Genomic DNA, 144,179 nt, shown 5'->3' on the forward strand with positions numbered 1-144,179 from the left:
TGCCTAGCAATGTGCCAGCAGGGAGGCTGCTGTCTTGGGCAGAGGATGTGGACCCTATCTTGTCACCTGCTTCCGGCGAAGGCTGAAAACATGTTAAGGTTTTCAGAGGGCTCATCTTCCCAATAACCAGCTCATCTCCATTGTTAAGCTATTCTTTTATCTATAACTATTATTATTATTATTATTATTATTATTATTATTATTATTTTAGAGAGGGCGAGAGAGTGGGGGTGCAGACCACAGAGGGAAAGGGAGAGAGAGAACCTTAAGCTGGCTCCACATCCACATGGAGCCCAACTTGGGGCTCGATCTCACAACCCTGAGATCACTACTTGAGCCTAAATCAAGAGTTGGACGCTTAACCGACTAAGCTACCCAGGTGCCCTAAAACTAACTTTAAAGAGAGACAGAGTGTCTGCTATGCCAACCTTAGAATATTTGTTTTTCTAATAAAAATCCACTTCTTTTGCAGACCCAACACTTGAGCCCAGTGGAATCTTCTAAACTTGCTTGTGTCTTAAGCTTGCTAGTAGAAGTTATCAGAGTATTCCAAATGATTATATATATTAAGTCTTATTTCAAAATAAAGAGTTGAGTTTCTACTAGATCCACATTAATTTTTAGCACTAGAAAATGTCCATCCTTCTTCTCAAGCCTCATTGCTTCATGCTGTTATTCACAAGGATCTTGATCATTGTGGCAGGGTCTGTGGGGCTCTACGCTGAAAGGAACAAGCTTCAGCAGTGTGGGCGGGGAGGGGGGAGATCCGGGGAAGGTTAAAAACCGGGTCTCTTTCTTGACATTTGGTGACTTCTAATTGCTGTGACTTAGTCTGTATCGTCAAAAACTTAAGAGTTGAATTTGGGGGTTTGAATTCAGTTCACCCTCAAGCAAAAGGTACTTAATTAGCCTTTTGTATGAAAAAGGAAGCACAGAAGAAACCAAAGGAAAACCATGAAGGTGTGCATTTCAGTTTAAGTTGGACAGTGCTCTGAGAACGAATAAGGAGCTATTTTCAAAAGGGGGGGAAACAAGGAGAAAACTAGGGAAGGTGGCCAGGATCCTGTATCCAAAGTTCCCATCTGAAGATATCCACAATAAATCAGAGACCACGGTGAGGGGAGGGGGTGGGGTGGGGGGTAGAGAGAAACACACACACAGGAGCAAAGAGAAAGCAGCAAGGTCTTCCAGAGCATTACCAACGCCATGTGTTTATACTTGTGGCTAAAGCTATAGGACATCTTGCTCAATGATTTCTAAAATTGAAACGATAATACCGCTTTTATAGAAGTGAGGTTTGAGTAAGAAGTCAAGGGTTTTAAGCAAGAGATCAAAGATTTAAGACAGTGTTTCAGCAAGTGGTCACTACTGTTCAAGGTTGTAGTATCTGTCTTCCAGACACTACTTGGATTACTGGACAAAAGAATAAAAAGACTTGGAGAAAGTATTCAATCCTGGTGATGAGAACCTGTATCATGAGAATGGTTAAGACAATGACTCAGTTAAGAGATCAAGTGGAGGCCCCTTTTACCAGCTGGGAACAGGAAAGGAGCCTTCTGTCAGCTGTGGTGTCCCACGGGGTAAGTGTTCAAGGCCAGGCTGTGGCCTGGGAAGGACTGGATGTTAAGGATTATCCGGAGCACGAAGAAGGGAGCTGGATAGAAGCAGACTTAGATTGCTTTGGTCTTAGCTCTTTAGTCCCCTTCCCTCTTTTCCTCCCTCTGTTTGTCTCTGTCTCTCTCCTTCCTTCCTCTCTGGCTCTTTTCATTATTTCTTCCTTTGTACTATTAACTTTTGTCTACCTTTTTCTTCGGTAGTGGGGGGGTGGGGGGAGGTTCCTAGTGACATTTGACACCCGAAATGATACGTATGCTGCCATCTCACGTCTGAGCACCACCTGGGCCCCTGGGGGTGTCCACAGGGCATTAGCATATTGGTGACCCAAGTCATCGAAGGTATGCCAGTATGTGGAAGGAGGACCTCTTCATTTAAATAGCTGGGTGGACATGGGTTTCTCCTTCCTGTTGAAAGTCTACTATCTTCCTCCATTAAGCAAAATATAAAATTGGGTTCAGTGGATTTCTAACTATGCAGTTTATGTCTCCAAGGCCCTGCCTGTGGATGCCTGACTTCTGCATTCGTGTCTATGTAGGCAAAACAGAGGCATGACATCAGGTTTGAAGCATAATGACTTGGTTAAATTAGGTTAAAGGCCTCTATTTTCATCACTCTGTTTGTTTGTTTTTTGGTCTGTTTCTAAGTAGACCTATTCAAATAGCATCTCTTTCCCCCCTTCCCATAGTTAGGTCCTGCTTTGATACCACTAGCTTTAGAGATTTCTCATTGTCAAGCGAGCCTCAGAGAATAAGAGGACTTTTGAATTTGTCTTCCATAAGAATGCAAATTCAAAATACGCCTGCAAAAAGATTAAACGGAAGTTAGGGATGCTAAATATCCCATATTACAGGAACAAACCAGAGTTAAAAGAAAAAAAAAGGCAAACCATAGTTCAAATTTCCTGCCTGCAGGGCACGCTACTCCTTACATCCTCTTAAATTCCACAGGTAATATAATTTATATTAAATGGGACAGGTCCCAGCAGAAATTTGTACTGGCGCCAGGCAAAACAATTACTTTGATGTGCTCTTTTGAAAGCATTGTGGCTCCCAGGTACGGGGGTGACATGCAGACAAATGGTAGAAGAGATTTAGATGTGCTATCTGCTATTAAAATTATTAAATTGCTAACCTATAATCATTGACTAAAATGCACAAACAAAGCTAATCTATTTCTTTGGCTTTTTTAAAAAAATTAATCAACAGTGTGGAAGTCAGAAAAATTAAAGTCTGACAGTCTAATAGTTTGCTAAGCTGCAGTTTCCTAGAAAAGAAAGCAAACCCATCCTCCGCCAGCAGATGCGTTCAGAATGAAACCTTTTAAAGTAGATGGCAGGATATATATTGTAAAAGCAATTACAGTGGAATTCAGGTGGGGCCAAAGTACATCAAGATTACAGCTCTGCAACAAAAAGCCTTTTGCTGTTTTTTTGACCACGTTTCGTGAAGTCCTCAACCAACCCTGGAGTTGAGTTCCAAAAGTCTGTTTGTAAGTTGACTGTTTGGAAAGCAGAATGAACTTTCTTATTGGAATTATGACGGTCAGAAATAGGATCGTTTATTAAATATCCGTTAGATGCCGGGTAAGCCGGTGAAGATAAAGGCCCCTTCAAGGCAGGGACAAACACATGTCACATAATTCCAAGTGCCGCTGAAGATAAAGGCCCCTTCAAGGCAGGGACAAACACATGTCACATAATTCCAAGTGCCTTTGGGTTAGAAGACAGAGGCTGGGCTTGAGCGAAGAGAACACAGAACTATAGAGAGCGGAAAGAATACAGAGAAAGATGAAGGAAAGAAAGGAAGAAATTATGTGGAGAGGGGAAACTACAGAGATGAGTGGACAAGGTGTTACTGAGATGAGGCAAAGCACAGAGAAGATGTTGGAATGGGTGAGTAGGGAACTGCACAGAGTAGGAGACCCACTGAAGAGAAGAACCGCAATGTGCCTGTGAGGTACCCTGATTTGAGGGGAACAGCTCATGGCTCGTGCCAATAGCTCCCTGAGGGCAAAGAGAAAGCCCACGGAACAGATGTTTCAGTCAGACATGGGTAATCCCATGGGTAATCCCAAGTCTCAGGCAAATTCTTGGTGCACTTGATTGTCTCATTTGGCTTTTTTTTCCTCCACAAGGAGGGAATTTCATTTCCTCTAATGCTTACTCCTACTCTGTAGGTACCATTTTGGTCTGAATGTGTCTCCCCCAAAGTCACAGGTGTAATCTCAGCTCCCAGAGTGATGGTATGAGGAGACAGGACCTCTGGGGTTGATTGGGTCATGAATGGGATTGGTGCCTTTCTAGAAGAGGCTCCTGGGAGCTTGCTTTCCCTTTCCACCATGGAAAGACCCAACAAGATGTCTGCAACCTAGAAGAGGGACCTCACGAGACTGTGTCACCTCCCCGATCTTGGACCTCCTGGCCTCTAAAACTGTGAGAAACAACTTTCTGTTATTTAGAAGCTTCCCGGTCTGTAGTACAGTTTTATACCAGCACAAAGTGACAAAGGCAGGTATGGTATTAGTTTTTTTTTTTTTAATTTAAAAAAATATTTTATTTGCTTATTTGACAGACAAAGATCACAAGTAGGCAGAGAAGCAGGCAGAGAGAGAGGAGGGGAAATAGGCTCCCTGCTGAGCAGAGAGCCCAATGCGGGGCTCGATCCCAGGACCCTGAGACCATGACCTGAGACGAAGGCAGAGGCTTAACCCACTGAGCCACCCAGGCGCCCTGGTATTAGTTTTATTTAAAGGAGTAAAAACTGAGTAATTTAGTGGAAAGAGACAGTCAAGTTCCATTTGTACAGACTGGAAAGCGGCGGCCAAAGCTGACATGGGCTGCTAACATGGAACTTAGGTCACAGGAGTAGCTGATACCACCCAGGAGCGGTAGAAGGACTGGAAATTATGCTGGAAACCCAATTACATCATTACTATCCAGTGCAGCTGCTTAATCCCATGTCTACCACATCCCAGAACCACTCAGTCACAACAGGATTGTTACCTAGAAACATCCTTACTGGAAAAATTAAGCACTGGTCCAATAATTTCCCGTTAATAACCAATTTCCCTAAATGTTGGCTTGTGTGCCTCCTAAGTGGCCACTCCAACTTTCTGCTCCCTATCCCCGAATTACTGTCATTTACAAAGCGCTTCCCCAAGGAACAGACCTTCCAGATGCTTCCAAAGAGGGGCATGGACTCCTTTTGAAATTTCTCCATCATTCACCCCCTCACACTCATTTAATCGTGAATTATCTCCTAACTTCAGACAAATGCCGTGAGGCCTAGGACTCCCGGTATGGGACTCCACCAAAGTCCTTGTCCCTTTTTATTGAAGCTAACCATTCACGTGTTTGGTTTCCACTCATCCTCTGCTACAACGTCTGCCGCATTCGCCTTGGAACCAGATGCTAACCTTACTTTGGTCCAGGCACACGGTAGATGATCAGTAATTGTAAATGAAACCCAGTTTAACAAGGCACTGATTCCTAACGTTTGTAGCAAATATGACACTCCCTTTGATGCGGAGCCGATGGAATGACTATTAAGACCCCAAGAGTCAGTATCTAAACTAGTCATACCTTACAAGCATGGTTTTCTGCCCTCAAAGAACTTACAATCAAAGAATAAGAAAACAAAACTCTAAATTCTTGCACTGATACAACTTCATATTCATCACGATTTGTTATTTTTAACCTCTTCTGTCTTGATCTCCGATGTCCTTTTCTTCCCCCACCACCCCTAACGATGTCCCTGAACAGCGTTCTGTGAGCTGAACCGACTCACGGTCCAAATTCTAAGTGTTGGTGGTGGGCAAGACGATAGCGAGTTGCCTTCCTGTTCGAGTCTGGGTGCAAAAAACCACATGCCACTGAGAGTTCTGCTTAGCTTTTCCCTTCCAAAGCCACAGAGCCCGCTAATAAACACAAAAATGTATGCAAATGCTTATTAACGAATCTTGCTGGACTACTGCAAACCGAGTCTGTAGGAATCACCCTTCGAGGGCTCCTGTGAAATGGCAACAAATCCACAGGCCTGTAAGACACTATCACCAGAGACACTGACCACCCCCTCCCCAACCCCCTACCCCGTCCCCAGTGACCCCTCACAGTCCCCCTCGCCTCTCTGACAAGACATCCAGAGGAACTCCCCTCTGGCCATTGTTACATGCGACCTCATGGCAACTTCCCGACATGAGTTTAGCTGCAGGCTGATGTCTAAAAGTTCAGGCACTATAAAAACTGGTTTATTGGATGCAAAAGAGAATTAGGACTTCAAAGACTCTTACTCTGTCAAATTAAATTAACATATGGAACAGCAACTAAGCTATGATTGGTATTCATTGCATCAGCTCTTCGGTAGGGCTCTGGCTGGCTTTTAATGCAGCTCGTTCACTGTTTTAAGTGAGCTATTGCTGATGTATTCTGGTTACTTAGAAGAATACTTAATGATGTGGGAAATGCTCACAGTATATTGTGAAGTGTAAAGAGCCAAATACAAATTATATGTAAAGTATAATCCAGATTTTTTAAATAAGATAGGCTTTATATTATACTTAGTTAAAAAAAAAATTCTTCACTCTATATAAGAATTATACCAAAATACTAAGCAGACTTCCTCTGGATAGTAGGACTAAGGGAACAGTTTTGTTTTATTTCTTGTACTTCTATGAATTATTCAAAATTTTTAAAGAAGAGTGTATTACTTTAATAATCTGAAAAAAGAATATATGTTATTAAAGAAAATGGATTTTTAAGGGAAAATATGCCTTATGTAAGAAGAAAGGTATTGCAACAAATAGTATGCAAAATAGAGACAAGAATTTACAGGCACACTCTCGTGTGCTAGTTTCAGAATAAGTGTGGTCAAGTGCTTATGTGCCTGTGTGATACGGGCATATGTCCACGCATGGGACAGGTTTTGACATGAAGTATCTTATTTAACTTTTTGTTTATTCTTCTATCTATTCCTCAACCTGGAAAGCTGTAATAATAAGCAAAGGAACAGAATAGTAGAAAGATTTTTCTCTCTCTCTTTTTTTTTTCCTGGAAGATCAACCAGTTTTAAAATATAGTGGAATGTCACTAAGAAAGTTTGATAAAGATTTAAACAACATCAGGTAGGTTGAAGCCTCTGAAACAAACAATATTCAATCGTGTTTGTCTTACAAAGAGAGTAATTTCATTTGGTTTAACAGAATATGTCAATATCACTAACTATATACAATAAATATCCATTTTCGTATTTCTCCTTATTACCTTTTCATAGATGTCTGTATGTATTTGAGTATAAAGTCAATTTACTATGACCTACATCCCCTAAAATCAGAAAGCCCAACCTATAAGAGAAAGACATTAAGACATTCATTTCAGAGTCGGATATAAATGATTTTCATGCATCTGCAAGTTATTTTTTTAAAACGCTGTTTCACTCCACAAGCCACCTAAACGAAAGTTAATCTGGCTATAGCGTTGTACATACATGGGAAGCTTAAAAGATAGCTTCAAATTAGAAGGCGATTTAATACAAATATCAAAATGATTGTTTGAATCTATTAATGGCATCATTCAAACTCATCAGGCCAACTGACTGGGCGATCAGAACCATTCTGGGTGCACCTTGCTTTCTTTATCTGTAAAACCGCAATATTTCACCTGTTAAAATCGGCACTAAAAAATTGGTTCAAGAACAGTTGCTAGGGGATTGGGGGACAGGGGTGCCTAGTGCTGTTATCTTGATTCTGGACGCTTTCCACTGTAAGAAAAACAGGATATGTCCCAATCATATGTTGAAAGAGATTAACTGATAATTGTACAATGCCTGATATCAGAAGTAATTTCAAATGAACTGCTGTGCAACTTGCAATTGTTACAGGAGTTTATAATCTAGAAGCAGATCCAGTGACGGCAAGGCTTTGATCATTCAGCCGACTGCTTGAGCCAAAAGGCAGCATTGGGCGGAAGCCGTAAATCCGGACTCCAGGCCCAGCCTCTCAACCCATGAGTTCTACGATCTTGGAAAAAATCTCCCAAACCTCCCTAGATTGGGGTCCTCTGGAAGACAAAAGCTCATGATTCATCTGTCACGTGAAGTGGTGCTTTGCCAATTACTCCGCAAATGAAATGAATTATAATTACCATTCATGATAGTCACTTTGTGACACGTTTGGCTTGGTTATTTACTATTACCAGCAACTCTAACCCCTGCCTCCCCCAAATGAAACATTTCCGTTCCGTTTCCACGAGGAAATCAAGCGGCTCTAGACAACTACCCCGGAGGTAAATGGGTCAGTGTTGAGTTTTGTTCCATTCCAGCAACAAAAATGAACGTTATCTGTTATCTGCTAATTATCCACAGAAGCCCCGTATCTCACATAACCAAGAAGCCAGAAGACACGACCTAGCGAAGGGGGCAGATATTCCTGTGATTTAATCCATATTCATTTTCAAGATGAAGGAACACTGCCCTTGGAAGGCAAACAGCCTCTCCAGGCCCAGTGATGCAGTGTTTGACAGGGCTGTCAGAAACATTTTGCTAACATTTGACCTAAATAAATACTCGCTGTGACACCTCGAACCTTTTGCATTCGATCCCTTTTACAGTGGCTCCTCGAGTCAGGGACCATTGTTCTGCCTCCCCCAGACAATGTCTCAGCCTGCTTGACCTGCTCCTGGGACCACAGTCTTTCCAGCTTTCTCCAGAAGGTATTTCCCCAGAAGGTATTTTTCTCTCCTCAGATCATTTTACTGTGTGCTTCGGCATTTCTCCAAAATTTCCTCAATAAATAGCAATTTATATTGCTTCAAACTGTTGACTTAAAATAAAGCAATTAATAAAAAAAAGAAAAAAGAAAAAGAAAAATCCACCCTTCTCTTCATTCCCAGTGTGAGTTGACCCTGTATATATTAAACTTTACAGGTTTTGGGGGGGCACTACCTCAGTGAAGTGTCCCAAGTTTCAGGCTTTTTCACCAACAAAGCCACGAGTTCTAAATTGTGTGTTTTACAGAAAACATATAAATAAGTCTCAAATCAATATACAAAAACACATAAAGCGACTAAACAGAGGCATTATTTCCCGTGATACTTCAGGTCTTGGCACTTTTTTTCCCCCTTTAATTTTTTTTTTTTAAGGTTTTATTTTTATTTATTTGACCAAGAGACACACAGCGAGAGAGGGAACACAAGAAGAGGGAGTGGGAGACGGAGAAGCAGGCTTCCCACTGAGCAGAGAGCCTGATGCAGGGCTCGATCTCAGGAACGTGAGATCATGACCTGAGTTGAAGGCAGACGCTTAACCATCTGAGCCACCCAGAGGCCCCTTTTTTCCCTTTTAAATATATATATATCCTTAGGCTAATATTTATATTTATGAACAATGTATTCTCTCTTCCTTCTGGTATATCACACTTTGGCTTGCTTTCTTTTCTCTCTAATCATATACTACCTGGTTAATATGACCATCTCAGTCTACACGATTGAGATATAAAATTTGGGGTTAATACTGGTAAGTAGCACATTGCCATTTTCCATGGGAAAGCAATAAGGAAGTCAGGTTTCCATTAGGCCACACTGTGAGATTAATAATTAGATTCTGTGGCTTGAGCAGGTCAAAATCTTAGTTGTACCCGAGATGACCAATGAGACCAGAATACGGTTCTCTAACTTTCCTCTGAATGTAAAACATACCAGAACACCCAGTGCTCCGTCTTGTTCCCTCATTTGTGAGGCTGTCTTCTCCTACCATGCTACCTACTACTAAAAACAGATCTGGGCATCCAGAAGTCATTGAATTTTGTTCTTGCATTTGCGGAAAAGCATTTCCCCAGGCTACGTGATCAGCCATGATATACAAAAGAATATAAATGTGGGGGATTTTTTTTAGGGTCTCTTGGGGTGAAAAATCTTTTTAGGAAAGAGAATTTTTGAATCAGAAGGAGCTGAACTCAAATCCTATCTTCATCATTTATTAACAGTATCACCTTTAATGTTAAGTAAAATGTCTCATTTTTGTATAAAATGGAGATATTAGAACCTAGCTCAAGCTTCTTGAAGAGATCAGTTTTGAGGAATGTGCCTGGTACAGAATGTAGCACGTAACAGATGATCGATATTGTTGGTTTCCATTCCATGGTAAACAGACTACCATTGGCCTTAGCTAATTCATTATCAATTTTCCTTAAGAAACTGAGATTGACCCTTTATTTTTACAATTTATTTGAAAGGCAAAAAACATCATGGGATGATCCATATTGTGAACAAACATTTGAACTTGGCTTGAAAAATAGGAACCCAGTCTTATCTCTGCGTGGAGCCACAAAGACTGGCACACAGCTGGTTCTCAAAAAATAAATTAAAATAAAAAAAAAAAATCAATGCCACCAATTTTTATTATACTCGAAGCACAATTCTGTGTGCCTAACATAAAAGGCTGTTTTCTGATCTACTTTTGTGGATTTCAGATATAAGTACTTTGATTAGATTTTCAAGGACAAAGTAGGTTAGTAGTGGTGGCTTTTCTTTCTTAGGCATGTGTTTGTTTGTGTGTGTGCCTGTGTGTGTGTGTGACTCTTCACTCTGTTTGAAAAGTTCTGCTGGTGTCCTTGGAATAACAAGGACCTAAAAATAGGACTCAACAGGAATTGGTGGAGAATTTGTGAATTCGGTCATAAAGCTTCCATTGTCTCTGTTATCTGGTAAATGATTAACACCTGGCTCTCCAGGAGGGGGGGAAAAAGTGTGCCTGTATACACTTTCGCAAGTTTATTGTAAGTTTTGTGACATAAAGAATGTATATTAAACAATCTCAAATAATAATAAAATGTACACTACTCTATTTGTGCATTCCAAACATCTATGACTTCAGTTTGAAATGCTGTTTCTTGCAAAATTCACTCAGTTTTTATAATTCTATCATCAAATATAGTGTCATAAAATCAGACTATAAATGAATATTTGATTCCTTTTCCATTCAGCAAAGAAATGTCCATGTAATTAACAAATCAGTACAATGCCAACATAAACATGGGCTGATATTTTTGTTTACATTAATAAGTAAAACCAAAGTGAAACAAGTTGGAACTTCACTCATTCATCAATAATAGGAGTGACTTCTTTGCCGAATTGGATAAAAATTTTTGAACACTCAAGGAATATTTGCTCAAATTTTTTTGTGTTTTATTCACAATGTGAAGGCTATGGACACAACTCTCTTAAGTTTAACCTGCATTATTAAAATGTTCTTGATAACTTTTTTAAGTCTGAAAAACCACCAAAACAATATGTCAAGCCTTATTAGCAGCATTTGCCAAGTTCTGTGACATAAATGCTCCCAACCATGGTCGATCTCAGGCTACCCATGTGTCATCATTGAACACAGTGTTGGAAAGAGACACACAGTGGCACACATCATGTACTATTTTCTCCATACAGATCCAGGAAGCACATATAACCTCAAAGGCATCAATAGTAGTAAAATTCAGTAAAATAATTTGGAAATTATGAGTTTTGTGTGTTACCTTTTTTTTTTTTACATAATTTAAGTTTATACACTTCGATTTTTAATAATTGCTCCATTTAACAAAACTTTCTGAAATTTCTGAAAATTTAATAATCTGCTCCAAGTTGGCTCCTATACACCCCAAAATCTCCCTTAATAATCCTTGGGTTTATCTAGCTTTATCTGTAAACAGGTGAATTTAGTGAGTCTTTAGAAACAACTAGAGCTTCTGTTGCACAAATTGGGCTAATTTTATTCAGTTGCCTTTTCGAGAACAGGAAGCTATAAAATTGTTACTGTGGTGTCTGAGTACCCCACTCTGGGCATTTATTACATACAGTTCACTGAATTGGTCAGTTTCCTTTGACACAGTTGGTCCTTGACCAGTGGCTAATGCCAGGCTGCTTTGGGTACTAAGAGGAAAAGTTAATGCCATTTGTCTGATTCCTACCCGAATCGTGCACAAGATTTCAGTCTGAAATGCTCTGATCTCCGGCACTCAGCTGTGCTCTGAACTAGCAACAGATTCTACATAGCTTGATAACACCCTGGAAAGGAATCCTGGGGAGAAGAGCCTGACCATACCCAGGGGAGTGAGAACAAAATGAGTTCTCAGAATAGTAGTATGGGAAATGTTAAGCTATTTAATAACATAAGATCTAGTACTTTTGTAACAAAGGCTCATCATACACAAATTTAAGAGTGCAGTGAGCCTGTACTAGAGGATGTAGAAACTGATCATTACCGTCCTTTCCCTCTGAGAGGAAGCAATGACTGAAATGCTCCAAGGGGAGGGATTGCAATTCAGACAAATTATTTTCATGGTCAACACAGTACACGTGACCTTATTTGCTACTAGTAATTAGCAAAATAACCTAAACTGCATATACCAAATAGTCTAAAATAATGAAGTAATTATCCTATAAATCAGGGTTTCAGAAGACAAAATATTCAGATGGCTGAGACAAAAGGTTTCTCCCCTTGTTGGGTTTTATTATTTATTTATTATTTTATTGAAGTCCCCGCACAGCTGCCTCAGCATCTGACTTCATGGGAAGTAGAAAAATCCTAGTTTCAAGAAACTAGTCAAATAGGTGGCAAAAGTGTTGACAGAGAAAATGTGATAGTGCCATTGATGACAGAACTAGAAATACCCATATTCCTAAAATGGAGTCTGATATTCGTAAATTAAAAGGAAAACTATCCAAAGATCAAAGGTCTCCAAATCTCAGTATAAAAATAATGCAATCTGGAAAATAATCACTTTCTTCCTTAGCATGTAAAAATGAAAGGGTACAGACCATGGTCAAATATCTAGAATGTAGAGATATTCTAGAGCAGTAGGTTTTTCTTTAATAAGCTTTCAGAAACTTGGCCAGAACGTTTCCATTAAATTCCCTAGGACAGAATTTTTCTCACCCAAAGATAAACTTGACTCAACACCCATCCCCATCTTCCTCTACTCAAACTATCTGCAATTCAGAAAATATTTTGCGGTTATCCCAAGGCAGATCTGAAAGTGCCTATGTCCTGTGCTGATGAGGAGGAAAGCCAGTGAAGTAGTGGAGTGAGTTCTGAAGCAGGAGAATGTAGGATCTGAAGCCACTCTTGGGGTGTGGGGGGAGTTAAATATAGGTACTATAGAAAATAAATCAACACTGGAAAGGACATGCTCCCAAACATGTCATAAACTACAAGCTACGAAGTATAAGGATATTTGGAAACATTTGAATATTTGACTAAACCTTTATATTTTCATCTGTTTGGAAGCACTGGTTACAGTTGGACAAGGGGTACAACAGGAAGAACACAACCATTGCAGTTTGCAGGATGTGGTTGGAATCCAGCTCCATTACCCTCTAATACCATAACCTCCCCCAGTCCCAGCTTCCTTGCCTGTAAGATGGGAATAATTGTAGTGTGACCCTCTGAGGGTTGCCAGGAGGACTAAAGAAAATGGGAATCAAGTCCTTGATGTAGCTGTGTTCAACCTACATGGCCATCACTGGGATCATTGGAGATAAAAATGAAATTGAAGCCCTTAAAGGATGTCGAATATATCCAATAACTATGTGTGAAACATCAGAATATTAAGCAACATAGACGTTTAAAATCTCATGAAGCTTTCTTAATGGAAAAAAAAAAAATGACGCCTGGTTAGCAGGTTTTGGGGGCTGATAGAACAAGGCTCTGCAGGAAACACCAGCCGCTGCAGGTTTCCGCTGGGACCGGGAAGTTTCACTTTGCAAGAGGTGCAAAAGTCATTGAAAAGATCTGAGCACTGGTTCATGATTTACAATGGAGTGTACTGAACCGGTGATAACAAATAGCGTTAATCACAAAAACCCCAAAAACCAAAAAAAAAAAAAAAAACCACCCCAAAAACAACAACAAAAACACAACAACAACAACAAAAACACCTGAAACCTGAAAGAAAATTAATAAAACACTGTTGGGCTGAAGGGAAGATTTTCTACCCTAGTTGTGCTGGCCGTCCAACTTTCTCCCTGCCTGACCTCCAGGGTGTGTGTGTTTAAAAATGTACTGACACGGGGATCTTTGGCGACTATCATGCTCATCTTAGTTGGGAAAGAGCGTGGTATCACGCGTTACCCACAGGGCCCGAAGCTCACACTGAAGTGTCCCCACGGAACCACGTCACACCAGAATGACGATGAAGAATGGACATCAGCGGCTTGTGGAAACAAACCATTGTGTTATCCTTTCCTACGGACCAATCATTTATCTTTCTTCTGTAAGAGAAATGGATAACATCCTTCCTCACCCTCCCCATTGCTCTCCCTAACATCCCTTTTGAATTTAAAAACACTGATCTGCATTTTTCCTCAAAAACCAATCCGCCCTTGTCCTTTTCCCTGCCCCCCACCTCCCAAAGATGGACCATAAGAAGATGTATTGAAAATAAGTAACATATCTTTATTAGCATGCCTAAAAGACTACTTGTTCCCAAGGAAGATTTCCATTTAAGATAAGAATGTTTTCCTGAATCTTCTGGGACCCCTAAAATGAGGTAGATAACGCAACTGGCATGTTTTCTAGTTCTCCACGTCCATTTCTCTTCCTCAAACACTTGTGTTCTGCCACCGAAGAGAACTCTGAGAGCCCGATTTTTTAATTCTTTGCTCTTGCCGAGATCAGGCTTTGGCTCATCAATTCTATGGAGACGATCCCCACGAGGACCGAAGGCGCCCTGTGAAGTCTGACACTGATAAGACCGCTCAAGACATTCCGGGAGGGGCCGTCCCCCCAAGTCTGTTTCTTAACGTTCCGTGTTTGTTCCCACACACTCATTCACCACAACCACCAGATATTTTCAGTATTAAATGCCAGCGTGTCAGAAAGATCTCTCTAAATCAGATTCTTCATGCAGGGTTCCTCCAATGTTTAATCAATTAGAAAAACACAGACCTCCCCGCAGGCTGTGGAGCTACTGTAGATCCGCTTATAGGATCTTCGTAGGTCTGACAAAAGCCTGCAATTGGCCACTGACTTACAAGCATCAGCAAAGGTCAGGAGATCTGCTCTGAGAGACGGCCATGCTGCGCACACACAGAGAAATGTACATTCACAAAAAGAAAGGGAAGGAAAAGACCGAGAGGAAGAAGGGAAAAAAAAAAAAAACAAAATACAAACAAAAAAAAAAAACAGAAGAAGAGAGAGAAAGAAAGAAAGCAGGACACCTCTGACAACAGCAGCTTTGTGACCCCTCTGGTAATGCTACCCAGTTTTGTTTATCGTGAAAAGATCCCATTAATGCCTCAGCCCCATCAAACAGCAGACCAAGTCCATGAATGGCACCTATCAGAGCCCAGGGTAAATCCAATGATTAGAGGGAATTCGCCAAAGGGCCTTTGTAGCTGAGAAAAATGCCTACTCCAGTGAGGAATGCAGAAAATTCCTGGGAGCACAGGCCCTCCTTTGTTGGCAGTCTGGCGGTATTTTGGAGCAAATAAAGGGACAAAAATGGGATCTTAGATGCAATGAACATTTGAAGAAAATGTTTTTCAAAGACTTCCTTGAAACATTTCTTTTGGGAAAAAAAAAAAAAAAAAAAAACCCAACCCCCCCCCCCCCAAAAAAAAAAAGATTACTTGATAAAGATGAGCTACAGAATTTGGACCCAAACCACCATTTTATGGTATACTGCACCAACCTGGAGACTCTCCAAAGGAATAGAGTTTCAGTTAGCTCTCCTTTGTCCTGCTGAGTTTCCTGGTTAAACAGTAAGCCACAGTTAAAACTTTGCAGATAAGAAAATACACACATAGACACACGCACGTTCACTCACTCCCCTCAAATTTACTGACGGGATAAACTGAGTCTTAGCAACCCACAAAGGCATCGGGCAAGGAGAGGGGATAGCATCTAGCACTGAAATGAGGGGATTAACAAAACTCAGGCCAGAACAAAGCATAAAGAATATGCTGAGCTGTCACCGTTATCAAAACACGCAGACAACCAACCGGAAAGAAAATCTGCCAGGCCGACTCCATAGGAGGAAGAAGGGAAGTAATGGTGTAAGGCTCCTAGACACCCGGAAGTCTTGCTCTCATGTGTTCCGTACACAAGCGTAGTATTTGTATTTATTTACTAAAAGCCCCTAAGTGGGGGCACCTGGGTGGCTCAGCGGGTTAAAGCCTTTGCCTTGGGCTCGGGTCATGATCCCAGGGTCCTGGGATCGGGCCCCACATGGGGTCTCTGCTCGGCTGGGAGCCTGCTTCCCCCTCTCTCTCTCTGCCTGCCTCTCTGCCTACTTGTGATCTCTCTCTGTCAAATAAATAAATTAAATCTTTAAAAAAAAAAAAAAAAAAGCCCCTAAGTGAAGTACGGCAAGAAGGACATGCCTGATGCCATTTTTAACCACTCGGCGGCCTCGTCCACCGGAACATGCCAAAGCAATGTTAGGCTCACAAAACTTCTCCTAGTGCAGTTTTCCTGGGGAAAACAGAATCTTCCAGTTGCGTTTGTTGAAAAGCAGCCGACACGCTCGAAAAATGAATCAGAACTTGGAGGTGCACTGGTGTTTTAAACCTTAAACCTCAGGTAGTCGTCAGGAAGGCATTTGGGACATCTAAATTTCTCATTTTTCTAAAAAGGTAAACCACTCCCCCCCCCCACTCCTTCCTAAGGGCCAAACAATTTTAATGACTTTTCTGCACAATGTGCCCCTAAGTGTAATACCTTTCTTCATAAATCTTGTTATAGACTTATTTTATGTTCCATTTTAATGTTTGCTGAGTTGAGGGAGGAGCAAAGTAATAATCATGTAATTCTACTTGAAGGTTTTCCTCCCCTTTCTCGTGGGCTGAAATCTAATAAAATATTATTTATTTGCATCTTTGGACAGCTATTCACTAACATTTTCAAAAGTGCAGTAAAGTAGTTGCAAAGGTGGTGTCTTTATTGCTTTGCAAATGCTGTTCGTTTTATCATATGTTTTAAATGCCATTTTACTGGTACCAGTGGATTTACATTATAAAGCTGTAGTAGGATGCTATTTGGGATACACACAACAAACGCAAGCCTTTGCTTTGTGCTTCTCCGTACTTCTGTTTGCCCATGTAACCATATAAAACCATATAAGTCTCCCAGACTTCCCTTCGAAATAATTGAGCATACATAATTGTGGGTTTACTGCATCACTGTTTATGACCAACCTTGCCTTTTCTAAGAGTTACTCCAATAAGTCTCTACCTTGGGGTGTACGCCTATAAAGTTTATACATCTGTGCACCAAAAGGAGAGGTCAATTTTACTTTTGCATCATTAAATATACAGTTTTGCAAGCACTAATGAATACAATACTTTCTCAACATACCCGATGGCTTAAAAAACAATTGGCATACTTTCCTGATGCATTTTGCAAATTTCCTCCCGTGTCTGGACTGAAAAAAAGGCTTTATTATTAGAGTTCTTATGAATAAAGTGCTTAGTTCTGACAATGTAAAAAAAGATCCATTTGAGAGAAATGTCCAGAGCAGAAATAAATTTAAACACAGAACAAAATAAATGCTCTCAATGACCCTGATGCAGGATTCCCCATAAATGGAGTGTACCTCTCTACCACTGTAGAGTTCTCTGAAATCTAGCCAAATGCATCAGTCTTGGAAATATCTCCTAAAAGATAAGAATGAGCTTGGAAAATAGATCATCAAAGAAATATGCAGAGCCTATAAAATAAACCACACACACCACACACACAATTTTCATGTACCAGATCCTCTTTCACTAATCTAGCAGATGGCAGAAGTTTTTTAAAACTAAGTTTTTTGAACTGCAATCTGATTTTCTATTTAAAGCAGAATCCTCAGTGTGGTAAGAAATATATACAGGGGATATAATATAATCACCAGGGTCACATAACCGTGCTCATGTTAAGTTGGCCGTGGAAGAGAAGAAAAATTAGTAAGAATTGTGAATTCAAAAACGTAACACTAATTGTTAGGAGTATAAATTTTTACTCCTCTGTATCACTTCTTTAGAGTACCATCATCTTAAAAAGAGCATGAATTAAAAAACACCATGCAAGCTAGGTTCTAATTCAGCGAGGGACATTTTGGGGTACTCAGAGCAAAAACAAACCATGGTAAGCATCAGCCAGCCTGGACTCCAAAGAGAGCCTGAGAGTCAGACCTAAGTCTTGCTTTTTTCTCTCCCTCTTAAGAGACTCAAGCCATTCTAATATCTTCCCCTTTTAATTCCCATCCTCCAAAACCAGAGCAATTAAGCTTTTTGCCATTTAGTTGCTGAAAGCTTGAAACCACAGCTCTGATTTAGCTCTTTGTCACCAGGGACTTCAAGGCCAGGTAGAAACCATGAAAATAAAGGTCAAATTAAAGAACGTTCTGACCAGCCATCGCTCTGGAACCTTACGATGTTTGCTACAGAGGAACCTTGTGTACAAGGAGGTGGTTTCCAGAACACATTCTGTTCTGTCTCCATTTACAAACACTAACAGAAACCTCTAGGTGGACTCGAGGGGGGTAGTACCCCCTCTCCCCTCTGCCCCCCAACCTTTTATCATTTTAAACTGGAGCTCTCTGGAAGAAAAAGGCTTCCCTGTTGAAGATTAAAAAAACCATAACAAAAGAGGCTATTTGCTCTTTGGTTCTTTTCAAATGTATCTGTTTGGTCTGTAGGCTTACAAGGCTGGGTTCTGGAGTGCCTTGTCACAGCCGTTGTCATTGGGAGGCCAAGTGCCTTGCAGCTCGGCCATAACCCCACTGACTGTGAAGAGCCAGGAGATCTTAATATGAACAAAGTCGATTCTTGCTGCGGCCCCTGAGGTCCTCCTGTCCTAACGGCAATTAGAGAGCCTCGAGAGCTGAGCTGTAATTCCACCCCTCCGTCACGCAGGACCTTGTCTCCTCTTCTACAGGAAATGGGGGCTGAGTTAGTGGGGCATGACTATAATAGGAATCCGTGACTGTGGCGCAGGGTAGCCATCAGTATAAATCTGCCATAGACACCCTCAGAGAGGAAGAGGGACTTCCATACACTGCAGCCTTTACACTTTTTGATGCGGACACAGATTTATGGCACACGGGAAGCAGAGCGCCTTTGAGCCAAAGGGGCCCTGTGAATCAAGACCATTTTGTAAGTTTCCGCCTCTCGAAAGAGCCACACATTTATAATTGTGTTTGAAGTCAGCCCCTTTCCAGCCCCAGGAGGCAGCACCATTTGGTTGAAATAAAACGGAGGACTTTTCCCAACAGCTGGCCAGCTCCAGTTTAAGTTTTAACAACAGGATGAATGGATTGAGGACTGCTGAAGGGATCAAAAAGCCTTATGCCAGACTTTTGGAGACACACTTTCCCTGGCTACATGGTTTGCATGTATCAGATTCATTCAGGGATGATGAACTCTGCTTTGAAGAGTCCCCTTGCACTGCTCACCCAACACAGATGACTCTTTCACCAAGATCCTTAAAAATGATCCAACTGAGACCTTGAGGACATGTCTTGTTTCAGACAAGAGAAGAGAAAAAGGAGTCAACTAGGAGTAAATGAAACACCAGCCCAGAGTTGGTGTTAATTAATTAAAAACACAATTTCAAAGCATCCTTAATAGAAGACTTCCTCCGTGCAGCCAGTATCTGATTCAGGGAGTGACTCAAGCAATAAAATCACAGTTGGGACGACTCTCGTGGGGCCGGCAGGCCAAGTTCAATATTTTCCCTATGAGGCATGCCTGTACTATAAAAAGAATGTGATGTTTGAAAATGAGTGTCTCTGCTCTCTGTGTGCTGGCATTAAAAGCCTTCCCTAGCCCTCCTGCCACATTTCGAGAGTACAGTATGAATCACAATCATGTGGCGAGCCCCTCCTTGCCAAATTCTTTCCCACTGCTACCACGGTGCATTCCCTCGTAGGCTTCTGCCAGCAGCCTCTGTCCCCCGGCCAAGACCATCAGTGCGAGCATCGGCGGAGAGGCAAGCACTCCGCCCACGTTCACCGATGAGGAGGAGACGAGGACACACAGTATCCTAAAAACCCGTCATCGCTGAGCTGACTGAGCAGGCAGGAGGGCCAGAAGTCAGCTGAGAGACGAAGCCAAGAAGCGGACGCAGAAAGGACGGGACGCAGAGAAGAGCGACTGACACCGTCCAGAGTGCCGTCCCTGTGTCCAGCACGGGAGTAGCTTCTGTAACTCCATGCTCTCATGCAATACTTCTGAGAAAGGATCGCCGGTATTGGGGGTGAAGGAACGGAGAGCCACAGGTACTGGAGAAGTGGTTTGCTGTGTTACGCAGCGAAGGGCAGCTGAGCTCGGGCAGGAACTCGAGTTCTTGTCCCTGTTGCTTTCTTCTCTCTATCCTGCCTCCTCTGATTCTGAAGCTCAAGCTCAGAAAAGCCACAATCTGATGCTCTTCTTCTGCCTTGATCTTTTTAATAGTCAAGTCACTCTCTTAACTACCACTGTCCCCTAAGTGCACACAATGCCACTGTCAGCAGTACCTGTTTATTAAAATATTTGTCAGCCAGACTAACATCCACAGACCCAGCTTCCATAGCCATGACCACGGAACCCACCCCAGACCTGACGGGAGATCCCCGAATGCTGCTCCATGGTCATAAAGGGAGCTGGGAGAGTGCAGGGAGGGAAATATTATTGTAGTTCAACGTCATGAATCACTACTGATGGAACCACTCAAAGTTTATCCCCTACTTACATCTGCATTTCCTTTGTGTTCATTTATTGCTGTGGTTAACTACAGATTAATCGACTTGCCAGTTTTCTGGCTGAGTCTCCTGTAAGCAAGCCTAGCATTGTCTGGCCCCCATGAGGCAGAAATGGATCATGAAACCAGGAAGCTCCCTGGAGTTACGATGCTTGTTTATCCCAGTCTTCTAAGTGGCCTGTTAGGTATAAGGGTTTAGAATCAAAAGCAGCGTTGGAGGGGCTGAATTTCCATGTTCCACACTGAAAAGACAGCTTGTCCCAAAGGCTGGCAAGCTATGGATAGAAGGGGTGAGGAAAGGAGTGAAAGGATCAGGTCACATGCAAGAGTGCACAGAAAAAGCAATAAAGGGTCCTCTTAATCTCTGCCTAATGCAGGAAGGAGTTAGCCCTTTATGGAGTTCTGGTCTACCTGAAAGGCAGCATGGAGATGGGGGTGGGGGTTGTTGGTTTTCATGGCACATGTAGCTGGCTGAGTCAGTAGTATAAGACGGCAGCAAAATAAATAAATAGAACATAAAAGAAAGGAAGGAAGGGAGAAAGAGAGAGTGAGAAAGAAAGAAAGAAAAGAGAGGTTGATTTACATCTTAGGCAGTATTCTAGAAACATTATCTAAAATAATACTAGGTGCTGATCTCACTTTTCTTTGTATTCATCAAATCCCACGAATCTATTAATCAAAGATTAAGTAGGATTTTGAAAGGACTCAAAACAAAAACCTATCACTATATTCAGTCCATCATCCATTTAACAATCATACATTGTGCAGCTATTATGTCTCAGACACTGTGCTAACGGGTAGACATACAAAGATGCATAAAACACGGTCTCTGTCCTACCGGAGTTGAATACGGTGAGATAACACAATGCTCTAAGTGGTATACTTTAAAAATGGCCTGTACGTAGTAACCACTTGGTGGTGTAATAATTTTTGAGAGTTGGGCAACTCTCACCTTGCTTAGTGTTTTTGCTGATAAAGTTAGCCCAGGGGAATTTATCAGATTCTTTGTCAGTGAGGAACTCTGTGAGTTGGTGATGCTGTTGTATAGATCTATATTTGTGGCAGTGAAGGAAAAAGTAAAGTGGGTAAGAATTAGTGGGAAGACAGTCTGGGTAGTCTTCCATGCAGAAGGTGGAAGAGTCTTACAGAGTGATCCACCGTACACGTGGGGTTAGGGTGTAAAAAGAAATAGGGAGTCAAATATGGCAGCTCCGAAGCCAATCTTCCCTGCCTGGCTCCATCATTTACTCCTTAGCTGCTGAATTCTCTAGCAAACCCCTTCACCCATCGTGCCTTGGTTTCTTCACCAGTCAAACGGGGGTGACACCTGTATTACTGCATTGAGTATTATAAGAAATGAGATCATCCTTACAACATACCCGGTGTGTGTACTTTCCTAGGACCTAAACCACTTCAAAACTGAGATTTGCCAGCAATGAGCCACCTACCTCTTTGAAGTCATACCTGTATTCGTTCACCATTCTATAAAACTAGAATACTCTGTCCTATACCTTGTTGGCCTCGTGTACTGGGTTTTTAGTTAGCTTTCCTGGAGTGGAAACTCTCTACAGTATTCACCTGATTTTGTCTGTCTGTATAGTTACTAATTAGATATGTATTTATTACATATTTACAGTAACAGGTCACCTGGACATCTACAGGGTATCTCTGAGCACCCTTGATCCAGTGTCAAGATCACTCTGTTGGGAAAGAGAAGGAACAAACACCAGATAACACTGGTAACTGACAGTGCACTGAGGATATTGTGGGAATTGCAGAGAAAAGTCTTTTTCTTTTCTGGGACGTGAGGGGAAAAACCTGATGGTGTTACTCTGTTACTTACAACAATCAGTCTTATCAAATCCAAATGAAAGAAGTCTTAAATATGTTGTTGGATACTAGAGTTTATGCGACAAAGCAGTAAAGAAAACATCTAGGAGACTAAAATGGGCACAATTAATACTTCTTTTAAAAGATGCTTCCTATTTTGGATATTTTGGAATAGACCGGAGGACGGTGAAGTTAAAATCAAAAGTATAAAAAGACAAGCTATCAAGCTTATCATCCTTCTCACTAGTCCACACATGGAAGGCAGCTCACTGCTGGTAGAAAGAGCACAGGGTCGGAAGCCAAAGGACCTGAGTAGGAGCGCATCTCTAAAAAGCTCCCGAGTCATCTGTGTTGTAAGTTACATGAGATAATCTGATCAAATGCCTAGAGCACCGGAGGCATGCTCTGTGTATTGGTGAATGAATCAGTGAGTCAAAGGTGTAAGCCAAGTTTTACTAAAAGCTTTCTTTTTAAGAAAATATCTGTGCCTCCCTAACTGGCAAACTCCACCCTATGCCCCTACTCCACGAAGGAAAAGGGCATTAATAACCTCCTAGACACAAACTGCTATTTCTTGTAGTCTTTGTGAAGGTGTGTGTGTGTGCCTTTGTACGTGAGATAGATCAAGGGGAAACCCTAAAACCTAATGGGTGATCCAGGAGACACAGAATGCTTTGGGATCAAAGGCAAGGAAGGCATGATTAGAATAAGAAACCCAAAAGCTGTTTTGTTATTTTTTTTAAAGCTTACCTATAATAAGCTATGTTGACTATAGATCTTACTATCAAGGACCTAACGATCAGAATCCAAAGAATTTTTACTGTTTAATTAGTTTAACTGTAAAAGGTATGATCTGACTATGGTTCCCTAAGATTTTAAGAATTTCACAGATTCCAAGCATAAAATATTTTTTGTAATATTCCTCCATACGATGATTCATTGAAATATCAACTTGAAAAAGAAGAGTCAAGATAAGATTTTCGTGGCTTTCATAGAATGAGCCTCAGAGCAAGTCACACAACTTCCGTCTTTGAAATTCCGCACTGAAATAACATTGACTTGTACGGGGCCTGTTGTGTAATGAGCTCGTTATAGAAAAAGCATCACTTAAATTGCCAAATAAACAGAGTGAGGTAATTGGCCTTCTACAATTCTGGGCCACGAAGAACACACATTACTTTCTAAATGAGCTCAAAGTCACTAAAAATCCCAAGAATTTTATAATCCATCCTATAGTTCGAGAGAGTCTTGCTTACTTACTAAGGGGTGCTGGAGGAAGGTAAAGGATAAAGCAGGAAATGAGACGTGCAATAGACTGTGCCTTCAAACAGCCAGAGCGTGTTCAAGATAAGGCAGAGAGCGAGAGTGACCACTGCCAGGGCGCTCTTGGCTGGGAAACTGACAAGCTCTGTCTGGAAGTTTCTCTTGATTTCAACGGTACACCCGGGGTGGATTTTTGCCTTCCTCCCCAAACACCACTGTGTTGTCGTTTCCTCAAGGTCCCTCTCAGGAATCCACTGCAAGAATGATGGATCAAAAGAAGCTTCTCACCAGGAGGGGGAAGTAAGACTGTGGGCGCTAGAGAATCTTCAACCTCCGTGAACCCTCAGCTTGAGCCTGAGGACGGTCCGGTTTACATTCCACTCGGCAGCCTAACCTCCAAACACTGTGCACCCTTGATTGAGTCCATGAATGTTTTTAAAGAATGGTGACAGTAGAGGAAGAAAGCTAAGATACATAAGCCAAATTTCAGAAGACCGACCTTTTTATGTAGTAATTTACTTTTTTTTTTTTTAAAGGGACATTTCCATGGCATAGGTCTTTGATATCATCAAATCGAATTTTATTTTTATTTCTTTTTATTTCCGAAATATTTTATTTATTTATTTGCTTACTTGAGAGTGAGCAAGAACGTGCGCCTGCGGGGGAGGGCCCGAGGGGGACTGCGAGGGACAAGCGGATTCGGCGCTGAGCACGGATCCCCACGGGGGCCTCCATCTCCTGACGCTGAGATCATGACCTGAGCCGACACCAGGAGTCAGAGGCTCAGCCGACTGAGCCACCCAGGCGCCGCTCAAATCGAATTTTAAAATAATTTTGAAACGGTGCTTCTCAAGTTATAGCTATAAAAAAGTTCTCATATCATTGTTGTGATTATTGTCATTTGACCCAAGAAATGCGCGCGAGGTGTCCTGCCTTGAGATTATTTTTAAAAAGGAAATTGGGTTTGAGATACCTAGAGCGTGCTGTAAGGTGCATGAATGATCCCGTTGCCTCTAAGCAAACTATTTTCCAGCATGTTATTTATTCCCAGGGATTGCAAACATTCCAGATGACATCACCGGGACTGCTAGTGCACAAGAAAATAAGCAAATGAGACACACATTGGCTCATGTGGCAAATCACTGGGTTTGCCAAATGGAAAAGAACAAAAACGGGGAGGGAAAACATTTTGTTTTCAATCTACAAGGATATTAATAAAACTCAAACCCAGCATTCTGTGGCTACATTTCCCAGGAAGAAGAGTCTCTTCTGGCCAAAAGAACATAACAACAAACTTTTGTATCTAGAAGGATGTATCTCGTGGTGTCATTTAAAACCCCACTATTTATCACAACTAGGGCTGGAAACATGTTTCTCTGAAACTTGGACACAAAGAATAGACACAAAGAATTATTTTAGGTAGAATTTGTCGAGGACAAATTCTACCTAAAATAATCTGTAGTTCAGGGTAAATCAGTCCAGTGAGGGTAATTTGACCCATTATATGTCACAGCCTAAAATCGAGAGCTTCTCTAGATAAAATTCTAAAGAAGAAATAAACAGCAAGTCATCGCTGATTATAGTGCCAAAAAGGATGAAGTAAGAGAATATAAAAATTTCTTTAAAAAAAGGGAAGACTTCCTATGCAAATGTAATTTATAGACACCAGAGAGAAATGGAAAAAAGCAAACTGCCTATTGTTGATCACCAGTTAAAAGTAGAATCATTTGGAAGGTTTATTACGATTTAAAATTTGTTGGACACTATCGTAAAACAATTCCAGTTTGGAAATCATCAGTGATTAACAACATGAATTAACACTTACAAAGCACTTACTATGTTCCAGGCACAGCCTTGTATATCATTAACTCATTTAATGTTCTCAACAGCCCAGGACATTAACACAGTGATCCCCAGACTGGTCTCATTCTGGAGCTGAGGCAGCTCAGGCCCAGAGAGATTAAGAGCTTGTCCAAAATCACACAGGTACTGAGTATTCGCACCTGTTAATTTAGATGAGGCTAACTAACAAAAATTTAAAGATACTAATAAATACGGAGAATCTGAAAGCATAACTCCATGAGAACATGAAAAACTGTGAAAGCGAAGTTTCAATTAATAAAGTCATAATGCCACACTTATTGGGACCTCTTACTGGGAGGCTGCAAATTACTTGCACAAATGCACGACCTTCCTTAGAGATAAAGGCCAACAAATAAAGTGTAAAATTTGCCCTTGACAGCAAAGGAAGACACACAGGTGCGCTGATATTGATCAGTCACTATCAGCTGAGCAGCCACAGTTTGGTAAACACGTTCCTTTTTCCCAAGGGCCACTGGGCCTGCATTCATGGGAAAGCATCACACGAAATTATTTTTCCAGTTTTTAACCCCTCCTTGAATTGTCCCGTTTAAAGGATATGTGCCTACGAGAAAAACCACTGTTGCCTTGATTTGCAGAGTAGTTGGAAAGCAAGACTGCTTATCGTAAACCGTGCCTCTCTCTGGAAACGTTTAGAATTGTCTCAGCAATCATGCGGTCCAGCCTTTCATGTCCAGGGGAGAAAGCTCCAAGCCAAGGAGATGTAAGGCACAGGTAAGTATTAGCCTTAAGAGGGAAGCTGCACAGAGCCCGGGGAACAAGAGCGTGGGAGCGCTTCTGTGCTGAGGGACCTGGCGAGGTGTTTTACTTTTTTAAGCCTCAGTATTCTCATCACAAAAGGGGGAAATGCAAGGTTGCTGCGGATAACAAATGAAGTAACAAATAGGGAGCACATGGCACATTCTCTGAGCCCCAGGAAGGGCTCCATCAGTGGTCATTGCTCCTGTTTCATTCCCTTGACTCAGTGACTCGTGAGTGGGTAGTGTCCCAACTGGATGTCAAGCACCTTTGGAACCGGCGTTGTTACAGGCTGCTTCCTTATTCCTTGCATCCAACCTGGGTCTACCGAGGGAAGATCCCATCTCATTGGTTGTTTTCCCCAAACATAGTAGTATCCACCCCCTGCCACCTCCTCTTTTACCCTAGAATAATCCTTTAGCCTTTTCTCAGGTGTTTTCCATCAGGACAGAACTTCGAGGTTGACCATTTTAAACGCTCGGTCAGGAAGGCTCAGGGCACGCTTTCACAAAGGGGATAAACATAGATTCAGGAAGTCTGAACAGCAAAGATTCCACGGCTCACATTACCCGCTTCCTCGTTATTCAAGTCCCGTTCTTCCTGGCAGGCGGAGGAGAGTCTGCCGCTGATTAAACATTGCAGTAACATCAGCACTGGACAAAACCACATAACCAACCTGATTTGAACTCAAGTGCACTCACCCCTTCTTGGGGCAAGCAGCCCTGTTTTCAAAACCACTTGGACAGCAGATCAGGTGTTTACGAACAACTCCCAATCTCTCCTGCTCCCCTTGCGTCTCCAGTCCTCCTTCAAAGAAGCAGAGCCAGCAGGGACCCAGGGCTTCGTAAGCAGCCAGAATTGTGCCAAGAACTCTGTCTACATTCTCACTGAATTCTCCCAACCACCTTGAGAGGGAGACCGGTATTCTCCTCATCCCCATTTTATAGATGAGCTGGCTGAGGCTAAGGAGAGTAAGCACCTTGGCTAGGGTCTCATCTTTAGCATCAGAGCTGCTAAAAATCAAACAGTCTTGTGGACGGGCCCTCGGGAGAGCTGGCTTGGCCACTGCCCAGATAGGTCCCATCCTCTCCAGGCCTCAGTTTCCCCTCTTTGTGGGAACGCAGCCACTCTTGAAGTTCCCTTCCTGCCTGACATTTTCTGGCCTGCTGCTGCTGCTGCTACTGCTGTTGCTGCTGCTGCTGCTGCTGCTGCTGCTGCGGGGCAGGCTTCTTTGTTTCCAGGCTCAGCTGCTCTGGCGGGGCTTCCCTGGGCTCTGCCCTGTTTTGTTTTTGCTGCTGGACCTACTACAGACGGGCTCCTGGCAGTGCAGCCCCAGAGCACAGTGGAAGCTTCCTCTTTCGCTCAGTTCCTGGCCGCTTCAGTATGAACAGAAAAGGTGGGCAGGGGCCAACTGGCAGAAGTCACAGAAATAGCAGCGCATGATTCTCATACGAGCAGCAGAAAGGTCGGCACGCAGGACCCCGCCGTCTGCCGAGCTCTTTCATTGACTAAGGTTGCTTTTGGCACACACAGGCACCAGGGGTTTCCGTGCTCATTTCCCTCCAGTCGGAGCCGAAGGCTTTGGAGGTAATGCTCTGCAGCCCCATGCCAGCAACTGACCGTCCAGGGACAGGAGATGGAGACATTCAACTGCAAAAGCCACAGGGGAACCCACACTCGGATTCTCTCGCCTCATTCGGCAGTGCACAACCTCCCCGGGGACCTACCGAGGCTCCGGCCACCTCGGAACACAGGGACAAGGTGTGAGGGTCGAGGATGTGTAAGCAGCCGTGGGCCAGCCGTCCCCACACAGGCATGGAAGGCACCCCCACCACCACCACTGCAAGCAGGCAGGCTTCCTTCCCTAGCATGTTGCTCTCATTAGCCGTGGGGGTGGGGGGATTTGTTGGGGGTAGGGGGTGGAGGCAGTGGGAGGGGAAGGAGGGAATGTGTGCAGTGCTGTCTGGGCCCCATCAAGCCAGGGAGATTTCCCTTCAGCCTAGTCCTCCTCTTCTGCCTATGCCCCCCTCCACCCTGGGTCTAGGATAATCCTCAGGCCAAGCCAGTTCCAGTCATAACTAGATCTTTCCACTACTGAGTAGCACACACAGGAGGATTCGTGGGACTGGTTTTCTGTTTTGTTTTGTTTTGCTACTATTAAGCTAGATTGCTTCATAATCCTTTAAGTGTTTTTTAGCCAACTTGTATTTACATATCTGGGCCAGCAAGCATGTGATTCGCCCAAGGATGTCACGGAGGGAAGGCAGATGCTAACCGCTGCGGGGGGGGAAAAATCTGATGCTGTTTCACTGAAGACACAGGAACAGCTGAGCTGTCACAAGGACAACTGTCTCTCGGGCCAACACTACACCACACTCTCAGCGTCTGGACACCCTCACAGACAAGAAGAAGGAGCGGCTGAGGTAGGGACACCGATGCAGGGAGTTCTGCTTCTCTCTCTTTCGCTCTATCTGCTCTGGGGACAAAGCTTTGGCAGAGCCAGATGCCCCCGGCATCTCTACGTGTGAATGGTGGCAGACGTCTGTCCATTCTCTGTACCACGACCATCCACTTAAAATGTGCTGTCTGCCGGCAACTTAGACACCGTCCAGAAAGCACGCTGCCCTGGCATCCACAGGAGGGAAGTCGGAAGCACGCCCCTAACGGCACTCTTTTCATGGATAGTGACTGGGTGGTTTCATGGGCTAGAATACCGTTAGACCTATCCAGGAGCTCTTCCTGTCTTTCACCTTGTGACAAGGAAAAAGAGAGCCCGTTACGATTATTCTCCTTTCTTAAAAATATATCTGAAGATCCACCAGAAGGTTAAATGGATCCTGAAACACCAGAGAATTTTATTTTATTTTATTTTTTTTAAGTAAAAGGAACCTACACCCGGAGGCTTAGATTCCTGGAATAAGGATCTCTTCCCCAATGAGAAAGCCTTAAACATTAAAATAAACATTTGCCAGGAGATATCAGTGAGGTTCTGCCCATATAGAGTCTGATTCTCTGGCAAAACACACTACAGCACAGTTGACCTATCTGTAAGTCGTACCTCTCCACTAGCTCTCCACCTAGCTATGCAAGTTTAAGCGAGTCACTTATCTCTGAGTATGTATTTTATTATCCTTTTTAAAAGATTTTATTTCTTTACTTGTGTATTTGAGAGACAGAGAGAAAGCACAAGTGAGGGGAGGGAGACAAGCAGACTCTGCCTGAGCGAAGGGCCCAATCTGGGGCTTAATCTCAGGACCCTGAAATCACAACCTGAGCTCAAATCAAAAGTTGGACACTTAACCAACGGAGCCACCCAGGTACCCCTGTATTTTATTATCTTAATATGAAAGGATTCTGTTAAGGATTTCCAATTTTCCATCTAGCTGTAAAATGATATATTAGTTTAACGCAAGCATCTATTAACATTGTCAACAGCGGCTTTTTAGTTCAGTCCTTAAACACAAAGGGCAATAGTGCTTGCCGTGCAGCACAAAAATATCTCATTGCCGCGACCTCAGAGAGAAATATTTTTAGGAAGTTTTTCTTGCTCTTCTTGGAAGAAAACACCACGTCATCGGGCCCTTTGAGTGAGGCTTGCCAGTGATACAGGACAGGGGATGGGGCTTTATTTACTCGCTTTGAACTGAAATGTTTTGAAAGTGTTAGGCTGCTCCTCATGGAAAATGCTTTTTGCCTCTAACTTTATCTCCAGTGATCAACAGTCAGTGTCAAAGGTTTGTGAATGGATTTCAGAATGTGTAAGTGGCACCTCCCATCGTTAGCTGTCTACATTTTTTTCTAACCACTTGCATACTTTTGGTCAACCGCTGTAAAATAAACAGCCCTTCCCAAATGTTTTTGTTTTCTTTGACAGCATAGCAATAATTCACTTGGAACGCTGTAGACTAGAATAGCACTTTAATGCTGTTGTAAGACTAGCTTTCTATCACTTGTATTCGTCGAGCTGTTTTTAAGGTAGAAGACACCAGACTGAAAAGAACATAGAACACTTGGGAAGATGCGTTATGGTTAGATCTTCTTTCCCTATCCCTTCCAAATAGATACACATACGCGTATCGCCACACTCGTGAATGTCCATCAACAGATGTGTATACGCATACTCTATGTGTATATTAAAAACAATCCTCACCTAAAGTGTTCGCTGTTTTTGTGCCTGTATGTTTGTTTTATAATTGAGAAGTATAGCATCTAAATTAAGGTACAGTTTACTGTTCAGCAAAAGATGGTATCAATTCATATTTATTCCTGCCTAGAAAGTTTTAGAAACCAGGCTCTAATACACTCTCTACTAATTAAGTTAAAATACTCTTTCTTGATCCTTTTTTTCCACTCATGCACTTAACTATGGAAGTTCAGAAAAAATATATAGAAGTTGGTCGAAGAGCTTTATTTTCTTTCCTCTTGGGGGGGAGGGGGAGTGAGGATTATTGTCTCAGATTCATATAACAGAAGTCTCTATGTCTGTTTCAAACGTGGGAGGACAGACGTTTACTTGGGGAACAGGACGGAATGTGTGCCCCACAGCCAGGGTAGCTTTCTAGAAGACAGCGCTGGAGTTTGGACTGTGCTCCACTCTCATCTCAGCCATTCTACTCTCTGAGAAACCCGTCTCTAGTGTGCACAGCATAACTCTTCACCTGCGGTCTACGGCAAGCACAAATGTGTCCTGTCAGCACAGAGTTTAAGTTCCGAGGCCGGGGGTCCATCCGCTGAGCCACCTCACCTGTATTCCTTGCAAGCAGTTGGAGCCCAGAAAGCCTGGCTTAGCTTTGGGCTTCTCCAGCAGAGAGCAGTGAAACACTGTCAATAAACTCAATTCTGGAAACCAGAGTAGCTTCCAAGCTAAGAAAATGGCCAAGGCAGACCTGGCAGACTCGTCAGAGTTGCAAGCGAACTGGGGAAACTGGGCTTGAAGATTTGAAAAGCTGACTATGTGCTGCAAGCTTGGGTGTCGAGACGGACGGCACTGCGTTTATTTAGACATTTAAATGTTAGTCACAGTAGCACTGAAGAGCAAGACGGATGACCCCCAAGAAAAAGCGTCTGCTTTCCAACACGAGTTTCTCATTTTGACCACACTATTATTGTATTCTAATGCATGGACGAGGCCACCTTCGCCTGGATTCAACATTATCACAACTTCAGCTCGGGAATCCCTATCTCAGGCCACCTACCTTAGCAGTTGAGGACCCAGACCCGCTTGGTAGATCAAGGGCAAGAAGCATTGGGTGCATATGCATTCTATAGGAGGCGTGGTTCCTGAGAGCCATTTTGAGCAACTTGCAAACAGCTTTCTGGAGCTCCAGGGCAAGAGGAGGTTCACGGTGGGGACGTGTGAATGGCGTTTCCAGGTAAAGTGATTTACAAAGTGATTTACGACATTACACATGAGCTTGTTAACAATACCATGCAAAAATGCAAAAACTCCCCCAAAGACCAGCCCTGGCCTGGGCTGTGAATGGATCCTTCTCCTCCCAGTCAACAAAAGCTGATGACAGAGAATACTAAGGAAGGGAACAGGTTTGCACTAAGCTGCTCTCAAAGAGAACAAATATTTTCACAAAGGAAGTATGAGCATTTACAATCCCATGACGTGAAGTGTGTGATCTGATCTGTTACTTTTCTGGCACCAAAAGAGAGTTTTATCCATTTTTTTTTTTTTTTTAAGAGAAGCTATCAGAGAGATTTTCTCCGAAGAGATCTAAACTGAACCCAACAAAAACAAGCTGAGTGTTCATTTGCGTCGTTGAAATAGGAAGTAACAAGGTCTGTATCCCTCACACAGACTTTTTACTAGTGCCTACATGGGCTCCCGTCCGGAAACATTTTTTATCATCTTCAAGTGCGGGGTTCAGATGCCGGGTTCTCAGTGCTGGCTGCCCAAATGCTAAGCGAGGCAGGGGACACTACACATCAAAGGGGACAGGACAGCATGGCACCATGCCCGAAAAGCATGCTGTACAAAGGACGAACTTGGAAGAGATCAACTCACATGAAAAGCTTTACACACTCCCCCAGTAACCAGGCTCATTTTACCTTCCTCGGGAACCTCCCTGCAGCCACTTCTCGAAAGAAAACTCCCCCCCTTTCTTGCTCCTCTCAAAGCCCCTCTCCTGAATACCATCTAGCAACAAGGAACACCTCGCCGCCAGAAAACTACTTCCAAGGGGCGAACAAAGCTGCCCAGTGCGCCCACCTCACGGCCAGGCTTCCTGGCCCCAGAAGAACGCGCCTGACACAGAGGCTGCTTTGCTTGGGAAATCGGGCTGCCTTGCTTGGGAAAGCGCAGCCCGGCTGGTCCACGTCAACATTCCACCCCCTCGGCCTTTCCCAAGGTCTCAGTGAGAAAACCATTCCCCACCCCCCCACTTTCTTTCTTTCTTTCTTCTTCTTCTTCTTTTTTTTTTTTTTTGTTTTTTGTTCTTATCAGTTCAAACAAGAACAATGAATTCCTCAAGCCCACAAGAATGTGACAAGGTGTCAACAAAGCCAACCAGGAAGGTGATGTATGGCCCAGAGGCTGCAGCTCCCATAAATCACTTCAACAAACCAGAGATGCAAAGAATGAGCCCTGCAACCTGGAGCCCAGAATGCCAACTCCTTCCACCCTCAAGCGTGTACCCCACCAGCCCTCCCCCACCACACACACACACACACACACACACACACACACACACACAGAGCCACCCTCCTCCAGCATCCTTGCCCAAGCCCACCTGCTCAAGGGTTAAGTTCTTTTCTTTCTGTGGCAAATACTGCTTACACATGGGGGAGAACTAGATAATTTAATGCCCTTTAGGGAATGGTGCTGACCTGGCTTTGTCCAAGGCTGTCTGGAAACATCTACCTAAAGCCCTAATTTCAAAGGTTTATAAATGGCCAAAGTATTTATTCTTTGATCAAAATTTGATCTAGAAGATAAGTGTCAGTGGCGAAATGATGTTCTGGTTTTCAGAAATCAGATGCCAGAAATTGCTCTACCTGCTTCATACATGATACCAAGAGAAACAGAACAACCAATCTAGAATTCCTTCCTGCGTTCCTAGAATGTGGCTTTCTTCAAAGAAACGCTGGATGTGTAGTCACTGTATGTGTGAAAATTAGGAGGGGACTTGGGATATTCAACATTGCCTTAGGCAAAGTAATTTATAGACAAGCACAGGATTACCAAATAGATATTCTCTGTCACTGTTTTAATGTCTCTAATGTATACTTTATACCACAATTTGGGAGTGAGTGTTCAATGTAAGCTGCTAATGCAAAAATCTCCTGAAAACATTTAAATACAGATGATTGACTAATTTTGCAGAAACTTAAAATCTACTCTGTGACAAACATAATACGGAAGTATGTTGTTTGAAAAAGGGTCTTAAATGCATATTTAACTAACAGACCGCAACAACTAAGCGAATCATTTGTAAATAGGTATTCATATGACAGACGGACCCACAGCCAATTTAGTCTCGTATGCCAAGTTTAAGACAAAAAGAACTTGCAAAGAATTGGTTTTGTTGAAAGCTAGAGGCAACAACAAACGGGAATAACCTTACCAGTGCCCGTGCTAATGGAGACCGGGGTCAACATTTGTTCCCTTCAACCACTTTTTTTTTTTAAATCAAAGATTCTAAAAATAGCAGAGCAGCAGAGACAAACGTTTTCTCTACTGACTAACCTTGCTCTCTAATGACAGTAATATTAATTCAAAGAAAGAGCGAATGATTAAAAAGAAAGTACTACCCACGAAACTGGTAGTTCAAACTCATAGAAAGTTGACTTACAATTGATAAGCCTTGGTCCTAAATAGCACAACTAAATATATGAAAATCTGAAGAAGGCATTCTTTGCAGCACAGTGTGATCTTTGAAATAATATACTAAGGTCATTATAAACGATAAGTTCTTCTAGGGCATGTAAAGAGGTCAACTTCGAATGATATCATTTACTCATTCAAGAACTCAGCCATCCAATTAAATGAAGTGCATATAGAATTACTACCAATTAGACAACCAAGGAAAGTATGTACACCATCAGTGTAGCTTCTAAGACAAGAACGGGCACATGGAAGTTCAATTTGGGACTACTTTGGAAGAATTACCTGTTCCATTAATTCTCTCTGAACAGAAACATTTCCTTTTATTTTTACACATGTGTGATTTTGAAAAACAACAAAATAAAACTCACTACAGCCATAGTATCAAGCTATATAGTAATTCTATACAGTGTTCCTAGGGGAATACAGATTTTCTGGTTGAATAAAGAAAGAAGACAAGATAGAATAAGTACATGCAGATCTTTGAGATCCCGATTTTCTTGCATTGGAATGGCTTGTAGAAAGTGCTATACTTGCTTCAAAATGTGATTTTCCTGAGATGGAACTCCAAATTGGAAAAGGCAAAGAAGATGACATTGGGGATGACCATTTAAAATCTTATAATATTTCAAAGCATTCTTGTGAAAATATTAAACTTCATCTACGAGAGAGAATCAAATGAATTAGAACCATGAAAATCTATTCTTTTGTTAAAAAGAAAAAGAGCTTGCTAAACCTTTAGGAATTTCCATGGGTAAACCTGGGCCGCCTGTGGCAAGTTACGAACTGGCCCAAAGAACAAGTGTACACAGGTCACCTGTACTCCACTCCAACACAGCCTGCAGGGAACCTGGAATCCCCCAATGTCTCCTTCTGGAAAAAATTCTAAAACAACAGTTAGAGGAAAACGTATCTTCAGATGGTTTCCTTTCTAGTGGAAACATAGACTTTGTTATAGGAGAGCAATCTGTCCCCATTGAAAAGACAATGTTCAAAGTTCCCTAAGTAGGTTAAGCATCTGCCTTTGGCTCAGGTCATGATCTCAGTGTCCTGGGATTGAGTCCAGCGTCCCTGCGGCTCCCTGCTCTACGGGGAGTCTGCTTCTCCCTCTGCCCATTCATCCCTCTCCCTCTGCCCCTGCCTTTGCTCCTTCCCCTTCTCCTGCTTGTGCTCGCTCTCTTGCTCACTCCCTCTCTCAAAGAAATAAATAAAATCCTTAAAAAAATGCCCCAAGTATTTGCCCATGTCATTTAAGACTTTCATCTACATTTTTACCCAATGTATCTCAGCGAAACTGACAGCTTTCAACTAAGTAGCAGATTTTACATAGCTTTAAATTGTGTTCATTTGCACATATTTCTCATATATTTTATGTGTGTTTATTATTTAAATTATATATTTGTTAATTTTGATTTTAAGTTTGCAAAATAGAAGTAAGCTTTATCTTCATAGGTAATACATGAGATCTATAAAGTATCAAGGATAAATTCTTACTTTTATTCATAATTAATTTGTGTCAATAAACACAGACCAAGACCCAATGCCAATTTAATGCATATAAGGAAAAGAAGAACAATTTAAAAATCCTGCAAATTGGGCTCTGTCCCAATGTCCTTCATTCATAAAGCAAATACTTATGTGTGTGCAGAGAGATACGGTAGGATATAGAGAAAAACAAAATGGAATCTTGCTTGCCATTTCCCATTAACTGACCCATCTCAAATTGTCCTATCTTGTTTCATATGTTGCCTTCTTTATATGTGTGAGATTTTGAGTTCCAGAAGGCAGGGCATATATGTTAAACCCCATGAGTGTACTCTTCAGTCCTCTATCTTTATCATTGGACTTATAACAATTTTCTGAGGGTAAATATAATGAAATATAACTCAGACTAATGTGATAATGGTTATATATATTACATATGTATGTCTATATGTATATGCTTCATATTACATAAATATACATCCTTTATATGACTAATAAGACACTAATTTTCTACCATGCTGTCTTAGTATTATGGGAAATTAAATTTTATCCCTAATAAACGTGACTCACTAATTGTGACATTGGAGGTCTCTTCTCTTCCATTCTGTTCTGTTAAAATAAATACGATTCCTCACTTTGTGACCAACTCTATATAGCTACATATACTTAGCCTTGATTCAATATAAATAAAATAGCAAGAGAAGGAAATAAACCTCTTCTACCGATGGCTGCCCTGTTGGGCAGGGCACCACAGCACCACAGCACCACTCATTTCTAACATGTCTGGTAACAGAATCTAGAGGGATTGTGGTGTAGGTAGACGCATAGCTTGGACACATACATTCCTTGACTACGTTTTATAAGATAGAAACTGTGCTATGCACTGAAAATACAAAGAGAAAGGAGATGTAGTCTGCTGTGTGTAAGACACACGAGCAAACCAGCACGGTGCACTGTGAATGTGTTCTCTGCAAAGCGCTTTCAAACGCCCACGATGGCAAATAGAGAGGGTAATTAATTTCGGGAGGGAAATACTGTATTTGAACTGGGGCTTGGTAGACGTGTTGAGATTTGTCCAGATGGAGATAAAGGTAAAGAACAGGACAATCAGGCACTGGGGGGCTCTGTCAGTTCAGCATCTGCCTTCTGCTTAAGTCATGATCCCAGGGTCCTTGGATCGAGCCCCGAGTCAGGCTCCCAGCTCAATGGGGAGCCTGCTTCTCCCTCTGCCTGCCACTCCTCCTGCTTGTGCTCTGTCTCTCTCTCAAGTGAATAAATAAAATCTTAAAGAAAAAAAAAAAAGACTAGGACAATCAGACAATCAGAGGGGTGCCTGGTGGCTCAGTCAGTTGAGCAACCAACTCTTGATTTTGGTTCAGGTCAGGATCTCAGGGTCATGAGATCAAGCCCCACACTGGGCTCTCTGCTAGGCATAGAGTCTGCTTTAAAGTCTCTCTCTCCCTCTCCCTCTGCCCCTCCCCCTGCTTATGCTCAACAAATAAATAACATCTTAAAAAAAAAAAAAAAAGGACAACCAGAGCAGAGGTGGGAAATAACCTGTGCAGGTTACAGGAAAAAAAGGGCTCTCTGTACTAAGGAAGTGCAAACCACAACCGGCAGATGGTAGGAGGCAGAATGAGAAACCGGAGCTTACTGCTATAATCACGGGAAGAAAAGTGGACTTTGTCCCTTGAGTGACTGTTAGCCACTGAGGACTTCTGGCAGGAGAGTGAGGAGCTCTCTGTCTTGAAGATAGCACTCGCAGTAATGGCGGCAGGCGGGGCGGGGGGGGCGGGGTGGGTGGGTGGTGGTGGCTGGAGATGGAGGAGACGAGACACAACAGGGAAACTAGCAGGAGACTAGCGCGGGAGTTCAAATGACGGATGATGAGGGTCCATTCAGAGAACACAGCAGCGGGAATGGAGGAAAAGAAAACTCAAAACACATGGAGCAATAAATGACAGGACTTGGTGAGCATCGAATATGGAGAAAGAAGGGAGTTCAGGGCGACCAGGTGAACGAGAACACTCTCAAGCAAGCTGAGAGCACAGTCGGTGAAAGGCAGGTCACCACTGCAACACAGATGTCACCGAGCATGCTCGGAATGCACGCGCGGCCTCAGTTCTACCCCTGGACACGAGCACCACGTGAGGGCCAGGTAGGAAAGAGAAGAACCTACCAGATACAAGGGGCTTTCAGAGATGAGAGGCAACAGCAGGACAGAGCTTCCTTCTGGGATCCAAAGAGGAGAGTTTGAAATAGAGAGGCACGGCCAATGCATCCCATGGTTCAGAACGGCCGTGGGGATGAAGACTGAGAAGGGTCCCTCGGATTTAGCAGTTAGGAGGTTATCGGTGACCTTACTGAGAATATGGTGGGCCCGTGGGCCAAAGGGGGCAGAAGCCAGATCACACTGCCCCCAGCTGGGAATGAGATGTGGTGGGTTGAGAGCCTCCCCGCCATTTCAGAATGGCTTCAGCTTCCAAAGGACAGGTCCTCTTGCTAGAACCAAAGACCTTTAAACCCAAGAAAGCTACATAATGCTGAGAAGCACAAAAAAAGCTGCAGGCACAAAAGGAGATTGTAGGTGAGGGTGATGTGAACACATCAAACGGGGAAGCTAAATACATTGTTCACGGTCAAGGTTTTTCCGCTCACCCTGAGCCTTTTTGGGGAAAACTACCGGGATAGGACATGGGCAGAAACCGAACTGGAAGAGAATTTTAAGAGATCCTAAGACACTCATTTGGCATCATTCCATAGAGCAGACAGCCTGCGTGTGAACTTTTAAAAAAGGGAGTGTGCCCAGAAAAGGAATGTAGCTCTGTAACCTAAAGGGAAAACCATACTTTTGGGATCCCTATATGAAAGGGATTTATGTTCATGGAGAAAACAGATTCTACCTCACTATTCTTTAGCTTCCAGAATCTAGATACAGAACATTCAAGAATCTCAAGAGAAGAAAAAAAAATAACATCTGGAGGCAAAGCAAAAGCCTTCTTGCTTTCTAGAACTTAAATTCATTTTCCATTTGCACACTGAAGGAAGAAACTCATATAAATGGATTGAGGGCCAAAAAGACACACTCAAGCAGTGGTCAGCAAATGTTTTGTGTAAAGAGCCAGGTAGTAAATATTTTAGGCTTTGCGGGCCAGGTGGTCTCTGTGGAAACAGCTCATCTCGGCCACTGCAACCAAAGGCAATACGTGAACCAATAAGCGTGGCTGTGTCCCAGAAAAGTTTTATTTCTGGATGCTGAAGTCTTCATCTCACATAATTTTCACACGTCACAAAATACTACTACCTTTTTAAATTTTTTTTCCCAACCATTTACAAATGTGTAAACCATTCTTAGATTGGAGGGTCATATAAAAGCAGGCGGTGGGCTGGACTGGCCTGTGGTCCAGGGCTGACTCCTACACCAGAAGAACCTTGTCCATGAGCCCAGGTTGAGTGAACTAAAATTTCTGGGCATGGAATGCACTGAACTGGAGAGACCATGGAATTGACATATTTGGCAATTTAGAGAGAACTGCCTCAGGATGCCTGGCTGGCACAGTTGGTTAAGCATTGCCTCCAGCTCAGGTCATGGTCCCAGGGTTCTGGGATCGCGTCCTGCATTGGACTCCTTGCTCAGTGGGGAATCTGCTTCTCTCTCTGCCTGCCACTCCCTCTGCTTCTTCTCTCTCTCTCTTTCTGACAAATAAATAAATAAATAAATAAATAAATAAATCAAATCTTTAAAGAGAGAGAGAGAACTGGTTCTTTGGAAGTGTCACAGCCCTTCTCACTGTGACCCTGAGCTAATCACTCAACCTGATGCTTATAAAGGAAGTTACAGTGCACCTAGGGGCTATCCATCCAATTCTTCATTCATTCAATAAGCATCCACTGAGTGACAATGGCTTCTCCAGTGCTATGGGAGATATTAAAGAAAGCAAAAATGGGGTCCATATCTTCCAGAAGTTTACGTCTATTTGAGACCATAGACTCACACACTGGAGTAACGGTACAACAATTTCAGTGCAAATCCATCAAATTAAAGGGAAAATTCTTGGGCTGCTAATATTTAGACCAGTTTGCTAGACGGAGGTGAATCTTTTCACATTTTCAAGTTAATCAAAGCATGTGTTGATTACACGCTCCTAGCATTAGGAAAATATAAAAGTCATCTCATAAAATGCTGATCTCCTGTATTATAAATACCTACTTTAAAACCGATGTTTTATTAGATGGTTGTAACAAATGATTCTAATTCATTGGTCATGATAGACAGAGGCTTCTGACTAAGCCTACTTTTTTTTCTAAATCAGATCATATCTGATCAGTCATCCTCTTTCTCAGAAATCTTGAGTAGCTTCTCATTTCCTAGGATGCCCGATCTCCTCAGGCATGCCAGACATGGCTTGCATGACCTGTCATCACTATTTAGACTCAGACTGTCTACAGCTACACCTGACCCACACTATGGCCCTAATTTGCACTATGCAACCCACCCTGGCTGCTCCTGCTTGAACGCACCCTCTACCTTTCTGCCTCCATTAATGTGTTCCTACTTTTCACACAACTGGAAGGGTTTCTCTGGGAACTTTTCTTCCAGCTGTTCTATTAAAATCCTATTCATTCTCTAGGGCTCTGAATAAGTGCCATTCATCTTTTTCATAAAGTCTTCCTTCCTTTACCTCGTTGGAACAAAGGCCTCCTAGGTCTTTCTTTATGATTTTCATTTTGGCAAAAATATTTATAAAACACCTACCTTATGAAGCTCTTTTGGGATTAAATGATAAAGCAAGACAAAGTTTATAATGCGCCTAGCATAACTCCTGAGACATAATTGGGAGTTCAAAATAAATAGAAGTTTCACATGTCTACATATCTACCCTTACATTGTAAGTTCTTAAAGCTAAAAACCATATTTTATTGACTTACACACAAACCTTTCATGCTAAGTGCTCAATATTTTCAAATATAATTGGAATATGGAACACTACACTTTTACAGAGCATAACCAGTGTTTTTAATCCTAAAGTTAAGTGTGAGAAGGACTGAAAAACTATGGTTTTTGGAATGTGGTGCAGAAAAACCATGGTTTTTGGAGTAGCTTCCAGACTTAGTTTTATTACTGTGTATTTGTGCAAGTTACTAAAATTTTCTTAGACTTGGTTTCTTCACCTATAAAATTACATCAATCAAATGTGCTTTGAAGGTTTGAGGTCTCTAGAACAATGCTTCATATTTGATAGGTGTTCAGTAAGTATTGATTATGAATATTAAGCAGGGCTGTGATGTGATGCCTCATTTATATTACCTACATTGTGGAAAAAATGCTCAAAATTAGCATATACTAGAATGAAATGTGAATTGTATTTCTTGACCATTCTTTCTTTTTTTTTTTAATTTAAAGATTTTATTTATTTATTTATTTGAGAGAGAGATCACAAGTAAGCAAAAAGGCAGGAAGAGAGGGGGAAGCAGGCTCCCCACCGAGCAGAGAGCCCGAAGCAGGGCTCAATCTCAGGACTCTGAGATCATGACCTGAGCCAAAGGCAGAGGCTTAACCCACTGAGCCACCCAGGTGCTCCTTGACCATTCTTTCTCAAATACGTAAACAAGGCAGCAGTCTCTAGCCCTTTTTGTGTGGAAGAGCTGGTGCAGTGGAAGGTAGTTTACTAGCAGTTTGCTATGATCCCTGACAATTACCCTCTGGAGAGCACCCTCTTTGACTTCTCCCCGATCACCTTGGCAGATAACAAGAGGGCAGTGTGGACCATGATGTCAGACCAGACATGAGGATTCATCAACCTGTCCGGTGGAACTTTAGGAGCCATGATCATTTTACCATTTGCTGGGGAGGATCCCTGAGATACAACCACTGTGTTTCATTTCTTAGTCATTGCTGCCATCTTTCTGAGTTCCTCTTGGTCCACTGTATATACGCACATACACACACACACATACATATGTGTATATTCATACATATATGTATGAATATATGTACATATATGAATATACACAAATGTATGTGTGTGCATGTGTGTATGTGTGTATATACAGTGTATATGTATATATATATGTGTGTGTGTGTGTGTGTATATATATATATATATATATCTATATATATATCCCTTCTGGGGCATTGCTTTGATTTTTGTATGTAAATGATCATGGCAGTGCTAAAAGCCTGTTTCCAATGATGTATATCCAAACTAAATTGGCATAGGGAACCTTGAACAAGAATGAATCAAAGTTTATCTGGTATTGAAATGAATGGGCAGGATCCTAAGAAAACAGTTCCTAGACTCACTCTGGCTAACCATTCCACTGACTGAATGTTTTGCAAAGGTTTATGCATCTTTGACCAAGAAGTGGAGCAACTTAGTGATGCCAATCTCTGAAAATAGATGATACAGGAAATCAGGGATAATCTATTAGACTCAGTTGTATATGATGTGATGGTGGTGTGGGGAAGCATTAGTATTTTCAGTATGACAGTGTCTATAATTGGGCTTTTGGCGCAAACTCTTAATTTACTTTTCAATTCCAAAATGCAAGGATCCCATTATTCTATCAAGAGTAACCAATAGGGTGCCTGGGTGGTTCAGTCGGTTAAGCGTCTGCCTTCAGCTCAGGTCATGGTCTTAGGGTCCTGGGATCGAGCCCCGCATCGGGCTTCCTGCTCAGCAGGGAGTCTTCTTCTCCCTCTGCCTCTGCTGCTCTCCCTACTTATACTCTCTCTCTCTCTGTATCAAATAAATAAATATTTTTTAAAAAAGAGTAACCAATAAAAACCACTAATCACCTAGTTGATAACTTGTTAAAATTGGTGTTATCATCTCCACAGGTTCTAATGAGGATTGAGATAAAAGACTTAGGGGAGAGGGGACACCTGGGTGGCTCAGTGGGTTAAAGCCTCTGCCTTCAGCTCAGGTCATGATCCCAGGGTCCTGGGATCGAGCCCCGAGTCGGGCTCTCTGCCCCGCAGGGAGCCTGCTTCCTCCCCCTCTCTCTCTGCCTGCCTCTCTGCCTACTTGTGATTTCTCTCTCTCTGTCAAATAAATAAAATCCTTAAAAAAAAAAAAAAGACTTAGGGGAGAATAAGCAAGGCTGAGACTAGCTGGGTTTTTCAGTCCTAACACCATTCCACAAACCATCATTTAAGATGTACTGAATCAGACAAGAACCAAAAGAGAACATAACAAAGAAACCCTGCTTCAATATTTCTCTGTGTTCAAGGTAAATGGTGCCTTGGGCCCACATGAGGTGACTCATTGCCTCAATTCTCTCTTTCCTGTTTCATGTTCAAATGTAGCCAAGACTGGAAAGTAATCCAACGCCTCCCTGATGGTAGTGGACCGCTTCCAGGATGACATTTACTTTTCATTCTCCATGAGCTCTGGAAAACCACCTATGGCTCAGAGAAGCTATTTGACAGGTTCTGAACTCGAAGAACAAATGAAAATGGCATTTTGAGGGGAAAAAAAAAAAATGAAGCCAGAACAAAGACGTCAGAAACACGATACTGCTAGAACAGGCACTTATCTGCACTGTAAGTGAAAAAAGCTTCAGATGCAAAGAACTTAGCAATTTAACTACTGGTTTTCTCCTGAGACTTCACGGTCACAAGAGATCCTTACATTTCCAGGGGCATTCAACAGACCCTCCCCTTTCACTGAGACCAGCTGCAGGAGCTTACTGCATATTTGTTCCTTCTCAGACGCAGAGATTGCTTTGTGAGAAATGTTGGAGGGAGAAGGAGCTCCCAAAGGGGAGAGGACATCAGAAGACAAAGGGACAGGTCGACAGGTGCCTGCGACATCTGTGACCATTCTGTGCTGTGGCTGGTGGCAAAACGGAAGGCCAGCTTTTCATAGGGTTAGCAACATGGTGCCCAAGGCCCGTCGTTCAAGCTCTTGGTCAATACTGCTGTGGAGTAACGGGTTTCAGAGAATATGTCAGAAAGAGAAGCTACATCCTTGCCCTCCAGCTACTTTCAGCCTTGTCCAGGCGACAAGCATTATGTATATTTTAAGTCTTGTCCTCACTCCCTTCCAGATTCCACCCAAAATTCTTCTCCCACAGGCAGCCTTATAGTACCGACTAACAGCTCCTGCCTCAAGTCTGTGTGACCCCACCTCCCAGCCTCCCATCCTCCCCTTTTACACAACTGGAATTTGGCAGAAGTGCTCTTTTGTTGATTCCTGTGTGCTCAGTCCAACTGATTTGTCAGGATCGTGAGGAGAGGGTTTTGGTTTTCTCTTTCCTTTGTGTCCTTTCACAGTAATTAGTTCTGTAGCTTAAACATAATCAACACTCACCAAGGGAGGACTGGTCAGCCAATTCGGACACCTCCTGCTCAGATGCCGTTCCAAGTGTACGGGTTCCTGGCTCTCCCCATGACAGATCAAGTTCCTGGAAGCTCCCTTTCCTGAGAAGGTCTCCAGATTTTCATGCTGCCTTTGTGCCCCAAAGCAAAGATATTCTCAACAGAGAAAATGTTGGAAAAGAATTCAGTGCTTCAGTGGGTTTGACTTCTAGCTAGACACTAGCTAGACAGGACAACTGGATGCCTTCACATAGTCTGGTATTAACCACGTTCAGAAACGCCAGTTAACAACGGCTCATCCTCAATTCATAGCGTCAATATTTTTAGTTATTACATGAGACAGTAATTTAACCCATCACTAAGGAGTTTCACATACCTACTTCTACCTCTTCAGAAACCCTCTGCTTTCTCCTCTACTGTGTTCTTCTGTGATGTTTAGAAACCAGAAAACTAGAACTGATTTCTCCTCCTCCATCCCTCCCCTTCCCCCATTTCTACAGAGAAAGCAGTGGCAGAAAGAACAATTTGACTCAGATGGGTAAAGAGGGCACAATGCCAAGCAGTGTTGATACTCACTGGCTACAACTTAGCTGAGTGATTTTTTCCCTAAGTTAGCACTGCTAAAAAGAACAACTACTTTCATTAATGACCGTTTTGATTGCTTTCTTAAGTCTGTGCTAAAGAATAAAGTGTAGGTAATTATTCCTTTCACCTTGAAGCTTACACACAGTCACACAGGTATCACCCAAATAGATAGAATGAATCCTCTCACTTTTTACTTCCCTCTTCTGATACTTAAAATGGGTCATGATATTTCTAGTTACAATTAAATAAACCATATAGGCCACTGACAAGTTTTATGCTCGTGTTCAAGTGACCATCGCACCCACAAACTACAGGAAAATGTACTATGTTTGTTTAATATAAACCCTATAGAATCATATGCAGTATGTCCTAGGAAGAAAGAGAATATATTAATATTACAATATTAATGTTACTGTCATTAATTTAGAATGCTTTGCTAGTATGCTGTTTCCCTGTATTTAAAAATAACATGACCAGTAACGGCAAATCTAGCAGTCTCTGCCAAAGGCAAGGTAAATCTGTGCTACCTATAAAACAGCCAACAATGCAGACAGCAACATAAGATTTCAAAGAGGTGCCAGAAAATGCTATTATTTGCCTAATAATCGTAACTGTGTTTCTGAATATGTAATTTTGGCTTTACAACACTACTCAATGAAATTAACAGGTGAGTCAAAAATTATCATCTTGGCTGCTATGTGGCATTCTTCAAGTCTCTTAAAATCCCTTGCCTGAGTTTGCTTTTCTGAAAAGCACTTACCCACCTCTCCGGGGTGTTATAGGAATTAGGATTCCTGGAGCCCACAGAGTCTAAGCATGGCCAGCAGGTTGGAAGCTAATAAGCACAATGGAAATGGGCCCTACTTAGTTACTATGGATACCGCAGATATAAAGGATTCCTAGTTGTGGTACTCATCAGCAACTACTAACACAAAATCCCACGTGCCGCTTGGACCTAAATACGGTCATAAATGTTTACTGCACACCCATAATATTCATACAACTGTGCTAAGGCAGCAGAACCACAACACAGGAAACAATATGTTTCTTTCCTTCAGTGTATTTGCGTACCCCATCCTCCATCTGGAGAAGTTAAAGTTTTGCTTTGCAATTAGCTTTACAGAATATTTTTTTTTTTGTCGTTGGATTACTAACACTGCTTGGCCAAAAGCGGGTGGAAGCACAAAGCCCGCGAGGAGTCACTGGCTTACCCAAAAGCCGTGCACCCATAAAAGGTTTGAAAACCTCGTGCTGCTTGATATGAAGGTTGCAATTACCATGTCCTAAAAACAGAGTCCCCTTATAGGTCAGAGAAACAGCTGGGCGCAGAGCCTGGCTGTTCCTGACTCTTACTGTCCTATTCATGTGAAAACCTCCCAGACCTTTTCTTGTGAATGAATCCCAAATTACAACTCGATTTCTCCTTGTCTGATCCATGCAAGGGATATCCTCTTGCCTTTTTTTTTTTTGGCTTTGAAATCTAATAATCCTTGAAGGCAAGGCTGTCTGTTAAAACCCTCCGGGGTCATTTCGCTCTTGCTTACAGATGCACACATCACACCTCAGCAAGGAAGGGGAAGACGATGGCCGGAATCAGGACTTACACTTGTGCCCGATTTGGCTGAACAGTTTTGGGAAACCCCGAGAAATCCTCTGCTCTGTAAAGCTGACAGCGCAACAAAACCTTAACATTCCAGACGGACAAGGAGATGTTGTAGACATGAATTCGTGATCTGGCCCCCAAAGGATTCTCCTTGGTTTCATTCCCTTGCTTTCTCTGAGCTGCCGAACGCATCGCCAGGGTTTAGGGTTCACTGCTGTTCACCGTGTGCCTCCAAGGAGCTCACGCGAGCAGCAGGCAGGCCAACCGTCACGAGCTGATCACAAGCGGAGCGCAGGTGAAGAGGGGCTGGGGAACCCCACACAGGTGCTGTGTCTGGTGGGAGACACGGAGAAGCATGCCATGAGGAGCACGGGTCCACATGCCACCACTGTTGGCGGACAACCTATTTTATCTCCTTTGCCTGCCACGGCCCCCAGATTCCCCTCCTTCTCCACTTTCTGCATCGCTTTTCTTTTTCCACGTTCTCTCGAGATCATTATCCACAGCCACGGCTTCAATTACTGCTGCCAGTGGCCGCGTAGCTGTATCTGCAGCTCAACCCCCTCGCCCAGGCTTCCCATGTCCACAACGGAGAATGCAAGGGCTTCCTCTGCACTTGGAACTCTAAACCCATTGTTTGCCTTCATGGGTTTTTCTTTTAGGTGGGGGCAGGCTTGTAATCCTTGACACTTCCCACTGTTTCAACGGCTGGAGTACAACAGACTTCTAACACCCGGCTTCTATTTTGTACAAGCAGATTAATTGTTCTAAAACAGTCTTTTAAATATACTTTCGGAGATATTGAGTTTTTCCTCGATTCCTGGGTCATATAAAAGTGTAAAAGTACTTAAAATATTTAAGCCTCTTGGTAGTCACAGTGGGACGCAGGGAGAGAAGGAGGGAGAGAAAGCCATTTTCTGCTCTTTGAGGTAGTGTGTGTGTGTGTGTGTGTGTGTGTGTGCGTGTGTGTGCGTTGGTGGGTGGGTTTTGGCTAAGTTTGTTGCAAGATTCTGAGAAAAAATAAGCATATCCAATGCTTATTCTTTTGTTTTCAGCCTTTAAATGCTAAAATCACACTGTGGAGTTAGCCACAATATTCATACATTAATCAATTTTTGCAAAAATGCGTGTTGCTATATTAAATTTTAAAGTTTTATCTATTCAGAAAATAGTTGTAATATTCCTTTACTCAATTTCTGTTAAGAGCTTATCGTGGTGTTTACCACAGACATACACAGTATATAAATTGAACATATAGAGTACGTAGGTTTTTACCAATTGAAGAAAACTTGACATGACCTGAAAAGATATGAAGCTACCGTGACAATATTTAGAAAAGGAAAACTAATTTATTTTCTGAACTCAGTCTTCCATAGCGACCCACATGTATTTAAAAAAATGATTAAAAAATATAAAATACGTTCACATACAAGCTTTGCCACAAGGAACTCTGTTTTGTCCATTCCAATCAGCAAGTGCTGCTTCACTAAATGATCTTTTTTTTAAAAAAACAATCAATCACAGGCACACTGTTTTTTTTTTTTTTTTTATTTAGAGGAAAACTCCCCCAAACAGACATAACTCTTTCCAGTTGTGGAAAGAACACGCCACCATGTTGTTAATACCAGCTTGGCAGCTTCATCTTAGACCATGTCCTTTTCTTTTTTTTTTTTAATTTTTAACATTTCTATTTTTAAGTAATCTGTACACCCAACATGGAGCTCAAACTTACAACCCCAAGACGAAGAACTACATGTGATACTGACCGAGCCAGCCTGGGGCCCGAGGCCCTTGTCCTGAAGTAATCCTAACGAGACTTTCCATACGTAAAATCTTTGGAGGTATTTTTTTTTCAAGATTTTTTTTTAAATTTTTTATTTATTTATTTGACAGATAGAAATCACAAGTAGGCAGAGAGGCAGGCAGAGAGAGAGAGAGAGAGGAGGAAGCAGGCTCCCTGCTGAGCAGAAAGCCCGATGTGGGGCTCGATCCCAGGACACTGAGATCATGACCTGAGCAGAAGGCAGAGGCTTTAAACCACTGAACCACCCAGGTGCCCCTGGAGGTATTTTTCCAACATCTACTTCTAAGTGTACTTTCTATTTTGAAATCTCATTGAACGCGGTAGCAGCATGAATGTCACTTATATTTATGTCTCTCAGTATTGGATCCGAGAGATTAGCAGTCGTAGTCACTCTTCAGGGTAATTAATGACATAATACTGTGAAAATGCCTTTTTTTTTTTTAAGCTTGCAATCACACAGTTTTAAGCAATCATCTTGTGGGAATGACCTAAGGAGCCTAACCATATACTTTGTTTCTTCATCTGACAAATGTGTATTAAGCAACTACTGTATACCACTGTCCTCAGTTTTGAAGAAAACGCAAAGCACGTGGGTATCTCATCTCGGGGAGCTTACAAAACTGGTAAACAAAGATAAAACAGGTTCAGAAGTTACCAGGACAAGAGAAAATGGATAATACTGTAAGCAAGGCATTAATAATGACGTGTTCATGTTCCAGGGACGAGTCAGGCTGCATCTGACTAAGGGTGGCAGGAGATACACCTCCTGAAAAGAGCTGGTGTCAAAACCGGACTTTGAAGGTTAAGGAAGATTTTATGCAGTTGAATGTGGGAGAAGGAAATTCTAGGTAACTCGAAGGTGAGAAAATGTTCTGTCGATGAATAGGAAGGTTTTCTGTCTGGCTACATGTCTATGAGGAAAATGGTAACCAGAGAGCTAACTGGTCCTATCTATGTGACCTGGAAAATTTATAATTTATTCAGTCACGAATGAGGCAGTTTATCAACAGAGAAATGACCAGATAGAGAAATGACCTGAAAGAATAATCTGGAAGCAGCCAACGAACACAAATGTAATGCGATTAGGGGAAGTACAAGGTGTGTGTGTGAGCACATAAAGACAAATGTAGTTAAGGTAGTCACAAGGATTTGCCCACCCCAAATAGGGCATCCTGGGGAGTGAAAGAGGATGCTCTTGGTAACTATTCTGGAACACAGGCACAAACTGGGGCTGTTGTGAAAAAAACATGACATATGGTCATCTTAATCATGGGGCACTAGTATGGCATTTTAAGAGATGATAGCTTTATACTCTATGAAGCACCTTATTTAAAAATGGTTTGAAAGCAAAAGCAAACCCCTTAGAAATAAAATCAGATTTTTTTTTTTTTTTTTGTGATATCTCCCATCCAAAAGCCATAAACTCAGGAAAACCCACCTATGACTTACGCTGGGCTATTGCCGAACCATAAATTGTCTGCTCACTGTCACACAGAAAACCCGGGTTCTTTCTATTCTGTAGACTCTTTGAGGACAAGGAGTATGTTTTCTTTGTCACTGAACTTCCTCCAGGTCCAAGCACAATGGCTTATAAAAATTATTTGATTTTTGTCGTATTGTATTAGGTAAGACATCAAAGGCAGAATACGGCAAAATTTTAGCTAAAGGGCATTAAGGTCTCCTCTAGGGGCCAGTGGCAATTAGAATTGGAATCGGTACAAGGTATTATAAAGGTAAAAAGGACGGATATGGAGGGAAAGCAGAGACATGAAGGATACAAAGGTTAACTGTACGATCCAACACAGTAGCCTTTAGCCACATTTAGCCATTTAAATTCAAATTCATTAAGGTAAATAAAGCCAAATGTTCAGTTCCTCAAACGCACTGGCTATACTTCAAGTATTCAAGTCACTACATTGTGACTAGTGACTACCATACTGCATGGCACAAATACAGAACACCTACTTCATCGCAGAAAGCTCTATTGGGACAGTTGCTCTAGAACTGGGAGAATCCTAGCACCTTCAACAACGGGGACAGAAAGCAGAGGGGTAGGTTTAAGAGGCAAAGCAACATCTAAGCTTTTCATGGATGTCAAAAGCGAAGGAGAAGGAAAACAGAAGTAGGCTGGAACACTTGAAGACCTTAACAAAGCAGGCTTAAGAAAGTTTGACTGCCCATGATTTCATCAATGTGAACACCTACTTGAGGCTGTTAAGTGAACTTGATGAAGAAGGAGAAAAATGGGACAAGAAATTGGGGGCCAAAAGGATAAGACTTCTTAGTTTGATTCTTATTTCTTTAAGTACAAATCTGATTTTTCAAATCCTCCACCAACCACGGCCTGTATCTATCTGAACCTTGATAAACATGGCATCACTAGCTGGTATTAGAGATAAAAAGGGTCCACAGGCGTTATGCTTGGGTGATACAGTCCATGTTTTCCCACAAGGTCAAGGATGGCAATACTGTAGGGTTGTCAAGATTTCTCTTTGTGACTTTCAAAACTGTTTCTAGATTCGTTTTGTTAATAATTTAGATAAAAACATTGGAATGGGCCAGTTGATTAAGATCGGAAGCAGAAACGCAAAAGGGCTATCTTTTCAAAAGCACCAGAAAGGAGCAAGAGGGGCAACATTTTGACACTTTGGCTTCAAGTCTGGGAGTTTATGGGCATTTGTGTTTTGTGTCAAAATACTGGAGTATTTTATATACATAAACCTCATGAAATGTTGAGTAACAAAGTTGTGTGCTGCTTTTTTATGGATTCAGTGTGTAAAGGTGTAAATGTAAGGCTGTCTGTTATGTAAGTGATAGAGAGAAATCAAAGAGGGGCAGCAAAATTATTCCAGGGTTAAAAAAATATTCTTGCAGCATTTTATTCTAACATGAACTGGAAAATAAACTCTTTTTTCACTTCAGAACACACATAAAGCCTGAATATTATTTGAAGTTGATAACAGAAACTGATGTTTCCGAATAAGTCACTGAATACAACACTTTTAAGCCTCGATCCCACATCGGAATGACTGAATCAGATTTTTTTTTTAAGTGGTAAAGGTTGAGAACTGTAAAATCAGTCATAAAACATATGGAATACTGAGGGATGATTCAAACAATCTGACTTACTATTGTATGTATACACATTCATTTTTTCGAATTAGTACATACCATTGGAAACTGCATCAACCCATAAAAATAACTCATACGCCCATTATGTTTTTCCATTTTAAGCTTGTAATAGCAATAACGACCTTAGCAAAAGACATTTCCTTGGAATTAATGGCTGGCTGGGAGGCAGAGCCAAGGGCCACTGGTTCCTCCCAGCTGGTCATTAATCCTCAGGAAATGCCTGCACCTCCATCATTATTGCTAAAGCACCATTACAGAAAATTCTCACAGTTCCAATATATGGAAATTTGAGGCTATTTTGCAAGCCCACAGTATTCATGTTAGTTAATAGGCCACCACTGAGCACAGAGGACGTAATTATCAAAACGACAGAAGGAAAAATATTGTTCTCCTAGGTCTGTAAGATTATAGGAAATTGGGACTAGCCTTATGGGAAGAAGTATATTTGATGCTAGGAGACATTAATTTAAAGGGATATTTGGAATCCTTCTTTTAGAGTTAATAAAAGACACAGCATCCGTTCCCATTACTTGGTTAAAAAATACTTTTTAAAACAGGTACAAATTAAGGTTATATGGATCTTTATTTTCTCTCAAGCTGATCAAAGAGAATGAGGTCAGAAAGCTTGTTTATGAACACAAATTATTATATTCAACTAGTGAAGTTTAGGGAAATGCATACAGTTAAGAACAAGATTTATTTCTTTTTAAGTCTTACTTAAAAATTGTACACATACCATTAAATATTATATAGCAAACATTTGCTCTAGACTTTATTACCCTAACAGGGTTTTTTTTTTTCTTACCTTGGCTAGAGGCTTAGCACATGCAAACAAGCATCTAATAACTGAAGATCAAAATGATAAATACAGTGTTGGCGTTCTGAGGTATAGTTTTCAATTCTCAAAAAAAAAAAAAAAAAGAAAAAACCAACAACAAAAAACCCCACAGAAACCCACAGATTTACTGATTTCTAGGCTAAGATGAAAATTAGGTGTTTTCAGGTCTATTCATTCCCTCCTTTAAATAAACAGGGCCCAACAAATGGCTTCAAAGTAGGGAATTAATCCAAAAATCACACACAAAACAGTCTATAAATCTTTTCAATGTGTTATTGTAACAAACTACAAATGTTGGATATGATGCTTTACATGTAATGAAATTCACTGCAGATTCTCACTGTGTATTACAAATACCTACCCGGTTCTAAAAATGGTTTTGGAGCTAAAGAGACCTGCTATGGGGGTAAATTGTGCCCCCACCCAAAAAAAATGTTGAAGTCCTAACCCCCGTGTATCTATGAATGTGGCCTTATTTGGAAACAGAGTCTTCACAGATGTAACTGAGTGAAGATGAGGTCTTTTGGGCAGGCCCTAATCCAATATGACTGGAGTCCTTTCTAGAGAAGAGGAGATGTATACACACATGATGGGAAGAATATCATGAGATGACAGAGGGAGAGATTGGAGTGATGCAGGCCAAGGAACATCCAGAACTACCAGCGACCCAGAAGCCAAGGAAAAGGCAATGTAACAGATTCTCCTCGCGCCTTCAGAGAGAGCATGTTCCTGCCAAGACCTTGATTTCAGACTTTTGGTTTCCAGGACTGTTGGAGAATAAATTACTGTCACACTAAGGCACCCAAGTCCACGGTGCCTTGTGACAGCAGCCCCCGGAAACCATGACAGGATCTGAAGGAAGAGGTTCATCAGAAGAAATGTCAACATTACAAATGGAAAACCAAGAAAGACAGGTAGGGTGACAGGAAACCGTTCCCTATAGTGGAAAAGCAGTGGAACTGGAAGTCAGGAAACCTGGTTCTTGTCCTAGCTGACGAAGTTGAATGACCTTGAACTAGACACTGCATTGTTCTCAACTTACATTTTGTCACCTGCAGAATATGAGAGAATTCAACCACAGAATCTCTCCACTAAGTCTAGAGTTACTGTGGGGGTACATCAAGCACCAAACAGACCAACAATTCCATATCTACACCACCCCCCATCACTATTTTGGCTAAGCTTGGATGAGACCTCAGTGACAGACAACAGGATATAGAAATGTAAGCTTTCCTTCACCACGTCCATAGCCACAACAGCAGTGTGACCACATTTATTTGGATCAAGTAAGGCCCAAGGGTGTTTGCTATGGAAGTCATAGCAGCCTGTTATGACATTCTTTTTAATATTTTTCTTTAATACATAGTTTTTTCTGAACTTCCGAGATTCTCAAAATGTCTCCAGCTGATTTAAAAGTAAGCTTTGGTTTAAATAATTGCTATCACCAAAAATAAAGAATGTTACTCGTAAATCATGAGGTTTTAAAGTGGCAGTAGGAGAAGGATTAGTCCAAAGAGGAAAAGAAGCGCTTTATATGCCATAGCATAGTTGGGACTTAGACTTTGATAGAACGGTGGTATCAAATATGTTAACGTTGTTCTCCAAAAGGTCCCATGATGATCAGATTCGCAACCTGTTGCTCACTGGTTATGTCCAAACATCACCATCATCACCATAAATGTATGTGGTCACCAAATCAAACACTCAGATTCCAGGAGGGACCAGTAGAATGCGACAGACCTTTGTTGTCACACAATGTTAATACTCAGCATTCGAACTACTTGTAAATCCAGTGTTTCTCAGACAGGAGTACAAGACTGATATATTTAGCTGGTGAGGGAGCTTGGCCATCTGCCAATGTGTGTACCTCGGCACAACTTTGCTGTGTGTGTGTGTGTGTGTGAGAGAGAGAGAGAGAGAGAGAGAGGGAGGGAGAGAGAGAGATTGCATGTGTATGACAGAGAGTTGCGATTTTTTTTTTTTTAATCAGGAAACCTAATGTTATCGCGTTATTCTCAAATGGGGATATTCCTACAGGTCTCAAGCTAATAAGAGTCTATCCCAGTTCGTCCTAGAGACCGGGCCAGAAAGCCAAAGTACAATTAACAGGACATTTCCCCAAAGAATATCTGTTCTCGTGGACATTCAAAATCTGTGTGAAATGGATTTCTAGAGGGAGAAAAGTATTTCTCCACAACTTCAGGACTCTGGACACATGTTTCAGTATATCCCAAGAGGGCAAACAGGTACTCAAATCAGCCTGTTGTTGTATGTGGCCTCAGGAAAAGCAGGTGTGTTACCCTACAAGGCCAACTCTTTGCTTCCTGGCCTCTGAAATTGGCAGAACTCTTAACATCGTACAAAAGCTTAAGTTACTCCAGGCAAATAGTTAGCTGTGTGCCAAGCCCACCTATGATTTTGGCTGGCCCAGCCAGCCCTTTCTAATGAGGGAATGTGAAAGAGGAACTACACAGCCACAGATAGGAACCAGGGGCCAGATTTCCACTCTCTGCCTTCCTACAGCCACAGAAGGCTTTTGCATACTTAGAAGAGAAGATGCTTAATGTCTGTCATCATAGGAGATGTCGAAAACTCTCAAGCAACCTACAGTCTTAGAAGAGAATACTTCTGGAGGTCATACATGAATTACATAGGTGGTAAAACTGTAGAGAACTTAATACCCCCTGATACACACGCATGTGAGTACCATAAGCATAAGAATGTGGGAATATGATGGGTGGATTGTGTTCATGCAATATCCTAGCGTTATTCTGTGCTACAGCTTTACAAAACACCACCACGGAGAGGCAACGGGGCAGTGTACGAGGGACTGTTGTATATAATTTCTTACTACTGCAAAGGAATTTACAGTGATAGCAGTTAACAAGAACAATAAGGTTACATTTGCTGGAATTTGGAGTAGAGGAGAAAGGGAGAAAGTAAGGGAGTCTACTTTTTCTCTCTGCCAGAAAAAGGGCAAGAAAGAAACTTTGATATTTAAAAAAATATGAATGCGTGAGGTTCTCAAAAGGGGCCTTTCTAGTTTGACGTTTTTCCTATCTAGGAATTCGGAAACAATGTGGAGGGCCTTCCTTTTGATCTTTTTTTTAGGGGAAAAGAAGAGAGGTCACTAAAATCCAAACCATGTTGGGAGAAGACAATATATCTCTACATAGGTACCCCATCAGCTATTTTTCATACTGAATACTTTCAAGTGTCACAATATTCCACACAGTTTACCAATTTTGCATTAAGTTAAAAGTCATTCATCCCCTAAGAGATTTTACTATGACTCACGAGCATGGGAAGCTGTGCGTTGTAGACCAGTGTGATCATCTTCTGTAGATTAACTGGAGTCTGGAACTGCATTCCCCCACATCTGCCTCAGCTTTCCCTATGGATTTTACTTGGGGAACTAATGCTATACTGGTGTTCTCCAATTTGGATCTTCCTACTTGAGGTCCAGAGAAAGACAGGAAAAGCAACTAAATTTATTGAGCACTCACTATGTGCCAAGCACTGTGTATTGAGCTGCCTAGACCAGGAAGGGTGGGACCCGTGTGTGGTGAGGGTACAGGCTCGTGCCCCAGACATGACATCACACTACCGCTCTGCCCACTCAGAATCACTGGCTTAGGAGGCCAAAAACGATTACATGATTCAGTGGCTAAGGTCACAGACAGCCATGGAGGAAAGGGCCCCAGGAAAGCAGCATCTACAAATCCCAAATGGACAGCTGGATTGTTGTGGCTAGTTTGACTGGAATACACAAACACGTAACATAATCAACAGGGATGTTTCACCAAAATCCACTCTCTGCTACCCAAACTTGAGTTCTTTCAGCCCTGTAATTAAACATAAAGCCAAGCTGAATTGAGGCAACAAAACAAAAAATGAGTATGATACAAATAAGGGGGAAAGCTGCTTCTAGAAACGTTAACTGTATATCCAATAGATTTTTTTAAAGAAGATAACAATGGAAATATTCATTTGAATATCACTGTGTCCACTCTACCTTCTTTTCCCCCGATTTTAACTCTCTTGGACGACCCTCCGCGTGGAGGCACTTGGCATTCCTACTGGTTTCCTCCAACACCACATCCTCAGCTCCCCACAGACCGACCTCCCCCCTTAGACTGCATCTCTACAGAAATGGGTTGTCATCTATTGCCTGGGATCACTGCAACCTCCAAGGTCACTTCCACTGTAAGGGATGCTCCGTGTCCCAAAATTTCCCTTCTCATTCAGGTGTGTTTTGAGCATGCCACTCTTCTGTTTCGAACTCCGCAGTGACTACCTGAGGAGACACGGATCTATAATCCTCTCCTTAAATGTCCATCACTTGAGACACCTTCCCTGCTCGTCCACTTCTCCTGGGTCACTTTACCCCTTTAGTCACACACTTTGATCCCCTGGCTGGCCCCCCTCTGAACCTCACCCAACACTGCTTGTTGACTCACTCACTCTGCACACAAGTGGAATCGTATCCTTTTGGAACTATTTTAATATATGTCATTCTACTTCTGAACGTTGTCCATGTTAGCCTGACAACCAAAAGAGCAGATGAAAATGGAAACAGAAAAAGAACAAATGCCTCCTAATTGTTACATAGGACAAGGGTGAGGATGATGATGGTGACCTGAGTTTTAAAAGTTTGGAGTAGAGGAAAGGGAGAAAGTAAGGGAGTCTAATTTTTCTCTCTGCCAGAGGGGTGCCTGGGTGGCTCAGTGGGTTAAGCCCCTGCCTTCGGGTCAAGTCATGTCTCAGGGTCCTAGGATCGAGCCCCTCATCAGGCTCTCTGCTCAGCGGGGAGCCTGCCTTCCCCCCCAATCTCTCTGCCTACTTGCAATATCGTTCTCTGTCAAATAAATAAATAAAATCTTTAAAAATAAATAAATAAAAAGGTATATAAACAACAAGCAATTTCATTCCCCCTATTATAAAGCATTAAATTTTAATTGCCAATTATCTTTACTGCAATCACCTTATGACTGTATGGTGCTTTGTGACCCTTACATTACTTCTTTACATTATTCTAACTACAACCCAGAGAGGAAGCCTCAGGAGATACGATACTTGTCATCCCCATCTTGCATCTGAGGAAACAGGCTCCAGGGTGTTAAGTGACTTATCCAAGGACATAGAGTTACAAATTCATTAGCTCAGGAAGCAAGTCAAATAGCCCTTCCATTGCAAACCTAGCATTCCATCGACAATACCATCTCAAGTCTCGTTTAGAGCCAAGATTTGTAGTTTAGAAACACTAGACAAAGTCAGAAAAATCTGGGAATGTTACCATGGGAAAGAAAAAGCTGACTTCATAAATTCTCGCAGGTTTTAACACTAATGATACAAGGTACTATATTTTGTGCATTTACTAGGAGCAGGACATGTTGGCTAAAACTGCAAAGGAGGGAGTATGAGCTGTGTTTTACAAAAGAGGACACTGAGGCTCAGAGAGGCGACGGCGACTTCAGGCTGGTAAGGGCTAAGGCCCAGACTCAAACCCAGATGCGAAGTGTGTCCACTTTATACTGCCCTAAGGAAGAAGAATTATTTTGAAGAGAGACATACCAGCTGTTCTCTATCACCAAGAAGAACACCACAAAAGGAAATGGACTGAGAACCATGCAAGGAGAAATTTAGGTTGAATGTAAGACCCTCCCGTGACAGGCGGGTGTTTAAATTTGCACATCACGACCAAGGGTACTCACAACATCTTTCTAGACAGCTTTTTCTCACATACAAAGAGATTTTCTACCAAAGATAGTTTTGAGATCGTAAGTAGATCAATAGAAATATTTTCTCAGGTTCAAAAATTTTATAGAAAGATAAAACCTCAAAATAAGACACCTAAATTTTCACTCTGATTTTAAAAGTTGTGCTTGCCTTACGGATATAAAATGTCAGCTTCTCAAATGAAGGACACTAAATTTTTATGGGAACATAATTACTTAAAAGAATAGGAAGTAACAATGATGAACACATACCAAGAATCCTGGGCAGAAAACTCCTTTTTTCGGGGGAAAAAAAAAAATTCAGTCACAAGGGAATTCTTCATACTGTGACCATGTATGGCCAAACCCTCTCCAGCTATACAATCCAGTTGAACATCCTACTAATCCCATAATGTACATAATGAATATAAAAGCTCACTCACTCCATCACAGCAGGAAACAATGTGGTACTTACTGTATGGTCGGAATTAGCTCTCTGTGAATACTCAGGAACGTTTAAGAGGTAGATAATAGAGCAGTTTTGTTCCCATAGGTGTTAATGACTGAAAAGAGTCCCAGTTGATATTCACTGAGATTAGTGATTTAATGGCAAAGCAGATTAAGACTATGTGTTAGACTAAGTCACCCTTTTATTGTTTAGAAAATTACAGATTTTAAATCTGTAATTTAAAATTTACAAATTTTTGTCTTATATTCAACTTAAGTTTAAAACAGATTTTAAATGGTTTTTGTGTAGCTTATTTATTGTCTGAACAGGATGTATAAAGCAACGCACAAAGTCCTAAGCCTGACTGATTCATGGATAAACTCGCATGTCGTAAGCTACCCCCAGAAGAAGAGCATTACTGATAAAAAAAAAACACAAAAGATCTACCAGTGCCTTGGTTTGATAGCCTGGAAATGAGCACACTGTACACAGCAAATCCAAACAGAACGTCATTAAACTCTATCCCTCTGCAATGCAAGGAATGCAAAGGGGATGAATTAGAGTTGGGAATGAGTTGGCTTTCACCCACTGCATATAGGAATTATATGGTCCAAAGACAAGAAAGGGGAATAAAGAATGTAAAATCAAACTTTACTTACACTTAAACAAGACATTTAAAATTTGGAGTGCCTGGGTGGCTCAGTCGTTAAGTGTCTGCCTTAGGCTCAGGTTGTGATCCCAGCGTCCTAGGATTAAGCCCTGTATTGGATTTCCTGCTCAGTGGGAAGCCTGCTTTCCCTCTCCTAGCCCCCATACTTGTGTTCCCTCTCTCACTGTCAAATAAATAAATAAAATCTTAAAAAAAAAAAAAAAAGAAGTAGTTTAAAATTTACTGAGAACACAGAATGAAAATCCTATAGGATGGACAGTATTATCACACATCGGCTTTCCATTCTTTCTGATAAACCCATAAGGTGTGCACCCAGCGTCAGGGGCGACGCAGGGGGGGCGTGGAGACGGTCATGTGCATACTGTCCAACTCCATCAAATGAGAAATGCTTCAGCCATTTCCATTAAGGAGTTTAGAGAACATTCAAGTTGGGTCCTCTAAGAGAATATTGACAATAAAGAAAACATAGGGACAGAGATCCTAGAATAAGGAAATGATACTCTAGGATCAGCCTCTGACATGCACTGGTATCTCTGTCTTCCCTGACCTCAGAATCATTTGGAACAGTGAATGATAAAAGATGGCAAAACAAATGCTCCTTTAGAGAACATTATCAGCTATCATCTTATGATTCCCTATTCCTAAACAGGGTAATTCCCTCACCTCCCTGGGCTTTGGTGGTTCCCATAATAGGGTGCTCCCTCAAGACTGAAAATTTTTGGATCGTCTGGAAACTCGTCAGGCCTGCACTTCCTTTATTGGTAATGTTAATGCTTAAACTTCCAAGTCATGCCACATTGCTACCTTTGTTATTCTGACTGCTGAGTCCTTACCCCTTTGGTGATATAAAACCTAGTGTATTAGATCCCTTGCTTTACGTGGGATGCTTTAAAATGTCCCTGAAAGGAGTCAAAGGCACAAAAAATTATTACCTGATGTTCCTCTCTTGTTTATTTTCATGTGAACACTAAAAATTAGGAGTGAAGGATAGGGGAAACGCAATTAAAGTAAGTTTTTGTGGAAAAAAACTTAGAGAGACTACCTGAGAAGACTATTCTGTGAGGTTCTGTCAACAAAGCTTTCTTCTGTTTTTCTGATGGTCCAAAGCTGTGACAAAAATTCTCTGAAGGTACAGTGCTGGAGTGTCTATTTTGGAAAACAGAATGCTATTTCCAGGAGCAAGGGAATGGAAAGATTACTACAGGGCAAGGCATTCAAAGTCTGTATCGGGCCCGGGTGATAGTGGCTCACAGCTTACTTCTTCAGTGGAAAGGCATAAGCTGGAATTTGAAATTATCACAAACACTGCCTTGATGCTTATGGTTTGGGCTTTTAACCCCTTTGTGGCCTCTTTGAAAATACAGATCCTCAGATTCCAAAAAAAAAAAAAAAAAGACAAAGCACGCAATTCAAATCCACATTCGTACTGGAAAACAAACATTCAAAGCCCACACTTTATACATAGTAAAGAAATGCTGTCATTCTATTCAGCCAACATTTATTAAGTCCTGCTTCAGGCCTGAAATTATACTAATAATCAACAGTGATGATCTACAGACTGCCTGCCCCACGGTGAATAAAGCTTTTGGGTGGCTTCTCATTGAATTTTTACAACTCCTATGTAATGAAAACTATTACGACCCTTTGCTCCAGACACAAAAAGACCAGAGCTGGTGACCATGAGTAGCTTGCCTTGCTAAGCGGCTAACTGACGGCAGGCGGGCTGAGCTCTTAATCATTTGCTGAATTTCCTCCTAGGTCCTAGGCGCTAAGGGTAAAAGGATAAATGTGATATGCTTTCCACTTTTAAGAGCCATTTTTTAAATACAAAGGGTAGCAGTATCCAGAAATATTAAGGTGTGCAATTCATCGTTTTGACACCGGGTGATTTTAAAGTTATCTGATAAACAAATTATCAGCATGAACAAAGAGGAAAAAAAATAGAGCAATGTATGTTGAGACGGTGGCCCAAAAGAATTATCCTGATCTTTCTAATTCCCTGTCCCTTCTTTCTTTGGTACCAATATCTGGCAACTTTTTTTTAAAGATTTATTTATTTATTAAAGATTTATTTATTTATTTATTTATTTGACAGAGAGAGGAAACACAAACAGGGGCAGTGGGAGAGGGAGAAGCAGGCTTCCTGCTGCGCAGGGAGCCCAATGCGGGACTCCATCCCAGGACCCTGGGACCATGACCTGAGCTGAAGGTAGACGCTTAACAAATGAGCCACCCAGGAACCCTGGCAATTTAATACCTATCTTTTTATAACTATACTAACCAGATGAATTTGACTCACTATTTTGATAGATCAAATATGTGTACATTTGATATTAACCTGGATTTTGGCCATGGTGATAAAGAGGATGTAACTTCAGGCCCACTTATACAACTAATTCATAGATAATATGTATAGCTATATTCAAATAATGACATAGAGTGTCATTAGGATTTGGAAAACAGCATAATCATGTCTATGGAAGGACTGTTAAATTCTGAAGAGCTCAAAATACTTGAAAACTGGAATTTAATTTAGCTTCTCAGCTTCTGCAACACAGAGGAGTCATCTAAGGGGCTGACACCAGGTTCTCCTTTTTGGTTCTCCAGAAGGTAAGTGCCCCAAAGGCAGCTCCCATCTATACTGTTGGGCTCGGTAACCCCAGGACCCAGCACAAGGGCTTCATCCATAGCACTGTCAGAGACTTGAGTAAAATGTTCAGATAAACGGAAAACTGCAAAATCAGAGGGTCTTGCCATTGCAGCCTTAGGGTTTACATGGTCTAGCCAAGCAAGAGAGAAGTAAACCAACAAGCAAATGAACGAAAACAGTGTCCAAAACAGGCCGGTTAAGCATCCGACTCTTGATTTGGGCTCAGGGTCATGAGATCAAGCCCTGCACTGGGCTCTGTGCTGAGTGCAGAGCCCACTTAAGATTCTCTCTCTCCCTCTCTAACCCCCATCCCCCGCCCAAAAACAAAAAAACAAAACACAGTGTCTAAACAACTTCTTGTGTGTCTGTGTTGTCCATCTTACATGCTTAGGCTTCTGCAGGATCCTCTGTTCGAAGAGACACTCAAAGTGCATTTTCTGGGTGAATGGATTGAAACCCCAGCACAAAATAATGACAAATCGTCCCTTCCCTTGGTCCTACAGTGAGCATTAGCTGTATGATCATTGCACGCCCAAACAGGACTCTCTGATGAGGCAATTTCCCTCTTCCTGAATTCCAAGAACTATCATTCCACAGTGTAAGGTAAGAGTAAGTCTAATGTAAGACTTCTGAATCTGAACAGGGGGCAAAAGCCTGTTAACCCAAGCCTGATTTGCAGCCACTCATCAATATGGACGAAACATAATTTTTAAAAAGAGACCTTTGCTTCCCATAGCATCCTAAAAAAAGGCAGCATACTTCTGAAATTGCATTTAGTAGAAGAATAAATAAAGCATGAGTGAAAAACAAATTTCAGAGTCATAGCTACAGTGGATTACTCCTGAGGATGGAGTCTGGGTAACCTGGGTCTAGCAATCAACAGATAATCTGAAAACCTTATGTCTGCCATTACTCCCTGCCTCTTTCCCCAGCCAAGTCTTTTACCAGAGATGAACCCCCCTCCCTGTTTCTGGCCCTGCCCCCCATCTGGTGGAGGTGCTAATGAGTACTGAAATGGCCAAAGGGCAGGCGGGGGTGGGGGAGGGGGGGTGCGTGGGGGGGGTGGGGGGAGGGGGGGGGGGAGGGAAGGCTGGGGAAACAAAGCAAAGAAGGAGACAGGAGGCTGGATCATCTACAGACTCCCTGGGTAACAGAGCTGGGTGCGGCAATAAAGGTTCTTGTGTTTTACAGCCCTCCATGCTTAAGAGCCATTGGCTGCAGAGAGAATATTCCTGTTCGGTACTGAACCAGGAGAAAAAGCATGGGTAAACTGAGCAACCTGTCCGAATGTTTCCAGCTCATCAGAACACATAAGTCCTGATTTCAGTCCGAAGTAGGCACAGGAGGCTCGATTCAATCCCATCAAATGGAAATTATTCCAAAAATGGTGAAATATTTGTGTCTGATATTGAAGAGTTCAGAATAAGGAATTCCTGGATTAAAAAAAAAAAAAAACACCAATTTGAAATAAATCCAGATACCACCCTTAAAAACAGAACAAAAATGTTTTCTTTTTTTTTTTTTTTAGATGTTATTTATTTATTTGACAGAGAGAAATCACAAGTAGACGGAGAGGCAGGCAGAGAGAGAGAGGGAAGCAGGCTTCCTGCCGAGCAGAGAGCCCGATGTGGGACTCGATCCCAGGACCCCGAGATCACGACCTGAGCCGAAGGCAGCAGCCCAACCCACTGAGCCACCCAGGCGCCCCCAAAAATGTTTTCTTGAGGTGTGGTGGTTTTGCCTACGTTGCCTGGTAAAAAAATACACACACACACACACACACACACACACACACACACACATACACGAAGAGAGCATATTAACTGTATTTATATACATCATGAGAATTTCTAATATGCCACCCATAAGCACTCAATTTGGGGTAAACATGGGTAAATATGCGTATGGTGATATGGATAAAGTCTTAAGCCCTCTAACTGTCATGTAATTCCATATTCTTTGAATTCCATAACACCTGACATTTTATTATTAGAGTGGAGTTGAGATAAAGGTCTTAGACAGGATTTGGCCAAGCTGATTATTTTGCGTAGGGAGATAGGACATTTATCGGAACTAATTCCTGTCTATAATTTGCCACTCAATCAAGCGCTCTATTATAGTCTGATAAGACCACACGGTTTTTGTGAAACTGTGGCAGTATTCCCTTAGTGGCAGACCCCGAGGTCCATGCTGTACGGTCTGGAAATAGTCAGGATCTGGTAGAAGTCGGCCAGGCCAGACTGAGCCGGATGACAAAACAGGTTATCGAACTTTTCCTTAAAGACTTCGTTTAATAGGATAATTAAGGATAGCATTCCAACATTCAATCAAATAAAAAAAGATGTTAATCTTGAATCAAAATATGAATGATCTGAATCCAATTCTTGATTCATTTCTTAGTATTTTTATATTTAATCTTGCATTTTTAAAGTGCGATTTCTAGTTAATTTTGCAGTAAACTATTAAAAGAGAAGGTTTAATCACTTTTCTCCCACAGAGTTCTGTTAGGGTTTGCAAAGTACTCCATTTTTATCAGAAAATATGGCAAAGTGGATGGCTTCAGAAAACACGGCTTACCAAATTTAAACACATTATATGCATCAGAAGACTCATGTTTGAGTTACTGAGCATAGAGCAAAGAACCATGTGCTTTCAGGGGAACATCTTCACTTTTAAATGCATGTTATTAATACAAGTTTCCCGGGGAAAATGGATTCACCTCCCCACACTCCACTAGCAGTTCTTGATGTCATATCAAAGTCATTTCTTCCCCTCCGACTCCCATAAAAAGTTACAATTATCTGCAATATGCATTATTAGCTATTTCTTTCTAAACTTCAAAGTTATACTTCAGTTTAAACAAAGCAAGTGTTAAATTACAAATGGCTAAAAGTTAAAAAAGAAAAGAGGGGGGGACAAACATCTGGAGGGGAAAAGTCATGGAAATGAAAACCTAATGTTTGAACTTCAACATCGGATTCCCAGGTTCCTCAATGCACTAATGCCTGGGAGCTTTAGAAGAAATCCAAAGAGTTTCAATCAGTCTAGTTTGTAATAGGTTTTATGCTGATTTAATTTCCTGTACTTGATCTTCACATCATCACTTAAGTTTCTAGATGTCTTCAGACTTGAAAAAACAAAAAGCCTTTGTTGCCTATCTAGAATCCTTACATGTCTGACCAACAGCTGAAATTACATCACTTTCCTGTGCATCACAAGCTCTGAAAAGACAACTGCCTCCTCAAAAGAGATGGAATGGAAATGCATATTTTTAAATCAGTGCACTGCACACACCCCGTTACCAAATAAAGAGAATGAGCAACCCCTCCCCCCCAAAAAACATCTGGGCTTCGTTAGTGACCAATCATGGTTCAGCAAAGGCAGCTAGCCCTTGGTTCAATTTCAAGGTCAATCTCAGTATCTCTAGAGGGCTGGTGGGTTGGTTGGTTTTTACCCTTTACAAACCACTAGTTTCTATTGGGGGTATACTCCCTTTTCTGTCGTGTTTCCTTTCTCATTAAGATATTCTGAAAACAAAACACCTACAAACACCTTTGTTCCCACTGATTTACTCTTTATTACTCTGTCCTTGCCTCTTTTCCAGAAGCACTAGTTGCTTCCCTCAGCAACATCTGGATGAAGCCTTCCACCCTCCGGGTTCCCATCTTCTTGAGCCTTCACTCCATGCCCTAAAACTTTTTCCAAATATTTTCCATCACTAACTCTGTTCTGGGATGAGCTCCCTTCCTAAGCTAAAACTAAGGAAGGCAAATATTAAACGCCTCGTCTCAACTGGCAGAAGGATTGAGTAACGGAATTCTATGGAGCCTCCAAGAAACCAGCGCATCTCTGGACGTGCGTATTCTGACCCACAGGAGGAATCGTGCTTTTCAAACTGATGAACTACACGTGACGCCAAACCTCGACCGTGAGAAGAGAGGCTTATAAGCGGCTACATACAATTCTCCCCTGAATGGAAAACAGACTTAAAATGAACTTTAGGATTATTTATAAGCAGTTCTTAAGCTTGATGATACTCAACTGAGATCCATTAAAGACATAATGGTACCACCAAGGGTGTTTGGTTAGTTGATGCCTGACTGTCACCTTGCCCCTCGTGTGTGGCTACGGGTACTATAAGTAAGTAGGGTGTAGGCTGTCGGTGGTAACTACATGAAAATGTACAGAGGAATGAATCGTTGTGTCTAACATTATTTGGGCATTCGCGTGTGCTAAGCCTTTTATTAAGTCCTTTGCATGCGTGATCTTATTTAATCCCCACAACAACTCTATGTATGAGAAATATATCTATCTAACAACTATGAAAAAAGTACTGCTCTTGCCACCTTCTTAGAGAGAAGGAAACCGAATCTTTTAAAGGTCACATAATTGGCTCAAGACTCCACGGTTAGTCAAGTGATGGGGCACAATCTGCACCCAAGCCATCTGAATCCAGACCCTGAGCTCCCAGCTATGAAACCAGGAGGAAATGGAGGTCCCACTTCTCTTTCCTGCCTTTATATCTTGCCTCCTTCACACCAAAAATTTTTAAAAAGCAGAAGTCAGGGAGCCTGGGTGGCTCAGTGGGTTGAGCCTCTGCCTTCTGCTCAGGTCGTGATCTCGGGGTCCTGGGATCGAGTCCCGCATCGGGCTCTCTGCTCAGCGGGGAGCCTGCTTCCCCCTCTCTCTCTGCCTGCCTCTCTGCCTACTTGTAATCTCTCTCTGTCAAATAAATAAAATAAAAATCTTTTAAAAAAAATAATAAAAAAGTAAAAAGCAAAAGTCCAGACTAGTTCACTGAAAGAATAGACCCAAAAACTCTTTCAAACTCAGGAAGCTGGGGAGTGCACAAAAGAGAATAAAGGAAAGAACAGAAGTACTCCTAATCAAAATCCAGTTAATATAATCACTGGATTGGCCAAAGGTCCATCCCCTTGACGAAGCAAGACTGATGCAAGTTTCTGCCCTACATCTACATGTATAGTTTTGGTTAGTCAACTCCTGAGTAGCCTACCATGTGCCAATTCCAGTCACAACAGATGAGAGGATTCCACGACAGACTTTTTTTCCAGGCCTATTACATGACACTGTAAGAGTTATAGGACATCTTTTTAAAAGTGAAAAAACTTTAAAGCAAAACAAAACAGCTCAGAAGAATAAAGGGTAGCAATTTGACTTTGAGGCCATGTACTTAGCAAATCTAGTCAGTTGAAAAATATATCTCTAATACAAGGAAATCGGTGAATGACATTGTTGGAAAGAATTGAACTCACTATGAAGTACAAGCCCATTTCCTATGGAAAATGCAGTGATTTATTTCTTTAGCACCAGCCTTCCAGCAAAGAATGCCACTGAACTGAATGTCTGGCCATGAGTGGCTGCAGACTCTACCCAACAGAATATACACAAGCGAAGAGGAAACACACCGTCTAGAAAAAATACACAATTTCCTTTTACTTCCTCTTCTAAGTAGAACAGCTCTTCTTTGGGGACCGAGTCAGGGAGCTGTGACAGTTCACTCACTATACAGTATTTTCCATTCTCACAGCCTGTAAAATTTAGAAATCACCACCGTCAATGGGGATGACCCAGTTATTCCCAGAAAGCATGGGCCTCCCCGGTGGATGCCTCTCATGGGCTTCTTACGCAGCATGAAGATCAGATACCTGGAATCCATATCTCCAACGAGTAAGAATCCATTAAGGAGGGGCACCTGGGTGGCTCAGTGGGTTAAAGCCTCTGCCTTCAGCTCAGGTCATGATCTCAGGGTCCTGGGATCAAGCCCCGCATCGGGCTCTCAGCTCAGCGGGGAGCCTACTTCCTCCTCTCTCTCTGCCTGCCTCTCTGCCTACTTGTGATCTCTGTCTGTCAAATAAATAAAATCTTAAAAAAAAAAAAAATCCATTAAGGAAGAAAAAAAAAAAAAGCACATAGGTCCTTGGCTAAAAACTGGCTGTGTAAAGATGAGTGGTGGGAAGAAAAGCCATAAAGATAGGTGGGTGTGAAAAACCTAAACTTATAGAAACAGAGAGTAGAATGGTGGTTGCCAAGAGTGGAGAGTGTGGGGGAAGTGAGGAAGTGTTGGTCAAAGGATACAAATTTTCGGTTATCAAGCCTGGGCATCTAGCATGCTGATTATAATTAACAACACTGTGTTATATGCTTGAAAGTTGTTAAGAGAGTAGATCTGAAATGGCCTCACCACAAAAAAAGGGAAATGGTAATTATGTGAGGTGACCTTAAACAAATGTTATGGCAGTAATCATTTTGCAATACATAAGTATCAAATCAATATTTCATATTCCTTCAGTCGACACAACGTTATATGTCAATGATCTCTCCGTGAAGCTGGGGGATACAAGAGAGGCCACACTCTCGCGCCCCCTAACTTTCACTGTCTTGGCTTACGTTTTATTTCATTTTAGCAACACTAATCTCGTGACTTCCAAGAACTTACCATTTTCTATAGAAAATATACTCTCATGAGTAAAAGTGAAAATAATTACTCTGAATCTTCCCAGGAAGGAGGCCTTAGGGACAGTGAGCAGAGGCTGCAAGGAGGCAGATAGAAGAATTTTCTAATTCCGAAAGTTCCGAGCTTTCAAGAAGGAAAAGGCAGCCTTGAGAGGTAGTGAGTTCCCTAACACTAAGGATCTCAAGCAGTCCAGATGATTACCGCTTGGTGTAGGTCTGGAGAGAATTCACTTATTGACCAGAAGGTTGAATGAAATTCTCTTACTTTAAGGTTACATTGCAACGCTGAGATGTTTTTAATCTAAAGATCATCCCCATTTCCTTGTGCTAAGAAATCTAATCCCAACACATGTTGAGCAGAGGAAAAAAAAATACAAGATGAATAAGTTAAATGAAAGGCAATACCACAGTATAAATAGAAAGTGATGTAGAACTCTAGAGGAGAAAGGAATGGCATACCAACAGGAAAATATAATACAGCAGAGCAGCAAAGACACTTAAAAAAGATGAAGCCTGGGGCGCCTGAGTGGTTCAGTGGGTTAAGCCTCTGCCTTCCACTACGATCATAATCCCAGGGTCCTTGGATCGAGCCCTGCATCGGGCTCTCTGCTCAGCAGGGAGCCTGCTTCCCCCTCTTTCTCTTCCTGCCTCTCTGCCTACTTGTGATCTCTCTCTCTCTCTCTCTCTCTCTGTCAAATAAATAAATAAATAAATCTTAAAAAAAAAAAAAAAGATGAAGCCTGCAGGATAGATCAGGGAAGAGAGAAAAGGAAAGCCAAAGGTCCCATTGCAGAGGATATGTCCTATAGAGGATGCCTTTATATTTCTTGAGAAATGGCTTTATTCATTTTTAAGGTTTTTCTCCTCTGTCAACAGGGCAGACAGACCAGAAGAACGTGGGTAGTGTAGCAGCAAAGGGAACAAGGTGGTAAAATGAGTGAAGCTCCTTGGTGAGCTCTGGATTTCTGGCTTCAAGGAGCTGCAGCATCAGTGTGCCTGTCGATCAAGAGCACCTGCCTAGAAGTCACAGTCATTAACGTCAGTCTGCAGGAATGACCACTAACGGAAGCAAACCTCTGAAACTGAAAACATGGCTTCCTAAAAAGCCGCTGTAACAAGGAAAAACACAAGCCACCTCGAAAATGAGATGTGTCCAAAGCAAAGCCATGAAGGAAACAACAAAGAAAGAAAGAAAAAGAAAGAGAGAGAGAGAGAGAGAGGAAGGAAGGAAGGAAAGAAAGAAAACGTTACAAAGTTATCTCATACACATTTCATCTGAATTTTATCACCATTTCTAATCAACTTCCAAGGTTTCATAATAGCCTTTAACCTTAGTTACTCAACCCACGGAACAAGTCATCTCATTGTTACCGGGGTTTGAAGAAAGAGTGGAGACTCTTTTCATGTTGATAAGAGATAGAAAGAGGAGTCACTCCCAAGGAAGAAAAGCATTGTGAGTAAACTCCTGGAGCCTAATGGTAAAGGGCATGATAATTCGGTGCTTGCCTTAACCCTTTCAAAGACCATGGAACCAGAAGTCAGAAATACATGTAACTGATAGAAAATAAAAGTAACCTTCATTTAAAAAATGGAAAAACAGAAAATTTTCATTACCTTAAAAAAAAAAAAAAAAAAGCCCAGAAAATATATCTGATTACTCACCCATTTCCTTGGTCTGCCTCTTGGCCGTTTTTCTCCAGTGGCTTCTGCTTTCTGCAAAATGAAAAAGGAAGTCATATTGTTTCCTACCTGACATTATTTAAAAGCGCTGCACCGAGGGACACATTCCAAGTAAGACTGTTCTGGTTTGCGATGAGGTATGGAGATTGCTTTAACAATCCCGTTCTCCTTGAAGGCTCATCTTCTCGTCAGAGTAGCTCCTCCTTCCCCAGTGTTTCATGGTATGATGCACAGAAACATCTACTCATCTCTCACCCTCAAACACTCCCCCAGAATGATCTCCTCTGAAATGCATGAAAACGCTTTAAATAAGCCATTTCGCTTTTATTTCTATCCACAATTAAAAAAAAAATACTCCCACATATCCATAATTGTATAAAGGAGGATTTTAGAAAAGTAATGGCTCTTAACTGATTTTCTTTCCATATCACAGCTAAAGTTACAAAAATTAAAACTGATTTGTTGCTTTACAACTTACAAAGCACTTCCACCTACATTGCTAATCAAAGTAGTTCCAAAGTAAGGAAGAATACATAGGCTTCTGAGTCAAATAAAATGAAACATTTGCATTCTTCTACATAGTTAACTTTTTTTTGGGCAGTTCCTTGCCAAAAAGTCACGTGTCAACCAATTCATTGAAACAGAATGAGAGAGAGAGAGAAGTTGGCAAAATCATCCATGTGTGTCCCTGTGATGGAAACTAGGGGTGCCAAAAACCAGCAATTAATAAAAATGCAGTATTATTACCATTAAGTCCCTACTCAACACAGACCTGACATGAATGTATTTCTAAGTACCTTGAGAGTTTGTTTTATTGCTTCAGAGATTTTATCTGGTATTCCAGTTGTTTTTGCCTTTTGAATCAAATTTTAACATCTTCTATAAGGTAATTTCCTTATGTTTACGACCCCTACTGCAATCCTTAAATACACCAAAACACACATACATACACACAACATACGTCTCCTATAAAAACACATGATTATACTTTTCAGGAAAAAGAGAAGTTAGTACACACTCTTCTATAGAAGAATTACGCAAAGGCTATATAAACACAAAAATACAGGTAACCTGGGCCAGCGTAACTTGTTTGGCATCGTGCTTTTGTTACCTAAGTTAGCAGCTGGTAGGTGCTTGCTGCGGTGATACTACCTGTTAAAAATGTTAAAACTGTCTACACTGCCAAGTGAGATTCTCTTTTCTCTTTTCAATCTGCCTTATAAAAAGAGATGGAGATAGATAATAGATAGATAGACAGACAGACACAAGATAAGCCACAAGATTCCTCACAAATAGCATCTCCCTGACCTGGCATTACTACGCAACAGGCCGTAGGAATTAACCCAAGTTCTGTATGATTATAATACCATTAGTTCACATCTATTGAGCACATGTGTTATTTTCATTCTCAATCTTGACAACAGCCTTGTACAGTAGGTATTATAATTTCTCTAATTTTGCAGGTGAGCAACTGAGTTTTAGAGAGCGGAGGAAGGTCACACACAAAGGCGGTACAAGGCACGCAGGGGAGCCTGGAATTTGAGCCCAGTTCTGTTGGCCTGTAGAGACTGGCTTCCTCCCCCTTCCTAAGAGGACTACCTCCCCTTAGCGTATGTGCATTCACTACCATACGGGAGACATTTCAGTCAACTAAAGTTGGGGCTGACTCAGCTAATTTCCCCGAACAGAAGGAAACCTGGTGGCCTTTAGAAGCTCAGCCTAACGGTCAGGTTTGGGCGTTGTGGATCATTTGTCACTTGTGAACGGACTGCACAGAAGAATCGTTTATTGTCGGGGTTAGTGGCACTCGTCTTACCTTTAGTCATAAGGGCATGAATTAAATTAAATGGAAGCCAGGAGTGCCCAGTGAATCACACCCTCTTTCTGAATGCCGTCTTAGGGAGAGGGAGTTGTCTAAAGGGAAACACAGACTCTACTTTGGAAAGCTTGGACTTAAATCCTGGCTCTGCCATTTTAGCTTTATGACTTTGGGCAGGTCTCTGAGAACCTTAATTCAGTTTCATGTATGAAATGAGATAATGCCTCCTGGGAGGAGCCAAGTGCCCACCATAAATGAGCTGCTTAATAAGTGCTCTCTCACCCCCAACAAGATGGAACCCTCCAAGGGACAGTTTTCCTTCTAGTTAGTCCGATCTCCAAGAATTCAGTCAATGCTAATATTCCTTTACACCCATCTGTCACCTTTCGAATGAAGCTTTTAAGAAACCCTTGGGCTAGTACATAGTGAGTTCTAGGAGTACAAAATTCCCTAATACAGAAGCAGTGTCTGATTTAATCCTTGGGATCAACTGTGAGATTGCAGTTTATCCAGCAGTAAATTACACAAACATGGAAGATAGAAATCCTTTTTAATGGGCACAGGGATGGTGGGTGGGGTTAAGAGGAGGCGGTTATTGACTTTCAAGGCTAAGGGGGCCACACCAAGCTTCCTTGGTTCAGTTGTTATGTTTCAGGGGCCACTAAGGGATCCGGGCATATCTAAAATCTGCTGCAGAGAAGGTTGTTTTTTAAAAGGGTTTCGTTGCATTTCAAAGTCAGAGAAAGCAAATCTCTCCAAGAGAAAGCCCTGCAAATAAGAGGAGTTTAAAATGAGCATCTCATTGACAAAAAGCCCATTCAAAAATAAAATTTGCACCATTAACTAAAGGGCAAAATATCACAATTATCACTTGGACTTGTTAAAAGCAAACTCGCTCCTTGGTCTCCAGGCCAGTGTTACATGTAAACTGAAACCCTGTTCGGAGTCTACATCTAGGAGAAACACATTAGCTGTGCTGTGTGGTGTCGCTCTGGGAGGTTTTCATTGTTCTTTAAACCCACATTATTTAATCATTCTGATCAACTTCACAAAGGCTGCAAAACAAGTTAGGATTTTAGTTTGTAAACCAGCAGAGATCCAGGGTTTTTATATGGAGGAAAGCACTGGCTTTAACTTTTTTTTTTTCTTCTGTGTTTAATGCTCTTCAGAATATTACTTTTCAATAGGAGAAAAAACATTTCAGGCGCTCGTTTTGCTTTTAATACATCAACATATACAATGTTGTGGGAGTATATATTTGGTTTCCCTTCTCCAGAGTGGAATTTGGTTCTATACGACAAACCCATGTATAATTAAGACAGTAACTTGTTCTCAGTATTTACAGTTTCTGGGGGTGGAGGGGTAGGGGGAGGGTAAAGAGGCTGGGAATTCTGTATTTGTAAAAACTGAAATTTCAGACTATGGCCACATGGTTTTACAATTTACCACATCATATCTTGTTAAAAGTGTTACTTATTCTTTGCTTATATTCATGTTTTGCCTTTAAAAAAAAAGTTTAGGTTCAGAACTGTTATGTTTAATTGTATAATATGGTTAGAAGCAAGTTCATGAGGGTTGAGAAGAATGTTAAGTGGGAAATGTAATTTTTTCTCTTTCTAAGAAGTCTGGTACTTCAGGCTCGTACATGTACTCCACACACACACACACACACACACACACACACAATTAATTGAAAAAGGAAATTCATCTAACAAATGTAACTCTTAAGCTTGGAAACAGCGCCTACATTAGCACCTGGTACATAAGATGTGCTCACACTCTTATTGAATGAAGAAGGAAGAAAAGAGAAACACTGGTGTTTATATCACGTGTGTCTTATTTCCTTCTTCCCATCAGAATTCTACAGCTTGGCAGGAGTTTTAGCAAGCATTTTGTCTAGACCCCTCACTGAACAAATAAAAAAACTGGATGGGTTCTGATCTCCAAAGACATATAGCCCTGTGAGTTCTGAGGCCCAGAAGTCTGGGGGTATCGTATGCAGGAGGCACCCATTTCGATTCCCTTTAAAAGCCTGTAGAGAACTTCTCTCCAAAGGGTTTCTTGAAACCTAACTTCTAACATGCCTTTCAGGTGACTGGAGAGAACATAACCTACATTGTAGCAAATATTTTACAAAACATCGGACAGCATATAGTAGTGGGAAGGTCCTAAGCTTTAGAGTGAGATTTGAATTCAACGCCTTGGGCCACCATTTTCTAGCGATGAACATGAGACATGAGTCACGGTTTACATCTTGAAATCCGTTTTCTTCATCTGTGAAATGAAGACCATAATACCTATGTCAGAGGATTGAAGAGTTAATATTTGCATAAAGTGACTGAGAAAAGCTCCCAGCACATGGTGGGTACTCAAGTGTAATTTCTTCTCTCCCTCCATATTTTAAAATGTTACCCTTAAAAAGAATACCTCCTTCAAATTAATTAATTAATTAATTTTAAAAAAAACCTCCCAATTCTTGAGTGATTTTTCTGAGCATTCTCTTAAATAGGACAGCAATTACGTGCTCAGTGTCACAAAATGTGAGATCAAGCCAACTGCCCATGTTCATAAGTAGTGAAGCTGAGACCCAGTGTGATTTCAAGGCAATAAAGGGTCTGTTCTTCTGGGAGATATTTCATAGAAAATAAAGGAGCTATGGGCAGATTCAAAAAAAAAGAGAGACAAGAAAAACTTCCAGGGTGAAAATCAAATGAGTCGTTAAAAGTAAAACATTTCCGGGTTTCCTATAAAGACATGGAGAATTGCTGAGATTGGAAACCAAAAGAATTATCCAATTCTGACTTCTTGGTCAAATTTAGATAGCTATTAATTTTTGTTACTTTAATGCTCTCATCACATTTTATATGTACTGTGATAATGCATGAAAACCTTAACTCCCTCACCCCAAATCAATCAGTGCCTCAGCACACAGATGGGGGGGTAGCGGGGTGGGAAAGCTAGAAAAATATCTGGGCAGAGTACCTTATTTTGTTTTCAGGTATCTTTACAGATATGTTTTTAAGATTAAGACCTGTAGACAAGAGCATATGGAGCAAACTATTCAACGTCTAGAAAGTCACATTTTATTTCTTTCAGCTGTCCTTTTAAACATAAAAACAGTGCAAATCAATGTGCACTGGCATCAAAACCAACTGGAATCATCGATCAGGCTAAGCACTGGGTACTTCTCATTTTACTTGATTGATAATCCAGCTCTGTGGGGTTCGAAATGTTAAGTGCAACCATTTTCACTCTTCAAGAGAAGTTGCAAGTTTGCCATCACTCCATACAACTGAATTCTATCGTCCACTGTAGTTCATGCTAGTTTCACCCAAGGAAGCCCTTATTGTCAACTCTCATGTCATTATTTACACATGCCTGTCTTCACCTATACAAACATTAACTTAAAGCCAAGGCCAAAATGACAGGAAGAGCTATTTTCAAAGTTTAAGACTTTCCTCCTATCAACCATCGCACTACCTTTTTTGTGATCAGAAGAATCAATAGCTATGATACAGGAGTTCACAGGGGTTACCTTCTGAGCAAAGTGCCCCCTATATCACCCTGAAGAAAAGACAGTGACTATACTATTCCTCTAGAAATCAATCAGAAGATGCCATTCAAAACTGTTCAGTGTCTTAAAACAACAGAGAACAAAGCCCTAGCCTAAACTAGAATCACTTTTCAACCTGTTTTTTTCTGAGTAGAACAAAAATTCATAACTGGAAGTTTTAGGATCTAGGATAGTGAAATTCATTGTTCTACCCTTGTGCCAAGCTAAGTGGTTCCAAGGTGAGCCTCCATCTAACTGATACTCAAGAAAGAACTAAAACACGATTGAATGCCAGTCTGGTATGTTCTACCTCCTTAGCAGAGTGGTTAGTCACGACTCTGAGATAAAAATAGGCCAGGGTTGTGGGTCAGTCAAAGCAATGAGGAGCTCTGGATGGTGAGTTCAGAAGAGTGATAGCTTCCAGAAAATTAGAACTATGGGTTCCTTGAAGTAAAGTTACTTTGTGAAAGAATCCAAATGTGTTTGAATTGCCCATATTTGGATCATAATCTGTGATGGCTCAAAGGCTTTGCCAGGTAGAATTTACTGATGCATTAAGGTTTGGTCCTCCCTGGCAAGTGAAGTGGAAATAAAAGAAAAAGAGTCAATTGCTTAGGTAAATCAGCTTAAAATATCAAGATAATGAAGACAACACTTGGGTTTTATTTAATTCCACCCATCTGGATACATGTGTCTAACTCAGATAGGGCCCTGAATCCCAGTGGAAATTACCATTCAAACACACAGGAATCAAACAAAATCCTACTACTCACACAGAAACCATAGGCTGGAACTGTATGACAATTTCCAACACCCATCCTTCCGTGACCTACCTAACAATGATGCCTTTGGTTACTCTCTTCAGTTGGGCCTATTAAATTCTTTTTTTTTTTTTAAAGATTTTATTTATTTATTTCACAGAGAGAGATCACAAGTAGGCAGAGAGGCAGGCAGAGAGAGAGAGAGAGAGAGAGAGGAGGAAGCAGGTTCTCCGCTGAGCAGAGAGCCCGATGCGGGACTCGATCCCAGGACCCTGAGATCATGACCTGAGCCGAAGGCAGAGGCTTAACCCACTAAGCCACCCAGGAACCCCTGGGCCTATTAAATTCTTAAAAAAATCTTGTCCTCACTCAACATCCATGCTTTAACATTTCTCTGAAATGATGAATAAAGCCCACATTCTCTCATCATAAAATACCTGTGCTTGGTGTTAATAATTATTTATGAAAAGTCAACCACATTTCTAAGAATGCAGTTAGAAAAAAGCACAAATCTGCCTTTATAGGGTCCAATCAACGCCAGAACTTTTTTGTACAAGCAAATGGAATATACAGATCGAATGTTTACTTGAGCACATTACTTGAAGTGTACATACTTTACCTAGATATTTTACTTCTGCACCTTGCTCTCTAGCTCTGGTTATTCAACCTCAAGTCAAAAGAAGTTCAGGGGTGCCTGGGTGGCTCAGCGGGTTAAGCCTCTGCCTTGGGCTCAAGTCATGATCTCAGGGTCCTGGCATGGAGCCCTGCATCCGGCTCTCTGCTCAGCGGGGACTCTGCTTCCCCCTCCCCCCTCTGCCTGCCTCTCTGCCTGCCTGTGATCTCTGCCTGTCAAATAAATAAATAAATAATCTTTTTTTTTTTTAAAGAAAAAAAAGAAAGTTCAAACAAACCTATGACTCTATGAAGTAGGGCTGTCTCACACCTGATATCTTTTTATATGCCATTTCCTTCTATTAAAATGTAATTCAGTCTCAGAAAAAACATTTTTTGTCCTCAAAGTACCTGAATGAGAATTGCCTTGAGGCTTACAGATGAACTTGACTTTGACCTTAAAAACTGGAGAATGAGTGACAGCCCCTCCAGTATTCTCTCATGATTACAAAGCCACAGCAAAAACCCTAAACACAAAGGAGATTATATCTTTCTCTCCTCTAAAGAGGCGAAATGCAAAAATACAAAGTATTTCCATCCAGCATAAATATGAGAGGGAAACAAAACAAAACAAAACAAAACAAGAAACTGAGAGACAACTGGTCACAGGTATATCTCTAAACTAAAACATAAACTACAAGGACAAGACACACACACACATATACACACACACCCCCCAACAAATCATTTATTCAGGAAAACATTAACTTCTGATTTCCTTTATTAAGATAGTAATATGAAGCTGGTTCTGGGACAAATTTTGAGCCCTCAGATTGGACTTCTCAGGAATGACTAAAATTGCTACCTAATGGTCATCCATGGGAATCTGTCATGATGGAGTGTAAGTAGATTAAAGAATCATTACCTTGTCTTCCAAAAGTTCCAAGCAGAACAAATTGTGCCTTTATAAATGTTCATTTTATATATCACCCAAATCAATTTCATATTGAATAGGGCCTGAAATTTAAGTGCTTACTAATTGAGTAGTTGTCCACTTGGTCTTGCAACACTCAGTGTGTACTGTCAAGTTTCACATTGCTAATTTTCCAACAGTTTTGTTTTCAAATGCCCCAAGGCCAGTGACTGAGTCCAAACACAAACTTTGTAAGTAAAGAAACCCCAGCAGCAAGAAATTTTAAACACCCAACATCATCAGGATTTCAGTGTATGTTGCATCTCTTCTAATTTTCGAGTTCTGTTCTCCTATATACTTACCAGTTTTGTTTTGTATTTTTTCATTTTGATGAATCTCAGTTTGCACAAGAATACCCAATTTATTAATCATAGGAGACTTCCCACATCTACTCTGGTCACTCTAGCAGGGTATGATTATCTTACATGTTATGAACAATAGAACTTTTTCTGAAAAAATATTGCTTCTCAAAATCCTAACAAACACATTTTGTCAGAGTACAATATGTGTTTGATAAACAAATTTATGTTTGATAACCATGTTTACACAGGGTAGTAGCAAACTCAATAAACACCAATTTGAAAGTGAAAATACCTTAAGTTTACACATGCCATGAACAATTCATCAATGTCATTCATTCTTTTACAAAGTATTATCTTCTCCAAATGAAGCGTAATTCATAAAACTGGAGAAATAGAACAGTGTTATGGGCAAATATATTTGCTCATTTTTATTGGAAGGGACTTTTAGAACAGAAGCGTGTGAAATAATTTTGTCTGGATGAATGGAAGATATCAGGGAAAGATTACTATGGGAAAAAGAAAATCTATTTCTGTTTTGGAAATTGTAATAATGTATACATACACATGAAGAATTACTAGAAAGATGAGCAGCCTCATAGAATCCTCTGTAAAGGCCTATTACTAAAACAACTAAAAATAAATCAAACCTTACTTGGGAGGAGGCCAACTTTTTTGTTGTTTTGCTTTAGGTAGTAAATTAGACACAAGTCTCAGCTTCCCTTGTGTCAATAAAGATTTTGTTAGTCAGTGGTAAACTTTTCAAAATGAAGAGAAGATAATGGAAGCATCTCTTTAATCATTCAAAAAAAATGTAATATACTGAAATGTGAAAGATGAGATTCATTTTCCTTTTTTTTTTGCCTAAAATTTTAAATCAGTTTTTTATGACAAGATATGCAGATTTCTTCCTGGGAGATGCTGTAATGATGCATTTTTCAGAGCAATTACATCAGAGTTTCAATGTTAGCTACCTACTAAGATATTCTTTTGCCATTTCATTAGAGTAAAATTAAGTTAGGCAAATCCCACACTTATGCAACATTTAAAAACTAATTGTTAAATTAGCCCCTTTCGGTTAATCTCATAAACCAGGTAAAAATGTAACAAATAGGAAATACTCATACTAAAAATATGAGACTATATACTGTCAGTTCTAAATGACAAGGTAAATTAGAGCTACTTCAAAGTTTATGGATTAAATGTGGGTCACAATTAAATCTTCACTCTGTGAAGCAGTTATAATTAAATACAGTAGGAATCTGCTCCTTCCCTTCAGCTCTGTTCAAGATTATTAAAATAAAACAGACAAGAATTCATAGTTACTCCCTAAACAACTTTATACGTATCACTGGTTGCTATAGCAGTTTACAACACTGAAAACTATCACATCTAACATGCTTAGTGCCCACAGTCACAGAGAAAACCACACCAAACATTAGTCCCCAAAGATGATCTTATGGCCCTTTTTAACAAATACTGTACATGATGTACTCAAATCCACTAAAAAGGGGTATAGAAAAATGTACTTCTGAATTTTGAGCCTTTGTTTTCAACTAATATACAACCCTACAAATAAAATACAGACACTTTTTCTGATTCCTTTATAAAGCTAAAAAAAAAAAGAGTTTTATATTCACCTCCGCTTCTTTGTACATGCATTGACCCTGAGATATTTCCTCTTTGCTAGCTCAAATACAACCAACATGAAGTTACGTGAAACTGCAATCTACAATTTATAAATAAAAACACTGGAACTTATTTATACTTGACTGGGATCTAGTCTGCCCCAAAATACACAATAATGAATCAAATACTTGTTTAAAAAAACTCATTGTCCCATTTAGAGCACTGCTGTACCACCTGATGGATGGAGGCATTTTGAGAGATTATGATATACTACATTGCAAGTTTATTGTAAACAGACAGCATACTTTATCACCACATTTAAATCTGTAAAATTCATGAAGATTTTTTTCCAGTATCCCATAATTGGATTTACTTCTAATTATCATTTGGCAAAATACTTAACCTTATAGAAGGATTTGGTTTTGCAGTAATCATGTAAATAAGCAGAAAGTAAATCAATCTTTATTATTTTTGAAGGAAATTGCAAACAACACCATCAAGCAAATCCTACAGTTCTGACTTATTTTTAACTCTTTCACAACGGGAGCAGATCTTAATTGTGTCTTTCTCCACTCCCCCTCCTCACCCTCCCAGCCCCGGTTTTGAGTTTCAAATTATTTGGTGATTGTTTATTTAAGAACAACACTGGAAGCATCTTCATAAACTTTTTAGGTTAAGCAGTTATGCTTCAAAATCTGATTTTGCTTAGAAATAGTAACGGTAGGAAATGAGTCTTGAGTTACCCAGTTGGGACGAATCCTTAAGTCTGGATCTAGAATGGGGAAATTACAGGGAAGTTCCTGTGGTCATGGAGAAAGTTGGGGGGACTTAACTTGAGAAATCTCACCTTTTGAGCTGCTTTGGAGGGACTCTTGTTTTTGCTGCCTTTGGGTCTTCCCCTGGGTCTCTTAGGAGAGGGCTCACCGGTTGGCTCCTAAGTACAGGGGGGAAAAAATGCTGTTGTGGAAGAATGTCTGAAAGAAATTGACCCTGACTCTATAGTTAGTTTCTGTATGTGCTATTCAAAAAGACTGTTGCAACACATTCAGTAGGAACATAAATGGAATGATGATGGCACTGAGTTTACAGAAAGGGAAAATAACTATACTTTCAATCCAAGGGTTCAAAAAGGAAATTCTATTTTGCATATGAAACTTAGGTTCTGTTTCAGCACTAAAAAGGTAACAAAGGCTGACAAGGTTGCATGTTCTGGAAAGAAAGTCACACAAGTTTAAGGTGTAAAATTTGAATGGTTATGTATTTGGCAACTTATAAATACTTTACAGGAATGCTACTACCCATTGTACCAGCATTTCCAACAAAAGAAAGACAACGCTAACATCATAAATGTTTCAACAATCTTCCCTATAGAAAAGATGGTTTTTAGTCATCTCTGCATATCCGCATTGTAGGTCAGTTATGACTCAACACATTGAGAGAAGTACTGGAGCAATTACCCAAGATCTTCAACTCAAAATAACTCCGTTCCCCCTAAAATTTCCAAATAATTATGGTAAATCTGTTGTGGGAGGTTTTGCTTGAATTATCCAGATAATTGCTTCAGTTCTCCACTTCCTTTTGGAGTTGGAGGCATGGTCTTTAGCCTAAATTTAAATGTCTTTTGATAAAAATAAACATTTTCCTCCAAAACTTGCTTTTGAGAAAACTCTTAGGGAGGGAGGAGACCGGAGAGAACTAAAAGGGGGAAAAAATGAAGGAGAATGGAAGTGTCTGAGAAGGAGAAATTGAAACTATCAATAGGGTTAGCAAAATTTTAAAGGGTTCCTATGCCAAGTAGTAAATGCTCAAGTGGTTAAGAGAATGCGATGATTAATATTCCAGATCCTAAATATTTATGCAGTGAATCATCAATTTACAGTTCATTCAGATTCGGTGATTAAATGAGACCAATTAACTTAAAACGCATGAAAGTCTTCAATGAAAATCCGCATCCTATTTGGAGAATCTGGGGAAGGTTCCCTGCAAGCTTCTGTGGGACCACTAGAGCCAGTGGGCACATCCGGAGCAAACACACCGGAGACGCATTTTTCTTTCTTTGTGAACTCTGCCTTAACTCCAAGGTAAAACCTCCAATCACCTCCAGATCCCACCGCAATTTCTTTGGGATACTTTTTTGGAGGTGGGGGACAAATCGAGCTAGAAAGAGCTGGGTGGCGGGTGGGAAACAAGGGCGGGGGCGGGGGGAAGGGCAGAGACTTCCTGGGAGGTGTAAAACAGGATCCTAACGCGGTTTAAAGTGTCGCCTGGGCAGAGCGGGAAAACTCAGGGGCCTCTAGATTGGCTTGTTTCCTTTGATGATTTCAAAAAAGGTACAACCCTTTCAGTTTTTCTAAAACGCTCTGGCAAGCAAACATTGTTCGATTTCCCCCCACCTTGCTCTCGGGCAGCTTTTGGGACTCCAGGATTATTTTCTAATCGGCCTATTTGCGGTGAAGGCAGCGCTTTAAGGCTAAGGAACGCAGGAGAAGTTTTAAAGCCCGCGGAAGCGGTGTTTAAATGTTCTCAATAGACATGCCCCGCTCCAGCCCTGGCCGCCGAGGCTTGGAAATTGCAGCGAACAAAACCCCCCGCTCTGGGCGCTGCGCGCAGCTCTGCAAGTGGGCGCTCCGCGCAGCTCTGCAAGCGTCCGCTGCACGCTTAATTGGTTGCATCCGCAGACAAAACCCTCCACTCCGCGGGGTCCCGGGCGCCCCTCGATCGTCCCCTCCCAACCCCCAGCCGCTCGCCCAGAAGAAGTACTTTTAAAATCTACAGCTCGGAGCGCGGGATCCAGGGGCAAAAGGGGGACCGGGGGCCTGGCGAGGACGTGACCCAGCTACTGTGCACACTCTCGGACACTACTTTCCACCGCGCCCTCGGCCAAACGGGTGAATTCCATCCCGTGAGGACCCAGGCTCCTCCGAACGCCCTTTCCTGGGACACCTCCGCGGCGGCGGACAGCCGAGCGGCCGCCGCGCCGCATTTAAAGAGCCCTAAGGGGACCGGGCGGGCCCACGAGTTCTTTGTAGGGAGGGAGCGAGTCTCGGGCCACCGAGAACGTGGGGAGGGCTCCAAAGGGGCGGCGGCGGCGCGCCAGTCCCCAGCCCGCGAGCAGCCCGGTTGGCGGGAGACACATCCTCCGGCCCCCAGGACCTGAGCCCCTCCAACCCCGACCCGCCGGAGCACCCCTGCGCCCCCGCACACCCCCCCCGCACCTCCTTCCCGCCGAGCAGTTGTATAAAGCGGCTCGGAAAGTGCCCACCGAGTCCTGGGTTGCCGGAGCCCGGCCGCTTCGTCACGCGGAGACATCGCGCCACTCGGGGCCGTGCACAATAGCGAAACTCCGAGGAAGCGCTGCGCCCGACCCCACCTCCCGCCGCCTACCGCTGTTCCCCACCTCCCCGCCCCGAGGAGCGCGGGCGCCCCGGGGCTCAGCCGCGCACTCGCGCCGAAGACTCCGCAGCCCGCCCCCACGGCCCGCCGGCAGCGCGCCGCAGCCGCCGGACTCCCGCGCTCGGGTGGCCGCGCGTCGCGTGGCCCTGGCGGAGGGAGCGGAGGTGGGCTGCTGCCCCCACCCTGCCCGCGTACTGACTTGCTGCTGCTTCCTGGGTCGGCCGCGTCCTCTCTTCTGAGGCGCCGGGGCGGCAGGTTGTCCCTGGGCTGAAGTGGACGGCTGCCCGGCGCCTTCACCGCGTGCGCTCATCCTGCCTCCCGCCGCCGCAGCCGTCGCCGCTACCGCTGCCGCCGCCGCCGCTTCGCCGCCGCCGCCCCGAATGTGCCGGGCACCTTTCGGGAGATCGGGCGGTAGGGCTGGAGGATGAGGCAGGGTGGGCGAGGAGCTGGCGTGCTGCGAGGGCTGCTGCTGCTCAGGCTGCCGCCGCTGCCACCATCAACACCGGACGTCCAGCGGCTGCCAAAAAGAGAGAAGAGGGGAGGAGGAGGAGGAGAAGGAGGCGCTGCTGGTGGCGGCGGCCGCGGTGGGTGGGTGCCGGAGGTGGAGGTGGAGGTGGAGGTAGCGAGAGGAGGAGGAGAGCGAAGGAAAGGGAAAAGAGGGTTTGAAGCTGGGAGGCTCCCCTCTCGGTTTGGGATCAGAAGTTGCGGTCACCGGTAGCACTTCGGAAGCGGCTTGGAAATGGAAGAGACTTGGAGTGGATTGTGTCCCTTGAAATGTTAGGCGGGGAAAGAATTCCTCCTCCTCTTCCCCCCCCGCTCCGCGCTCGCAGAGCAAGAAAGAGAAAGAGAGAGAAAACAAATCGCGCCTTGGGCAGTCAGAAAGCAGAAGGAGGATGGGGAGATTCTGCCGGGTTCGGGTCGGGCACAGGGCGCAGGCAAAAGGACGAAGCAGTGGGTGGCACCGCGCCTCCTCGGGTGGCGGGAGCAGGCAGCAGCGGCACCGGAGAGTCGGAGGGGGACGGGCCGCTCGCTCCTGCGTCCTGCACCAAGCGCGCTCTTCCCGGGCTGGAAGTTTTCTGAGTTCCTTCCCCAGGATTCAAGTGGGAAGAGTGTGTGTGTGTGTGTGTGTGTGCTTGGGGAGGGGGCGGCGGGTTGTGGGGGGGGGAAATGCCCACCTCTAATCGTGGGCGGATAAATGGGAGGGGGCTGCGCAGGAGGAAAAGTATGAGGAGGAGGGAGGCCAGGCGGACCGCCGAGCCAAGGCGCCTGGCCGCGGGCCAGAGGCAGCGTTCGAAATACAACTGCCTCGGCGGCGGCGGCGCCCGGGTGCCACCCGAAGCCCCGCTCACGTGCTCCCGCCCGGCGGCGGGGTTAAAGGGACAGGCCGGGGATCCCGGGACAGCTCGCTGCCGGCCTTGTCCCGCCTGCCGCCCGAGGTCGCCCCTGGGCGGTTGTCCTAGTAAGGCACGGGAATGCGACCGCCCCAGAGCCGCGTTTAGGGGCTTGGCCTTTACCTGCACCTCCACGACGCGGAGCCAACACTCAGCAGGAAGCGTCTAGCTGCACGCGCGGCAGAGTTCTGGTTCTCTGTGAGTGGGAAGGAACCGAGGAGGAGCAGGAACCGGCCCCCGGCAGCCTTGCTTTGCCTGGGAATACCCTCATCACAGACTGCACGACCCTGAAGCGCGCGCACACACAGACACGCAAGCACTCAGCCCCACATATGCACACTCGTACAGGCATACACATGCACGCACATTCGCGGACACATGCACACGTGCAAACAATGTGCACTCATGCACATGGAGCGCGCCGTCCTCTTCATTGAGTTTTTTTTTTCCTCGGGGAAAGACTAGAGGCGCGACCTCGGGGCTGGCGCGACTTACCGGTGTTCTTACGCAGAGCAGAAGGGTTGCCCCACGCGGGAACCCCGTAGCTTCCTTAACACTAAAATTGCGCCAACTGTCCAACTCTCCCTGCAGTTTACCCTGATTTAACCTTTTCCCTAGGAACTCCCTTTCTGCCAAGTCCTAATTTTATTGCCTGGGCTGTTTCTGAGTTATGTGAACACTGTAATGACCACAGTCCGTTTTAAAAAGGTGGAGTACATTTAAAAATGTACCTCTTTCATCCTTGAATAATAAAAAACTCCGAAAAAATTACGTTCAGATTTTCACACATCACGCCCCAAATTATTTTGGACCAATTCCAAAATAAAAACTTTCACCCGAGGGGAAAAAAATTTTTTTTCTTCCCCAAAATACAGACCACGGTGGAATAAAAACGCCTACTTTACAGTCCTAAGGAGGGAGTTAGGCACAGCCAGGTTCCGCTGTGCTTGTGGAGGAGGCGCGTGTTACTGTCTGCTTCGGCGCGACGGCGCTGATTGGTCCGCGTTGCCATTTTAAATCCATTTTCAGCCGCCCTTTGCAGAGCTGGGACACTTAGCTGCACGTTGAGTGCCCTGCAGAAACCCGGGGTTTCTCCTGGGTCTGGGAACGCTTAGCTGTGATGCAGAGGGAGAGCCTCCTTCCCTCCGGATGGAGCCCAGCGGTTGCCTGCGGAGGGAGGGGTCTAACAGGAACCAAAGGTTTTCTGCCGGGGCTTGGCTGAAAGATGTTATCTTCATCAAAGGGATTGAAATTTCACGTACTAAGGATTGCAGTGACATTTCCTAACTGCCAAGTTTGCACATTTTTAATGTGATCACATTCGCACTGTGGTGTGCACATTTGACTTACACATACAAAAAGGGCTTCTAGGTTTGTTTTTGTTTGCTTGCTTTTGCAAGGACTAGAGATAAAATTCTGAGGATGAATGTAGGAGAAATCACCGAGGATTTCAGCCAGCCAATTTTATCCCGGGTACGTTGTATCCTCCGATATTTCTTTCATATGCACAGAGGCTGGTAAGAAGGGGATTCCAAAATTTGATTTTTGCATTAATCCTTGACTCTAAGAAAAGCACCAAAAATTTGGGGGTGGGAGAAGGTTTTCAGCCCACCGTCACTTTGCTATCAGATTATTTGACTCCTTTGGAATTTATAGCAAGGATATAAAACAAATATTGCATCAAATTTTACTTAAACCAGTTTTATACATTTTAATTCCCAGACTACATTTAGTTTTTTCAGGTTTTTGTTTATTTTCTGTTAGGAGAGACATTAAAATTTGTTTTCATCCCTGAAGTTACTTGAGACTTTAAAAAATGGTGTCATATTCTTTTTATTAAATTAAATGGTTATATTTTAAAGAATGGATTTTTTTCCACATCCACATTTGTGGTGTTCCCCCCCTCCCCCCAGTTTAAGTTGCTCAATTGTTTACTTCTCCTTCTTTATGTCACCGTATTTTACCCATCCGTTCAAGGTTAAACTCTTATTTCTAATTTGAAACCTTCCCAAGGTGGTTTCTGTCCCCATGAAACTATTTCTTTTCTTCTGCACCTACTATCAAACTGAACAATTAGCACTTTGGTTGCATATGTTAACAAGGTTTCTAATTATCTGTGATACATGATTTAGTGTTTGGATCAGGTCAGCTCATTAGTGGGTAGTAAAAGCAATTCAGTGGACCCACCAAGACACTTAAAAAAAGGAGAGCAATAGATAATATCACAGGAAAAAGTTCTGCTTTAGTTACATAGTACATGCATGTAAAAGTTGTACTCAGATTCTTTTTTCCCACCACTTTAATATTTTGGTAATTGATATTTATCTTAAAGTTCAGGGTCTCTTGGCACTGTCTTATCACATCTTAGTCAGTATATTTCCTATTTTTGTGACATATGTAATACGGATGGCACCATAGATCAATAAAGATATGTAGTAAAGTCTCTTTCTTACCGTGGGTTGCAGTGTTACCTGTTTAAATGCCACTAACTTCAACAGTTATGAGAGCTGGATTCCTTTACAACTCCACTAAGCCAGCTGTGCCATCTTTGGTAAATCATTTCCCCTCTCTTGTAGCTCAGTGTCCTCACTGCTAAATGAAAAGTAATTTTCATTAAAATGAAAAGTAATTTTCATTTTATTTCATAATCTCTGAGGGTTCTTCCAGTTTTAACAGACTTCAAAACATGTGTGATACCTTGTCCTCTAACTGGGTTTTGTTTATATGTAAATGATATGGAGATTCTATAGAGACGAGTAGTATTTCTAACACCTCTTTTTAGCACAAGTTACGTGTAGATAGTGTTCAGTTCATAAAAGACTTTTGGTATTTACTAATTTATTGCTATGACAAAGTTACTCTGAATAAGCTACTATTTTATAAGCGTATCCCAGGATGAGACAAGCATTATATGAATTAAAATATCTTAATGATTCTTTTGACGAAAGGAAGATGCATCTGTGATGAAAAGTTTGAAGTTCGCACATGGCACTTTATCACATTATATTGATACTTTAATACAGCCATGAATTAAGGAATAATTTAAAAATTTTCTCAGATTATAATAGATTGACTTAATCGTGGATGTATTCCATATGTAATTAAACAGATTTATTATAACCAGATATTTTGAAAGTCAATCTATTGGGTATGGTCACAGAAAAAAATTAAAAATTATAATAGTCAGTGAACAGAATGCATAGTATACACACACATATACATATGTATGTATAGTATATGGAAGCTCGGTCTATAATGCAAGGTAAACATATATTTCTGAAAAATATTTCCAGTGTTTTGATGTAGACTCATTTGCTCTGCTTAAACTCACAATTTTAGAGATTGTGTCTTTTTAAGATTTTATTTATTTATTTGAGAGAGAGAGAACGAGAGAGAGAGAGAGCATGAGAAGGGGCAGGGTCAGAGGGAGAAGCAGACTCTGCCGAGCAGGGACCTGATGACGGATTCAGTCCTGGGGCTCCAGGATCATGACCTGAGCAGAAGGCTGTCGCTTAACCAACTAAGCCACCCAGGCACCCGAGATTGTGTCTTTTAAAATAAGCTTAGTGTTTAATGAAATGTAGCAAAAAGAACCTCTAAGACTTTCCCTACATTATCACCAAAAAAGAATATAGCTGCATAGTTAACATTTTGTTGGTGGGGTGGGGGGTGGGGAGGTGGACAGCTTTCTAGTCCCATAGACCAAGGATCACCAAACAAAATGAATTTGTCTACACATTCATTCAGTCACTCAACAAACATATATTAAGTTGGTTTTGCACGAATCTCACCCATTTGTCCTCTCAGGAAGGTCATTCATGTGGAGCTGGAGAAAATCTCTTTTGAAACAGCGAGGTGCTCATTTAAAGTCTATTTACCTATTATGTTAAGCTTTTCACTTACCCTTACAAATATTTATTCTCCTTTATCCAATCCATCATTCATTCAACAAATATTAAGTACCTAATATGTGCTAGGATTCACAGAACACTGTTTTTGACAAAGGTCATGGAAGCAGAAGTCGAATAGTTTTATTTCCATCTTTCATCTATTGACATTATACTGTCATCTCCAAACAATCTTGGTCTAGATATACTATCAAGGAACTTTGGACAGCACAAGGAGTATGGACTTTTAAATCAGATTTAGGAATAGAAGGTGTGGACTGCAGAATGTTAAAAAGGACCCCCGGTGTATACACTGTCATAATCTATGATGGAATTTACTCCTATGATAAGGTAATGTTCCATGGTACAGTTCACCTTAAGATAAATTATCTAGGTGAGCCTTACTTAATCAGATGCACGTTTTTAAAGCAGAGCCTTATCGCTAATTGATTTTAGGAGAGGAAGTTAGAGATTTGGGGCTCGAGAAGTTTTGACTCGCCATTGTTGGTTTGAACACGGAGACAACACATGGCAAGGAACGTAGCTTCCAGGAGCTGAGGGCAGCCCCAGGCTACCAGCCAGCAAGGAAACAGGGACCTCTCTAGCAGAACCACAAGGAACTGAATTGTGCCAAGGAGAACAAGCTTGGAAGTAGGATCTTCCCCAGAGCCTCCTGATGAGAACTCAGCTAGGCCAACACCTGGATTTCAGCCTGGTGATATCCTCAGCAGAGAACTCAGTCATGTTATGTCTGACTTCTGACCTACAAAACTGTAACCTAATAAATAGGTATTTTAATGGCGTTTAAAGTCATTAAGTCTGTGCAACAATAGAGAACTGATAAAAGGAGGATCTGGTCAGATAAACTTCCCCTCGTTTTTCTATCCCATGTACTACTTCCAAAACACAATTACTCATATAGTTTGCCTGGAGATGTCCCAAGTGGTCCTACGGCACCTACCAAGCCACCTGCTGAGTCTCTTTGGGCTTATAGTGAAGCAATCACCAGCAGGGAAACACATCATCTTGCATTGTTTTCCATCCTCTCTTCTCTCTCTCTCTCCCCCTCTCCTCCTCTGCCTTCCTCCCTTCCTCTTTTTTATTCTCCTCTTTCTCTATCTCAGTACCTTAGAATTCCTAAACCCATCATACTGTAGAGACATGGGGAAAGGTTACATATTTAGATAATTCCGGGTCTCCCCCCCCACCCCTGCCTCAAAATCACCCCAAACTGAGGTAAAATAGATCAGAGAGGAGAGATCCCTGCTGAGCCTTGCCCCGGTTGCAGATTTATGAATCAAATAAATATTGTTTCTGTTCTTAAGCCATAATTTGGGGGTGGTTTGTTATGTAACAATAGAAACTGTCCCATCCTGTTTTCCCTAAAACTAGTCTCTTTTTATTTACCTCATCCCAATTAATAATCTTAAAGAAGTGATTTGCTTAGCTGGAAATCAGTCTTATCCAGGAATCACTCTAAATCCTTTCTCTTTCCACTTCAAGTGATCACCGAGTCCCTCCAGTTCGGCCTTCTAAAGATTTCTTGAATCTGTCAACTTTCAATCTCCAGTGTCATTACCTTAGTCTGAGCTCTCTCCAGTTCTGATTTGGATAGTTCCTGTATCTTTCTCTCTGGTCTCTTAGCCTTCAGTCTTATATTTAAAAAAACAAAAACAAAAACAAAACATTCTCTACAATGCTTCTAGAAGAGTCTATTTCTTTTTTATCATTATCCTTTTTTTAATCACAAATGTAATTTGTCCTTCTAGACTATTTTTTTAAGATTTATTTATTTATTTATTTATTTATTTATTTTGTGGGGGATGGAGAGAATCTTCAAGCAGATTCCCCACTGAGCACAGAACCAACATGTGGCTAGAATCCCAGGACCCCTGAGATCATGACCTGAGCCAAAAACAAGAGTCAGATAGATGCATAACCAACTGAGCCACCCAGACACCCCCTTCTAGACTTTAAATGTACTAATATAGGTTCATGTAACACATTCTGTTCCATGGCTTATTTTTATGCAAATAATATATCATGAATATTTTATGTCAATGAACTTCTTATAGCACCAGTTCTAATGGCTTTCTCTTATTCTACAGTAAAAAAAAAAGTATATATACATATATATATATATATATATATATATATACATATATATATATATACACACACACACACACACACACACACATACATATATATCTGTGTATATATATGTATATGAATAAGATAGAGTACCTGGAATAAAGTAAGCATTTGATAAAAATTTTTATGACATCCTTGTGAAAAAAATGAAGAAATATGGGTTGAATGTTGTGCATTCTTTTGTGCTGATGTCAACTTCAAAGACAGTCTCTTTATCAGCAGCCTGGAATAATTTTCAAATGTCCATATATCCTGAAGATAGAAAAGAGAGCTAACTATTGATGCCCAAATTAAGATTCAAAAAGATCTCAACAATCCATAACAGTTAAATTTCTGTCTACAACCTTGTTATAATCACTTATTATTTATAGGATTTTTTCGGGGGGGGGTGTCAAAGATTTACGAATTGCTTTGTGAACAAAAATAGTTTTATTATTTCCTTCCCAACCTCCATACTTTTTATTCCTTTTCTTATCTTATTGCATTAGCAATTCATCAATTACATTTCAGGTTTCCCTACCCCAGTACTGGTTCTGCAGTGGTTTCTGCCCTGGCAAGTTGTGATTCTCTGTATTCATCTGTCTCTTCAATTTTGAGGCAGTGATTTACCCAATAATCCCCTTTCTCTTATGCATCTAAGAATTGTTTTCTTAGTTTGTTCAACTCTTTACTTGGTAGGACAGAATAGTAACGTCTAAGCTTCTTACATCCAAGATTGGAACTTAAAAGTCCCACAACTGGTTCTTAAATACCCAGAGAACAGAAGGTAATAATATCACTATACTTTGTTCTTGTCAGTGTACACCAGGAAAATTATTTTCATTTCTAGGCATCATGTTTTAAGAGGGATTTTGAGAAAAAAAAAAAAAATGTGATCCAAGTGGATTTTCTAGATATGTCATATGAAGATAATTTGAAGGAAATGGTTTTTAGCCCAAAAAGAGATTGTGGAAGTATGATCTTCCTAAAGGACTGCCATTCTGATGAAGTAAATTTAGACATATTCTTTATTGTTTCAAGGAGAAGAATGATGGGTAGTCATATTTCAGTCAGATATAAGATAAAACGTTATAGACTTAGGGTCATTTGAAAACATACTGTTTAATTCCAAAGTAAGTGAATTCCTAGTTAGTAGAGATGTTTAGGCAGAGACTTAGTGACTAAAATGAAAGACACTATGGTTAAAATCTGTAGGAGGACGACAGATTAGGTTAGAACCCTTTCTTCAAGTGAAAGCCATATTGAAGATGTCTCAATCTATTCTCACTCCCAGAAATAATCTCTAGAACTTCCCAGAATAGAGCTTTAAAAGACTAGATTACAAAGTAGGTTGAGAATTCTGACTCCACCTCATAATGCTGGGTAGCCTCAATTACAGATTGGTATTTGCCCATACATAATTTTTTTTCTTTGCTACCCAAGAAAAGTATTGGGAAAAGATTCACTTTGTCACCTGAAAACTTCTAAATAAAAATAAAGTCCCCTATCATGTATGTATCATAGGTACATGATTATTGCATATTTTAATTGTAACAACTACATTTATCACCAAAGAGAAATTTTAGTCTGTGCCTTCATTTTCTTAATTTTTGTAAAGTATACATTATCATAAATTAGTAACTGGTACCTATTGTAATAGTAATAAGAAGCAGTAACAAATCATATTAAGAATGAATGATAAAACATCCATTTGGTACTAAGTCTTGTTCTGGGTACTTTTGAGGAAGGAGGCAAAGTTCAGGGAGAAACATAAAGGAAAGAGAGAAAAAAGAGAAAAACAAAACCAATCAGACCTAGGTGTGGGTTCAGACTTCAAAGAATCTTAAAAATGCCCAGAGTTAAATGTACATAAGTTACTATAATTTAAAGCAGAAAAAGATAATCACTCTCAAGTGTGTGCTGAGTGAGTTCAAGGAAAGAAGAGATTTCCACGGTGTGGGGATTAGGGGGGCTACTTGGGAACACTGGTGTTTGAGAGGGCCTTGAAGGACAGCTACACCCAGAGATGAGAGGAACAAAATTTCAAGCAAAGGGAGGATTATGAGAAAAGTTGCTGAAATGCAAACCTGAAATGCATATAGTAAGAGAGTTTTACTGCATTAGTTAAATGCCAGCTGGAAACAATTCACTGCAGATGGTTTTATGAAGACACTTAACCGTAAGACCACGTAGAGAGATCAGGCAGTTATAAGTACAAACAAGGAATGCTGAGGTACCCAGACACTAGCAATACTGGGGAACTTTACCACCCTAAGGATAAAGAGTAAGTAAAGGAAGTAGTATTAAGGATCCTAGGGAAAGTTGAAGCCCTAGAGGGAGGGCTATCTGCTAGGAGCTGAGGTCAAGAAGGCATGTTACTACTGCCAAAGAAGAGCATGAGTGGGTTGGAAGAAATGTCCTCACCTCCTTCTCCCCCTGCTCTGCTTCCTTATGCCAAATTCAACCAGAAGCCATCAAGCAAGATATCCTGCGAGACTTAGGCCATCAGTAGCGCCTCCAGCTGGGGCACAGAACAAGGTAGAGAGAGACAAAGAATAGATCTAGGGTGGGTAGTTGGTTGAGGGAACAAAGAATATCATGAGACGGAAGATTAGAAGATTCTGGAACATCTTAATTACCATTTTAAAAAGTTTCTAAATCATTTGGTAGTTAATATAGAGACACTGATACCTTATCGGCAAGAGAGTAATATAACAAAAATCCCCAAACTGGGCCGGTCAGGTAGGCAGAACTCCATGATTATCTGTGTCCCATGTTCCTTCTTCCATTCTGCACCCCAATTCTTAGCACATGGCTTTCACCTCTACCTCTACATCTAGTCACCTCCACCTCCAGTTTCATAGCCATATCCCAGACAACAAAGAGAAGAAGAAAATGACAAATAAACCGAACTTATCCAGAAACAGATTTTCACCATGGGTTTAAACTTGGCTGCAAAAGAGGGAAGCTGGGAAAAGGCACATTGCTACTTTGAATATAGAGGCTGTTTTTTGGTTTTATTTTTTAAGAAAGAAGAGGAAAAAAAAATACTGGGTAGAGGTTAGAAGCATTTTCTGTAAAAGAAAAGAAAGCTTGAGGGAGAAGGGCTCTCTAATTCTTAATTATTTGATCATCTAGTAATACCAAATTTGGGTGTTGTTGCCCAGATGGAGAAGTTGGGAGAAGTTGTTTGGGAAATACAAAGGGTGTCTGAGATTTGAGACATACTGACTTTTGAGTGACAGCAACATGTAACCCATAATGGGTAAGCCATGTTAGAAGTTAGGAAAGAGGGTAGAACTGGAGACAGGGAATTGAATGGATTATTGTTCCCAACTCTCTACTTCCATACTTAATAAAATTATCCACTCATGCCCTTTGCCACTGCAAGCCAGGTTTGCTTGCCAGCTCCACTGAAGTTGGGTTTGGCAACGTGAATGTTTTGAACAATGGCTTGAGAGCAGAAGTGAAGCATCATTTTTAGGTCACGGAGTATTTCTGCTCGCTGCTTGAGATTCTGAGCTGCTGTATGAGAAGAGCACTCCCTGGTCCCAGGGTAAATATTCATGAAGTATATCAGAATGAATGCCCAGCCAAGCCCAGCAGAGCCACAGTCAACATGCAAACCTATGAGGGAGAAATAGATGCTTGTGGTTGAACTCACCACAGAAATGTGAGATTGTTTTTATTATGCAGAGCTATTGTAGCAGAAGTCTAACACAAGAGGTCATTCTCAAAGACACAAGAAGAGATGGAAAAGACTTCACCCTCACTAGGATGACTGTGATCAGAAAGACAGAAAAGAACAGTTTGGGCAGGGATATGGAGAAATCAGGACACTTATATATGGCTGGTAGGCTTATGACATGGAACAGCCTCCTTGGAAAATAGTCTGGAAGTTCCTAGAATTATCATATGACCCAGCAATTCTACTCCTAGATGTTTTACCGAAATGAAAATAGAGTCCACAATAAAGCTTAGGTGTGAATGTGGATAGCAGCATTATTCACAATAGCCAGAACAGGAAAGCGGCATAAGTGCCCATCAACTGATCAGTGGATAAACAAAATGTGGAATATTACACAGCAATAAAAAGAAATGATGTACTGACACATGCTACAAATTAGATGACCCTTGAAAACATCATGGTAACTGAGAGAAGCCAGACCAAAGATCACATATTGTATGATTCTGTTTAAATGAGATGTCCAGAGTAGGTAAATCTATACAAATAGAAAATAAATTTGTGGTTTGTGGAAGATGGGGAGAGAGATGAATGGTCACTAATGCATAAGAGATTCCTTTCGGAGGAGACAAAAACTTTCTAAAACTTGATTATGGTGGTGGTTTCACAACTTTGTGAATGTACTAAAAATTAGTGAATTGTGTGACCGTAAATGAATGAGTTGTATGGTATGGTTTCAAACAGTGAACAAAGGACAAAGCCACAAGCCTTCAAATAAGACATATGCCATAAGCTAGGGGCAATAAAACCATTCCCCTCTCTCACCTGATCTGTGACAAATGGCATATGTGGTTGTGCAAGCTGGCTGGTGTCAGTGGGTGCAGACTTCTCAGACACACAGAGATTTTCTGTATGTGGCATTAACTTGCCTATGGAGGAAAGACAGATATGCATGGCTTCATTAATACCATGAACTAAATGCAGTGGTTTTCAAACTCTGTAAAAAATCTTTCCTTTAAGGGTGCCTGGGGGCTCTGTCGTTGGCCATCTGCCTTCAGCTCAGGTGGCGATCCTGGGGTCCTGGGATCCAGCCCCATGTCCTCTCCCTGCTCAGCGGGAAGCCTGCTTCTTCTGCCACTCCTCCCGCTTGTATTCCCTCTCTGGCTGCGTCTCTCCCTGTGAAATAAATAAAATCTTTAAAAAAAAAAATCTTTCCTTTAATAATGTACACAAGCTATACTTGAAAAAAATCCGGTTATAGAATATTCAAAGAATTCAGAAATATTTGGAGTAAATCATGAACGTATGGAAGTCCTTCTTTACCAGCTTACCAACTCCACATATTCTCCCAGAGGTAACCACTGAAAACAGCTGATGCATAGTCCTTTATTCTAATCATTTGCATACATACATAGGCAAATGTACAGCTTTGTTTTGCAGAAATTAGACCAAGTACTGAAACTTGCTTTTAAAAAACTTAACATGGGGCACCTGGGTGGCTCAGTGGGTCTGCTTTCAACTCAGGTCGTGATCCCAGACTCCTGGAATGGAGCCCTGCTCTGGGCTTCCTGCTTAGCGGGAAGCTTGCTTTTCCTTCTCCACTCCTTTTCCTTTGCCACTCTCCCTGCTTGTGCTCTCTTTCTCTCTCTCTCTCAAATAAATAAAAAAATAAAATCTTTAAAAAACTTAACAAGTCCTGAAGGTCTTTCCATGCATTTTGTTAACTGTATGGTATTTTTATAGTACAGTTATATCACAGCTTGATTTTTTATTCCTTTATTGAAGCATATTAAATTGTCCTCCATTTACCACTATTACAAAACAATGATAAAGGAATTCTTGATAGACACATCTTTAAGCATGTGTGCAAGTATATCTGCAGGACGGTTTCTAAAAGTTACATTTCTGAGTCGAAAAGAATGCACATCTTAAATGTGAAGTCACTTTTTTTTTTTTTTTGGCCACACAAGATCAGCATCCTCTACATATGTTTGGGAACTCCCATTTAATACTTAATAGGGCATATCTTGGTTTTCAATATAAAAGCTAAATTGCCAGATATTCTGAACCAGTCAAAACCCTTTAAAAAAAAAATCCCCCTTTCTGACAAAATTAGCCTAGGATGGTTTCTCCTGCTTGCAACTCAGTATAGATACGTGCCTGTGTATACACATACATATGCATCTGCACGTATATATGAAAAGGTAAATTTTAACCAAAGTGGAATCATAAAATTTTTTTAGATTCTGAATCTTTGCTTTTTTCATAGCCACTTATTTATTTTTATGTCCACTTTTATCATCATTAAGGTCTACCATTATAAAGATTTCCTTCATGCCCCTTTTCGGATGGTTGGTTCAATTTCTCATCACTCTAGGGGTAATCTATCTTTAAAACATCAGCAAATCCACATTTCTCAGAACTGGGATTGGTTCATAGGCTGATCACAAGACCAAATCTTACAAATCAGACCAACAAATTCTGGGACTTTTTAAAAAATATATTTTATGCATTTATTTATTTACTTATTTATTTATTTATTTTGAGAGAGAGCAGGGAGGAGGGGCAGAGGGAGAGGGAGAAGCTGACTCCCGGCTGAGCAGGGAGTCCCATGTGGGGCTTGATCCCAGGACTCTGGGATCATGACCTGAGCTAAAGGCAGATGCTTAACTGACTAAGCCACACAGGTGCCCCCAATTCTGGGACTTCTGTCTACACTGCATTCCCCCCACCCCACTTTCTCAATTGAACAGGATTCCCAATCCCCACTTGAACAGGAAATATGTACTTAGCTCTAATTTGGAGGCAGTCATTTTGAGACTAGGAGGGGGCAGATTGCTAGGGCCCAGGGTCAATATAGTGACAGTAGAGCAAAGAAATGGAGAGAAATACACATGTTTTGGAGCCCTGGATAAAGCCTTGCCTGAAGAACTATTCATTAATATGACTGGACATAATTTGTTTCGTTTGAGACAGTTTAGGTCAGGGACTTTCTGTGACCTTCATCCTATAGATTTGTCATGAGGTTAAATGATTTAATATATGTAAAATGTTTAGAATCACACTTACACGTGGCATTTACTAGATTATGGCAGCAGAAATAACAGGCATAATACAACATACACGATGCAAAAATCTTCCATTTGTCTTCTTTGTCCCTGGTGTTCAAGCAGCTCTTATTCCATTTCCCATTCCTTTGGGATTCTAACCACTCCTGAGTGCCCTCTGCTACTGTGTCACCCCACTTTCCTCCCATTTTTCTGTCCTCTCTCCATTCATTTCATCTTTCCCACCTTCACTCCTTTCCCAAAGCTTGATGTGGCAAGTGGATGCAGAGATTAGAATCAGGGAGAGAAACCCTGGAAAGTGATGAAGATAACGCTTTCAGGCCTATTAAAGCAAGGTCTCCATCTTGTACTACTTTATCTCTCTTCCGTCTTGCTACTTACAGTCATAGCCTTACTTACTTACTTACACTCCAAAGCCTCTGTTGTTAATAAACAAATGATAATTTAAAGTTAAAATCACGTCTCACCACACTGTTTGTGAAAACATACAGTTGGGCACATACCCCCTGAATATACACCCAATAGAAAGGCAACTTGCTCTTCCTTTTGATTCCATCTTTTGCCAAGCGTTCTATACTATTTTACGCTTTGTTCAGTATTTTCCTTTCCAGTGAAATCTTTCCATCAAAGATTTATATGTAAGTATCTTTTGTGTTCAGATAAGCAATCGTGTAGCACAAGGAAAAAATTCCATTGAGATGTTTGGATGCTTCACAGTACGGACAACTGAATTTTCAGTGGCTTGGCGGCATCACTTCAGGACAGAATTTCTTTTGGGATGCAGTCCTAGCTTTAAAATGGATACTTCTCTAAGCTGTCATTATGAGGAGACAGCATAAAAATTACATTAATGTTGATATGATAAAATATTTTATGAATATAATACAGTCCTGATTACTAATCTGACTTCCCTTGGAACCTATAAAATACATAGACATTTACTGTGGGAACATTCTAGTTTAAATTTTAATGCAGAGTAAAGAAAAAGAGAATGATTCAGAAGACAGTATTTTTCTCATGAAGCACTAAATTACACGTGATTCAAATTTATTTTGCCCATTTATGTCTTCCCAAATCATGACTTAAATTATTTAATGTTGATCTTCTGGCTTTTAATCTACTTATTATTTATTTGCTCATATATGCAATCAACAAAGAACTATAGAGTGCAAAGCCCTGCTCCAAGTTTTGGTAAAAGGGAGAGAAGGAAAGAAAAGTGAATTAAGTCCTTTTGCCTAAGGAGCCTCCAGTCGATTAGGAGCGAGACCCAACACACAAATAACTCTAAAAAATAAATATGGAGCTGGGAGCTCTACAGGAGCAGGAGTATAGGTCAAACAAGAAATGGTTAATCCAAGAAAGAAGTGGAAAACATGGGACATATGTGTGACTTAAATTATCCCATTTAGAAGGATGGATGGAAGGGAGAGGTAAGAAAGAAGGGCAGAGAGGGAGGCTGGGCTGGACCACGGAGGGTCTTGAAGGCCCGTCTCAACACTTCAGGGCTGACAAAAACTGAAGGTTATTTGTAGAGACTCGAAAGCTCAAATCTGGCTTTCAGGGATTTTAATCTGTCAGAATTATACAGAATGCAAATGGTTACAGACTGGAGACACTGGAACTGAGGATTTTTGTGCCCAATACTTAATTTTCCTTAGGTATGTATTGTTTCACCAACATTTGTGCCACGAAATGACATTTTTACTGACATAAATATTGGGGTTGACAGAGAATGAAGAGATGAAGCCTGAAGCCCAAGTCAACTGCTGAAAATCTAGTCGTTGTGTCAAAACCAAGGATACTGAAACATTTGCTGAGAATGCTTCAGATGGATCTGCGAGGAGCAGGGTTTCCCCCACGCTTGGGATGTTCACTGTGGATGGAGAGGGCAAATCAGGCCCACCATTCTTTTAATCCCATCATGCCACACCATATGTTTGTAAATAGTGTTTTTTGTTGTGAGCCTAATTGAGGGAGATTTAGCGCCGTTGCTGGCCTATTTCTGACTCACTATTGTCTAAGATCTTGCATTCTCTGAAAAGTTGAAACAGAAAACCAGAGTAAATTACACATATCTGCTGCCTAAAGGATTTATGTTTTCCTTTTGTTTGTTCTTAAATACCATCGTTCTACTCGTCTGCTGACTGTTCAGTTGCAGGACGTAGGGCATCAAGCCAGATATCCTGGCCCGGTGCTCCCCTACCCTACTTACGAAATTAACAGGGAAGGGAGGGCTGTGTGGATGGAGAAGACGAAAGAGGCAGAGGAAGTTCTTCTGTTTTACTAAAGACCTCATCCAAAAATAAAAGGAAAATGTTAGTGTAGATACCACTACAAAGAAGATTTCTGATTAGCCAGAAGCTTGCAGTGTTGTAGCGGGTGCTGAATCACTTACTCTTACCCAAGGAGAAATACAGACTACATGGATTTCAACAGCACATTGAAGCGCTTGGTAATGGCACTAAATCTCAGCCTAATGTGTTGATGGAAGGGGCCCACCTGCCGTGTCACCCAGGATTGGGTCTGAGTTAAAGTGTGTGACAACTTGCGGCTGGCCTCCTTCACCAGTGCTTGTCCCTGGGGCTCCTCTGTCTTGCGTTTGGCAACTATGCTGGTTCATCCTGTAGTCAACTAAGAAAGTAGACAAGGTTTGATTTAACCATAGATTCAGAGCAATCTGATCTTAATATTAATGTGCTGTATTTCATGTTCCATCTATCAATAGAGCTCTTCCTTCCTCCTTTCTTCCCTTTCACTCAAGTTAACCAAGTTTTCCTTCTCTTTCCTCCCTCACTTCATGCTTCCTTCCCTCTTTCCCTCCCTCTCTTTACTCCTTTCTTTCTTTTCCCTTCCCTCCCTTCCTTCCTTTCCTTCTTCACTCTTCTTTTCAAGGGGCAGTAAGTCACTTCATATTACGCATGTTAAGAGAAATTAAAAGAGAAATCATATTATGATCAGGAAACAACACACTGCCGGAAGTTAATGGTACATGTTGTCATCAGACTTACAACGTCGCAGGAACATGGGTTCCCCTTAAGGCCGTTGTGTAACTTTGGTAATTGGTTTTGGCATTCCTGATCAAGGAAATCTGTATTTGAAGGCATAGGAGAAATCATGCTGTTTTTCTGTCACACTAAGAACTGTAAACAAACCCTAGGCTTTTGTCCTGGCATGGTGTTCCCACCATTGATGCCAATAAGTGGTTTTGTAGGTACCCATTTCTGTGACTAAAGCAGCTGGTGGTGAAGCATCAGCTATTTTGCCTTCTGTGCTGTGATTGTAACATATTCTCATAGCTTTTAGGACCAAAGAACTCTACCAAGAGCCATACAGGAGACTCACCCTGTGTATGTTTCTTAGGGCTGCTATAACAAATTGCCATAAACTCAGGGGCTTAACACAACAAAAATGTGTTACCTCACATTTCTGGAGGCCAGGAGGCTGAAATCAAGATGTCGGCAGAGTTGGCTTCTTCCAGAGGCTCTGAGAGAGAAGCTGGTCTCTGTCTCCTAGCTTCTGGTGACTGCTGCAATCCTTGGCAACCCTTGGCCCATAGACTCATCACTCTAAGCTTTGCCACCATCTTCACATGGCTTTCCCTTCCATGTATCTGTGTCTCAAATTTCCTCTCCTTTCTCTATAAAGACAACAATAATTGTATTTAGCCCCCTGCCATGAATTCAGAAGATCTCAAAATAAGATAAAAAAATAAGATCTTCCTGGATTCATGGGGAGAGGGGGGCAAATTAAGTTAAATTGTATCTCCAGTGACTCCAAAGTCAGATTTATAGGTATCAGCAGTTAAGACTTGGACATATCTTCTTAGAAGATATAGTTCAACCCAGTGAAACAACAACAACAAAAAATATCAAAGATTAAAATCTGTAAAGCCACTACAAAACCAAATCAACATTAAGCCAGTGGGAATGGAACTTTGAGCTCCAGGACTGATCTGAGACTTGTCATTAAACCACAGGAAAAACACACTCCTTTTATCCACAGACTTTTTGCTTAGAATGGTTTCTGTTGAGTTTTGTAAAGGGTGCTCTCCTTAAACACTGAGGTCTTGTTTATAATCATTCAGAAACCCAACAGAGGAAAACATTGCTGCTGAGTTTCTTCCAAATGTTTTACTTAAAAAATTAAAAATGACTGCAAGGAGAAAAACCATGTGGATGGCTTCACTAAAGATTACCTTGGGGTTAAGTACCATGCTCTATTAGCTCAGGCTTGCTCTCTCAGGAGACACAATTCAGAGAAAAGTCAAAAGTAGTACTGATTAAATCAATTTAGTGCTCTTAATACATAAAAGTCCAGCGGTCAGTTTGAAAAAAAAAAAAAGAAACTTGTCAACTTCACTCTTTTGATCCTCAACGAAAATCAAATGATAGCTTTCATTTAATCATCAGAAAGATTTTGATAGACCGTAAATTTCTCTTGCTTCTAATATTATGATCATGTTATACCCTTGCCTCAGAGTGGAGAAAAGTATAAGCCAGTGGCTCTAATAGATTAGGTTTTTTTCTGTAAGCAGAGCGGCCAGCACACTTTCATAATTGCTGACAACTCTGTCTTTAGGGACGCCTCTGTTTTGTTAACACTTCTGCACACTTGATCAAGGGAAAACCCACATCTCTCTCTCAAGTGAAAACCCACATCTACTTCTCAATACATTTTTTGTTATCTCAGATATTGACTCTGTATGTAGAGAAGTCCTTTGAAAAGCAAATATGCCAGGAAGATGGCTCTGTGAGCACATCTTGTCCTCAGTCTGAAGGAGTGGAGACAGTGGGTAACCATCTCAAGACCCTGGGGCAAATAGCAACAAAGGACCTTACCTTGAAATTGAATTCTTAGCATACGTACTCAAATGGGACTACGATAATGCAGGCAACTATAGTGGTTTTCACACATTTGCCATTTGGGATGACCCAAGTCTCTGAGTCCATCCAACAGTGTGGGTTAGTTAACAGGAGCTGACTTTACCTTTTCACTTATCTCCAGAAACAACTCCACCTGCAACCATGAGCCAGAAAATGGTTGAAACTTACGCTATAATGTTAACTCCCATGAAAAGGTGGCTTTTGAGATGGAGCAGTGCTCAGATGGCAGCAATTTGACAAGAACACGTAGTAGTTTGGCAATATGTTGACATGACTTTGATAAGAAAAACTTGTCAACTCTAACTCCTGGCTCTGTAGACATTTGGAGTTTCATATATCTGCACTCTCAGAAACACAGAATGGGACCCCCTATACACCCATGCAACTCTTGAATATATTAGTGGATCTAGCCACTAACACCTGTAAAAATACCAATGAAATATAAACCTTAATTGAAATATGTTCATCATGCTTAATTGAAACATGCTCCCAGGAAAGCAGAGGAGGTTTGGCCTATGTAAAAAATGGCAGAATAGACCCCGAAGGTAACACGATATTCTTCTATTGGTGGAGTTTTTTACCTAATGAAACTGTAAGCCAAATATCTCATGTGCCTGGCTCATTAACAATACTTATTTTTTTTTATCAGAATTAATATTCTTCCTTATTTTCTTTGGAAATAGCAATATTGATGTTTATATGAAAGGCAAACAAATGACACCATGTTTCACATTTTCCAGTTTTTCACTGTGATATATTCATCCTCTAAAATTTCATGTTAGCACAACTAAAAACAAAGTGCTTCCACAGTTCATTTCAAGATAATATATTGCTCCATAAGAGCAGATGCAATGCAACTTGGGCTTCAGAACTGGAAGCTAAAGCAGTCTTTGTACATGAGCTCATTAGATCTTGAACAAGGCTCTTTTCGTAGGTCTCAGACCACTGATAAGTTATTAAAAGACACAATTTCCGTGCGAGTGGCAAAACTTTTCAAACACACAGATGCAGATAAAGATACAGACACAGATCTATTTCAATGCACTAACTTGCAATGTTTTGAAGGGAATATCCTTGGCAGCTAAGAGAAAATTACAAACATGCAATTCTAACTAAAAAAAAAAAAAGAGAGAGAGAGAGAGAGGCAGAGAGAGAGAGAGAGAGACAAAGTTTACAGGAAAAAGAAAAGCTGACTCTTTAGAATTTAGTGGTTCGGGTGAATGATAGACCTCACTCAGCAAAATCATGTATCTCTAACTTCCACCTGTTTACTTTGTCACTAAAGCATATTAATACATGTTTTTATATGTAATTATCCATATAATGTTTCAAAAATATTAGAAATTTTTAAGAAGGTAAGCTCAGTTTGAAAACTCTAAGTCAGTCAACTTCTTTGACTCTTGGTAAAAAAAGCTGAGCATAAGCATCAAATTATGAGTAACTGAACTGAACTATGGACTGAACTATGAACTGGACTCTGTACTATGTCCTTAAATTCCATTGATTTCTTAGTGTATGCCAAGTATACACATATAAGCTTATGAATCCTCATAAAAATCCTTAGAAGTAGGTATCTTGCTGATTTCAAACAAGCAACCTGAAACTCCAGAGAAATTGGATTTCCCAATGTCACATCTTGAGTAAATAGTAGAATCTGCACTCTTAACCACAGCCTCCTAAAGATGATTCAAATTACTCATCGTGTATTTCCTAAAAGAATCACTTGCATATTATATACTCTATTTTCTATGTTAAATTAAGCAGAAATAATTTTCTCTTGTTTAAATAGAAAAATGTAGTGAACAATGGGAATTTTAAGTTATTAAAATATTTGAGCAATGTACGCTAACACCAAGTACTAAATAGAAAGGATGACATTATACATATTTTCATAGGAATAAGATCTTTCTGGAAGATCATAAATATTTAAGCATAAACATACCATAGAGTGGCAACCAGGACAATTCTTGATTCAATGTGGAATGTTCTCTGCACAATCTGAATTTACTCATTAGTTGCCAAATATCCACTTTGCTTTGGAATGAGAAGATTTTTAAGTTAGATCTTAACTTTCAAGATATTTAACCTCCAAGACCCCGAGAAGACCCTGCATAAAAGGAAATAGTCCACAATCATCAATTTTTATGTTCTTCCTTCATCTAGTTCAAATAGCTCAGTCTTTGCCAAGTCTCTCCTACTCATTTTCTTTTATTTTTTTGCAATTGCTATAACTCTACTATTTTATTTTATTCATCAATCACACACGGCTTTAAAAGTTTAGCTTTACCTAAAATATCTATTTTCCCCTCAGTCAGAAAGAGAAATCCTGAGTCGTAGCTGGATGCATAACTTTCCAGAATAAAGGAATTTCTTACATTTCTCAGCTTCCTTTGCAGCCAGGTAAGAGTTGGCGAGTTCTAGACAATGGAATGCAAATGGAAGTAAGGAGTCCATGAGTACCCCTTCTTTGTGTTTTCTCATAGTGTCTGAAGCTGGGGGACAGCCATCTTTGAACATGAAGTGATCTTGGAAAAAGGCTTCCCAACAAGACAATCACCTAAAAAGAGGTGGTCCCTGCCACTGGGGACTATTCCAACCAAAATCAATTGCCTTCAGACTTTGGAACATAAGAGAAATATCTCTAGTTTGCTAATTTATGTTTTTAAAAATAATTTGCAGCCAACCAATTTATCTAAAACAGCATATAATTTACTATCACCTTTAATCTTTGTTGCTTCTAAAATACCACAACAAAGAGTAGCACAGGTTAGTTTTCGAGTTCTGGTAGCAGGCGTAAACAAACAGGTTGGGTGATCAGAACCTTGCTACATTTCGATTGCCTATGAATTTGCTGTCTGGCTTAACTTTCTTATGTACATGGTACAAAGTAATTTTTCTTTGCTCTGATTAATATCTGACAAGGTCCAGTTCAACAGATTTTGTGGGTGAAAGGCTCTTTGATATAGTTAAGTACCTGTGTCTCCTTACCCTACAAAGTTGTCTGAAATGGCACTTATGTCAACCACTGGGAATTAATTTGCATGCAAGTCTAGTGTTCTGTATTCTCAGGTGAGGGAGGTGGGGTAGAGATGTTTACTTCGTCAGTCTTAAAGCTGCCAGGAGATCTTGGCGTCTGAGGTTCTAAGCAGCTGCTGAGCTTACCTCAAGGAAGACCTCTCTCAGTAGAGGCAAGTCACTAACAGCACAGAGACAAATACTAAAGGGACAGTTTAGCCAGCTTTGCCACAGCCTTGAATGGAATTTGAATAAGGGAGCCTGTAATGCTTTATCCTGAAGCCTTGACTGGTTATCTAGATAAACCACTGCAAGTCAGACTCTACTCAAATGTTTAGTCAAATTCCATCCAACTGTAGCTCTAGAAAACCAGTCCTGTTTTTAGTCCAGATCAGACTATAGTAAACAATTTATTGAACTTTGTAAAATTTCAGATGAATTTTGTATCTAATTTCTCATATGATATAGCAAAAAAGAATAATTGAGTGCTACCCAATTTTATATAGAATTTTAAGTACTTAAAAGTTTGAGTTTTGAGGTATTTATACTTAAAAGCCTTTGAAAAAGTGGTTGAATAACTATTTCCTTCTTGGATGGAGAAACAAATTTTCCTTTAACTTAAAAAAAAAAAAAAATCACATTTGGGAGGCAGCCACCAGGGACAGTTTCACTTGGAAAGAGACTTTTTGAGAAAGTTCCAAGTGACTGAGAAAAGAGAATTATAATGGAATTTGCTCCACAACTTTTATTCTGACAGAGGGGCTATTCATCCTATGGAATTCTTGTAAAATCACTGACCTGAACAATATGCTTCTGAGAATGTTTTCCTGCTTAGCTTATAAAGATATTATGTATCTATGATATAATCACTAGAAAATGCTCCCTCTGGGGCATTTGTTGTTTCTCTAATTATCATAGTTGATTGTGGAACTGATATCCCTGATGTGTGTAAAGGTATAATGGGAAAGTAGATATAATCTTTTATGCAAACTGTACTTTCTCTCTTCATACTAGTGTTATATATAACAATTCTGTCAATTAAAGGACATCCTATAAACAGATTATTTTAATTTAAAGGGCCAAAAATGATTATAACAAGGTTACAGTGGTTCCTATAGTTATTTGCAATTTTTTTTTTAAAGATTTTATTTATTTATTTGACAGAGATCACAAGTAGGCAGAGAGGCAGGCAGAGAGAGAGAGGAAGGGAAGCAGGCTCCCTGCTGAGCAGAGAGCCTGATGCGGGGCTCGATCCCAGGATCCTGGGATCACGACCCGAGCCGAAGGCAGCAGCTTTAACCCACTGAGCCACCCAGGCGCCCCTAGTTATTTGCAATTTTGATGCCAAGACAAATCTATTTTGAACTATAAGTTCCAATATAAGTGAATTATTTGGGCCTCAGTCTCCGTTCTGGGCGGCAGAGCTGAAATACCTCTCGTTTCACAGGACTGTTTTGGGGATAAAGACAGATGACATGTGGAAAGGGTCGAACATGGACTCATTGCTATCTATTATTACAGTTATCTTAGAATCTGTAATTCTAAAGTCCAAAGCCACGAATGATAGAAATACATATTATTTGGCATTGATTTTTCATTGTGAAACTGAGGAAAAGTAACTCAAGAAAGTTAACCGACTATGAAGAAATTGTACTCTTTGACTGTCAGCTCTTCTCACTTATTCAAAATATTTGGGAAGATGAGAGATTAGGTTCATGTAAAACAGCCACGAAACAAAAAAATTCTTCACAGTTGGCTTTGGAATGTGTTTGGTTCTTACATTTGAAAATTGGTGTGTCTGGTGGTCTAGATATTCACTTCAGAGAAAATGATGAAGACATCCTGAGGAGATGCGGTTTGGGCAGAGAGAAAGATGCCTGGCCCTCCTCCCACCCCCCACCCCATCCAGTTTTTCCATCCAGCTCTTCTCTTAACACAATGCTAGAAAATGTCTGCTTTCTCTTAACTGACAAAAAAATCTTTGCTCTCTCAAAACATCCTTAAAGTAGGGAGATGGCTAAATATTTGATCTTCAAAGGGCTTGTCTTCATGCGAACTAAGTAGAGGAAATTGAAATGTCTAAAAAGCTATAATTAAGCAGATTCCATGCTAACTGCACTGAACTTGAAAGCAAGTTTATTATGGATAACCTAAATCTCTGATAAACCACCCAAGGACAATACTAATCAATCTCAGTGTGCTTTGAATACTATGAGGCATAGATCTGAATATGCCTTTAAAATAAAGCCTGTATCAATGCTTTTATCATTTACTTACTACTTTATGAAGTGGGCATATAAAAACTGATATAGTAATAATATTAAACTGGAAATTTTTTTGAGAAAAAAATAACTTCCAAGAATTTCTTGAATTATTTTATTTTTGATGCAATATTTAATACATGATTTGAATCTAGGTAATAAGGCCCATTAAAGTGCTCTTCAATAATGAAACTGTGAAGTATTTTTAAAGCCACACATGACTCTATGGCTAGTGAAAGTGAAGTAGGCTCTTCTTAACAATGGCATTTAGCAAAGCAAGGATGTTAAATCTAGTCTTCAGAAAATCCAGAGATAATAATATGATAGTGGGTTGGTTGGTTTGTTTCTAAGAATTAATTGCAACTCATATGTGTAATTGAAGAAAAAACAAATGAGCAAAGGGCAAAAAAAGAGTGAGAGGCAAACAAAGAAACAGACTCTTAACTAACTACAGAGAACAAACTGATGGATGCCAGGGCAGAGGTGGGAGGGTAGATGGGGGAAATAGGGGATGAACTCTGAATAATGTATGCAGGTGTTAAATCACTGTCTTGTACACCTAAGGCTAATATAAAACTCTACGTTAACTATACTGGAACTAAAATGAAAATCATTAAAAAAAAAAAAGGAATCAATTATAGAACAATTTAAAAGGAAAAAATGTTTCTAAAATATTTAAAACAGAGCTTTAGAGAAACTTGATAATGTGTAATTGTACACTGATTTTTTTTTTTTTTAACATTCTAACAAGAGTTTGGGCTGCCATGTTAGATGAGTATTATGTGGATGACTGTCCTGGGTCAGACATCGGATTATATAAAGTTAAACATGTTTCATTATGCATTAGTTTCATTCTGTAATAAAAATGTATGTAATACATTTTTCCAAAATTCAGCAGCTTTGCTGGGTGGTTCTGGCTCAAAGACTCTCATAGGCTGCAGTCAAGGTGCCATGTAGGGCTACAATCATCTGAAGGCCTGACCGGGGCTGGAGGATCCACTCCCAAGAAGGCTGTTGGAGGGAGGCCTTTGGAGGGAGGCCTTAGTTCTTTGCACTTGGCCTTCTTTGACACATAGCAACTGGCTATGGGTAGAGTCTGCATTTCCTTTTATGATCGAATCTTCAGACTAGGAAAGCACACACTGGTACACCTGCCATCATCTAGTCATTAGAATCAGCCACTAAGTTCAGCCTGTATGCAACTGGAGGAGGGTAAACTCTGATACTTGAAGGGAGAACTATCAAAGGATTTGTGACTCCATTAAAACATAGTCATATCACCGCAGAACTTCTCAGAGCCTTAAATACTCTAAAGTGAATCCAATCGTGTCTGTACTATTTCTCCAGCTTAGTTGACCACTGAACTCATTTTTGTGGATTATTTTGCAGAACTGGTGTTCCACAGAGACACTTTAGAAAACACTGGAGGCTTAACACTGCCATCACACACACACAAATACTCTATAAGAAATATATAGTTGTCAGCTTTTAGTGAGGGCAATTTATTATTATCCTTGTGCTAGGTAACAGATTTCTAGGCCTTAGATAGTCAACTTTAGTCATTTAGTACTTATTTCTGTCTTCTGTGCCAGACACTGTGCTAACCAACACTTGGCTATTTAATGGTCCTTGTCCCTTATGAGCCAATAAATGAGATACAATATAGAATACAGTGAAATAATAGCCAAGACATAGAGCATAAATTGTGCTTGCACAATTCTAAGTGCTTGGTACACATTAATTCATTTCATCTCCACAATAACCCTGTGAGGTGGATCCCTCTTTTACAGATAAGGAAACTGAGACAGGGAGAGGCTGCATCACATACTCAAGGTTATACAGCTGCAAAATGTGAGAGTGGGGATTTACATCAAGGGGAGTCTGTCTCCCAAGTTTAGTTCTTAGCATTATGAATATGGCACCATAAGTATTGCTACCAGATACTTACAGGAAAGAAGAGTGCAGACAGTCCTGACCCAGAGGACTAGAGGAAAATGTCACAGCAGTGGTGACATCAGTCAGGCCTCAAAGGGTCAGCCAGATGGAAAGGCAATACAGGGCCTCAGGACCCAGTGTCACCCAAGACACTGTCCTATTCCTGAATTGTGGGTTTAGAGAACGCTATTGTGGGTCGACAACACCACGCATGACACAGGGTTCTGAGGGAGGAAGCTGAAAAGCTAATGGCAATTACCTGGGAAGTAAAATTCAGAACTAGAGTGTTATCTAGCTCACATGTGAAAATGTTTAATATTAACATTCACCTTTGCAAAGAGAGATTCCCAGAGCCAAGAATATCTGTTTCACATAGCCTAGAATATGGGGTGTGGCAGACACTGCGATGTACCACCCAGAACCTCTTCCAGGGATGAAAGACTTCCTCTCCCAGCTGCCGGGAGTGTTGCCAGCAGAGAGCCCTCAGCGGTCAGCCCCTCTCTGGGGATTGCATTGCTGAAAAGAGCTGCCTCACTGAGGGCCATGACCCTTTCCTTGAATGCCGGCATCCAGTGACTGGTCAGTGTTGGGAGATAAAGCCCAATTCTGGACAGCACAAAGGGCCACCCCGGCTTTGGAGGTCCCCACACTGTCTGCTGCAGGCCCCGTGGAGGCTGCATCCCAGGTTGACTTCTCCCTCGGCCCAATCCTGCCATCATCTCTCCTTTTCTGCAGGAAGTGATCCCAAGAGACTCCATAATTAAACTCTTGAACTTCAACTCCATCTCAGGGTCTGCCTCCTGGAGAACCCAACCAGTGCCAGTCAGAACCACGAATGGCTGAGAAAGTAGATGTTGCAATGGAGTTGGACAGTTCTTGGCTGACCATCTGAATTCCTTCACTGGGGTAGACAGTGCCCTCTGGTAAAAGAACATAGGACAAGATAGTACCTGGTAACCTCTGGTACAAGGGCGTAGTGCAATTGTGTTCCCCATGTTTGCCAGTGGTGAACTGGGATGGTAAAACAGTGCCCATTGGAATGGAAATCACTGATGGGTGTGGTGTAATAGGACTTTAGGAAATGGGAAAGAGGAACGATGATGATGGGATTGGTGGGCTATACCCACGCTCAACTGACACTCTGGGTAAAACAATTATGACAAAGAGCTAAAAGTGACTGACATTTAAAACCTAAGAGTGAAAGCCAGAGACTGGCTCCTTGGTAGCATAAAGAGCCTTTCATCTCCCAGAGAGAGGGCAGAGAAAGCTGAAGGACTAAACAGGAGTTAATCATAACAGTAGCAGAGCTCAAAAGGTTAAGCTCCCAAACAAGACAGATCTGTTATGCCAATTTCAGGGCTCTGGAAGGAGGGGTTTGGGGTGGCAGGGGGAGACTGACCCTGGCACATGGACAGGACATCTGGATTGATGTACAGGAGAATCATGAATTCCCAGATTCCCCTGAACTCGTTGAGCCTGCACCTGGGGCCCTCTCTTCCTGTTAAGGGCTAGCATTTTCCCTTGCTTACTATGATATCAATAGCTTAGATTCAGTCACGGTATAACCCAACCAAAGACATACTGGGCCTGATAAGGGGAGAAGTGGTCTGCACCCTCAAAGAGCTGTTGAATAGGCAGGAGCTTATGAAGATGCACTGGTCTGGATTAAGTGAATGCTTGATGAAGGCGAGTGGAATGCAAGGCGGTGTAACGGTTAGTCTATCCAGAAATAGGATTTAACTACTCGGGCAAGGACCCTGGCAGATAGCACAAACATACAACTAAGATGCCTCTTAAGAATTGAGCACACTCAGTGAGGTAATCGTGCCAGAGCTGTCATGATAGACAGTGAGAGGTTTTAAAAGCTGAGAGAAATTGGCACGTGGCAGCAGATAACCTACATCGGGCCAGAAAACCACCAGAGGTCCTTCTGCTGACGCATGGGAGGAGCACCATTTGCCAAGCAACAGGGATATGCTGGTAAGGGGGACACCAGTATCTTTAAGGTCAGTGGTAACTCTCCTCTGTAAGCCATGGCTGGTGGTAGGAGAGGTCATCCCCGGTAGCAATGGGAGTGATAAGATCCCCCAAGAGAGACATAATTATGGTAAAGAGAGGCAAAGTCATAAAGGCAGACAGAGGGGGGTCTATGCTCAGAGTAATATGGACATTGTTAAAAGAACAGTGTCCCTAAGGGCAAAATAGCTGGGCATTGAGGGAGGGTATTACTTAATCCATTAAATCAAAAGAGATCAAGGATAGATAACCAGGAGGCTGACGTCACTCATCCCAATATTTCTGAACCTGAGCCAATTTTTGGACCTGTAACCTAAAGAAGAGGCTAGGTTCCCAGGAAGAAGGACCTGGAAATACCACAGCAAGTGAACATAGTAATGATTCCACCGTCTTTCCCTAAAGAAACTTATGGCCATTTACTAGGGGAAAGAGACAATGCCACCCAGACACTCAAAGCATTTCCTTGGCTCCCTAAACTCATGGAATCACATGGGAGCTAAATAATAAATGGAATTCCGGCCTGGGTCTGGCTCCTAGTGAGTCCACTGGGACTGTGGACAAACCCAGTGGTCATTTCCCTGGCTCCCAAATGTGTGACTGAAATAGATATACTTTGTAGCTGGTTGACCCCTCCATTGGTCCTAAGCCTGAGGAGGTCAGAGTTATCCAAGAGGCCAGGAACAGCCAAGTAGAAATCTCTGAAATGGTCCCTTCCCCTCAGCCAAAATAGTAAGTCAAAAACAATATTGCATCCCAGAGAAATGACAGGGAGGGAATGAATGTTTGGACTGTCCCTACATTTCCTATTATTGAAATCAATATGCTTCCTAGCTAGGTCACTTTAGGAACTGAACATCAAGTTTATGTCATCATGAAGGCCTCCAAACTGAAAAAATAATTTCTAGTGATGATTTCATTATAGCCATTACAATCCAATTCTATTATGATGAAACTATTTGAAAAATCCACAAAACCTTTTAAAAAGGGGTTTTGCCTATATGCTATATCAGGTACTCTTAAAAACACATTCAACTAAAGAGTACTTATACTGTTTGCTAAGAGGAAAGAAAAAAAGCTTTTTAAAAAAACTGTTTTTGGGGGCACCTGGGTGGCTCAGTGGGTTAAAGCCTCTGCCTTCAGCTCGGGTCATGATCCCAGGGTCCTGGGATCGAGCCCCGCGTCGGGCTCTCTGCTCCGCAGGGAGCCTGCTTCCTCCTCTCTCTCTCTCTCTCTCTCTCTCTCTGACTACTTGTGATCTCTGTATGTCAAATAAATAAATAAAATCTTAAAAAAAAAAAACCTGTTTGTGTCTGGGAGGGAGGGTGGCAAGATGGCGGCGCCCATGGAACTGTGCTGCTGGTCAGGGTGGTGAGGAGCTACCGTCACTGGACCTGGATAGCCTAGCCATCCGACCCATGCCAGATTTACTGGTGGCCCACTCAAGGTGCACAAGATCACCAACCCCTGACAGAGCCCTTCAGGAACTCTTCCTGTCCTTTGGACCAACCATGAAGAGATCATTCGGTACCACACAAGATCATCACCCACCTTCGAAAAGAGAAGTAAAAGGCTGATGATGATCCGTCAGCCCGACATGGGGTGGACAACTTGGCCTCCACGTCTCTGCTCAGGGAGAAGCCGCTCATGGGGCTGCTACATACTTCTAGTGTAGACCCCGAGAACCAGGAGGACGTGACCCGGAAGTGGTATGCTGAAGCTCCACCATCTCCGCTCAACTTCTTCCTTCCTGGACGCCTGCTGCGCCAGTTCGCTGAGGAGCTGCTATTTTGGGAGCACTGGCTTGAGAACGAAGACCAAATGGAGAAACAGCTGTACCAAGAGGCTCAGGAATGCCAGACCCTGCTGTCTCGGCACCTAGGCTCTCAGAAATTATTTTTTGGAGCTGTCCCAGTTCCCGGGACACCTTTGTCTTTGGCTCCGCGGCTCCAGGCAAAGCTGCCCCGTGGGAAGCTGCAGGCCCACCTTTGAGGGTTGCACAACCTCTGGGCCTACTGCACACACATCCTCAGCCTCCACTTCCCCCGAGATGGAGCTGAAGTGCCACTTCCAGGCCAGCCCTCGGTGGGCCCAGACACTGAAGAGCAACCACACAGGCATGGGAACCAGATCCTATCCGTGCTGGTGGGACTGACAACCATGCTAGCCTTGGGGTAGCCATGGGCTAGCCTTGCTCAGTCGTGTTGTCTCTATCCAACGGGTAACCCTGCCCGAGCCCCAGGTACATGGTCTTTGGGCACAGCTGAGGATGGCGAAGAGGAATGATTTGTCCTCACACTCCCAGGACTGATTTTTCCAGCATCATGCATTCCAGAGGCTCCAGTGTTTCCCCATTGTTGGTATGGCTGGAAATGGAATGCCACTCCCATAGTAAACCGGTCCACAAAGAAAACACAATCTTTGTGAAGTGTGTGTATGTGGGTATGTATGTGTACATATGTAGAGATGGTATAGTGGCTCTATTAATTTCTTGGCCCTTAATGACTTCAGTTCTTAAAATAGGAAATCTAAGACTGACCTTCCAGAAAATAATAAAATGCATGCATTAGCCTTCTGTCCTTCCCTTTCTCTTTCTTATCTCATCCACCTTTTGTTTTTTTCAACCGAACTTGCCTCCAGTAACTTCTTGTGATGTTTTAAGGACTATGGCAGAGAATCCAGAAAAATGAGACCAGATTATAGTGTTCAGCAATTGCTATATTATCCTTTTCAGAGAGACTTTACTTTTTGTTGTTGTTTAGAAAGAGAGTTTTAAATGGGTAAAATTTAGGGAGAGCAAGATTTTTTGACATTTCAGTGGAGCAGGCTTCATGGGTCTTTTCTAAAAGGGGGACCTTCGTTCCTTGGAGTTTTGCTTCAGACAAGATGGCAATAGTGCATTGAAGGATTCCCAGAAATTAAAAATTGTATCTTTTTCATATCCCTGCATACTTACCACAACTAATGCATTGTTTGGCAGTAGGTGATGAAAAGCACAGGGGTCTGGCAGTTGGTAAATAGTTCTGATCTCCCATGTATTCCCATAAATGTTCATGAGTTCTCCATATTCACCTGATCAGGGTAGACAAGTTCTTGCCCCATGTGACCTAGTCTCCATTCTGGGTGCCTTCCCAAATGGTTAAAGATGTAATAGGAACAGAGAACAGTTATTTAGAATTATTTACATGTCAACTAGTCTTGCTTTTAAAACACAAAAACAGAATGCCATGAAATTTATATTTGACCCTTTTTGTTGTTAATGTGGGTTATATATGAATGAAAACGGTTAATGCATGTGAATCACTTAGTTCTAGGCACTAGAAAAGACCTCTAAAAGAATCTGAACAAGACTGAATTATTACTACCATCATTATTACTATCATCTAAAAGATATTTTGATCATATACTATGGATCATAGAGCACCCATGTTTTATGTGGTCAACACAGTGTTTTCAACATTTTTTTTCAATGTTTGCCATTTTTAGAGTTAGGTGGTAATGGGGTACCTGGGTGGATCAGTTGGTTAAGTGTCTGGCTCTTGATTTCCACCCAGGTCATGATCTCAGGGTTGTGAGATCGAGATCGGGCCTTGTATCAGGCTTTGCACTAGGCATGGAGTCTGCTTAACATTCTCTCCCTCTCCCTCTCCCCCTGCTTTCCCTCTCTCTAAAAAAAATAATAATAATAATAATAAAAATAAAAGTAATAATAATAAAATTAGTTGGTAACATTTAAAATATCAGAACATTACAAAGGTTGGATGTTTGGCTGCTGGATCTACTTTCTCATGTGACACAGTCATCAGGCGCCAACTTGGGCTACTCTCCCATTTGCCACACTCCTCCCCATCCCTTATTTGCCCCGCCCCCGTCCCAACTGAAGCAGGCCATTAGTAGCTATTTACAGCAACATTTGTGCTATAGTCTATTTTCACAACTGCCTGCTTTTCTTTTTCTTCTTTTTCTTCCTCGATGTTTCTAGTCCCTGTGAGCATTTCAGTTTGAATATCTATCAAAGAGGGTAATATTTGCAAATTGAAAGGGACATCACTGTGTTGTTATATCACTTTTTCGCCTTCCCCTTCTTGTTTCTGTTACCGGACGATTGTTACTACCAACCCATGTCCTTCTTTGGACAACATGGTCTGAGTGAGGGCTTTACCTTGGCAACACAACTCTCCTGGGAAAAGAGTGTGTGGCCTCTGTGTCCAGTAACTTGACAGAATTTTCTGGGCTTAGCCATTCTTGCAAATATAATTTCTGCTAGTGAGTGGAACAGACACGAGTCTGTTTCACAGAATCTGGGAGCTTTTACACTTGTTCCCACCCCATCCCCCAAAATAACCCCTCCACACTATAATTACATTTACATTCATGAAATTGAGTAAGTAAAAGTTGAAATTCCTTTTAGCAAGAATTCTATGGCTGTGTATTCTGTACAGTTCTGAACAAAAAAATGACTTAGGCAATCCAGAAGGAATCAGTTGTCTAGTGTTCTGTAACTGAAAATAATTAGGTAATTTAATGTTCTCTTTTTGACTCCTGACTGTGTTAGCGTTTAGAGAGACTATGGTAAAAATCATATCCACTCTAACTTTTATAAATCAGCTTGCCTTTTCCTCTTTTTGGGAGTAAGATTTACCAATTAGTGAGAATGATAAGTTTAGTTTAGCCCTCAACTCTTTGTGGAGTACTTTAATATTTAATTCCCAAAGTTACTCTAAGATTTTTTTATTATTGTTTGTCCTCAGAGAATCCCCATGCCAACAAATGTGACTTCATTCTTCTAAGTAGCAACTGGTTCAAACATTGGAGATGTGTATGTATTCAGAAAATCTTCCAAAAATACCTTCGTAATTAGTGGACTGACTGATGACACATCAATGGGTTATCAGGAGAAACTGAACTTCTAGCTTTGTTTTTCCACTGCTCTTCAAATTTGATTTCTGGAACCCTTCCCTCCTCATCCCTTCCCAAGAAGAAATACTGTCTAGCTTTTCCACTGGTCTTGGATAATAAGTGAACAGTCCTACATTTTGGCATTTAAAATGACCCAGTCTTGGGGCGCCTGGGTGGCTCAGTGGGTTAAAGCCTCTGCCTTTCGGCTCAGGTCATGATCCCAGGGTCCTGGGATCGAGCCCCGCATCCGGCTCTCTGCGCGGCAGGGAGCCTGCTTCCTCCCCTCTCTCTCTCTCTCTGCCCGCCTCTCTGCCTACCTGTGATCTCTATCTGTCAAATAAATAAATAAAATCTTTAAAAAAAAAAATAAAAAATAAAAAATAAAATGACCCAGTCTCTAACCCTATGACTATTAGCCCAGTGTGCTATAAAAATCACTTTAATCCAATTTAAAGCTTTCCGTGTAGACTTTAGTTGAGCATGGGCACTGCTGTTTTTACCCCTTTTCCTCACTTGCCTTCTTCCCTCTAGCTGCTGGTTCTGACCCCTGTAAAGTTAGATCAAGGGATAGAGAAGATGACAGGAAGAGCTTCAACAAAACATTGATGGCCTAGGAAGGCAGATGCTCCAAGTGGATTCTTTTTCTCAGTCAAAGCTGTTGCTGGCTCCTCAGTTATCCTTCACCAGGGACCTCTGACTACTACCACCTTGACATAAGCCATTGTCTGATTACCATTGCCTCCTTGGAGGGCCGCTGTTTGGATCACATCACCTCTCCAGGTCACCACCTGCTTTTTGAGTAAGATCCCCTCTAAGGCAACCCCAGGCTGACTCCATTTAACATGGTCCACATCTGAGCTCCAAAAACACAACCTTTCCCTACCACCACTGGAAGTGAAGTTTGTCCTATCCCAGTCCTCCTTACTCTGTGATCAGACACAGTGGTGTGGCCACAGCTGCAGCCTTTAGGCTTCCTTCTTTGTGGGGGTCAGATCCCAGTCCTTATGTTTTCAAACTCTGGCTGTAGGGTAGGGGGTGGGGGAGGGGAAGGTTGTGCCTGTGAGTCCCCTGAGACATCCCCTTGAAACCCTGTTGTTGTGTGTGCTGAAGTACATGCAACAATCTTTTTTCAAAAGAAATTCTCTCCCCATCTCTTCCAGCCCAACTAGAAGGAGGTGATGCTGGCCAACTTGGGTTCATCCCCCCCACTCTTGGCAAGTCCCACATGGGTGGCCTAGTAACTCATATTTTAATATAGCGTACTTGGAACTGATCAGCTTATTCTTGGACTTTGGTACTTCCATCAGAACTGAAGCAGAATGACCCCAGTGTTATCATCTAGTTACACAGTCAATCCTCTTGACTTAGTCTCTGTGGTGTGTGAGAGCTGCTTGTGAACCATGGCCATGATTAAAATTCAAATGCTATAAACCAACAATTAAATAAATTTGATATTTTTAAAAGGTAACAAAGACTCAAAAGTTGCCATTTTCTAATTATTTCCCTCCATCTTGTTATCTCTGCTTTTGAGATTATTTGCTTATTGTAAATATGGTAAAAATAACACGGGGGTGTGACACGGCACATTTGGGGATGTCACTGCAGTTGCCAGAAATTAGCTATGGTGGGAGTATTTACACCAAGGAAATTGGCAAAGGTAACAAAATCAGGTGCCTTCCCCTTCCCCCATGAGTTCCTTAAACATTTACAATACACCACTGTTGAGGATACACTCTTCAAAGATGTTAAAAACTAGCAAGATAGCAGGTGCAGTCCAAACTAAGGCAGCTCATTTCAATATAAAAGGGCTACTTTGTAAGTGCTAACATTTCCCCAGGATCAATAGATTCAGCATGTTCAAACAAAGTCTGTGTCTCTCTCTGCAATGCTTGCAGTTCTTGGGAGATCAAATTGGTTCCTCTTCACAGGTATCCACCCTTAATTCATTTTCAAGTAAAAGTCTGAGATTAGACAAAGAAGCCCCTGCAGCTGCACATTCCTTGGCAGCCCACACCATAAATGCTTTTGCAAAAATGCCTCACCCAACTTTTTAAACTGTTCTGGGCTGCATTTAATAGATGATGAAAATAATGACTTTTAAATATGCCACTGCACAATTAGGCCACTAAAGCAACTGAGACACTTTGAGAACCTTGAGCCTAGGAAATAAGACAAAAATACCCACAGGAAAACAAAAACAAAAACAAAAAGCAAAATATCTACAGGAAAAAGATAGAACTTGGAGGTCAAAATTTGCATCTACATAGTCAAATTGAATAAATGTGAATGACACCGTAAAAGAAACAGCCTTGCATTTCTCATCCAATAGCATATATTTGAGCATTAAATAATCTTTTCATTTCGTTTTGCTCCAGCAGACTTCGAGGAAGAGCTAACGGCACCATTGTTTCTCAGAAGGTGGGAGAGGGTAGGGAATGCTTCTTCTCTAAAAGTGGAATCTTTTTCATAAATCTTAGAAGGAACTTGTTGACATGAGAGTTGTTGACTTTAAAGAAAACCATATGAAAGCAAAATTATGAGACCTACAGGACAGGATTGTTGTTGAATGGAAGAACCTTCTTTATGAACCCGACCTCTTCCTGCCTGACACAGTTCTGAGCTCCCTTAACTTTTCTATCTACCCCATGAGGAAGATTTCCCAACATATATGCTTGTGACCATATCGATTATGGCCACCCTCCCTTCAGATTGGTTGTCCCCCCTCCACTAGACTGGGGGTTACATATCACCTTTGAATACCACCTTTCAAAAATCACTTTGGATAGCACTTTATATCCAGTGAAGGACATTCATGTATGCCATTTCAGATAAGCCTCACAGCCACTCTGTCAAAGAGAAAAAACAGGTATCATTGGCTCTTCTGTATTTTATTTTTACTTTTTTCATCATGATAATCTCCATCCCCTATTTCTCCCATCCCCTTACCCACCTCCCCTCTAGTAACCATCAGTTTATTCTCTAGAGTTGAGTCTGTTTTTTGTTTTGTTTCTCTCTCTTTCTCTCTTTTTTTTTTGTTTTGCCGGTTTGTTTTGTTTCTTGAATTCAACATATGAGTGAGATCATATGGTATTTGTCTTTCTCTGATTGACTTACTTTGCTTAGCATTGTAGTCCCTAGTTCCATCTGTGATGTTGCAAACAGCAAGATTTCATTCTTTTTTGTGGTGGCATAATATTTCATATATATATATATATCATATATATGTGGCATATATATGTGTATACACACACACATATATATACACACATATTTTATATCCATTCATCTATAGATGGACACTTGGGTTGCCTCCATAGTTTGGCTATTGTAAATAATGTTACAGTAAACATGGGGGTAGATGTATCTCTTCGAATTGTGTTTTATTGGCTCCTCTTTAAAAAATGAATTGACCCAGCTCTCTGGGCTAATAGCTGATAAAACAGCACAGAGAATCTGATGCTCCTATCTCCTGATTCTGGGCCCAGCAAAGTCTAGTAGAAAGAGTATGTATTAGTTTTCTATGCTGTGTAACAACTTCCTACAAACGTCAGCTTAAACCAACATGCATTTGTTGTCTCACAGTTTCTGTAGGTCAGAAGTCCTGATGTGACAAATCTGGATTCTCTGTTTCCTGTCACAGGACTGAGGTCAAGATGTGGGCCATGCTGTGGTTCTTACCTAGAGTTCAAGATCCTCTTCCAAGCTCATTCAGATTGTTGACAGAATTCAGTCACTTGAGGTTGTAGGACTGAGGTCTCTGTTTCTTCACAGATGTTGTGTGTAGCTCACTCTTGAGCAGCAGGAGACTGGCCTCAGTGCTTCACGGGTGGCCCACTCCCAACAACAGTAGCTTGCTTCCTCAGAGTCAGCAGGTATATCTTCCTGACTTCTGTCAAGAGTCTCCAACCCCAGAATGTGATCATCAGAATGACTACCCCATCCTAAAGTCTCATGTTCCATCCACACCTGAGGATGGGCTTATACAGAATGTGAAACTTCAGAGGAGGGAGACTCTTGGGGGCCATCTTGGAATTCTGCCTATCACCAGGCATGAATCTCTGTGCACCAAGAGAACATCAACTTTTAACTCTGCACTTGCTGGCTTTGTGATTTACCTGCTTTGTGCCTTGTGTTCCTCAAAATTAGGGCAATCCTGCTCAGAGAATTATGGTGAGAAAAAGAAGCGCTTCCATCTGGACAGTGTTTAACATACAAAACTCATTCACTGAATACTTTCTTCTGCTCTTGCCAGTGCATGCCAATGCATTTACTGTTGGACGCAGGTACGCCAAGTTAACTCAGTATTTCTTCCGTTATAATAGTTACAAAGCAGCATGTTGCAAACTATGACATTTGGCTTTGTGCATGGACAATGGAACACAGAAAGTCTAAAAAGATGACGAGCTCTTCTTCCTTATCCCACCCTAATGAGGATCTCCTCCATTAGATGCTCCTTGTGTTATCTCATTAACCCTAAAAACACTGTGCAGTAGGTATCACTATCCCCATTTAACAGACTAGGAAGGCCTGTTAAATGGGGCCCAATGCACACAGTGAGTAAGAGGCAGAGTTCATAACTGTGGATCTCAGCCTGTAACAGGGTATCCCAAGAAAGAGCCACTAAGAAACCAAGACATGAGTGTGTGTGTGTGTGCGTGTGTGTGTGTGTGTGTGTGTGTGTGTGTGTGTGTGTCTGAATCATCGGGAAAGAATGCAAAGAATTTCCCCTCCCCTCAGGGAGAAGGCTGGGCCCCTTTACCCTCAACAGAGAGTGCACAGATTTTAAAATGTTGCAGAGGGCCATCAATTACTATTGTGAGAGGAGAGGAACTGAAAGAATATTTTGTGAATAAGGACTCAAGAGAGAGGGACTGGAATTATTGAACGTGATCTGTTTCTGTCACTGTTTAGTGCTATTTTTAAGGTTCAAAATAAAGCTTTTGGTGTCATGAATGGAATATCATTATTTCCATATCTTTTAAAACCTTCAAATATGAAACAAGATCAGCGACACTATGACTGAACTCCCAGCTAAAGAAAAACAAGAAAATGAAAACAAAACAAAACCTTGCTGAACCCATGTTCCTATCCAGAGGATGATTATTTCTAATCGAAAAGAAGATACACTCATTTAGAAATATTACTCCAAAGATCTCAAAAAGGAGAGGAGACTTAATAACTGACAAGACAGAATTTATGTTGCAAAAATACTTCTTACTTTAGTTTAAAGACTGTCTGAAAAGGGGGAATATGGACATAGCAGTCTTAAAATGGATGCAGGTAACATTCTGATGACGCGGCCATCTATACTTAGAAAATGAAAGAAGGGGAACGTGAACTAGAAATGTTTTCTTTGAAATAAAAGCTACATCTTTCTAGGAACATGGTCTCTGTAAAAAGAAAAAGTGAAGTGTCCAAAGTATAGAATAAGAGGTGGAAATCTTTGAAGCTGAAGGCATCAGAGAAAACTATTTGGAGATAGACTATTACCATTTCTTCATCATTTCACCAACTGGTAGAAAGTCAGAAAGAGCTTTTCAGCAGCTGGCTCACTTAAATTTTATTTATACAGGATTTAGCTCTGAAGAATAAGGAATATGTTGAATCTAAAAAAATTTCTCAAAAAAATAAAAAGATTTTCATAGGCTGAAATAAGCATTTTCTTTCTTTTCTTTTTTTAAGATTTTATTTATTTATTTGACAGTGAGAGAGATCACAAGTAGGCAGAGAGGCAGGCAGAAAGAGAGGGGGAAGCAGGTTCCCTGCTGAGCAAAGAGCCTCATGTGGGGCTCAATGTGGGTCTCGATGTGGGTCTCGATCCCAGGACCGTGGGATCATGACCTGAGCCCAAGGCAGAGGCTTTAACCCACTGAGCCACCCAGGCACCCCAAGCATTTTCTAATAAGATAAAGGTTATAGTCCTTTGCTTGGAGACAAATATCTAACTCTGTAGGTAGGTAGAGATCACGCACTTGAGTTAGCAATAATATGCTGTAGGCAGATTGTGTTGTCTACCCATTTCCATTTTCCTTTCTTACTTTGTTTAATTAAAAAAATTTTATGGAGGTATAGTGGACACACAATATTACATTAGTTTCACTTCCTTTCTTCCTTAATAATAAAATCTGGATTTTATTTGGAATCACAACGTGCTTAACTAAGACTATATTTCTTATCCTCCTGTAAAGAAAGGTTTGGCCACTGAGATATAAATGGAATCCTTTGCAAATAGTTTTATGATATCTATTTAAAGGATACTCATTCATGTAGGAGGGGTATCTCTTCTGCATCTTCCCCTTCCTGTTCTCCTCTGGAACACAGATGTAATGGCTGGAGCTCTAGCCACCACATTGTGTCAGTGGTGATGGACATGAGTAAGGGTAGCAGAGAAGAAAATTAAGGAAACACTGCATCCCAGATGACATCACAGAGCCTCTATACCATCCCTGAACTGTACTACTTCAGGACTTACTCTAGGCAAGAGAATAAACTCTTAATTAGCTGTCCCTCTAGTCCGGTATCTGTTAAAGCAGAGAACTTTCTGATACTGGTCAGCAATACCATGTGATTATGAAAACAGTCCAAATGATCTGAGACAGCATTCATAAATATTTTGTACCTGAATAAGAGTACACAAAATAACACAAACAAAACAACAGCAATGAAAACTGATGCCAGAATTTCCTTCTACCACAAGCTCCAAAAGAGAAGCAAAAGTTAATTTCTTCAAGGGCCCTGTAGGGGTATGATGCTGGACTGATGCAGAGTTCAGGAAAGCAAAACATGTGCTTGAAGGGTAAAGGCAGAAAGGGCTGGTCCCGGGGCGGATAGGTCATGCAAACCAGGAAGAGAGTGGAGAGGAACTTGCAGTGCACTGGGGAGTTAGCAGTCCTAGAAACAAATGTCTGCACAGTGCTCCAAGGAACGCAGAAACCCCAGGAGCAAAGCTTTCATTCTAGTCTTGGCAAAGTCTCTAATGCCCACACCTGGTGTGAAGGAAGAGAGAGCCTCCCATCTTTATAAGGACCACAGTAGACTTGGATCATGAAATTCTCCTGGAGACCTATGATGTCTGAAGATAAAAGACAGATTCCTCAATCTCCAGGACCCACAGAATACCTCCGTCACCCCAACCTTACTCTTCTGTGACCCTACAGAGACAATAACAAAGAAAGAGTGATAGCGAGTAAGGACGTTTTCATCGGTATGGTGCAGGAGGGCTCAAATTTGATTTAGAACAGCAAAAGTATGTTCTTGCATCTGTGTGTGATGAAATAAAATCCATATTTTTACAATGTGTTATTAAAAGAAGTGCGGGGGCAGTGAGTTCTGTTCAGCTCTGGCCACAGTATTTGATGAGTGACCAAGAGAGTGATGGGATGATGTACTAAATATAGCTGGCTGTCCCCAGTGTTCTTCAGTCTTTCTTCTAAAGCAACTGTACTTCCAAGTTTTAGCGGGGCATATGGCTCCCCAGAATCATCGCATTCCCTAGTCTCTCTTCTTTACAGGTGCAAGCATGTAACTAGGTTTGAGTTGATGAGACAGAAGTGGAAGTGGCAGTTTCTGGTCACCCTTTCTAAGGGATAGTGCGCATGCACGCACAGGTCCTTCCCCCCCAACTCTAGCCTACGGCTTTGCACTCGCTGCTGCCACTCAGATCTTGAAATGGAAGCTGTGTGTGGAAGAACAGCAAGCTAGATGGAGCCTGGCTCTGTGGTATTCTGGAAGGCCATCCTAGACCACTCACTGGAAGTTTTAGACAGAGAAATACACTCACGCCTTGTTTAAACCATCACTGGTTAGGTTTTCAGTTACTTTGTAACAAAACCTAACTGTCACAGAGGCTTGGGGACTCGCAATCGTTGTCAGAGTGTTTGAGGGGCTGCATCTACTGAGCCTGATAGAGATTTCCCTCAAAGGAACTTTTAACAAGCTGAACTTTAGTGCAGAAGAGAGAGAAGCCTTTATTCCATGTAGCTCTAAGGAAGAAATTCTAGAAAAACAAATATGGATAAAACATAGGACAAACTGTGCTCACTTTGAATTGAAGTTAGGGTCTGACCTGGATACTGTCATTGGCTCTGTGATCTGATGTGACTCATTACTTTAATCAAACCATTCCTTGGACTAGAAGCTCAGTGAGGGTGGGGACACCCCCCTCCCCCACCCCACCATAGACACAGACTTACCACAATGCTGGCCTCTAGCAGGTACTGGATACAAGTTTGGTTTGTGGGTAAAAGGACAAAGCAGAGTTAGAATGAGGTGTGAGCAGTCTTTGCAGGGTCAGAAGAGTGAGCTTTGAGGACAGTCCTGCCCCCAATAGCAAGCAGAATTTCATTGCTTTTTAAATTCAGTCCTTTTCTAGCTTTCAGCAGCGAATGCTGGCAAAAGTGACCATTATCACATAACAGAAGAATGTATGGGACAGTAATGATTCTAGGGAAGAGACAGGGAAACTCTCCATTGGCTTTCTCCAAAGTGTGTGTACATATGTAGAAATATTTAAGGAGGAATACACTGGGAAATATGGTATTGGACCTTCCTCACTACTGCTTTCAGAAATGTAGACATTTACCATATTTCTCTTATTTCCCTTCAGCCACATTTCAAGCCATGCCATCTTGATCCCATTCAGAAAATTTGAACTTTGCAAGTAAAACTATATCAGATGTTTTGCTCAAATTTTCTTTGTATTCCTTTTATCCCCAAAACTAATTCAGGTGTGCCCTGCTTTAAAAAGTCAAATATAGTATACTAGAGCCTGAACTTGCAACATATAAATTAGAGGATGAGAATTTACATTCCAAGGAGATTTTAAGTGTACCTTCTTGGGAGAAAAACAAACATTGAAACTAAAGCCACATCATTAGAATAAAATCAAAGTATCTCTGAAATTACGAGGCAAACCAATAAGAAAATACTATTTTAAGGACACAGATCACTTGAGACATCCTTGTGATTAGGATGTTCATTGCAAATAGAAGTGATTAGATATCTCTAGAGTCTGGCAATCAACAAAAATCGATGACAGAACTATTGTGTGTGTGTGTTTTTAAAGATTTTATTTGTTTATTTAACAGAGAGAGAGAGAGCACAAGTGGGGGGAGCAACAGAGGGAGAAGCAGACTACCTGTTGAGCAGGAAGCCCAATATGGAACTTGATCCCAGGACCCCAGGATCATGACCTGAGCTGAAAGCAGATGCTTAACCAACTGAGCCACCCAGGCATCCGTAGATAGAACAATTGTACAAAGACACCTCACCCTACATTATATTGGAGGGAAATTATGATTTTTAAATAAAATGTACGTATAGAAAATAATCACTGTGACAACACAGTATTTTCCTTGATGCATTTTTATAAAAGATCCCTTTGAAACAGATATTTGGTACTAGATCACTCATTCCTTCATTCACTTAGTAAACATCACTTAAAGCCCTCTGTCCACCCGCCCCCCAGGATAACTGCTGAGCATCCGAAGAATAAGTCATGGAGGTACCTATATTGTTCATTCATAGGCAAGGAATCATAATAGTTTATAGTGTGTGTAAAAAACTATTGCCAACGGGAAAATAAGCTTTTCAGAGAGGAGCTGTGGCTTTAGGCCCCCTCCTGTTTCTTGAGAATAGAGGGAATTGATTCATGGTCCTCTGTATTACTTCCTGCGGGTTACATCAGGGTGGGCAGGTGGGGCTCAAAGAACAATCACAGTACCTACGGGTTTTCACTGTATTCTATAGCAGCCATGTTGACTGTTAACTTTGGGAGAGCTTTTCCCTCTGGATTATGCTTAGCTTCAGTAGAGGATCTGGAAAGGAATAAGAAAGAGCAGCTTGCTTTTTTTTTTTTTTTTTTTCCTTTTTTTAACTTCAGATGTATGATTTCCACAGAGAGAAGAGGAGGGTCTTATGCAAAAGTTGGAAGGACCTGAAAACCAAAAATGACTACCATTGTATGGTTTGTCCTAGAGAAATTTTCCTTACGTTCCCTATACTGGATTAGAGATAGCAACTGGAAACCAATATTCCCTGATTACCTCCTATGTGTTGGGCATCGGGAAAACTTACAAAAAACATTCTACAAGATGTCCATGACGTGAATAACACCACATTCTTACCGATAAAGAAAATAAATCTTCGATTAAACCACGTGTCAAAGTCTCAGAGTAAGAAAATGGCAGAACCAGATTAGGAACTCTGTATTTCCCTGAAATTGAACATAAACTTTCTGTTTCCAAAACTATAGAAAAAGACTGCTTTCTCCTCCATAATTCTGGAAGTTAGAGCTGGCTGGAGGGACACTGTATGTCTTTTCGTGTGTTCCTAATCCAAGGAGTATTTCTCTAGAGTAAGATCTTCAGACTGAGACCCAACTGATGAATAGGATATATAGAGGAATGGGTACAGCTGGAAGATATTAAGCTTTTGTTCAGGGAAGAGTGGGAAAGAGAGATGGAGCATCTGCCACCCTAAGAGACCACCACTCTGGAGTGAGCTTCCTACGAAGAACAGGCACTCAGCATGTGGGAGACATCAGGCAATGCGGCTAGGTAAGCCGGGGAGACTGACCTTGTCCTAGGTGGAGTGTGGATAGGAAGTAGAGTACCTCAGTCTGACTGATTAGTTTGGAAGGAGAAGCTGGGCATGCCTTGACCAGCCCTTCCTCTTCCTTTCATTTTTAGGTTCTACTGATCTGTGAGAAGACAGCATATTGTTTCTTCACGTTACAAGGTTCACAGGAGCAGGTCCCCTCTTGGGAGAGGAGCTACAGATGCCAAATGTCGACTGTGACTGGGTTGGTAAATCTGTCTCTTTCTGGAAGCCAACTTGCTGATAGAGAAAACATTCACCATTATCTGCTTCATCCGTAAGAATATATTTCGTATTCCTATCTGCCTTACGCTTTTGTCCAGAGTTACATGAGAGAAAGCAAGTATAGTATTGGTTGGGCCCCCCTCAAATTTCAACCAGGTAAACAGAAGGAGAAGGAAGGGCCCAGGGGATATAATAGGTATCATAGACAAGAAGAATTTGGACCCATACAACTGAGCTGTTGTGCTGGCAAGAGACATTTCAGTTGGAGGACCAGGAAAGTATGCAGTCTGTATCGGCCGAAACTTCTTTTTTGGAGAGACTGGTTCTGCACGAAGGGCCACCCCAACTTCAGCCAAGTAGCTATCCGGTTCAGCCTATGCAAAAAGGAAGCAGTGGTGTTTTGGATTTGCCGGGTTTTGCTCCAAGCTTAAGGAGATACATTCTTTTCTTTTTAAATTTGTCTTATTCTACTCCCAGAAGACCAAGTAGAAGAAAATTCTGTTTGTTTCTATCCTAGGTTTTTAGCCAGAGAATGCAGAATCTATCTGGATCATACAGAGGCCAGTTCTCCGAAGCATCCCATTACAAGGGGATTTGAAATCACAGCGCTAGCTACTGACCGAATATTTGGCACTGTCTCTATGTATAAAATGAGGTGACATAAAGGAGTGTGGCTGGCCCAGGAATTCGGGACCCTGTTCCCTCTTCTTTGGGTCCGTGGACCAGGGAGGAAAAAGGATTTCCTTTCTCGGGTTTAGAATAAATGTTTTTCTCACAACCACCTTCAAGTAGATATATATACATATACATACACATATTACTTTTTCAAATTCCATGAATTGCATACACTCATTATAGAAAAATGGTTAGTTGAATGAAGAAAATAAACATTTTTTAAATTCCCAAAGTATTGGCTGTAATTATGAGAAATCCAGACGAAGCAGGATGAGGGTAGCATAGCAGCTATATGATACCTTCAGGAAATCAGACTCCTTTCTATCTTTCCCTTTCGCCATACTTACCATGAAAGCCTTTGCCTCATATCTGGTGCTTCACAGCTGCAAGATAGTTGCTGTAGCTCTAGGCCTCAATATCCTTCTAAGGCAGGGCAGTAACCCTATATCAGAAAAATAAAAGGTTTTTTGTTTTTGTTTTTGTTTTTTAAGAAACACTCACTTTAGATTTCACTGGCCAGCACTTTTCACATGGACTCTTAACTGCAAGGAAATATAAGAAAGTGAGTAGTTTTGCTGGGCCCATGACTCCCCCAGTTGAAATCAGGGAGGTTTGGTTGGTAAGGCAGAGGAAGAAATAGTTCCTGAATAGGAAAGTTGGTTTTTCTTCCAGTCTTGGCTCAGCCCACCTCCTGCCTCTATTTCCTTTCCTATGTCTTGTAGCATCTGTAGCCCAGGCCATCCTCTTAGTAACCCCTGTGCGCAGCAAGGCTTCCTCTCATTTTACATCTGGCTGACAAAATGAGAATTTCCATCTTTTCTAGTTATGGATCCAGCTGAGACCATTACACCTTCTCCAAGCATGTATATAGATGTTCCCTACATTTCATAACCTGTTCTTTTCTCTTAATGATGTACTTATCAACAGGAGTGTGACAGCAGATGCAGTTAATTGCCCCTCAGCTGCGCAGCCTGCTTCCTTGGTTCATTCTATAAATATAGGCCAAGCAGTATGGAAGATGCCGGGGATAGACAGTGAACAAAACTCCCAGTGAACAAATGCTACACTTTGTATCAGATGACGACGAGCATGCAGGAGAAAAATAAAGCAGGGTGAATGAGTTAGGCAGTGTCAGGAAGGAGAGGGGTCCTATGTTACACACGCAACGGTCAGGGAAGGTTACACTGAAAATCAGAGACCTGAAATAAGAAAGAGAGCCAGCCAATCATGTGCATTTTGGGAAATTTTTCAGACAGTGAGCACAGCGCATGCAAAGGCCCTGATGTGGGAGATGTGTGGCACATTTGAGGAACACACCAGGACCTTTGTAACTGGACAGGATGAGCCAGGTGAACATATTCAGAGACAATACTGGAAGTTCTGATACAGTCAGAAGAGCATATTTTTATTAGTCACACAGTATTCAATCACTTTGTTAGACACTCAAGTAAGTTACTTCTAATTTTTCATATTTATAATTGACTGTTTTTGCAGGTCCTGGGCCACTGACCAAAATTCAATGATACCTACATTCAAATAATAATTGACTAGTTTTGTTTTTCGAGACAAAGTCTTAAGCACCGCTCACCTTTTCTAAAATAGTGAACAAGGGTGGAAAATAATGCTAAAATATCACTTCGTTTATGAAAAAAACAAACATAAAAATGTGCTTCCTATCTTGCTGAGGTGAATATGGGAGAATAGCAAGGGATAGAGGGAGTAAAGGGGAAATAGGAAGAAGGAAGTAGAGAAACAGAAGGAAAAAGAGTGAAGTCTCCAGAAGTAGAAGGGGAGCTGCCAGTTCTCTGTCTTTGCATGGAAATTGCCTTAAATTGGCAATGTGGATCAACTACCATTTTACTAAACTCATGAGTCTGTGGGCGAGGAGATTGGGCTTCCCCACAACATGGCACTCTTGGTGTAGCTGTTGCGTGGTGGCTCCCTTTTGAGAGGCCAGGGTGGGGGTCCTTTTACAGGCTAGGCCTGGAACTTAGCATTACTTCTACCCCACACTGTGGGCAGCGCAGTTAGAGGCCAGCCCCGAACCAACCAGAAGGGAAATAGGCCTCATAGCCACATGACAAATTAGGCCAAACTTGGGGTCATCATGGCCGTACTCCTGAGATGTCTCCTTGAACTCCTCAGCTACATCTCATAGATGGCTTATCCTTCCCTAGATCTTGAAAAACTGCCTTTAGTAAATAATAAATTACAGATTTCCTCTGTAGTCTTTAGAAAAACACCATCCTGCAAAACTTGTTTGTGTTTTGCTCTTTCTTGCTGATAGGCTGAGGGTTTTTTTTTGTGTGTGTGTGTATCATAGAGTAAGCTCATATGTATGACCTCATAAGTATAACTTGTCCAAGGTAACAGTTTATGCCAGGAGAGTCTCAGGGAATGTTGATTGTATATATTTCACTACCTATGAACTTCCTAAAAGAAGGGTGGTTTGATAAACTATTATTGTGAAGCGGCTTTGTTGGGGGGTACTTATTTCCAAAGCTGCATTAGCTAATTCCCTCCAGATTCCAAGATTTAGGTCGTCTGGTTCCACTGATTTGTGTATGTTCAGATTTTTCAAGTATTCCTTTACCTTCATTGACAGAGCATATATTTGACAGAATAATATTAAAAAATATAAGATGGCAAGCAGATGGCCAGAACCTTGACTAGAAAGAGATCTTATTGAAAATGGTTTGTGAATGCAGATCCTGCTTTTGTTTATGGGAATGTCCTTTTAAATATTTGGTTTGATCACCAATGCAGTTCTTGAAAGAGCCCAGTGCCTGCAGAAATATGCTGGCTGATATCCTCTACCTGGAGTAAAGCCTCCCTTTAAAAAGGGGGGAAGAAACGAATGGAGACTTTTTCTATAACTCCTTGCTGCCAGATGTCCGCATTGCTACCTAAGCTGTGCAGGTGAGAAAACCTTTTCCTGATCCTTTATGCCTGATGCAACTGGAAAAAAAAAAAAAAAAAAAAAAAGGAGTGAATTCAATCCAGTGAAAAAAGAGGAGGTGAGAGAAGAAATAAATGGAAAGAAAAAGGCTCATGCCAAGAAGAATTTCCAGGGAATTTAAAGTTGGTTCCTTTGTGTTAGGAAGGCAGATTGGTGAGGATTCAAGGCCCTGCTCTGATACCTGAAATAAGAAAACTAACACTTCAACATTTGAGGAATAGAAACCTCTATTTAAAACCCTCATGTACAAGATGCACGGAGAAACTTGGTAGAGTGATATTTGAGCTTTTTCTACAGACTTTTCATCCCGGATGTCAGTGTCCCATTAACAGAAAAGAACATAGATCAATATTTTGGGAGTGACATCTAGTTGCTTTCATTATCCAGATAGTCAATTCTAGTGGCCTGTTGCCATCAACCTCTGGCTGTCACCACTGAAAACGCTGGTGAATTAGGGTTGGCCCAATCATTGGAACGTCAGAGCCTACATTCTGCCTTATGGTCTTTGGAGCCCCATTTCAATGGCTAAGGAATATGGGCAGGGTGAGGGCAATGAAGCAAGCCTGGAAATTGCTTATATCTATTACCAGATCTTTGCTGCTGAATATTTTATGATGGTTGAATGTTTTGGGAGGGTGGACCTTCTATATTTAACACACATAGTCTTCTTTGTCTCATACCAGGATACACCCCCAGGTACAGTAGCACCATCAGACTCTAACAGCCATGTACCATGTTCCAACCTCAGGCACTTAAGCCTTTCCTTACATATACGCTTCTTCTCTCTCCCTTCTTGCCATACACAGCCTAGTTCTCTATTTTTATCTTCTACTAGGAATTATGAGCCATTTTAGTGATTCAAATGAAGCTTTGGGGAGCCTGGGTGGCTCAGTCAGATAAGTGGCTGAATGATCTCTCGGTCCTGGGATGGAACCCCACGTCAGGCTCTGCACTCAGCGGGCAGTCTGCTTCTCCCTCTCCTTCTGCTACTCCCCCTACTCATGCCCTCTTTTTTTCTTTCTCTCAAATAGTCTTTAAAAAATAAAACAATAAATAAAATGAAGGCTTATTGTTGATGCTATCACATTGAAATGTTTAATAACTGAAAAGATCCTTCACATTCTATAAAAAGACACCTTAAGAGAGTCTCCCCTTTATATACAGGGTGCAACAATTTATTACTCTAAAACTATTGGGTTGGACAGGATGGCAGAAGCTTCATCCACCTGCTTCTAGATGAGACTGTTTTTGGCAGTGCAGGCAAATGGGTCTTTCTTGGGAGAAAGAAGATGCTTTTACAAGAGGTAGACCAGTGTGGAAAATCAGCCAAATAGTAAATCATTGACTGCCAGTTCATTAAAGAGCCAGTCTGCTGAAAGACCAATTTTTCAATATTATTGTTTCACCAAACACTTGTTGCTTTGTGGTTGTTAACACAATTACTTGAAAAAATTCCCAGCTTGATACTATTGGACATCATCACACCTGCCTCTTCATAGTCTCATTGTATCACATGCACACAGAGTCTTCCCAACATCTGTGTAGAAAAAAACAGTCCTGTGAATTGCCTATAATCCCATTCCTTCCTCTCCCCATCAAGAAAGAAAATCTGTAAATTATGAAAAGTAGGAAAAGCAGTAGGCTGGGTGGAAAATATACTGGAAGATAAAAACCATACCACTTTTAAAAATCATGGAGACTGGTGACATGCCTCATTCCGGCATGTTTAAAAGCCCAAGAAATGATCTCTCCCTAAAGTAAGCTATACTGAGCAGACTGACTGAAACACAAAGTCCCCCTTTATTACTGGTCAAAAAAAGTTATGGATCATTAAGTGAGCAAAGTGGTCATTGGGCCAATTGATTTATTGACAAATTGTTATGTGAAAGAAAAGTTAATGGATTCATCAAGACCCATTACAGAAGTACTCTTTTAAAACAATTCTAGAACTTGTAAATTTTCTCCCCAGAATTTTCTTGTCTACAAGTCTAAGTTCATGCAATTATTTTCTATTCTCAGTAGATAGAGCGATGAGCTAGTTAAAACAGTAAAGTCATTCATCAATAAGTATTTTTTAAATACCTACCAAAAAATATTTCATTAGGCACTGATGGGTGAAGAAAAGAGAGGAAATAATAAAGAAATAGGTGACAAAAATTCTTCTCTTTATTGATTCAGAAGATAAAATATTTATATATTGGCCGACTTGAGAACAATTACAAAACATCCTATCAGTACGTTCACAACGGTGCTGTGCGAGTGTAATGTGCAAACAGCTCTGACCTCCTGGTAGGTGGTGCTCACAATCCATTCCCAAGGTCCACACATGAAAATAAATCTTTTCTCCTCTGGCAGCACATCTTTTTTCCTTCCAAGCTAAGACCTCTTTCCAATTTTCAAATCATAAGATGTTTATCTACCCAAGCAAATCACTCTCAACCCTACAGGTGTTCTTACACATCCTATTGTTTTACTCAAACGAGTATATTTTGATATTAAATTGAATTCAGTCTTTGTATTTCCTAACATGGATGCTTGAAAATACACCAAGACAATATTTTTTAAATATTTGTGCATGATGACTTTAAGCAATACAGGGATTCGATGCTTGTAAACATCCGCTTTTGATGTCCTTCTTGTATTCAGAGAAAGTTTGGCCCAAGTTAAAAGACTAGGTGACTAACCAGTGAGCCAAATGAGGATCTACAGGGACTATAGAAGGCTTGAAAATACTGTAATTTCAGTTAACTAACTGGAATTAATATAAAAACTTTTAAAAAATACTCTAATTTCAAAGGATGGATTTTCTAATTAAAATGCAACCAAAGTTCCCACAGATGTGAAAAGGAATCTAGCTGGCGTTAGATCCCAAGGATTTGGGACTCTGACTTACATAATTTTTAAGACATGCACCTTAATTACTTGGGAATAGCTTAAAAAATAACCCAAACATCATAAGAGTTCCCAAGGCACAGGAAGAGCGTCCAAAAACCAATGGGTGCCATCTTCCAAGAAAGAGACCACGTTTCTTCTATTGTTTCATGCAGCGGGGTGAGTAAGGTTGGCAGTCAATAAATACATTAATAGAACGTTTACATAATTACAAACTTCCATGACTGGAGGGAGTTTTTATCGAAGATGTGAATAATATTTTATAAACCCCGACAAGCAAAACGGTACAATTATGTAGAGAGACTTCTCTCACATGCTTGTTGATGTCAATATAATCGCGTATGGCTCACTTCCATGTATTCAGCCTTAACTGTCTTTAGAGACTCTTCAAGATTTAACTAACATGCTGGATGCGCAGTTTGCTGTATCTGAGCATCAGCATAGTAAGAATCAACAAAACAGAAATGACTGTTTTTAACATACCCATTGTATTCCAAGTCCACATCTGCTTTCTTGGTCCTATCTCTCTCTCTCTACCTCTCTTTCTAAAGCTGAATTTTTAAATCCTTGAAGTGCAGGGTTGCAAATGTCTTTAAAGACTTTCTAGTCCAGCCTTCCAAGTCCAAATTCCTCCACATTCTAGTCTAGACACAGAGATTGATTGCTGGACTGAAACATCCATACGTGTTGGACCATACGTTTTTGACCTCTGCCTAAAGCAGAGGTCAGCAAACTGTTTCTGTAAAGGGCCAGAAAGTAAATATTTTTAGGTTCTGTGGGCCATACAGGCTCTGTTGCAATTATTTCACTTGCTTTTATAGCTTACCAGCCACAGATGATATATAAAGGAGCAAGTGTGGTTGTGTGCCATTAAAACTCTATTTATAAAAATAGGCAGTGGGTCAGATTTGGTCGAGCCCTGGACTAAATAATTTGCTATGGGGTATGAGATGAATGAAAAAAAAAATCCAAAATAATATGAATAAAATATTCATAATAGTAATAAAACTATCCCTGATTTTTCAGTCCAGATGACCCAAAATTTATAAAATAAATTTATCTTCTTACTAAACATGTCTGCTGGGTACTATTAAGTAAAAATCACCTCTTCCCATCCCTCCCTTCTTGTCAATCCAAAATGGAGGTAAAAAAGAGAAGCTAGCAGACATTCATTGCAATCACCTTACTATATCCCAGCTGTTCTTAAGGTTGACATTATTTTAAAATGAAATGAGGCAAGATTGATAGAGCAAGGATGTTACAATCATGTCTTAAGAGGATGTTACCAACCACAGGCAGATAAAAGGGGTGATACAGGAACCTAGGATGAAGACGTAAAGACAGAGCTCAACTCCAAATGGAAGATCATGGAGTGAAGCTGATTCTGCAAAGGAGGGGAGACATGGCCTCGTATAACTCACATCAGCTTTGGACTAAGAACCATATGGATTTGAATGGTTTCTGCAGTTCAGTGATTTTGAAACTTTTTTTTTTTTTTTTGAGCCTCCATTGCTTCATCTATAAAATGGGAAATATAATACTTATATTTTCAGGATAGTTATAAGGTTTACATTAATAAGATCTGTGAAGTTTTGTTTGTTTGTTTTTTAAGATTTTATTTACTTGACCGACTGACGGAGCGGGCATACAAGCAGAGGGAGCAGCAGGCAGAGGGAGAAGCAGGCTCCCTGCTGAGCGAGGAGCCCAATGCTGGGCTGGGATCATAACCTGAGCCATCCAGGTGTCCTGTTCTGTGAAGCTTCTAGCACAGTATCTGGCACACAAGAAGCACTGACATTCTATACCAAGGGAATAATGAATGCTCTCTTATAAAATTTTATCAACTGACCACCATTTAGAAAAATCTGCAACCTCTGGGACAAAAGCCTAAACTTTCAGAAAGTGTTTTGCTTCCGTATTTCCAGGGGAAAGTGTCCATGGCTTGCAACTTACTAAATAATAGTACAATCAAGAATTTATAGAAAAGCATTGAACTTAGCAGGGAAGTTACCTGTTTGTCCCAGTTTTATTTTCCCAACAGGCTTTTGGTTATTCAATCAACTCTGGGGCCATGTTTAGTGTCTTATGTTTCTCCTCAAGTGTGAACTCAGGGACTCAAGAAATAGAGATTCCAGAATACAGCATAGTTGTATGCTAACCAGGTCCTTGAATGATTAGCAAGGAGAGAAAAGTCCAAGTTGTTTCCCTTTTAACACAGCCCTAAGACCACCCAAGAGCCTGAGATGCTCAAGAAAGCAGCGGCGTGTTTATATAGGAATGTGAGCTGTATGGAACATGGAACACCTGTGCTTTGTGGTCTTCACAGCCCCAATTAGCTTCTGGAAAGAATTCGGGGTAGAAATCCTTAATGGGATGCCTCAGAAAGTGCGTCAGTTCTGAGCACTGAATTTATTTCTTCAGTTCTGCTGGCTTACTGTATGTAAGACATATTCATTAACAACTGTTTAGTTACCCAATTGAGTACCATAAAAGACTCCTTGACATTCAGAAAAAAAAAAAGAATTTATTTATAACAAGAACTTATAGTGTTGGTTCAGGAAAGTGCCTTGGGGCTTAATATGACAAAAGAATTTCAAAATCTAGAACCGTTCAAACAAGGAATGGGCTGTCCTGAAGGATAGCCGGTCTCCATGGTTAGAAGTGATGATCCGTTAGTGATACTGTGGACAGCATTCCTCCAAGGAAAGGAAGGAAGATTTGACTCAATTGTTTTAATCTTAACCTGTTTCCTTAACAAGCATTTTAGAGCACCTAATATGAACGGGCACTTTTTAAAGTTCTGGAACACTGATAAAGTTTAAGGACATAAAGATAAATATGAGGACGTTTTGCCATTAAAGGACTTAAAGTGGGGAAGACAGACAAGTAGTCAATGATTACAAGAGTACAAATGTTACAACAGAGAAATGTACAAAGGTGGGGGCAGTTATCCTTGCGAGTAATGATGAGGGAGGTTTTCCTGGAGTAGGTGACCCTGGGACTCAAAGTGTTAATTGTCATTAGCGGTAGGTCATGGGCTTGGTCATCAACACTATTCCATTCATTGTTGTGCTAAATATTGTGTATGAAGGCTCTTTAAGCACATTTGTGAATAACGTGAGGCTGTGCTGATACATAACACGTCTGAGTAGCAGCACTAAGACCCCCAAAGAAAACAGAGTAGGTATTCAATAAATCACTGTTGAATCAGTACTTTGACACTGTGGTTATATGGGTGTGCAAATACTACACATGGGAGACCTGGACAAGTAAAAGCATATATAAAGAAGAGGTAAAGAAGGCAAGCTAACATTTGTTGATGGTGGTCATGAGTTTGTGGGTATCTGCTTTTTATTTTCTACATGTTTAACCATTTCATAATAATAAAAGAGACTTAAGATATTGGTAGCTATAATTCAACAATGATATCATGCCATATATGGGTTTAATGGACACAAGTTCAATGACATGAGCTCTGCTAAAATAATCACATTTTAAAAGGAAATAATACAATCTATATAGTGTGCTGGCTCCTGCAGCTTTTCCACTCAATGGGCATATGTCTGGCCCCAATAAACAGGAGACAGAAAGTGTGAATCTCCCATCTCAGTACCACTTTGCCTCTCAGAACATAAACATCTCCCCAATCTGACTGTGACTCCAGCCTTGAAAAATACATGGATATTTTAAATGCACGTATCAGTTCTGACACTGGAGGGAATACTGACTGAGAGGTCATAGCCTAATGATTTTGGGGGTGTTTTCTGGAGGAATTTGCAAGACTGAGTTTGGCCCATATGCAGTTGTCACCTCCTGTTGACTTTAGAACCAAATCTCCTGAAAAAGACTTTACTTTACAGTAAAACTGAAAAATAAAAGTTGTAGGGAGGTGCTTTTCGTCTAAGCTAAGGAAGAAGACTGTCGTAGCCACTTTTTTTTGGAAATTAAGGGGGCTTCCCTTGGCATCAAAGATGTTTAAACAGAAACTAGACAATAAATGTTCAAGTACCTTGCACGTGGAGCTCAGGGATTCAACGAGAGCGGTGGTTTAGACCAAATCTAATTGACCTCATATAATCTCGAGATTCTGGAATTCTGTGATACAAAGACCAGATTCATTCCAAGTCCATGATTTAATGCTTGTCACCTTCTACTAGCCTGTCCATCCTTCTTTCTTGAAATTCCTTTTTAATTTTTTTTTTTAAACAGACAGTCTCGGTCAAGAAACTTTTCCCAATTCATTTCTGCTCTGGGACAGCAGATGGTGACTCAGGAATGGCAACCATTTCTGTACTATTGATGCTAGCTGCACTTGTTTTTACACTTCTTCTTAGTCCACAGTACTCCTTTTACGTGGGACTTGCACTTTTTCCTAAGGCTAAATCTTAGGGACTGAAGATCCTGGCTTAGGTGGTTTCATTGTATATGGCTGTAATATAATATTTATAGGATGAACAGCAAACTCCCAGTAGGAGGGGAAAGTTCAAGGTTGGAGTTATCTATTGGTATATAAGAAAACACCCCAAACTTGGTGGCTTAGAACAACAATCATCTTTTTTATTTGCTCACAAACCTGCAATTTGGGTGGGATTCAGCAAGGACTGACCGCTACACAGAGCATAAGCTGCAATAGCTCAAATGCTGGGGACGACTCCCGTGAACTGGAATCATCTGAAGGCTCGCTCATGTACACGACTGGTGAATAGTATTATCTGACGGGGGGACCACAACTGGGTTGTCAGCGACAACATCTCCCTGGGGCTTTCTGTGGCTGCTTGGCTTCTTCAAAGCCCAGTGGCAGGTTCCAAGAGCAGTGTCTCAAGAGAACGAGGGAGAAACAGGGTCCCCTTTTATGGCCTAGTCTTTGAAGTCACATAGTGTCACTTCTACCATCGTCAGAGGCCCCCCTCATATTTGAGAGAAGTGGACACAAACTATATCTCTCTGTCGAAGGAGCATCACCCTCAGGTCATAAGAAGAGAATATGTGATGGATGGTCTCACTGCAGCCATCTTGGAAAGTACAGTCTGCCACAAAGTGGATGATTCGTTTAAAAACAAGAAGACTCAAAACCTGCTCAGTTTGATTTTCCCCATCGTCTAGTGTATTTGAAATAATTTCATATGCTTCATTTCTTCCCTCTGACATTACCCTTGAATGTATGGTTTCAAAAATCCATGGTTTGGTTTTTTGGTGTTTGCTTTCTTTTGTTGTTTGTTTTCAGATGACAAGGCTACTTTGTTAAGTAGATGCAAGGAAGGCAAAATAGGTATCTGAAGGTGAAGATATGTGCAGATATAAATTTGATGGACAGGTCGCTGTGACTAAATTAAATGGTGACATTGCTGTCAACACTAGTCTTGTAAAATACCTCTTCTCTCCCGTGCGTGGAGATAGTTGGGTATATGCTGATGCTTTGTGCTTGTCCTCGGTAGAAGAGATGTGCCACAATCCCTCATGGCGACCAGCACAGGGGATCCAGAAAGGAAGATTCTGACTAGTTTATTTCCATCTCTTTTTATCCCCTAAAGCCCGCTTTCTTAGACTTCTGCCCCTGGGACCAGCATTTCTAGTCACTGCATTGTTTTCACGGCTGTGTCCTAAGCTAACCAGACAACAGATTGAGAGACTCCAACCAAACCAAGAACTTACCATCAGTTTACCACATCTGAACATTGTGTTAAATCCTATAATAGTTTTGAACAAATACTGGGATGGTTGCAGTGACTGTAAGGAGGGAGAACAGGAGGAGAGGGGAGAATAAGGGGAAATGGGAGGATGCCCTAAGTATTCTGACATAGAATTCTCCTTATGTGGACCTATTGCACCTGTTCAGTTTCAGTGTTTCTCTAAGTAAAAGTCACGAGTGTGGTGAACATCATGACATGAATATGATTCTGCAGTGTCATAAATGTCGATAAAACAAACACATAATATATTCATATAACTTTTTCCTCTGAAAAGCATCCTGAATTCTTTAAAACTACGGTAGTCAAAGGTAACTCCTTTTTTTTTTTTTTAAATATAAGCAAGAAGCTTCTTCAAAAACTAAAGAAATAAAAACAAAACAAAAAACAGACAAAAAGAAAACTAGAAAAATAAGCCCAGTAAAACTATGAGAGCTAAAATAGCATCTCTAAAACTGAAGTTAGGCGGGTAGGCTATTCTAGAACTGTTTCTCTTTCTCTTCTTCTTTCCTCAAGAAGATAAAATACTTGGGGCACCTGGGTGGCTCAGTGGGTTAAAGCCTCTGCCTTCGGCTGGCTCAGGTCATGATCTCAAGGTCCTGGGATCCAGTCCCGCATTGGGTTTTCTGCTAGGCAGGGAGCCTGCTTCCCCCTCTCTCTCTGCCTGCCTCTCTGCCTACTTGTGATCTCTGTCTGTCAAGTAAATAAATACAATCTTAAAAAAAAAGAAAAAGAAGGTAAAATACTTGTTGATGCCTCTGTACCCCGAAGGCCATCTTTCAGCCACATTGCTGACTGTCTGTCATGGTATATTCTCCATGGCGAGTTCAGCAGGTGTGACAAGGAGGTAGAGGCGGTCAGTTCATCCCATCCATACCTGAGTTCAGTTAACCCACAGCGTGAATCACCCAGGTCAAGAAGTACTGACTTAAAATTCCCAAATAATGCAATGTAAATCATTCCAAATTTCTAAGAGGGCCTGTACTCCCTTTCAGGGTTCAAAGGTTCAAGGGATGTTTGCGGATGATAAGAGAGTGTTAAGTTTCCGCTTAGAAAGGTTTGGGAAGCTAGATAGGCTTTTTTTTAGGCTCAGACGGAGGATCAGGAATATGCATAAATTTAGGATAAAAAGAGAGGGGTTTCCCTCAGGATAGGGTCATGGCTCAAAATCCTAGTGGTCAGCTGGAGTCAGCCCAAACACACATCTTGGGAACTAGGGACATTAATCTGTCTGGCTTGTGGGTGTGAGATGATTCTTTGGTGACCAAGGGACAATGAGGTAACCAGAAATGAGGAAGAATGAAGGGGGATTTGTGAACAGAGGGAAAATCGATAAAATGAGTAAGAATTATGGGTTTCTGCCTACTGAGAATAAACAAGGGGTTTCTGGTGAGATGGATTCAGGCAGGGAAGATCCTAAAAGATCAGGTGACATGTAGAGCCAGATAGGGAAGGCTGCACTTACCTTTGTTATAATGTAAGGATTTGTTTTATAAGGTGCTAGGTCTGATACTGGGAAGCTGATGGAATTCTCAAAAAGACATTCTGACGTGGGCTGTATCTGTCTAGTGGGACTTGCTATCAGTACCAGCAAATATCCCCCAAATAAATACAACCCGGGGTGGTCTCTGGGCACCGGCCCCCTTCTCCCTCCTGAGAGTTGGGGGCTTCTGATAGCTGGCAGGCCTCCCAGCCAAGAATCATGTGTCCCTGCCACCCCGGCAAATTTACAAGTGAACTGTTGCAAATTTACAAATTTACAAGAGCACTGCAGAGCCGCGAAAACACTGGCCTAGTGGGATGGCGGAAAGTTCTCCTGTTTCTTCATGGGAGAGAGCATGTCCTTTCTCTTTAAGTGTGTTCCCTTACTTTTCAGTTCTGGTCAGATGCTCAAAACAGCCCCTCTTTCCCCTATGCTGCTCAACACTGGCCGGTTTTCGCAAAAACTCATTTTTCAAAATAAAACTGTGGTACCAGTTCAGAAAATAAGCTTCTCTGACAGTTGTTTCTCATTAAAATTCTTACCTTAAGGATTCAAAACACGATTTCACAGCACACATACCCCCCTCCCAGTCCCACTCCCCCCCTCCCCGCACTGCCCAAGGATTGTGGAGTCTCAACATCCATTAAAGGCTCAGATGCCTGACATCATTTTACATAAAGACAAATACTCTGTGTTTTCCACAAGCCCTGAAAGCAAGAAGCTGGCTTGTGTAAGAAGGGAGAGATTGGGCTCTTTAATAAAGAAAAGACTGCATGTGCGTTAGAGGAGAAGGGGGGCGCCTTGCTATAGCTTGTCTCTGGGAATCTGGCTGTGAAGCAGATTCCAGCAATTATGAAAAAGCATGAAGAATTTAGAAATAAATGAGACTTTCCTTTTGTAACACGCAGAGCTTTGACCCTTCTCCCAAAGACAGTTGAGATATCAAGACGGCATCAAGTTTTGTGGCAAGATAAAAGATAAAAGTAAAAGTTCCATGCCTCCCAGCTTTCACAGGTGAGCCTGCCATTGACATCTCAGATGTTGGGTTGATTGCGGAAGGCTGTTGTGTTTCTCAGTGACTACGCCACTCTATGTCCCTCTCACTCATGTTGGGTTCTACTGCCCTGATTCCTGGAAGAGTGGGGACAGAATTCCTGGGACAACACTGCTGAGAAAGGCTCCTGTGGGAATCTATAGCAAGTGTCCGATGGCCAGGTGTCCTAAGTGGTTGGAGAAAGAAGATGAAAGAAAGGAAGTGGGAAACAGGTATGGTGCCAAGACCAGCCTGGCTCATCTCAGGGGTGTTCTCCATAGGATGTAGTCTCAATGACATCACTGAGGCTTTTGGTACCAGCTAATTCCAGAGGATGCCTTAGTACTAGAGGAGAATTCATGTTTGCCAAGGCATCAATAGACCTAAGCTCTATTGACCACACTTGAGAAAAATTTCGGTCTAATCCAAGAGGAAAGTATGTTCCACTCTGGATAATTTGGATATTTTTCTGCTAGTGTGTTTCACCAGAACCTTGTTGGATAATTTTTACAAAATTTTTCTAGCTCATGTGGATGCTTTTGGGTCAAAATTGTTTAAACTATGTAGCTTGAGGGCAAATAAAGAAGTAGCCCCTACCAAGATCATTGTGCCTGTCAGTCACTTTCTTTCTCCTGTACCTGACAAAAATTTCACATAGCTCACATACTTCTGGTGGAAGAAGCTTGAGAGACATTGCTAACAGATGGTCCCTAGACTGGACTGCAAGGAGTAAGGTATAGATATTTGTACAATACACCTTTTCTATCTTCAAAGTCTTGTGGGAATTGGTGATTTGATTTTTGTTTCGATCAGTTATTCTTTTTATCTCCAAATATTTCCACAGATAAGTTGACATTATGATTCAATATAAAACTTATCACTCACATACCTAGGGTTTAGAAATAAGATCAGTTCTCAAAACCTTGGAATGACTTAAATGCCCATTCATGAGATGAGATGGAAGTAAGTTAAACTTTGAGACCCCAGAAGTCTCAAAGTTTATAGTCACTCCAGACTCTACGAAGTCCCAGAACCTCACTTTTTAATTTACTTTTCCATCTTAAGTCAGTTGTGGTATTTCCAGAAAGTATCGCAAATTCTGGTATCTCCCAACCGGGAATTCTTACGTAGAATGATCTATATTTGAAAAATAGTTAAAATCTCATAGCTAGATGGATATCAGTTGGCTGGACGTATGAGAGCTCAAAAGTACAAGCTAATCCTTCGGTAATATGACGGTGACCTGAGAAGTCCTCTACCCTAGTTTTAATTCTCATTTGGATGGCAGATGTCATGAGCTAGAGCTCTTGGCTAAAAACACCCACTAATAACTTTAAGGATACTTGCTTTGGAGACAGTACTATCAACAACTATCAACAACATAGAACTTGAATGTGACTAGATGCTGTCGCTGTGGGGGGTAAAAAAAAGTCCTTTGAATTCTCCCATGCAGCCTCAGCTTAGAAAGTATGCTTTCAAGGGGGATACTTGTCTCCCACAAAAGGGTATGAAGTAACAAATGGCCAATTTTCTCTGTCTGTATTGGTCATGGCTTTAGGAAATAAAGGAACTTTTCATAGTAATTGGTGGATCCAATTATAGTAATTGGCCAATTTTCATTTTAAAGTCTTCATTTGCAAAGGAAAAAGTTTATTTCCTTGCTCAGAGGTGACTCTGTAAGCAATAAATCTAGGTTTATATAGCTGTTTTTCAAGTGATGTTTAAAAATTACATGATTTGAGTCCAATTTAAGATCTCTCATATTTAGAGATTTTTCTCTCTTGAGATCAATGGCTTCAACCTCTCTTCCAATGAGATGTTGTTGCTTGGCATGTCCTATTCACGCCATCTAAATGTGACTGGTGACTTCCAGGTGACAAGATCACTTCATATGTGGCTTCTGTTTTTGTGGGTTGATTGTTTATCATGTTTATATCCTAGCTGCCTTAAATGTATTTTGGCCCTTGTTTGGGACAACCACTTTGCTTCAGCAAATATCACCAATCCCCTTAATAGTTGGTCAACAAATATTCATCGAGAACTTGATTTAAGAATAATAGCAAACATGACTGACCATTTACAGTATTCCAGGCACTGTTCTAAGAGTCCTACACATATTTTTGCCTAGATACAGGTTTACTATCTGCTAACAAGTGAAGAAAGAGAAAACCCCTGAAGGTGAAATAACTTGTCTAGGCAACCGGCTAATAAGTGTTGAAGAAAGGATTTGAATCCGGGCGGTCTGACTTCAGAGCCTCAACATGTAATCCCTATCCTACGCTACCTGTAGCACTATCCATGTCATCAATTAAGGAGGAAAATAAGGCTTGATGATCCCTGGGCTCTGAACTCCTCCTCCCTACCCACTTCCATCCATGTCTGATTTCTGAGGTACTATGCTCACTCCTCTATCTTTGTTGGGACTCTTCCCTGTGCTGTGTGCCTTTCTATCCCCATTGGACTGAATTCTCCAAGCATCGTTTATGCTCTCCCCAACCTGCTCCTCCTAGCCTTCCTTAACCACTCTAGCTTGCCTCCCTCCATCTCTTCTTTCTTAGACATTTTTTTTTTTACACCTAATACGATCACATTATTATCTCCTTGAGGGGAGGTCTTCATTCCTGTTACCTCCTTTATATTCTCTAGATAAGGTAGAGCAATGAAGCGGCTTCTACAGGGTCCTCTCAAACCCACTAAGTGTGTCCAGAAATTTGCTTTCTGTTTGGTTGACACACCATTTCTCTTTTCTCCTTCTTCCCCATTCATCCCCCCAATATTACAAAAGTTAGATATACTCATTTATGTCTCCCTTGTTTCTGATGAATGATAAGCCTTCATTTGTATAATCAATCCCTGTATCATGATTTTATTTCTTTTCTTCCTATGGCTGTTTTTAAGATTTTGCTTTTCAGCAGTTGGACAATGATGGGCTAAAATGTGGTTTTCCTTGTATTTATCTTATTTAGTGTTTACAGAGCTTCCCAGATTTGTAGGTCGATTTTTTGCTTGTTTTGATGGCTTCTTAAAGCCAAATTTGGAAAATTTGGGACCATTATGTCTTCAAGTACTTTCTCTGTCCCATTCTTTTTCTCCTTTCTTTCTGAAACTCTAACATATAGGTTGTTTGATATTTTATTACATGCACTGAAGCTC

General features: G+C 41.3%; 1 protein-coding gene and 1 pseudogene across 1 annotated transcript; one reads left to right on the forward strand and one right to left on the reverse strand.

Moving 5' to 3' along the window:
- Window positions 1–2,329: 2,329 nt before the first annotated feature.
- On the reverse strand, window positions 2,330–82,616 carry LOC111142359 (high mobility group AT-hook 2). Its single transcript, XM_022495386.1, has 4 exons — window positions 82,506–82,616; window positions 79,761–79,847; window positions 69,250–69,300; window positions 2,330–2,416 (listed from the first exon to the last, which is right to left on the reverse strand). Exons 1-4 carry the CDS (start codon window positions 82,614–82,616, stop codon window positions 2,330–2,332), a joined length of 336 nt encoding a protein of 111 aa, XP_022351094.1.
- A 27,045-nt stretch (window positions 82,617–109,661) lies between these two features.
- On the forward strand, window positions 109,662–112,755 carry LOC111142009 (annotated as a pseudogene).
- The last annotated feature ends 31,424 nt before the right edge of the window (window positions 112,756–144,179 follow it).

This window comes from Enhydra lutris, unplaced genomic scaffold (genome assembly GCF_002288905.1).
Source record: "Enhydra lutris kenyoni isolate GAN:26980312 unplaced genomic scaffold, ASM228890v2 scaffoldscaffold7, whole genome shotgun sequence".
NCBI classification, from domain to species: domain Eukaryota; kingdom Metazoa; phylum Chordata; class Mammalia; order Carnivora; family Mustelidae; genus Enhydra; species Enhydra lutris.

Excerpts from the sequence above, each read along its gene's own strand:
- LOC111142359 (XM_022495386.1), bottom strand. The coding sequence starts at position 82,616 with ATGAGCGCACGCGGTGAAGGCGCCGGGCAGCCGTCCACTTCAGCCCAG. Across the intron at positions 79,848-82,505 it reads GACCCAGGAAGCAGCAGCAA|GAGCCAACCGGTGAGCCCTC; the intron begins GTCAGTACGCGG and ends CCCTGTACTTAG. Across the intron at positions 69,301-79,760 it reads CCTCCAAAGCAGCTCAAAAG|AAAGCAGAAGCCACTGGAGA; the intron begins GTGAGATTTCTC and ends TTCATTTTGCAG.